The 144,179-nt window shown below is 40.0% G+C and overlaps 2 protein-coding genes and 1 pseudogene across 5 annotated transcripts; 2 read left to right on the top strand and 1 right to left on the bottom strand.

The window, feature by feature from the left end:
* The first annotated feature begins 48,744 nt into the window (after positions 1-48,744).
* Positions 48,745-49,715, top strand: LOC118524097 (glyceraldehyde-3-phosphate dehydrogenase pseudogene; annotated as a pseudogene).
* Positions 49,716-55,761: 6,046 nt separating this feature from the next.
* HEATR1 (HEAT repeat containing 1) lies at positions 55,762-103,913 on the top strand. The gene is made up of 47 exons (XM_036074098.2): positions 55,762-55,835; positions 56,533-56,665; positions 57,066-57,194; positions 57,494-57,667; positions 58,231-58,447; positions 60,614-60,755; positions 61,606-61,707; positions 62,139-62,279; positions 63,049-63,260; positions 63,408-63,541; positions 64,746-64,848; positions 65,784-65,894; positions 66,288-66,405; positions 67,480-67,587; positions 69,991-70,086; positions 70,527-70,615; positions 71,471-71,682; positions 72,347-72,468; positions 73,046-73,237; positions 75,098-75,281; positions 75,428-75,564; positions 76,276-76,468; positions 80,671-80,840; positions 81,248-81,406; positions 82,695-82,937; positions 83,210-83,341; positions 84,144-84,247; positions 84,399-84,542; positions 85,184-85,302; positions 85,402-85,523; positions 87,092-87,220; positions 88,793-89,023; positions 89,789-89,915; positions 91,367-91,527; positions 94,433-94,479; positions 94,584-94,707; positions 95,317-95,457; positions 95,961-96,250; positions 96,938-97,088; positions 98,032-98,190; positions 98,355-98,489; positions 98,641-98,745; positions 98,834-99,002; positions 99,511-99,665; positions 100,194-100,352; positions 102,262-102,370; positions 103,573-103,913. Exons 4-47 carry the CDS (start codon positions 57,526-57,528, stop codon positions 103,659-103,661), a joined length of 6,429 nt encoding a protein of 2,142 aa, XP_035929991.1. The 5' UTR covers positions 55,762-55,835; positions 56,533-56,665; positions 57,066-57,194; positions 57,494-57,525; the 3' UTR covers positions 103,662-103,913.
* A 1,404-nt stretch (positions 103,914-105,317) lies between these two features.
* On the bottom strand, positions 105,318-142,268 carry LGALS8 (galectin 8). 4 transcript variants are annotated; one of them, XM_036074104.2, is made up of 11 exons: positions 142,114-142,268; positions 124,251-124,398; positions 115,345-115,433; positions 114,203-114,413; positions 112,606-112,725; positions 111,883-111,939; positions 111,110-111,136; positions 110,861-110,983; positions 110,312-110,400; positions 109,397-109,562; positions 105,318-106,568 (listed from the first exon to the last, which is right to left on the bottom strand). In XM_036074104.2, exons 2-11 carry the CDS (start codon positions 124,290-124,292, stop codon positions 106,419-106,421), a joined length of 1,074 nt encoding a protein of 357 aa, XP_035929997.2. In that variant the 5' UTR covers positions 124,293-124,398; positions 142,114-142,268; the 3' UTR covers positions 105,318-106,418. The 4 variants fall into 4 exon arrangements, with proteins under 4 accessions (XP_035929997.2, XP_035930001.2, XP_077933873.1 ...); XM_036074108.2 differs by lacking the exon at positions 110,861-110,983; XM_078077747.1 differs by lacking the exons at positions 110,861-110,983; positions 142,114-142,268 and adding an exon at positions 141,970-142,079.
* Positions 142,269-144,179: the final 1,911 nt, after the last annotated feature.

Genomic DNA, 144,179 nt, shown 5'->3' with positions numbered 1-144,179 from the left:
AGACATGTCCAAGAGTCAGACCCAACTTGTGATCTGTAGGAGAGAGATCCGGTGAGGAAAGATTTGAGAAGCATCAGTTCCGGTATGGATTGCTCAGGGATAATGTCCTGCTAAAGCGTGTTTCCTACGTGAGGTTTCATGCTCAGGACGAAGCTTATTGGTAGGGCCACCTTTCACTAACAAAGATTCAGAATAGTTATTGTTAGTTTGAATTTCATCAGGATATATGGATCTACTGAATATACCAAAAGGCTAGTTGTTTCTCTTTGGCAGAAAGCCTGAAATTTTCCTCTTCTTTTGTCTTTTTCTTTATTGTGTATGTGGTGCTGAGTAATGTGCTTTCTTCTTTCTGAGCGTTCATACAAATACTCTTGCTTTCTGGAAAAATCATAAAATCCCTAGGAATTTTTATCCTCCTTTAGCAAAAAGAAATCTTCAAATGCATCTTTTTAAAGACCCATTGCACTGTGTCTCTTTCTCAATCCCTCATAATGGCCCCTGAGAGTCTGAACAAAATAAAAAGTCAGCAGTGGAGAGATATAGAAAGACCACAACTGAGGAGCTATTAGTTTCCTTCCGGGAGATTGGGCTATAATAAGGGACAGAATGATGAGTTTTTGTTGTTTTCTCAGTCACAGAAAGTAAGCCAAGTTCCAAGTCGTGTCCCCCCCCCCGCCCAATGTAGTCCTTAAGGCAACTCAGCTGAAAATAAGACAGCGTTATGGGGCTAAAGGCAATCAATTTCCTCACTTGACGGAGTCTTAGAATCAGAAACTTGCTTCTAAGAGCAGAAAGTACATTCACACTTGAAGTTTTATTTTAAACACCACTTTGTGCTTGGCTTAACTGCCTTTGGTCTAAAGTTCTACAGTAGGAGGGGGATCCTCTTCTTCTCTTCCCATACAGGAAATACAGGAGATACAAGTGTAAGAGTATCAGAGACAGTGGAATCTAGAGATCATGTCTAGCTCTCGCAATTCACAGATAAGGATACGGAGGCCGAGAGATTAAGGGGCCTACCCCTGCTCTAACCTTCCCTGCCATCTGGAGAGGCAGTGGGCTATGGCAGAAAAGAGCTGGTGTTAGATCAGGCCGAACCCCTGCTACTCAGACAGTGGTCTGTCCTTTGTTCACCCGGAGCCACACCTCACCAGGGACGATTTCCACAAGAGTTTTCCTTAACAATCAGGAGGTCTCGGACACCAGCTGGATGTCCTCCAATTGAACTCAATGCTGATACTATCTACCTGGAGATAGTATTAGATCCCACAGATTAAGGTCTCCGTCCCACAAGACTGCCCCCATCCCACACACATCATTCAGACACAAGTCGCAAGCCCGGGTAATCACCTGTGCTTCTGACCAACCAGCTATAGATTGAAGGTTTCAATGACACCCTCTCTGGATTTGATTACTTTGCTAGAGTGGCTCACAGAACTCAGGGAAACACTTAGGTTTACCAATTTATTAAAGGATATAATAAGGGATATAAACAAAAAGCCAGATGAAAAGATACATACATAGGGGAGGTCTGGGAAGGTCCCAAGCACAGGAGCTTCTATCCCCATGGAGTTGGGGTACATCATTCTCCCAGTGTGGATGTGCTTACTAATCTAGAAGCTCTCAGGATATATGAGTACTACAGGTATTACAGAAAAACCCTGTAGTACTGGGATTTTATGGAGCCTTCCTCATGTATAGGCATGATTAATTATTAACACCATTTCTAATCTCCCTTTTCTCTCTGGAGGATGGAGGGTGAGGCTGAAATTATAAGTTTCTAATCATGGCTTGGTCTTTCTGGTAACCAGCCCCCGTCCAGGTGCCCACCCAGAGTTGCCTCATTAGAACAAAGATGTTCCTAGTGCTCTTATCGCTTAGGAATTTATAAGCGTTTTAAAAGGCCCGTGTCAGGAAAAAAAAAAAAAAAAAGGCCTGTGTCAGGAATGGGGTTAAAGAAAAATATTACAACAAGCTGTGCTTCTTGTGTTCTTACCACTTAGGAAATTGCAAGGGTTTCAGAAGCTCTGTGCCAGGAACCAGAGGGAAAGACCAATACATGTATTTTATATTATCTCACAATAATAAAGGAATATTATAAACAACTGTGTGCCCCCCTCCCCGCATTTCAATCATCAACTTAGGTAAAAATGGATGGATTCCTTGAAAGACTTAACTTGCTAAATCTCACTCAAAAAAAGTAGGTGTCCTAAATAACCTGATTGAAGAAATTGAAATTGTAGTTAATTTTCCACAAAGAAAATTCCAGACCCAGATGACTTAACTGATAAATTTTACCAATGGATTTTATAAGGTTGCAGGATACAAGACTGATGTACAAAAATCTATTATATTTCTATATACCATCAGTGAACAATTAGAAAATGTAATCCAAAAATAATGGCATTAAAGATAGTATCAAAACTATGAACTACTTAGAGATAAATCTGACCAAAAAAATTTAAAATCTATACACTGAAAATTATAAAATTTTATTTTAAAAGACCTAAATAAAAGGAGTAATACACTGTGCTCACAGGTCAGAAAACTCAATATTTTTTTTTTTTTTTAAAGATTTTTTATTTATTTATTTGAGAGAGAATGAGAGACAGAGAGCACGAGAGGGAAGAGGGTCAGAGGGAGAAGCAGACCCCCTGCTGAGCAGGGAGCCCGATGTGGGACTCGATCCCGGGACTCCAGGATCACGACCTGAGCTGAAGGCAGTCGCTTAACCAACTGAGCCACCCAGGCGCCCCAGAAAACTCAATATTTTTAAGATGTACTTTCTCCCTAAACTGATTTATAGATTCATCGCAATCCCGGTCAAAATTGTAACAGGTTTTTTTGTAAAAAGTTGAAAAACTGATTTCAAAAGTTACATAAAAATGTAAAGAATCTATAGTGGCCAAATTTGAAGAAGAAAAAAGTTGGAGAGCATTACCTAATTTCAAGAATTTTTATAAGGCTACAGTAAACAAAACAATGTAGTATTGACATAATGATAGACAAATAGATCAATGGAACAGGTAGAAAGTTCCAAAAATAGACCCACATATATATGAGCAACTGATTTTTGACAAAGTTGCAAATGCATGCAATGGAAAAAGGATAGTCATTTCAAACAATCAAATAATCATATGATAAATAACCAAAAGAAAGTTTAAAAATAAGCAATATGAAAAATTAAACTTTGATCTCTACCTTACATCACACACAAAAATTAACTCAAAGTGGATCATAGACCTAAATGTAAAACACAGAACTAATAATTTGCCTTTTGGTTAGACAAAGTTTTCTTAGATATAATACTGAAAGCATTGCCCACAAAAAGAAAAAAATGGATAAATTAGGTTTCATAAAGATTAGGAAATTCCGCCTTTCGAAAGACACTGTTAAGGGAACAAAAAGACAAACTGCAGTCTGAGGGAAAATATCTGCAAATCGTATTCAGTGAAATAATCATATTTAGAATATGTAAAGATGTCCCAAAACTCAATAATAAGAAAACAACCAATCCAATTGAAAAGTGGGCAGTATGTTTGAAAGACACTTCATCAGTGAAAATATAGGGGTGACAAATAACCACAGAAAAAGATGCACAACCTCAAGAGTTATTAGGGAAATGCCCACAAAAAGCACAATGAGATAGCATTATATACCTATTTGAACAGCTAAAATTAAAAAAGACTTAATATACCAAGTGTTGGACAGGATGCGGAAACACTGGAACTCAGACACTGCTGATGGAAAATGGTTTGAGAGTTTCTTAAAAAGTTAAATATATGCCTACCATATGTTCCAATCAATCCACTCTTAGATATCTACCCAAGAGATATGAAAGCATATGTCCATACAAAGATTTATGCATGAATTTCCATATTTGTAATAGCCAAAAACTGAAAATAAACCAAATGTCCATTGATAGGTGAATGGATAAAATAATTGTGGTATATCTAAACTGAAAAATTGCCCCCCCCCCCAAAGACATCCCGATGCCTGGATTGACGTTTACCTTATTTGGAGAAAGGGTCTTTGTATATAGGATTAAGTTAAGGATCCTGAGGTAAAGAGATAATCCTGGATTATTCAGATGAGCCTTAAATACCATCGTAAGTGACCTAATAAGAGAGACATGCAGAGAAGGGAAACAGGAGAGGAGCAGGCCATGTGACCACAGAGACAGAGATTACAGTGATGCAGTCACAAGGAAAGGAATGTAGACAGCCCCAGGAGCTGGAAAAGGCAAGGGACAATTTCTCCCCTAGAGCCCGGCAAGAGTTGTCTCGCTGGATTTCAGTCTTGATTTCTGTTGTTTGAAACCATTTAGTGGCTTTAGTGTTACAGAAATCTCAGGAAACAAATATACATACAAAAGAATGTTTTTCAGTAAAAAAAGGGATGAACACATGATCCGCACAAAATAGTATGACTAAATCTCAAAATAATTATGCCAAGTGAAAGAAGCCAGGCAATAAAGAGTACACACTGCATGATTCCATCTATATAAAGTTCTAGAAAATGCAAACTACAGTTACAGAGAACAGATAGTGTTTGTCTGGGGGATAGAGAAGGGCAGATATTGATGAGATATTATGAAGGGGCACCAGAAAACTTTTGGAGATGATAGATAAATTCATTTTCTTAATGGTGGTGATAGTTTTACAGGTACATGTATATGCAAATTCATCACATTTTGTGTACATTATTATATGTTAATTGTGCTTCAATAAAGTTTTTAAATAAAACAAAACCAAAAAATGGTCATCAGTGGCTAGTGTCCACAGCCACCTGGTAGAAGGAAACCCAAATGCTGTCCACAGGATCACACACCTTAAACACTGGTGTCAAAAAATCCCCACCAGGGCGCCTGGGTGGCTCAGATGGTTAAGCGTCTGCCTTCTGCTCAGGTCATGATCCCAGGGTCCAGGAATCGAGCCCCGCATCGGGCTCCCTGCTCGGCGGGAAGCCTGCTTCTCCCTCTCCCACTCCCCCTGCTTGTGTTCCCTCTCCCGCTCTCCCTCTCTCTGTCAAATAAATAAATAAAATCTTTAAAAAAAAAGAAAAAAATCCCCACCAGTTAACTTCACAAGAATGTGAGCTCATGTTCAAAATTCACAAAACACATAAGGAATTAAGGCAGAAGAAAGAACTCACAAAAAAAATTTTTTAAGTTATCAAAATCAGACTCACTAACATTTCAGGTATTGGAATTGTCAAAATCAGGACATAAAACCTGCTTAAAATATTTAAAGAAATAAAAGAGAATTAATAACATGAGGAAGATACAAGGGACTATAAAAACAAGACTTTTAAAATAATGAAATAAACTAAAAATTTTTTAAAAACCATATAATAATTGGCAATTAAAACCCAAAATAATTTAACAGCAGGTTCGACACAGCTAGGAATATACTGTGGTGAACCAAGTCATATCCTCCCCCAAAATGTCTATTTCTTAATCCTTAGAACCTATGAATATGTTATGTTACATGGCAAAGGGGATTTTGTAAATGTAATTAAGGTTAAGGATCTTGAGATTATTCTGGATTCTCCGTGTGGCCCAGTGTAATCATGAGCCTTTAACAGTGGGAAACCTTTCCCAGCTGAGGTCAGAGATAGATACAGCAGGAGAGAATCAAGGGAGATGTTAGGAGTGCCAGAGAGACTCGACCCACTCTTTTTGGCTTGGAAGACAGAAGAAGGGGACCATGAACCAAGGACTGAGGGCAGTTTCTAGAAGCTGAGAATAATCCTGATTACCAGCCAGCAAGAAAGTGGGAACTTCAGTCCTACAGCCATAGGGAGCTCAGTTCTACCAACAACGTGAATAAGCTGGAAACAGAATCTCCCCTAGAGTCTCCAGAAAGGAACAAAGCCCAGGTGACACCATGATTTCAGTCTTGTGAGAGATAGGCAGAGAAAAACAGCCAAGCTCAATGGATTTCTAACCTACTGATTGGTGAAATAATGAATTTTTATTGTTCAAAGCCACTAAATTGTGACATTTTGCTATGGAAGAAAGAGAAAACTAATTTAGATATTCTGAAAAGAAAATAAATAACCAGAGATCGATGGGGGAAAAAAATCCAGAATGTAGCAGAGAGAGAAAGAGCTAGAAAATATGAAAGTTTTAAAAATATGGAGGAGAGTGTGAGGCAGTCTAAATATTACCAGTAAGATTTGTAGGAGGACAAAATAGAGAATGGGAAAGAGGCAGTATTCAAAGAAATAATTACATAAGATTGTCCCAACTGATGAAAGATCCTACTCCACAGATTCTAGAAATTATTGACCCTCAATCAGGATAAAAGAAATTCATATGTAGACACATAGTTAAACCCTCGATCACCAAAGAGAAAGAGATCTTAAGAGAAGTCAATTAGAAAACCCAGATTGACTACCACAATCAACAATGAGGTTCACAATGACCTCTCAATAGCAACAACAGAAGCCAGAAGACAGGAAGAAAGTGTGATAAAGTATTGAACCCATAACACTTTACAGTGTTATAATAAAATTACCATCAACATAAATCATATTCAACAAAACTGTCTTTGGACAGCTAAAGTAAATTAAAGACATTTCAGGGAAAGCAAAATTCTGAGAGAATTTGTCATCCGTGGACCCTTACTGAAGGATATTCTAAAGAATGTACCTCACACTAAAGGAAAGGCAACTCAGTCAAAGGTCTGAGAAACAAGAAAGCACACCCCAAAATGCGGCAAATATGTAGGTAATCTTTCAAAAAAACCTATGAGGGGTGTTTGGGTGGCTCAGTCGGTTAAGTGTCCAACTCTTGATTTGGGCTCAGGTCAAAATCTCAGGGTCCTGAGATTGAGCCCTGCATCAGGCTCCGTGCTCAGCAAGGAGTCTGCTTGGGATTCTCTCCCTCGCTCCCACATTGGGGCTTAAGATTCTCTCTCTTCCTCTGCCCCTCCCCCCCCTTTGCAGCATATAGACAGACAAAAGAGAGTTTAAAAAAAAAAAAACTACAAAACAAAAATAGTAATGTCTTGATGGTTAAAAAATCAAGATAGAATACACATACAATGGAATATCTGTACAAAGTATAATAATAATTATATTATTGTAAGTACAGTAAGTTGAGTAATTGAAACAGAGACCACATGTAGCCAATAAAACCTAAAAATACTATCCAGCCCTTCACAGAACACATTTGCCAACCTCTGCCTTAAAAAAAGCACAAAAGTAACTGGAACACTATTTCATTTTCCCTTTATAACCCCAAAGTCACTTGATCTTACAAAGCCCCAATCTCACAAGAGAAATCAGTGCCAGAGCACTTAGACTACTCGTGTGAACACAAAGCTGTGTTTCGGGAAAAATTCCAGAGAAATGGGAACTTCAGTATCGACCATGTTTTCCTATCATTGACATTTTGCAAAATTTGAATGTAGAAATGTCATGTTGATTAAAAGGAAACCAAATCTGCCACCCTTTACCCAACAGGATGGCTACTATACAAAACAGAAACAAACAAAAACAACAACAAAAAGCAAAGCAAAGCAAAACAAACAAAAAACCCCAAAGACAAAAACCAAAGAAACCGCACGCAGAAGATAGCAAGTGTTGGCAAGAATGTGGAGAAATTGGAACCCCCGGGCACGGTTGATGGGAATATAAAATGGTGCAGCTGCTGTGGCAAATAATATGGTGGTTCTTCAAAAAATTAAATATCAAATTGCCATATCATCCAGCAATATAGAATTACCATATGATTTGGTATATACCCCAAATAATTGAAAGCAGGGACTCAAAGAGATACTCATTTTACCTATGTTTATAGCAGCATTATTCACAATAGCGAAGAGGTGGAAATAACATCAGGTGTCCATTCACAGATGAATGGATAAGCAAAATGTAATATATCTATATACACACACACATATATATGAGGTGGAAGTAACCTCAGGTGTCCATTCACAGATGAATGGATAGGCAAAATGTAATATATATATTACACACATATATATGAGGTGGAAGTAACCTCAGGTGTCCATTCACAGATGAATGGATAGGCAAAATGTAATATATATATTACACACATATATATGAGGTGGAAGTAACCTCAGGTGTCCATTCACAGATGAATGGATAGGCAAAATGTAATATATATATATATACATATATATACACACACATATGTGTGTGTTTATATATTTAAGTATAGAATATTATTAATCCTTAAAAAAGAAGGAATGTTATTCATCCTTAAAATGCGAAGAAATTCTGACACATACTACAACATAGGTTACCTTGAGGACATTATGCTAAGTGTAATAAGCCAGAGATAAAGAACAAATAGTGTATGATTCCATTTATATGAATTACCTAGAACAGTCAAATTCACAGAAACAGAAAATAGAATGGTGGTGGCTGGGGGCTAGGGGGAGAAGGGAATGAGGGAGTGAATTATTTAGTGGGTACAGAGTTTAACTTTGCAAGATGGAAAGGTCCCGTAGACGGATGGTGGTGAGAGCGGCACAGTGATGTGAAGGTATCGAAGGCCAATGAACTGTACACCTAAAAATGGTTAAAATTGTACATTTTATGGCAAAAATATTTTACCACAATAAAAAAAATTCAAGATGGAACTTAAAGGCATGACAACAATAGCGTATAAGTCTGAAACAGGTGCTCCGCACTGCAGCGACTAAGTTCCTTGCATCCTCTAGGAGAAAGATAAGGATGTCTTATAACTCTAGAAGCTATTAACTTATTTTTATTTATTTATTTGAGACAGAGAATGAATGGAGCGTGAGAGAAGCAGAGGGAGAGGGATAAGCAGATTCCCCACAGAGTGCGGAGCCAGACCCGGGGCTGGATCTCATGACCATGAGATTATGACCTAAGCTGAAATCAGGAGTCTGATGCTTAACCCACTGAGCCACCCAGGCGCCCCTAGAAGCTGTTAACTTCTATATCATGTTGCAATTCGCATGTAGTTTCTATAAAAAGTAGACAAACGATGTATAACTTCCAGAGTAGTAAAGGGGAAAAATTGGATTGAGGAAAAAAGTACTTTATCCACAAGGAGTTAAGAAAAAAAGGGAAGGAAGTAGAAAAATAGAACACATTAAAGCAAATTTGAATGTTAAGGGAAAGAATCCAGGAGGGAGGAGAAGAGCAATGATTCCAGGGAGGAATGGGAAATGGGGCAGAGTCTCCGGGGAGGGGTGGGGGGGGCGGAACACACATGGAAGGAGGGACCAGGGAGAAGACATGCACAGATGCAGGTTGGCTTGTGGGCTTGGTCCCTGGAGGATGAGGCAATCAGTCTGATGGCTCTTGGAGTCAGCAGTGACATAAAGGAAGCAAAGACATCAGCCCAGAGTGAGAGGAAGGGTGGGGGTGAGAGAGGGCTCAGAAGTTCTGCCCAGAGGACGTCTGAGTGGCTCAGCTGATTAAGCATCTTGGTTTCAGCTCAGGTCATGATCTCAGGGTCGTGAGACTGAGTGCCACACCGGGCTCTTCTCAGCACGGAGTCTGCTTGGGATTCTTTCCCTCTTCCTCTCCTTCCCCCTCCGCCCCTCCCCTCACTCGAGCTCTCTCTCTCAAATAAATGAATAAATAAAATCTTAAAAAAAAAAAGAAGTGCTGTCCAGGAAGGGCAAAATTACTAAAAATTGAACCAAAAACAAACACAGTCCTTCACCTTTGGGCCTCCTTTCCTAGAGGAATTGCTTCCAGATCATAGAGACACCACTACAGCTGAGCCTGACTCAAAATGATAAAATGGGAAACAAAAGCTTCCATTTCATTTTTGCTTCATGAGCCATCCAACCTTCCTACTTTGTAAATATCCCTGTTGAATTAAGTCGTAGAATTATGGAAGCTTGGTATCGGAGAGCGTAGAGGAAATTGGAGAGCATGTTTACAGATGAGAAAGTCCCATAAGTATTAATCCAATTTTCTTCCCCAGACCTCTGCTTTATTAATTTTATTTACAAAGAAGACTGTGGTAATACAAGATGATGAGCCGTTAGCATTTCTGCAGGATTTTTCTTATTGCGTGGAAACTTAAAATAAAATTTACCATTTTAATCATTTTTTAGTGTGCAGTTCGATGGCATTAAGTATATCACTGCTATCCATCTCCAGAACTTTTACATCCTCCAAAATTGAAGCTCTATACCCACTAAACATGATTAAACTGGATGTCATTCTTAACCCACACATTGGCTGGCTCAACAGCATCATGTGCATTAACAATAGCGTCTTAGGCCCTCTGGAAGCGTCCCAGAGTTATTTCTAGAAAATTTTAGGGGATAATCCTCATGGTCTCACAAAGCAATTTGTTCACTTCACTTCCCCACAGTGCCAGATCTTAGCTTCCTTGCCACTTGTCTATGGAAGGACCCTGGAAGCCACTTTCGGTGATTGTCCGATAGTAGGACACCAACCCTCGAGCCCCAGTGCTTCCAGTACTTGGAAAGTCAGGGTACTGTCAGAGTCTGTGCAGAAGACAGGAGATGAGCTTTCTTGCCAACTTTCCCTTCTGGAACACCACTGAGCTCTGCTTGAACTTAAGAGTCTCTGTTCTTGAAGAGTTCTTTCAACTTCTAGTTTTCACACTCCTGCTAAAAACCCCTTCACCAACCTGAGTTTATAAACAGCCAGTCCATCCTTTCTGTCCTCTTTCTTTCATGCTCCCTCCCCAACCACAGCCTCTTCTGTCCACGTCCATTACAAAACACAATTTCTGGATGCATATCAGTTGAGGCAAACTGATGTGTGTCTGACTATGTCTATATGTGTGTATGTTTGGTTGGGGGAGTTGGGGATGGAGATGGGGAGAGAGAGGAGTTGTCACACACTCTGGCAAAAGTCAAACAAAATCGCCAAAAATGCCCTGTCACACATGAATCACCCTTGGGACCCATTGCATTAGGCTCTCAGAACTTTATCTCCATGGGCAAGATAAATCAAGTTTTCTAGGGCATGGTCCTGAAGAGCTCCCTAAGCACAGAAAACTAAAGGCCAATAGCTGTCACTTCCATTGTGGGCAATATCATTCTATTTTTATATTGTTTCCTTCACTCTAAAGCTAAATGGTGTTATTGGCCCTGTGATTGCTATCAATAGCACTGTACTCCAATGCTAGAAAATTTTGTATTTGTAAAATAAAAAACAAAATTACAGACTATTAGAACCTGAATACACCTTTAGAGATCAACAGTACAATCCCCCAATTTTATACACAAAGAAAATGGAGCCAAGGGATTAAGGTGACTTTATTTACTTTAATTTTTTTCTTCATTTTTAAATTTCAGTATAATTTTTGCACAGTGTTATTATAGTTTCAGGTGGACACTACAGTGAGTCAACAATTCTATACATTAGTCAGTGCTCATCGTAAGTGTACTCTTAATGCCTTCACTGATTTCACCCATCCCCTCATCCACCTCCTCTCTGGTAACCAGGTTTAGGTAATTTTATTTTATTTTTTTTATTTTTTATTTTTTTAAAAGATTTTATTTATTTATTTGACAGAGAGAGAGTGTGAAAGAGGGAACACAAGCAGGGGGCGTGGGAGAGGGAGAAGCAGGCTTCCCACTGAGCATGGAGCCCGACGTGGGGCTCGATCCCAGGATCCTGGGATCATGACCTGAGCCGAAGGCAGCTGCTTAACCAACTGAGCCACCCAGGCGCCCCGGTTTAGGTGATTTTAAACCAAGGTCATATAGCTAGTCTTTTGACACAAATTAAATGTTCTCTTGAGTATATTGGCTCTTATCTAAATTTCACATCTTTTAAGTGAAAGTAGTGTTTCTCAACCAATTTTTCATTATTACCCCCCATCCAGAACTTTTTAGTCTTTTTTCCCACTGACATTGAAATACCAAAGATAATCTGTATATCTGTTTATTTTATTTTATTTTATTATTTTATTTTATGAGCGTGCACACGTGCAAGAAGGGGGAGGGGCAGAGGGAGAGAGAGAGAGAGAATCTCAAGCAGATGCCCTGCTGAGCTCAGAGCCCCGATGACATGGGGCTCGATCTCACGACTCTGAGATCATGACTTGAGCCAAAATCAAGAGTCCAACGCTTAACCGACTGAGCCACCCAGAAGCCCCTGTATATCTGTTTATATACTATATGTGTATGTGTGCTCTCTTCATAAAAAAGGTACAGTGTTTTTTACCTCTTCACTGACAATGCATGTATTAAAGTGATACAGAGGGCGCCTGGGTGGCTCAGTTGGTTAAGCGACTGCCTTCGGCTCAGGTCATGATCCTGGAGTCCCGGGATCGAGTCCCACATCGGGCTCCCTGCTCAGCGGAGGGTCTGCTTCTCCCTCTGACCCTCTTCCCTCTCGTGCTCTCTGTCTCTCATTCTCTCTCTCAAATAAATAAATAAAATCTTAAAAAAAAAAAAAAGTGATACAGAGTGAGGCAAGGGTGTGATTCTAAAAAACACCACCACCACCAAAAGCAGAGAAACTGTTTTATGTCAGGACACTTTCAGCTGCAAGTAATAGAAAATTTGTCTAGAAATTGTTTAAACAATAAGGAAAATGTATATTCCACATAACAAGAAGTGTGGAGGTAAGATCCTTTATTCTTCGTTAATCCTTTATTCTACTGTAAGTTTCTATAATTTTTTAATTAATAGTCTTATTTTTGAGCAGTTTCAGGTTTACAGAAAAATTGGGCTGAAAGTACAGAGAGTTCCCATCTATTTCCTCACCTAAGCCCTTAACAGTTACCACTATTATTTGTTTGTTTGTTTGTTTTTATCACTATATTTTATTTTATTTTTTCAGCAAGGTAAGTGTACTCTTTAATCCCCATCCCCTATTTCCCCCTTGCCCCCACCCACCTCCCCTCTGGTGACCATCAGTGTGTTCTCTGTAGTTAAGAGTCTATTTCTTGGTTTGTCTCTTTCTCTCTTTCTTTTTCCTTTGCTCCTGTGTTTTGTTTCTTAAATTCCACATATGAGTGAAATCATATGGTATTTGTCTTTCTCTGACTTATTTCCCTTAGCATTATACTCTCTAGCTCCATCCCTGTTATTGCAAATGGCAGGATTTCATTCTTTTTATGACTGAGTAATATTCCCGTGTGTGTGTGTGTGTGTGTGTGTGTGTGTACCACTCTTCTTTATCCATTCATTCATTGGTGGACACTTGGGCTGCTTCCATAACCTGGCTATTGTAAATAATGTTGCAATAAACATAGAGGTGCATGTATACCTTTGAGTTAGTGTTTTTGTATTATTTGGGTAAATACCCAGCAATGTGATTACCGGATTGTAAGATAGTTCCATTGTTAAGTTTTTGAGGAAACTCCATACTGTTTTCCAGAGTGGTTACACCAGTTTGCATTCCAACAGTGCACGAGGGTTCCTCTTTCTTTCTTTTTTTTATTACTGTAATCTTTTATTTTCTTAATTAATTAATTTTTTATTTAAATTCAATTAATTAACATATAGCATATTATTCATTTCAGAGGTAGAGTTCAGGGATTCATCAGTCTTATATAACATGAGGGTTCCCCTTTCTCCTCATCCTTACCAACACTTGTTGTTTCTTGTGTTTTTTATTTTAATCATTCTGACAGGTGTGAAGTAGTATCTCATTGTGGTTTTGATTTGCATTTCCCTGATGATCAATGACGTTGAGCATCTTTTCATGTGTCTGTTGGCCATCTGTATGTCTTCTTTAAAGAAATGTCTGTTCATGTCTTTTGCCCATTTTTTAAACTGGATTATTTGGGTTTTGGATATTGAGTTATCTCCATTCTTTATATATTTTGGATATTAACCCTTTATCAGATATATCATTTGCAAATATCTTCTCCCAGATACCCCTATTATTAACATCTTGTTTTGGTGTGGCTCATTTGTTACAATTGTTGCACCAATATTAATACATTATTAACTAAAATCCATAATTTACATTAGGGTTCACCCTTGGTATTGTATGTTCTATGGGTTTTGACAAATGGATAATGACATGTAGTCATCATTATAGTATCATACTGAATAGTTCCACTGTCCTAAAAATGCCCTGTTCTCCACCTCTTCATCCCTCTCTCTCCACAAACCCCTGTCAGGCACTGATCTCTATAATGTCTCAATAGTTTTGCCTTTTCCAGAACGCCATAGAGTCAGAGTTATACAGTATGCAGCCTTTTCAGATTGGCTTCTTTCACTAAGCAATACACATTTAAGATTTCTCCATGTTTTTTCATGACTTGATAGCTTTCTTTTTATCACCAAATAACATTCCATTGCCTGGGTGTACCACCATTTGTTTACCCATTCACCAACCAAAGGACATCTGACTTGCTTCCAAGTTTTGGCAAATATGAATAAAACTTCCAAAAATATTCATAAGTAACTTTTCACGTGGACATAAGTTTTTTAAATCATTTGGGTAAATACCAAACACTGCTGTTGGATCATATGGTAAGAGTGTGTTTAGTTTTTTAAGACACTCCCAAAAGTGGGTTTCGTTTTGTAAGTCTTCCAAAGTGACGGCACCACTTTGCCTTCCCACCAGTAATGAATGAAAGTTCCCGGTCCAGATTCTCGTCAGCATTTGGTGTTGTCAGTGTTTTGGATTTTAGCCACATTAACGAATATGCAGGGGTATGTCCTTATTATTTTAATTTGCAACTCCCTAATGACATATGACGTAAAACACCCTTTCCCCTGCTTATTTGCCATGTATTCCTTCTTGTCTGTTCAGATATTTTGCTAATTTTTAAATTGGGTTGTTTCTTTTCTTATTGTTGAGTTTTTTTATTATTAACATATAATGTATTATTTGTTTCAGGGGTACAGGTCTGTGATTCATTAGTCTTCCACAATACACAGCACTCACCATAGTACATACCCTCCCCAATGTCCATCACCCAGCCACCCCATCCCTCCCACCCCCCTCCCCTCCAGCAACCCTCAGTTTGTTTCCTGAGGTTAAGAGTCTCTTATGGTTTGTCTCCCTCTCTGGTTTCATCTTGTTTCATTTTTTTCCTCTCTCCCCCTATGATCCTCTGCCTTGTTTCTTAAGTTCCACATATTGGTGAGATCATATGATAATTGTCTTTCTCCCATTGACTTATTTTGCTTAGCTTACCCTCTAGTTCCATCCACATCATTTCAAATGGCAAGATTTCATTTTTTGATGGTTGGGTAATATTCCATTGTATATATATGCCGCATCTTCTTTATCCATTCATCTGTCAATGGACATCTGGGCTCTTTCCATAGTTTGGCTATTGTGGACATTGCCGCTATAAACATTTATTGTTGAGTTTTAAGAGTTCTTTGTACACTTTGGGTAGCAATCTTTTGTCAGGTATATCTTTTGCAAACATTTTCTCCCAGTCTGTGGCTTGTCCTTTCAGTCTCAGAAATTTTTTTGATTTGAATTGTTTTATTTATCTTTTTTTATTCATGGACTGACTTTTGGTGTCGTATTTAAAAACTTATCACCAAACCCAAAGTCATGTAGATTTTCTCTTCCTATCTTCTAGCAATTTCACACATTTGCATTGTACATTTAGGTCTATGATGCAATCTGTTTTTTTATTATTATTATTACTCTCCACAGGTTCCCATTTTAATTACTGCATTGCTGACTATTCTCCATTTTACCTCTAAATTGCACTCTGAGAATTAGGTTTTCCTCTTACTTTTTATTCCACATGTTTTCCTGATTCTTTTCCATAGGTATTTTTCCTACAATAACCCTTTTATAACTTTTGTATTGTTTGGACTCATGCAGTGGCTTCTTTAATCCTGAGCATATTATGCAATTAGTAAGACTCCTCATCTACAACTGGGAAATAAGTCAGGCCCTCAAAGAAACTAACTTAGTAAACATGTAACTCATGATGTATTACCCAACCCAAGTGAAAGTGCACAGCTGAAAAGCCGTGAGGATTCAGAACGGTCCCTCAAGTGGAAAATTCAGAGAAAGCATGTGCACTAAGTGAGCTTGAGCTGGTACCATGCTATTAATGAAGCTGCCCTTGCCCTTTGCAGCCTAACACACATGGTGACAGGTGGGGAAACTACAAATAGCCTTGGCCTAAGAATGGAAAAAATGATAAGCTGGGGCCAAGGCTTTGAAAGTGACTTAATGACAGGAATGCAAGGGGCAGACCTGACTAGACAGAAGAGTGTGTTACGGGTCTCCCAAAGAACCTTCAAGTGCAGAGGACTTTGGTCGCATCCCACTCTCAGGCAGGCTGCTTAGACAAGTATAGTAAACCACAAGCCTCTGTTCTGTGATGGTGCTAAGATCCACGAGTCCATACACTGGGTCTCATAAATACCAGCTTCTCAAAAACAGCACAGCCCTCCATCAGTCTTTGTCATTACACCAGAATGAACCACTTTGAACTGCACATTTCCTGGGTGGATCACACTGTGCTGGTCCGCGCTGGGTTTTAATACCATGGGAGGGTGGAGAGCAGCTTAGCTCACCTGTCAGTTGGATCGTATTACCTGAAGGCCAAGTAAAAGGCCACGGATAGGGGATTTAAGAGCTCTGGGTTTTAGTCCCAGCTCCACTTGTGGACTCATTGAACACTTTTGGCATTTCGATTTCCTCATCTTTAAAATTGGGATATGAGCTGAGCTCGCTTTACTGGGAAGATGACTACGAGTAATTAGTGAAATAGGCCACTGGTGCTCTATAAATTATTCCAAGGATGAACACGTGAACTCTGTGCCTCATTCCCCTTCCCCCTGCCTTTAATTTCTTCATACCGTAGGATGGTTAGCCCCATGACCCCCAGGATGGGGTCCATTCCGAAATCCATCATTTCAGTCATTGCAACCCAAAACATGGCAGTGGTTCTCAAACTTGTGCAAGAGACAGAATCACCTGGAGGGTCTGCTAAAACACAGAGTGGGGCCCAAGATTGGGCATCGCTAACAAATTCCCAGACTTTGCTGATGCTGCTCTTCAGGGGACCTCACACCTGAGAACCACTAGCTGGTGGCAGTTGAGAAAACTCTGGCCAAAGGAGAGTTGGTGAATAAAGCTTACAGGTAGTCTGGGCCACTTCGTGGGCCTCTGTGCAGTCCCACCAGCCTCACCCCTCCCCTCGGAAGGGTCTCATGCTTGGTTAATGCCCTGTTGTCACCAACCACTAAAATTCTACATTTTTGAACAAGAGGCCCTGCATTTTGATTTTGCATTGGGTCAGATAAATTTTGTAGCTGGTCCCTTTCACAGTTTGGGTTTTACAAATAAACTTTGGATGCATGAACAAAGGTCGTTTTGGAAAGCCACTACTATTAAGCTATTTCTACACCCGATGAAACAAGCTTATTTAGAAACTGTTCTTTTAGGGACACCTGGGTGGCTCAGTTGGTTAAGCATCTGCCTTCGGCTCAGGTCATGATCTCAGGGTCCTGGGATGGAACCCTGGGTTGGGCTCCCTGCTTAGCGGGGAGTCTACTTCTGCCTCTCCTTCTGCCCCTCCCCGCCCACCCCCACCCCCCCAGGTCATAATGCGCTCACTCTCTCTTTCTCAAATAAATAAATAAATAAACAGAAATTGTTCTTTTAGTTACAGGCATTTTGCCAGTCTGCTCATGCACCTAGCAGAGGCTAGCAAGCAAGCCCTCAGGCTCGTGCAAAACTGGTCAAGGTGAGGTCCAGTGTCATCCCTCTTCTACTAAGGCTTCTCCCATTCTGTTGCTCCCTCTTCTCTGCACACCCAGTACGCTGGGCTTTCCTCACTCCCTAGGCAGAAATGTACTCACAGGCTCTAGCAGGAATGTCTGCGTGCTGAAGAATACCTCCAAGGAGAAAGCAAAATTATTATGTAAATATACATATTTTTTTTGAGAATAGAGGACTTCACCTTTTGAATCATAGCACACAGAGCACTGCTGACCCAGTCTGTCTCTCAGACCGGACTGCCACATAATCTTACCCCTAAGAGGAGAGATGATTTAGGGGCCTACCCTAAAACCTCGCCAACGACACAACCAAGCCAACTGTTAGCAGAGTCAGAACTAGGGAAGCAAAATGAAGACACCCACTTCTTTTTTTAGGATGGGATTTCCTACACTGGCATACTGCTTGACTTGTTTTCCTTTTGGTCAGAGCTGATAATAGTACTCGGGTTTTATATAGTCCTGTAGTTGTGCCCGTCAAAAGTGTAGGGAAGTATAAAGCCAAAACTCCATTTATTTTGCTTCCCTATGATACCTGGCATTTAACTAATAGAAACACACAACCTGGACACGTTTTGCCAAGAAGACAAAAAGAAGGGGAAACTGGAAGAGCCATGGCCTACGCTGAGAATTTATCAGACTCTCCGAGGAAGATTCTCAGTCTCAAAGTGGTAGCCAGGGAACATGTGAGGATGCCCACCGAGAAGAGAGTGATTCGGCCAATGTTGAGATACTAGTTGTAGTGAGGAGTGACTGGAAGGATGAGATGTTAGCAGACTAGAAATGAAGGGACTAGTTAGCCTTCATCTAACATGGAGAAGACACTCTAAAAATACCACCTAGATTAACCTTTTCCTCTGAAGGACTCCCACCCAGGGCCCCATTTTTTGTGTACAGGGAGACTTTTTGTGCAATTTAGAAAAGAGATTCTCTTCCTCAGGACACTTTGCAGCCATAAGCCAGGAAATGTCATCATTGGCAAGCTTGTGGCGCCCTGAAGGGAATGGCCCTCCTTGGAGCCATGCTGTCAGGACTTAGCCCGCCTTTAGACAGAGGCCTCCACTAAGGATCCAGGGTCTCAGGGATTTCAACAGATGTGTCTTTAACTACTTTCTCCTTGCGAGTGGCATCAACAGCTCATTGTCAAGGATTAATATTTATTGCATATTGACCTTTGTATGGCTATGGAATAAAGACTCAAAAGAACATAGAATCACTGTTAATCTTTACTCCCTTGGGGCGCCTGAGTGGTTCAGTCAGTTAAGCATCTGCCTTCGGCTCAGTTCATGATCCTGGGGTCCTGGGATGGAGGCCCCAACTCTGGGTCGCTGCTCAGTGGGGAGTCTGCTTCTCCCTCTGCCTCTGCCCCTCCCTCACTCGTGCTCTCTCTTTCTCTCTCTCTCTCTCGCATGCACGCTCTCTCTGTCTCTCTTTCTTTCAAATAAATAAAATCTTTAAAAAAATCATTACTTCCTCTCAGGATGATTGTGGGATCCTACCTACTTCTACTGTGGAGAACAAAAAATCCCACCCAGACTGACCTTCCCAAAGAACAGCACCGCACTCATCACTTCCTCCATTCCAAACCTTTCTGGGCTTGCCATCATTTGCCTAATTAACCACAACCCTTTACCCTATAGTCCTTTTCACACAGAAGAGGCACAGTTTGCTGCAACTCACATACACCCAACAGAACTCAAGATTTGCTGGATATGCTCTGATGTTTTCTACTCATTGCTTTTGCTCCTGCAATTCACTCCACACATCTCACTTGTGCTCACCAACATCCAGCTTGTCCGTTAGAGCCCAGATGAAGCGCTGGAACCACAGGAAGTCTGTCCTGATCACCTCCAATCAAATATAATTATTCATCCGTCCATTGAGAAACACCTCTCTTGACGCTTATCTTTCTGTATATGGTAGTACAGAGATCCGTGTTCTTGCCATATTTTACCTGCCATATCTGCCAAAAATCATCAATTCTTGGAAAGGCAGAAATTATCTAGCTTGTCTTCATCTCTCCTGGTTGGCCAATGATTTGCCAACTTCTTCAGGAGGCAGGATACTCTTTTACAGAAGGCCAGGCTCTCCGGGAAGACCATGATGTAGTCACCCATTAATCAAACATTCAACACACATTTATTGAGCGCTGCACTGTGCTAAGCCTTGATACCTACTGTTATATTCAATTCCCTTATCAAAACCAAGGCAATTTGACTAAAAGGAAAGATAATTTTATTTAACAGGTTCAATATAAAAATTATAAGAATATGAACGTAATAAAGGCAAGAAGAAAACCTATCTTAGCATAGTTTCTGGTTTTCATTTATTTGCTAAACTTTTATTCATTTTGGTTTTGGTCAACCCAAGTTCTTAAGTTGTTTTTTTCTCTTAAGATTTTATCTTTAAGCAATCTCCACACCCAGTGTGGGGAGCGAACCCACAACTCCAAGATGAAGAGTCGCATGCTGACCCAGCCAGGTGCCCTGCCAAGTTCTTAAGTTTAAAGAAAATTATAGAAAACTAAAGTTGAGAAAATGCTATCCGCTAAATTACCATTTTCTGAAAGTTAAAAAACAGATACTCTTCTCTGAATTTTCCAGCAAAACACCTAAATTCAGCATGTGGAGCAACAGGGTTTTGGCAGGAGCGTAGACTGAGAACCACTTCAGGAGGTAGGTTCTACATGATATTTGTGGAGAATATAAGATGCTTTCCAGAAGAAGGTGACCAAAAATAGAAGCCAGAATCAAAATTCAATCAAACCAAGTCATAAGAGGATTAAAAACTGTATCAGTATGTCTATGCTTGGGTAAGGTGTATCATCCAAGCCAAAAAGATACTACTTTAGTCCCATCCAAGAGTTGGCTTTTATTCTACAGCAGAGGAGAGTTGAAGATACCACTCACCTCTGAAGTTTTGTGCTTTTCAAAAGGTGTCTAACTGTACTGACCACTAACAGCATCACTTGTATCAAAGATATACAGACTCCAGAAAGGGAAATCTGGCCACAAGGGTCAATTCTGAATCCTCCTGTCCTGTAATAGTTTTATCTCCTCCAAGTCAGAACATGATACATTTCTTCCATTCAAGGTTCTTAGGTTACAACAGCTTCTAATCTCAAAGGCAGGTCTTTGCACACTGGAGAGAAGACAGCCCACATCCCTGCCAAAGGGAGAATTCTCACAAATCGTGCCCATTGCCTATTTCTGGAAAATGAATTTATGTTGTCAGTGGGAGCCATAGGAAAGTAGCCATGTTTAAGGCAAATCAAGGCCATATCTATTTTCAAAAATACAAACAAAAATCTAAATCCTAAAATCACATGGATTTGGGGGATCCCATCTTCATTGTTTCATAGGGAGTAAGTAAAATTTTAATTTCTTAATCGCTTTGATACCAATGAGAATTGATATCTGGAAACATGTCGTCCTTATGCAACTCATTATAATGATGTTTAAACTAACAGGCAACCCAATTGCTGTCTCATTGTGTCACCTGCTGATTTTAAACCGCTCTTACAATCAGACCCAAGGGGTTAGCTGAGGCTACCGGAAGAATGTTGAACTTATTCCGTGTCAACTCTGTGCCAACCAGATTATTATCTGGTTATTATTATCCCTTGTCTCTGAGAGTTGAGAAGTCAAAAGGAAAAGAACGATATTTTGCTTACAGCTTTTCAGGAGATGATTACCTCATCCTAACATACTGCTGGAGTTGAAATGAAAATTGCAATTCTATATTTTGATGTGAAAGAACCACTACTGCATGGGTTTGTTGTTTTCATAACAAACATTTAAAAAATCTGGCTGCAACACTGCAAAAGGAAGGGAGCGTGGAAAAAAGCAGCCAGATAATATGCAGCCTGAAGAATGCTTCTCTACTATCATCCACATCCACGGCCATTTCTTCATGGGGCAACCAGAAAATTTGTTGTTCAAACTTGGATACATCGGAAAGTGAAGGGGGTGGCTGTAAATAGTTGTGCTGGGGACAACTACCATATCGACTGGACACACCTTACTCACAGAGATGGTGTTCTGTGTTGGAAATCCAAAGGGGCCAAAAATGTAATTTCTTCCACATAAGGCTGAAATTTAGTGGGGGAGATAAGATATTTACAGAAAAGATATACATCATGAGGCAGTTAAATTGGGTGCACTGACAGTAAGAAGGTCATCTTTCTTTCTGTAACATTTCCTTTCTTTGATACCAAATTACACGCAAAAGACAGTTCTACCTCGGGTCAAGATAAATCTCAGATTTGAATTCGGGAAGGCCCTGCTGAGACCCGAACACTGGCTTGTGGTGCCCTGAGTGAATGGCCCTCCTTGGAGCCATGCTGTCATGATTTAGCCGGCCTTTAGATGGAGGCCCCCACTAAGGATCCAGGGTCCCAGGAATTTCGACAGATGACCACACAAAAAAGCTGGTGCTGAGAAAGAGATGGCAAAGCTCTGTGGTTGGGCCATCATCCCATATTAGATTCCCATGTAAACCAGTCAGAATCATTCATTTCCCTGCTTTGAATCCTGTCCCATCTTCTCCCCAGGATACATACTGGGAAAAGGAACCAAGCATGAATGCTGAACAGATCAGCCCCCACAGGCTGTCTCTGGAGCCCAAACGGGGCTGCTCTTGCCTGAGTGGGGGGACAGCCCCTCTAGCTCCTGCCTACCTGCTGACCTGTCAGCAGCTCTCAAACCCAGCGCACCCACTCCTTCCATGGAGTGTGCATGTATTTGCTCTTCATGTAGGGCTTACAAAGTATTTTGTTCCAGTGCTTTCTTTCTTTGTCCCTCTGATTCTATTTCTGTATTTCCCTCTTTACGTTTATGAGTCTGGGACTGAAGGGCAGTAACGTGAAAGACTTTGTTCAAAAGAGATATTCCTGGGTGGGAAAATGGATTACTCACAATTCCTGCCACCACGGATGGGACGACAGTCTGGGTGGGACAGTGGGAGGATTCGCAGGATCATTTATTCAGAGTGGAAAAATTTAGTCTGCTGTTGTTTACTCCAGGGAAAATATGATGTGGGTTACAGCTGAGTGGATACTGTGGGCGAATTTGTTGCCAAACGCTGAGAACCTGCCTTGCTCACCCCTTCTTTTTGAAACTTCGGCTGCAGGGAAAGCCCTCTGCATGGACATTCTTCTAAACCACACACACACACACACACACACACAGCACGTGACACTTGGTATTGGAGTGGGGGCGCACTGGACAGGAGGAGCAAAACAGTCCCCGTATCTCTACCAGTGACACAGACATGCCATGCCATGTGATCCTCACAGCTAAAATGAGCCTCTAGAAGCTGGATGCAATGGAAAGTCATGACGCGGGACTCCTGAGTGATATCGGAACCTCAGCTGATGTTCACGGCCAGCACCACACAAGCTCAATGCACAGGGGGTTAGGTGCTTAGGATGGCATCGTGGACAGAGAATGTTCTGAAGTCAGAGGCTATTCCCAACTTGAAGCATCCAGTCTAGCGAGGCTACTAGTTATGAGAAAATAAAATAAAGCTTGCAAACTTCATCAATATTTGATGCGGGAAAAGTGCTCCGGAAGAGAATAGAGTGTATGAATTTAGAGGGTGAGGATGTTTTAGCGAAATGTGTCCAAACACATCTGCTTGGTGGTTGTCTTTAATATTTTGGTTCAGCAGACCATACACCGGTCAACAAATACCTAAAACCTATGGTCCAGACACTATGCTAAAATCAGACAAATACACAAAGATAGACAGACGTGGAACCTGCCCTAAAGAGGATTGCAAGCAAGCAGGAGAGGACATACATATGAAGATTTGTTCTACATGTACATATTTAAATATAGATTTCTACAGCCGAGTGTCTCAGAGTAGTGGCCACAGTATCTTCTAGTAAGTAGGTTATATATACATAAATAAACTATACACATGTGAGTAGGGTGATTTTTAAAAGTATTTATTTAGGGGCGCCTGGGTGGCTCAGTCGTTAAGTGTCTGCCTTCCGCTCGGGTCATGATCCCGGGGTCCTGGGATCGAGCCCCGCATCGGGCTCCCCGCTCTGCGGGGGGCCTGCTTCTCCCTCTCCCACTCCCCCTGCTTGTGTTCCTGCTCTCACTGTCTCTGTCAAATAAATAAAATCTTAAAAAAAAAAAAGTATTTATTTAAATTCCAGTTAGTTAACATACAACATAATATTAGTTTCAGGTGTACAATATAGTGATTCAACATTTCCATACATCACCTGGTGCTCATCACAAAAAATGCACTCCTTGATCCCCATCATCTATTTCACCCATCCTCCCCACTCCCCTCCCCTCTGGTAGCCATCAGTGTGTTCTCTATAGTTAAGAGTCTATCTCTTGGTTTGCCTCTCTCTTTTTTTCCCCACTTCGTTCATTTGTTTTCTCTCTTAAATTCCACATATGAGTGAAATCATATGGTATTTGCCTTTTTCTGTCTTACTTATTTCACATAGCATAAGACTTTTTAGGTCCATCCATTTTGCCACAAATGGCAAGAGCTCATTCTTTTTTATGGCTGAGTAATAGTCCATCATGTATATATATACCACATCTTCTTTATCCATTCATCTATCAATGGAAACTTGGGCTATTTCCATAATTTAGCTATTATAAATAATGCTGCTATAGAGTAGGGTGATTTTTTTTAAAAACCAAGACTTTTTAAAAAAATTCTTTTATTGTTACGTTAATCACCATATCATCATTAGTTTTTGATGTAGTGTTCCATGATTCATTGTTTGTGCATAACACCCAGTGCTGCATGCAGAACATGCCCTCTTTAATACCAGGCTAACCCATCCTCCCACCCCCCTCCCCTCTAGAACCCTCAGTTTGTTTTTCAGAGTCCATAGTCTCTCATGGTTCGTCTCCCCCTCAGATTTCCCCCCTTCATTCTTAACCTCCTGCTATCTTCTATTTTTTCTTAACATATATTGCATTATTTGTTTCAGAGGTACAAATCTGTGATTCAAAAGTCTTGCACAATTCACAGTGCTCACCATAGCACATACCCTCCCCAATGTCTATCACCCAGCTACCCCATCCCTCCCACCGCCCCCTTACTCCAACAACCCTCAGTGTGTTTCCTGAGATTAAGAATTCCTCATATCAGTGATAAAACCAAGTCTTTATTAAATTTTATTTATTTATTTGTCAGAGAGAGAGGGAGAGACAGAGAGAGAGCACATGCAGAGGGGAGCGGCAGGCAGAGGGAGAAGCAGGCTCCCCACTGAGCAAGGAGCCTGATGCAGGACTCGATCCCAGGACCCTGGGATCATGACCTGAGCCAAAAGCAGACGCTTAACCAACTGAGCCACCCAGGCATCCCGAGTTGGGTGATTTTTATGGAGGATGCATAGGAATATGCTTCCAGAAGTTCCAACACACCCCCAGAATTCTGGAAGCTGAGGAAAGGGTCCAGAACCTACTTTTTAGCGGGTATTCGTGCTGGTATAACAAAACAGTGGAATATAATGCTAAAAAAATTAATGAACCCTATTTATAAGCTTATTTATAGCTCCTCATATAGTTGAATGAATTATGTCTTTTTTTAAAGAATTTATATAATTATTTAAGAGAGAGAGAAAGTGAGCATGAGTGGGGGGGGGCAGAGGAAGAAGCAGAGTCCCCAGTGAGCAGGAACCCCAACATGGGACTCAATCCTAAGGGCCCATGACCTGAGCCAAAGGCAGACACTTAACTGACTGAGCCACCCAGGCACCCCGAATAGATGATGTCTTAATGGATGATTCTATAAAGTAAGTATACAATCCCCTCTTATTCCACAGCAAATTCTACAGGGAGGGCTGAGAGGAAGAAGCTATAACTCATTATTTACACATTTGTGGTTCTCTGCCACCATTCCCCCAACTCATCCTGGATCTGAGGAAGGAGGATACATAAGTGTGGAAAATTCATTGAGCCAAAGATACATGAAAGGATTTCCTTGGCTGCTGACTCTACCAATAAATTGAAAACGAGAGATGTGAATTTTGCTAAGAACATGGTCAAGGGTAAAGATTTCTCCAAGGCAGAAAGTACTTCAATGTTTCAACTCTATGAAAAAATACTGGTGCTTCATAACCAAATCATTTCATATTTTAAACATTTTATTTTATTTTATTATGTTAATCACCATCACTAGTTTTTGATGTAGTCATCCATGATTCATTGTTTTCGTATAACACCCAGTGCTCCATGCAGTATGTGCCCTCCTTAACACCCATTACTGGGCTAACACATCCCCCCACCCCCCTACCCTCTAAAACCCTCAGTTAGTTTCTCTGAGTCCAAAGTTTCTCGTGGTTCGTCTCCACCTCTGATTTCTCCCCTTCATTTTTCCCTTCCTTCTCCTAATGTCCTCCATGCTATTCCTTATATTCCACAAATAAGTGAAAGCATATGATAATCGACTTTCTCTGCTTGACTTATTTCACTTAGCATTATCTCCGCCAGTCCCATCCATGTTGATGTAAAAGTTGGGTATTCATCCTTTCTGATGGCTGAGTAATATTCCATTGTATATATGGATGACATCTTTTTTTTTTTTTTTAAAGATTTTATTTATTTTTTTGACAGAGGGAGACATAGCGAGAGCAGGAACACAAGCAGGGGGGGTGGGAGAGGGAGAAGGAGGCTTCCCGCAGAGCAGGGAGCCCGATGTGGGACTCGATCCCAGGACCCTGGGATCATGACCTGAGCCGAAGGCAGACGCTTAACGACTGAGCCACCCAGGCGCCCTATGGATGACATCTTTATCCATTCATCTGTTGAAGGGCATCTCGGCTCTTTCCATAGTCTGGCTATTGCGGATATTGCTGCTATGAACATTGGGGTGCATATGGCCCTTCCTTTCACTACATCTGTGTCTTTGGGGTAAATACCCAGGAGTGCAATTGCTGGGTCATAGGGTAGCTCTATTTTTAATTTTTGGAGGAACCTCCACACTGTTTTCCTAAATGGCTGTACCAACTTGCATTCCCACCAACAGTGTAAGAGGGTTCCCATTTCTCCACAACCTCTCCAACAATTGTTAAGAATGCAACCGTAGAAAGAGAAATTAGAAAAACGATTCCATTTACAATAGCACCAAAAACCATAAGATACCTCGGAATAGATCTAACCAAAGAGGTAAAGGATATATACTCTAGGAACTACAGAACACTCATGAAAGAAATTGAAGAAGACACAAAAAGATGGAAAAACATTCCATGCTCATGGGTCAGAAGAATAAACATTTTTTTAAAGATTTATTTATTCATTTGACAGAGAGACACAAAGCGAGAGAGGGAACATGAGCAGGGGCAGTGGGAGAAGGAGAAGCAGGCTCCCCGCCGAGCAAGCAGCCCAATGCAGGGCTTGATCCCAGGACCCTGGGATCATGACCTGAGCTAAAGGCAGACGCCCAACCGACTGAGCCACCCAGGCGCCCCAAGAATAAACACTGTTAAAATGTCTATGCTACCCAGAGCAATCTATACCTTCAACGCCATCCCAATCAAAATTCCAATGACATTTTTCAAAGGGCTGGAACAAACAATCCTAAAGTTTATATGGAATCAGAAAAGACCCCGAATCGCCAAGGAAATGTTGAAAAAGAAAAACAAAGCTTGGGGCATCCTGCTGCCTGATTTCAAGCTATATTACAAAGCAGGGATCACCAAGACAGCATGGTACTGGCACAAAAACAGACATGTAGACCAATGGAACAGAGTAGAGAGCCCAGATATGGACCCTCAACTCTATGGTTAACTAGTCTTCAACAAAGCAGGAAAAAATATGCAATGGAAAAAAGACAGTCTCTTCAATAAAGGGTGGTGGGAAACTTGGACAGCTATATACAGAAGAATGAAACTCGACCATTCTCTAACACCATACACAAAGATAAACTCAAAATGGATGAAAGATCTCAATGTGAGACAGGAATCCATTAAAATCCTAGAGGAAAACGTAGGCAGTAACTTCTTAGACATCTGCCACAGCATCTTCTTTCAAGATACATCTCCAAAGGCTAGTGAAGCAAAAGCAAAAATGAACTTTTGGGACTTTGTCAAGATAAAAAGCTTCTGCACAGCAAAGGAAACAGTCAACAAAACAAAGGGGCAACCCACAGAATGGGAGAAGATATTTGTAAATGACACTACAGACAAAGCGCTGATTTCCAAGATCTGTGAAGAAATTCTCAAACTCAACACCCAGAAAACAAATAGTCAAGTAGTCAAGTCAAAAATTGGGCAGAAGACATGAACAGACACTTCTCCAAAGAAGACATACAAATGGCTAACAGACACATGAAAAATGTTCATCATGATTAGCCAACAGGGAAATTCAAATCAAAACCACATTGAGATACCACCTTACACCAGTTAGCATGGCAAAAATAAACCTTTTAAAATATCTACAAGTGTTACTTTTACCTAATGTTATTCATTTATAAGGTTTTAATAATTAAACTGACTCCATTAAAAATTAAATTCAAACAGTTACTTCTAATAATAATGGGATGAGATGGTGGTGGAGAAGAGAGTGTGCAATCCAAAATCTTTATCATGCTGTTTTAGAAAAATAATGCATAGAAGCAGAACTTTTTTAGAAGTTTGGAGAAAAGTCTTAAAAGCAAATTTGAAATATGTCCTCTAAGCTTCTTAATATTTTTTTTAAAAAAGCAAACGACTAGCAAATTTTCTCTAATTTATAGACTCTTGCTCACACTACGTAGGAGCCATTCATTCCACTAAAGGCCAATGCCACTCCTGGGGGACCCTACCAGGGCTTGACCCTGAACCTCAGAAGTCACTGTGATAGAACAGTCTAGAATCTGCCTTCCTGTCTGCCAGGATGCTCCTGTCATGTACTGCCCATCCTGGCTTGCAGTAGAGACATAAGGTCTTGATGTCCAAAGTTAGGACCCTCCCACAGTGGGTTTGCTCTATTTCCACAATGTCTATAAGATAAAGTATAAATTCCATTATGATCCTGTGCCTTTTATAACCTAGCGCCCTCCTTCTCCTGGCTGTATCTGGCCTCCCTTCTTCCTGCACCACCCCCTGCATTCAAGCTACCACACCACTTCTAACTTCGCTCATGTTCTTTCTCTTATGTGGAGTGGTTGCTCTTGATACTCATTCTTCTCCTCTTACCTCTTACCCATTTGCTACTAGTTCTTCAAGGAGCAACTAAAATGTTCTCTGTTGGTCTCCATGACCTGCTTCTCCCTCTCCATATAGGGAGAATTATTGCTCCCTAACCAGCATTTCCATTCTTCTCCTACACCCTTCTATGAGAGCATTTGTCACATTATATTAAAGTTTTTGTTTATCCTTTATCCTCCTCCATGCACAATATGCATCCAGGGGAAGTTTTTGGAAGGCCAAAGAACATATCTGAACCATCTTTAATTTCCAATGAACTAGTGTGTGGTAAACTGCTGTATTTGATGATCCAATATATGATGTATCATTTATCAGTTCTACAGTGTAGGTGTATTGTAGATTATTCATTAAACAAAAACAATTTTACACCTACCACATTCTGGAAACTACTCTAGACACTAGAGCTACAGCCATACAAGTGACAGGTAAGGCACCTAGAGTCATGGACATCCCATAGTGGGAGATGGGCAAATAAGCAAGTAAAGAGACAAATGAATACAATCATTTTAGAGAGTCTTCAATTCTGTGAGTGAAATACTATAGGGGGATGAGATAAAGTGTCCAGGGGGCATAACACGTTGAGGGGTCAGAGAAGGCCATTCTGAGGAAACTTTTGCTCTAGGACTGAATGACAGGAAGGCAATGGTGAACATCTGAGAACATTCCAGACAGGGAACAGCAGTTACACAGCCAAAGCTAAGAATGAGCGTGTCATGTTCCAGAAGCTGAAGTTAGCATTGCTGGAGAAAAGGGAGTGCTATGGACTGAATTGTGTTCCCCCAAATTCATATGTGGAGGCCCTAACTCTCAAAGGGCTGCTATTTAGAAATGGGGCTTTGGGGAGGTAATTAAGTTTATATGAGGTTGTGAAATTGGAGCCCTTACGATGGGGTGAGTGCCCTTATAAGAAGAGACATGCGAGAGTTTGTGTGTTTTGTCTCTCTGCCATGTGAGAACACAGTGAGCAGGCAGCCATCTGCAAACCAGGAAGAAGTCCTCACCAGGAACTGAAGCCTGCTGGAACCCTGATCTTGGACTTCTAGCCTCCAGATCTGTGAGAGAATAAATTTCTGTTGTTGAAGCTGCCCAGCCTATGCTATTTGGTATGGCAGCCCAAGCTGACTAACACAGGGAGTAATACCACAAAAGGTAAGAATAGTAGGCAGGGAATCAGATCCTAAAAGGACTTTGTGCACTGGGGTAAAGAATGTGAAAACTTCATTACCTTCTGTGTGCTAGCTAGTGTTAGGTATTTCAGTTGTCTCTTGCTGCACAAAAACCATCCTAAAACGTAGTGTTTTGCAACAACTACCACCACTTATTTGCTTGTGATTTTGCAATTTTGGTAAGGCTTGGTGGGGACAACTTGACTCTACTCTGTGTGGTGTTGGGCTGAGATCACGCATGCAGCTGCACTCAGCTGAGGGCTTGCCTGGACCTATAACAGCAAAGATGGCTTCCCTAATTATATGTTAGGGACCATAAGCCTCAGCGGCAGCAGCTGGGATGGCTGGGGACAGGCTGGGCCTTTCAGTCTCTATGAGGTTTCTCAGGATTTAGTAGTCTATCCTGATCTCCTCCTTAGCAACTTGATCCCAACAGGGTGAAAGCAGAAGCTACAATGCCTTCTGTGACCAGAAGTCCGAGAATGTCACTTCCATGGCATCTGCTTATATTAAAAAGAAGGCGATTAGATTCTACTTCTTGATGGGGTGAGTGACATACATGGGTGGGGGAAATTGTTGGCATAAGTCTTCAGAACTCATCCATCACAGTCCTCCGTCTGGCCATAACTATTCGCTTCCCCCCTGATATTCTTCAAAGTCTCATCCAGTTATGGTGCAAGGCTTGAAGTCCACTGTCTTGTGGTTTGCTTTAGGTCTGGATGTAGAAGAGGCCCTTCAGATATGACTCCTCTTGCTTTAGATGTCCATGAATTACATAAGTTATCTACCTTCCCTACATCTACTATCTAATAGTGAAACAGAGATAGTTGCTATCTCTGACCCACAGCAGTCACTGGTCCATAGCAGTTTGAAATCCAGCCAAGCGCGTATCACGAGCTCCCTTGACTCCAGTGCAGGACTGACAGGGCACAAGATCCTTGTTTATGGCCCCCATTCTGCTGTCTGGATGTGGCTTCCTGCTTCAGTATTTTCCATTGCTCTTGGTTGCACCCTCTGAGCTCTTGACTCTGTCCTCTGTGTCATCTTCCATTTTCATGGTGATTGAGCATGCTTATGCTGGTTCTGCCTTCAGCCTTCGTCCCATCCAAAGAAAGTGGGGCTCCAAAGTTTCATTCCATTTTGAATGGTCTCTGTCACCTTTAGTCGAAACTGGTAAAACTCTTTTAAACTCTTGTGGGCTTTTGTTTATCAAATTACAATCCGTTTCATTAAACAAAAACCACATGCACAATTCTTTCCAAGACAATCTCCTCTCCATTTTGGGCTACAAGTCAGGGTGCTGTGGAGCCATGTTCTCAAGGTTCTCAGAAGCCTCAGCGAAAGGATGTAGGAGAGCATCACTTTATAGCTTTATGAGACATTAACAAAGGGTCTTATAGAGACTCTTGTCTTTCTCTTGATCCTAAGGCCATGTTTAACTAGCGGTACCCCGGATTTGATCTTTGTCCTAAGACTATTCTTATTTTAAGAATCTTTTGGAGGGGCGCCTGGGTGGCTCAGTCATTAAGCGTCTGCCTTCAGCTCAGGTCATGATCCCAGGGTCCTGGGATCGAGCCCCGCATCGGGCTCCCTGCTCCGCAGGAGGCCTGCTTCTCCCTCTCCCACTCCCCCTGCTTGTGTTCCCTCTCTCGCTGTGTCTCTCTCTGTCAAATAAATAAATAAAATCTTTAAAAAAAAAAAAAAGAATCTTTTGGAGGCGACTGGGTGGCTCACTCGGTTGAGCATCTGACTCTTGGTTTCAACTCAGGTCATGATCTCGGGGTTGTGAGATCGGGCCCTTGTGTGGGGCTCTGCACTCAGTGGGGAGTCTGCTTGTGGATTCTCTCCCTCTCTCTCTCTCTTCCCCTCCCCCTGCTTGTGCTCTCTCTCTAAATAAATAAATAATATTTTTTTAAAAATTAAAAAAAAAGAATCTTTTGTTCATCTGGACATGCTGAAAATAAGAAAGAATTTCACCTCCTAACTCATCAATTCCTGAATCAGGAATGTATCTCCTAACTTGTGCTTGAAACTGAACCATTCCTTCTTTAGCTCATCTCTCTCTTTCCTTTCTTCATCACCAACATTTAAAATAAGTCAATTGGCACTTTCCACGTTCCACTGGAAAAATCTCTTTGGCAAGCTTGACAAATACATTAGGTACATGTTTTAGCTTAGTACATTCTGCCCCTCTGCAGCACACACTGTCCTTTCTCCAGCTTCCAGGGTGGTTACTTCGTTGCTTTTCCAGCCTCTATTGTGGTCTCCTGACCACCCCTGTGGTCCCACCTGTGTGACCCCATAGCCAACAGCACACATGTTAGGTTTTTTGTTATAGCAGCACCTCATTTTCAGGTACCCATTTCTGTATCAGTTACCTATTGATACATAACAAAACAGCCCCAAACCTAATGATTCAAAACAAGTATTGTTTATTATTTCTCACAATTCTGTGGGTTGAATGAGCAATTCTGCTCTCCAAGTTATTGGCCAAATCTCATTTATGTGTCTGCATTCAGCAGGTGGTCTCACTTTCCTGGAGAGAAGACTTCTTTCATATGTCTGGGGCCTTGCACAGACCATTCTCCTTCACGTGGCCTCTCTCTCCATGTGACATTTCATCCCCCAGGGCCTTTCCACATGGCCTCTCTTTCCAGCAGAATAGTCTGGACTGCCTTACCCATATCGCTGCTGGGTTCCAAGAAAACCAAGTGCAAACTACCAGGCAAAACATCACTGCCTTTTGACTCTATTGGTCGAAGGGAGTCCCAGAACCAACACTGTTTCAAGGAGAAGAAAAACAGATGGAAGAGCATGCACAGATGGAAGAAATTATTAGTAGCCATATTTATAGGAAAAACTCCCCTATCAGGTCCAGCCTACCCCCTCTGCATCCCTCCTATTCCCTCCCCCAAGGCCTTGTGGACTTCTGAGCATCTCTGGTAAGGACTCAGGAACTCCTCTGAGTCCCTTGTGATGCACGTTTCAGCTCTTTGACCCCTGGTTTGCATTCATGGGTTTCTACATTGTTCCTAATGCCCAAAGATTGAACTCTGTCACAGGTATGGTAACTAAATCTCTTTATTGTTCTTGTTGAGGTAAAAATGACTATTATTATGAGTAGCTAATATGCATGAAACCCATTCTTAATACCAAGCAAACCCTGAGAGCTTTACATTATTTCTGATTTGCAAATGAAGAAACTGAGATTAGTTTCTTCTAAGGGTTAGTTTGGTGGGTTAGTTAGGTGGGTTAGTTAGGTGGCCCAAGGTGGTAAATGGCATGGCAAGGACTGGAGCCTAGGTCGATTGGATTAAAATCTGTCTGTATAGGAGTGTCTGGGTGACACAGTCAGTTAAGTGTCTGACTCTTGATTTCGGCTCAGGTCATGATCTCAGGGTCTTGAGATCGCGTCCTGAAATGGGCTCTGTGCTGAGGACGGAGTCTGCTTGAGATTCTCTCTCTCCCTCTCCTTCTGCCCCTGACCCCCCTGCACTCTCTCTCTCTCAAATAAATAAATAAATCTTAAAAAAAAAAAGCTGTCTGCATAATTCCAAAGCTCTACTTCTCTCTTCCTGGGTTGTGGCACTGTAACTCTTGTCAATTCCCCTCATGCAAATTAGGTTCTAATTCCTCACCCTCTGCCCAGAGTTGGGGCCCTGCTATGCGCCACGATGTTTCCTAATGCTGGCTCTGTGTTTTCTTTCTTTTAAAAAAATTAAATACATATTTTATTGAAATATATCATACATACAGAAAAGTATAGTGTATAGCTTGAAGCCTTTTTTTTTTTTTTACAAAACATACTTACTAACTAAACCAAAAAATAAAACATTACCACTACCCCAGAAACCTTCATGGCCCCTCCCAGTTACTAGCTCTGCTCCACAAAGGTAACTATTACTATTATTTCCTTTATTATAGATTAGTTTTGATGATTTTTTAACTTTACATAAATAGAATTATATGTATTCTTTTATCTGACTTCTTACTGCTTGACATACATAAGAGAGTCAGTCATGTTACTGTGTGTAACAGTGATTTATTTTCATTTTTTTTTCAAGATTTATTTGAGAGAGAGAGAGAGCAGGAGCAGGAGGGGCAGGGGGAGAGGGAGAATCTTAAGCAGACTCCACGTTGAGCATGGAGCCTGATGTGGGACTTGATCCCACCATCCTGAGATCCTGACATGAGCCAACACCAAGAGTTGGGCGCATAACCGACTGTGCCACCCAAGCACCCCTTTATTTTTGTTTCCTAATGGTGTTCTATTGTATGACTATTCCACAATGTATGTGTCCCTTCTTCAGTTGATAAACATCTGGATTGTTTCTAGATTAAGCTATTACAAATAATGTTGCTGCAATCATTCTTGGACAAGCCTTTTGGGCATACACAGCTGTTGAGCTTATAACTGAAAGGTCTGCAATTATGAAACAACAATTTTACAAAGCATTTGTACCAATTTTCCCTTCCATCCGCGTGGAAGAGAATTTCGATTGTTCCACATTGTTACCAACACCTGGTATAGCCAGTCCTTTTAATGTTAGCCCTACTGGTGGTGTGTAGTAAAATCTCATTGCAGCCTTAATTTGACTGCATGTAATTGAGGCTGGGAATGTACTTATATGTTTATTAGACATTCAGATGTTGTCTTTTTTGAAGTGATTATTAAAGTCTTTTGCCCATTTTTCTATTGGGTTGTTTTTCTTTTCCACTTGAAACAGTTCCTTAAATATTCATTTCCTTAAATATTAAACACTTGTCAGATACTCATATTGCAAATACTTTCTCTATTCTTTGGTTTGCTTTTGCACGGTCTTAATTGTGTCTTTCACTAAACTTGTTTTTTAAGTATCACTACTCCTAGATGTCCAGTTGCTAAACTACTACGCAATAGTGTCACAATATTTCCTCTGGGCCCTTTCTAATTCTACCTGCAGCCTATGCCCTTGCTTTCAGGACAATGTCTCCTGTTAGCTGCATTCAATACTCTCAGAGTTCAGTGCACCTGTTCCTGTCCTTCCAGAGCGTGCTCCATCCCAGTAGGCAGATCTGTTTCCGAGTTCTGGCACTTTCCAGTCTTCTCAGACTCCCTGCAGTTAACTAGCTGTGCCCAATCATGTTCTGAAGAAGAGTTCAAGATGTCCAAATAATTGACTTAAACATGAACTTTAGAACCCATGACTGTGTGTATTGGGGGAGTCCAAGATATTCTATTTCCTTCTGTCTTACTCACCAAGGATCAAGTACCATTTCTAGCCAAAGGGAATTAGAACATTAAAGCCATGGTTGTTGGTCACCCAAGATACCTCTGCAATTTAGTGCCAGGCGCCTAATCTGTGAGAGAAATTATACTTTGAGAAAATGAAATTCTTAAGCCAAATAGAGAAATTTGACAAATAAATATTGAGTGCCTGATATGTGTCAATCACTGTTCCAAACACTACAGAAATAACAAATAAAAAAAAACCAGACACCAATCCATGCACACATGGCACTTATGTTTTAGATGGAGAAATGGATAGCAAACAAGCTAAGTAAGACATCGAGCGTTTTAGATAATACTAAAGAAAGGGAGGAAGGAGCGTCATGACAGTGGTAGTGGGTTGATAGTTTTAGACAGGATTTCTAGGTAAGGGCTCGCCAAAAAGGCGACATTTGAGCAAAGACCAGAAAAAGAAGGAGAGCCAAGGTGACACCTGGGGGGGAGAACGTTTATGACAGAGGAAACAGCAAGTGCAAAGATCCTGAGGTCGAAGTATATCTTTTGTGTAAGAAAAACAGTGAGTAGCAAAGAGGCAAGAATGGCTGGAGGTGAGAGAGCATAGCAGAGAGAAATAGGAGAAGAGGTCAAATAGGTATAAGATGGGTAGGCTTTATAGGTCATTGACCTATAATATGACATAGGGCTATACTATTTTGGGATAGTGATGCTCAGATGCCAAGCTATGTGTTTAGATAGTGAAGATGGTTGTAATTTGAGAGTTGTTAAGGACAGCATAATGCAACCCTGAGGGAAAAGAAAGAACAGCCATGGGAAGAAAAGGGCTGAGGGCCATACCACAGGACCAGGGGCTTCACTGGTGGGGAGTGGAGAACGCTGAGATCCTGAGTCCACAGAGACAAGAAGATTCAGGGAAAGGCCAGTATGTGGGAGGCCATTGACAAACTAAGACACAGAGGTTCAGCTGAGACTGGCTGTCTTCTAGCAGGGAATTAAAAATGAGAAAAAAGACTGAGATCACACTGAGAGATCTTGCTGGTACACAGCTCATTACTCAGAAGTCAACTTCTCTCCAGTGTCTGCTTGCCTTGGGGTCATTCTCTAGTACTTTAAGTTATTGTTTTTCATATTTTGTGAAGATTTTATACATTTAATCTGTAAAAAATTAGTCTATCCTAACTACTAAGTACTAGAAGTGAGACATCTATTACTTTTCTTTTAATTCGTGACGTTGTCTGTCATCTTAGCAACTCCATTTTGCAAGACATGTTTTGTTAGTTCTGACTTATACTCCTCTTTTTGGCTAGTCTTTCTTTCTTTTTTTCTTTCTTTCTTTTGAGAGAGTAAACAAGTGGGGAAGAAGGGGCAGAGGGAGAGAGAGTCTTAAACAGACTCCATGCTGAATGTGGAGCCCAGCCTGGGGCTCAATCCCAGGATCCTGTGGTTATGACCTGAGCCAAAACCAAGAGGCAGATGCTTAAATGAGCCACCCAGGTGCCCCTGGCTAGTAGTTCTTAAATAAGATGTATTTTTCTTTGTTGGTTCTTTGAAACTCTGATTTGAGGTTGAATTGCCGAAGTTGTTAGCTATCTTTCATGTAATAAAAGTTGAGCTGTCTCTACTCCTGTGGGTTGGCAATGTGAAGCGGGCAGGTGAACGGTGATCAGTCTTTCTGTTCTCGCTTTCTTACTTTCTTACTTTCACAGGCTCAGGATCATTGAAGACTTGGGACGTCATTGATACGTACCAAGATTACTGCAAACTTAGTGGTTCAAAACAAAATACATTAAACACCTCACACTTCCTGTGGATCAGGACTCCAGGCACAGCCAGCCTGGATCATCTACTCCAGCATCTTATAAACCTGCAATTAAGGTGTCAGCAGGGGCCATGGATAGGCACTTATCTAAAGCTCAACTGGGGAAGTATCTGCATCCAATCTCATTGAGTTGTTGGCAACATTCAGTTCTTGGTGGGCTGTTTGACTGAGGGCCTCAATTTCTTTCTAGCTGTCAGCTGAAGACTGCCCTCAGTTCCTTGCCATCTGGGTCTTCCCCAAAATCCCTGTTTCCTCAAAGCCAGCAAGAAAGAGAGTCTTCCGTCAAGACTGATATTACAATTGTATGCAATGTAATCACACACAGTTTTTCACCTTTGCCATGTTGCATGGGTTACACTCAAGTCCCAGCCCTCACCCACATCAAAAGGAAGAGATTGGATAAAGGTACAATTGCTAGTACAGGGGCAGTGGGGCCACTTTAGAGTCTGTCTGCCATAAGTTTCTTTGTGACATGGGGCCAGGAACACTAAACCCACTCATGCATTCAAAGCCAACCTACCAGAGGAGGGTGCGTTCATTTTGGCAGGACATGTTCTACCTAGGAGCCTCTCCTTCATGCTTCACACAGGAGTTTCCTGATGTTATTCGCCTCCATGCTCTTCCCTGGCACCCAAAGACAGCTAAACCTCACATAGGGAAAAGGTTCCTCTTCTCTTCACTGTTGCCTCAACTCTCTGGTCCAGGTGAAGTATAGAGAGTAAAGTCACAGAATAGCCTCCCTTGGGTGGCACATACCCAAAATCCCTTCCTGCATATGTTTTTTTTAACACATGGAATGTTTCCCACAGCCTAAATGTTTGGAAAGTACTTAAATATATTATGATACCCTTAAATTATGGTACCCTCAAATTATGTAGCTATTAACAGAGATTTTAGCATGGAAAAATATTCCAGGGGGTGGGGAAGACAGCTTAAAAAACAGTAGATATTTCAAAAATGATTCCTTTTATATATATGCATGTATGTGTGTATAAATGTTAAAAGTTATTCTCTCTAGGTGGATAGGATAATGGGTGATTTTATATGTCTTCAACTTAGCTGTATAAAAAAATATAACAAAATGTATTTCTTTTGTAATAAAGGGCCAAGCTTTAGAAGTTTTCTGCTTTTTGTATCTTAAGTATAATCTGTCTGAGATGAAGGACTTGGGTTCTTTATCTCTGTATTTCTAGCTCCTGGCATTACTCCCTTGGACATATTAGGATCTTAATGGATTTTTAAAAAGATTTTATTTATTTATTTGAGGGGGGGGGGCAAAGAGAGAGGGAGCAGACTTCCCGCTGAGCAGGGAGCCCAATGTAGGGCTCCATCCTAGGACCCTGAGATCATGACCTGAACTGACTGAGCCACCCAGGCGCCCCAGGCTCTTAATATTTTCTTAACAAATACATGGATTTCACAAGATTTAACACTAACACCAAAATATTCTATGGGAATGTGAAACCATATTAATTTATGTGCATTGTTACAAATAAGACAAAAACAAAATCTCCCAAACCTTTGCTCTATTTCTTCTAAGGAACCAACTCCACTTGCCTTCCCCCAATGAATCAACTATTCTAGGAGGTAAGGGTGGCAGACGGCATGGCTCTTGGTAAAGGATGGTTTAGACAAGTGAAATTCACAGATAATCAAATATTTCTTGTTTTATTCTATAGTTTGGACTGTCTTCTCTGTTATGACTTTGGAAAAGAATACCAATACGTAGAAAAATCGATGGAGTTGCCGTTATGCTTCCTGCTTTGGACCACCACTAGCGTCCCTGGCAATGAGTACTCAACCGGTTTTGAACTTCGGGATGGAGGAGGAGGAAAAATAATGAACCAAATACATAACACTTGAAATAGTGGGAATTTACTGTACGTAACCCCTTGGTATTTTGTTTACTTCACCCAGAATAAACTGTTAGTAACCAGGAGTGATTGGGTAAGGGATTTTTTTTCCTAAGAATACTAAAAAGTAGCATATCACAGTATGTTTATAAATTGTTATGTCCATATTGCCTTTTAATGCTTACGTTATTTTTAAGGCTAGGAAGGAAAATGTAATTTAAATCCTATTTTCTGGAGGAGAATATTGGAGCACTGAAAGAGTCTGAAGAAATGGTATGAGATGATTGGGAAAGTCAGACCCATCAAATAATAGAAATTTATGTTTTTGATCAATCTATCTGTACTAAGCATGGCTGAGCTCCTTTTACCCCTCTTCACCGGTTTCCTGATCCCTAAAAAAAATAAAACAACAAATAACAAGGTAGTTGGTCTTTTCATTTTCCCTCCATAATTCCAATATTTCATGATGGTTAGCTCAGTTTCCCCTTTTTAGCCTACTCTTTGCCCAGCAAATGCTTTCAGGTACACTCAGGTGAGCAACAAAGCCATGCATCAACGTCACGATGCTAACAAGAGTTCACTGGCATATTTCATCTTGTTGGGTTTTCCTTTTTGTAGGTTCAGCCTCAATCCTGTCTAGGTTCAGACAACTGCTGCATTTTCCTCCATGTGTCATTTTAACAACAACAACAAAAAAAAAAAAAACCTGGAGAGCCTGCCATGTGCTGGACACAATGCTAAATCCTTGCTGAAGGATGGGATGAAAAAAGAAAAGCAAGCCGATAGCCCAGTTTCGGCTGCTCCTGTCCTGTGCCCAGATGAGTGTTTTCATTTCTCTCTCATTCTGCAGCATACCTTCTCCCATCAAGTCCCTGCTTGGAAGTCCCCTGCCCTCGTACCTGCCGTATCCAAAATCTGAGATCCGCCCCAGCAAATCGGCGGCCAGCCTATTTCCCTCCTTTCTCTCTTTTCTTGCTCTTTGGTTTCCTTTCTCGCTTTATCAAAGTTCATTTTTTCTTCAAAAAGGTAAAAATTCAATTTGATTTCTCCACCAGCAAGTGTACTCACAAATTAATCTGTTTCATTGCTCTCTTCAAGGAGTGCCTAGAATTGGCTATTATTCCCAGGAAAAGATGTTCGGTAGGTACTGTTTCAGGTTACACTGGCTTCCAAATCTTCTTTAACATTTTTTTTTCCTGTGGTCAAAAGGAAACATGCTTTGGACGAAATGAGAGAACACAAGGAGGTATAGAGAAGAAAAGAAAAATCAGAGGTTCATCACCCAGAGCAAATGTTAATGTTTGCATACATTTTTAAAGATCTTATTCTATTCATATGTGACTGCACATAAAACACATATGTTTACTGAATGGGTATAATTTGAGATACGCATTTTTGTACCTCTTTTTATTTAGCATAGTGTTGTGACATTTTCTGACATAATTAAATATTCTTATAAACATAATATTTTTAAAGCCTACCCTGAATTACTTTCAGATGTTTCCCTTTATTTATTACTTGAGAAAAAGATCAACCCAATAATTATGGGCATTCCTGAAGTTCGGGAATAGTTTAGAAAGCTATCTTAAGGAAAACTAATACGTATATATGGGGATATATACACCAATGTGCTTGTTGCAAGATTTTTAGATGGTTAAAAAATGGTGTCGGTCTAAATGTCCATCATAATGGGAATTGTTAAATAATTTAAGTTATCTCAGTACCAGGAAATAATGAGGCTACAGTTGGAAAGAGTGTCCATGATATACCGTTTGGTGGAAAAAGGAAATTATAGAACAATATATAGAGTTTGATCCCAATTTTATTAAAATATATACGTTTATTGGGGCGTCTGGGTGGCGCAGTTGGTTGAGCCTCCGACTCTTGGTTTCAGCTCGGGTTATGATCTCAGGGTTGTGGGATCAAGCCCCTTACAGGGCTCTGCACTCAGTGGGGAGTCTCCTTAAGATTCTCTCTCCCTCTCCCTCTCCCTCTCCCCCTCCTACTTGTGCTCTCTCTCTAAAATAAATAAATAAACCTTTAATATATATATATTTACTTACATGCTTACAGAGGAGTGTGTTGAGATTTATTTAAATGCTTATAGAGAAATGTGTAGAGATGGTACACACCATCTATAGTTTAAATTTTTGAATCCCTAAAATTAAACTTAAGCATGTGGGAAAAGCTAATATTGCTGTTGATTTTAAGGTAAACAAAGATTTCATGTATTTTATTTGATGTAACGGAGACCGTGGTGTTATGCATCACAAATATCAAAATGCCGCTACATACAACAATGCATAAAATTTGAGTAAAACTGCTGAAGATATTCTAAGAACAGATGAGGAAACATGAGAGCAAATTCCTCTGTACTTTGGGAAGAGACTTGTGTGCTCTGTTGGAAAGTTTTTATCTTCTGGGAAACTATGGAATAATATCCAAGTTAGTTTCAGTCTTGTCTTTGTGGATTAGTGGCTAGGGAAATGGTCAGGATTGGTCATGTAAGTGAAGCGTAGTAACTATAAATAAATATTTCTATTATGATTACCATGGTCTATACAGAGAAAAAAGTCTTGAGGAGGATATATTGTTTGATCAAGAGGCTCAGAAACTTTTCTGCCTGATAGAAGCAGGAAAGCATATGTTTTATTTACTTCCCTGAGAAATAGGAAATCTGACTCGATCTGCAGGAAGCCAAGTGTCCTGGTAAAGGTCTCTCAAGGTCTTCCTTAGTAGAAAAAACACCCAACTGGGATTTAAAAACCTGGAATCTGATCCTATCTTTTTTGACTAGCCATTTGAGTGATTTGAAAAATGTTACTTCACTTCTCTGAGGCTCAGATTTTTCTTCCCTCACTAAAAGAATGGTAAAAATAATGCATGCTCATTATAAAAATGTTAAGCAATATTTAAGTATATAAAGTAAAATTATTTTGGCTCATTTTCCAAATCTACTCCATGGTGGAACTGCTCTTAAAAATTTGGTGTATATCACACTGGACATTCCTCTCTAAGCACTTAAATAAATAAATATATTTTAATAAAAATAGGATCAAACTCTATATATTGTCCTAACTTTCTCTTCCCACTAAACAGTATATCATGGACACTCTTTCCAACTGTAGCCTTATATTTCATGATACAGAGATATCCTTATTTATTTAAAGATTCCCATTATGATGGGCCTTTATACCAACCCCAATTTTTAACCATCTAAAAATCCTACAACAAGCACATTGGTACGTATATCCCCATGTATATGTATCAAGTTTCTTTAGGATAGCTTTCTAAAAATGGAACTGCTGAGGTATACCCATTTCAAATTTGTGTAGGGAGTACCAAACTACCCTCCAAAACATACCACTTGACCTTTCCCGCAATAGAGTATGAGAATGCTCCTTCTGCACACCTTTATCAACACTGAATATCATAATCTTTTTATATTTTGCCAGTCTGATCAGTGAACATGGGATCTTATTGAAACTTTCTTAATCTACAATATAGAGTTGGATTGCATGATCTCTAAGGACACTTGGGTTCTAAAATGCTACATGTGGAAAACATAATTGCTTTGCCTAAAGACATACATGCAAGGCATCATAATGGATTTTCCTGATCCATCTGTGAATCTATAATGCACAGTCCTGAGAGTTTCTGCTGAGAATTCCAGAGGAGGTAAGACACCCAGTTAGAGTTAGGGGACCCACCCACCATCAATCTCATCTGAAGGGAAGGAAGACTGTTGCTATTTTCAACAATTTTAACTAAAGGGAAAAACCATAGTACCAAAAACAAAAAAAACCAAAGCAAAACAAAACAAAACAAAAACGCCAAACTCAGAACAAAAGGTTAAAAATATATAAACCTTGGGGTGCCTGGGTGGCTCAGTCGTTAAGTGGCTGCCTTCAGCTCAGGTCATGATCCCAAGGTCCTGGGATCGAGCCCCGCATGGGGCTCCCTGCTCGGCGGAGAGCCTGCTTCTCCCTCTACCACTCCCCCTGCTTGTGTTCCCTCTCTCGCTGTCTCTCTCTCCATCAAATAAATAAATAAATAAAATTAAAAAAAAAAAAATATATATATATATAAACCTTCCTTCAGTATTGCATGTAACAAAGCAAGGACTAAAGCTCAGTATTTAAAATATAGCATTTGGTAGGGCACCTGGGTGGCTCAATTGGTTAAGCGTCTGCCTTTGGTTCAGGTCATGGTCTCCGGGTCCTGGGATCAAGCCCCCCACATTGGGCTTTCTGCTCAACGGGGAGTCTGCTTCTCTCTCTCCGTCTGACCCCCCAACTCGTGATTTCTCTCTCTCTCTCAAAATAAATAAATAAAATCTATAAAATAAAATAAAATATAGCATTTGGCAGGGACTCTGTAACTACTGATAATAACTCCATTGATGAAATGATCTCAGTTCATGTCTTCTTTCTGGCTAAATCTATTTAAATATGTAGATTGTATGCTAACGCTAACACAACTTTCAGTTAGCCCTAGGGAAAAAAAAGACTATGACAGAGCACTGGAAAATCTACCAGGGGAAGGTTAGTTTGATTGATGTGACCTTCTGGCTTCAGCATCCAGTTGTTCCATTAAGAGCTACAGTGTCTTTTCTGTAGCAATTTGGAAACCATCTCCTAGAGTTAGGGTGCTAGTGAGTTTCCCCCAAGCTCCTACTGTGAGTAAAGGTTAAGTGTCTTAATTACCATTAGTTTTTTTTGTTTGTTTGTTTGATGATTTCCTTTCCAGGAGGTCTTTTTATTTCATAAACTCCTTGTGCAGTTTTAAATCTTTCAGCTTTTAAAATTCCAATCAGTTATACTCCAAGAATGGAGGAAATAATTTCTCAATGGCATCTGTAGAGACATTTATTAAAATGTTAACATAACCCCAGGACTGACCTATGGCATGACCTCCTACTGGTCTCTGCAGCCAGCCTTCACCCCTTTGACCCAAACTCCACTGGAAACCAGAGTCACTACCTACAACTTCCCTGCCTTTTAGGGGATTTGGCTTAGAATGTCTCCCATATCTGACCTTGATCCTTGGATCCCACCTCCTTCCTTGACTTTTTCCTTCTAGCACAACCCACGTTCCACGTAGACTGACGGTTGCCCAAACACTTGGCTTCATATCTGTGCATTTTCATGGGTGGCCCCACTGCCCGGAATGACTTGTCCCCCAGCATGTCATCCCCTTGTTTGTCTCTATTCGACCTTTCAAGACACAGCTCAATTTTCACCTTCTCTGAGAAAAATAACTCTCCAGGGAAAGCTGACCCCTTTGTGCCCTCAATCTCTGGTCTCCTGCCTGTTAAACAGAATGACAGAGGTTATTTTAAAAGGCTGTCTTCTATATTAGACTCTGCCTGTGCTTCCTTCTGGCTAAATCCAGGCCCTAATCATTGGTCATCTTTCCAGCATTGATCAAAGGGTGGGACATACTGTAGAGATACAGTAATGTTAATGGAATTGACTTGAACTGAATGACATAGTGGCAAATTTGATATTACTTGGAAACTCATTTTACTAGTACTAGAGTTGGCATAAGTTCCAACAAAGCCTTGTCAAAGAAGGGACACACATACTGCAGAGATATATCTATAGATATATTATATCAATAATCACAAATTAGGCAAACTACTAATGATTCTTGCCTCTGTCACAGAGATCCCAAAGTCCTTATTATTGGAAGGCGGAATGAGAAAGATTTCATTCTGTTATTTTTATAGCCTTCTTTGTACTTCCTGTACAATAGCCATGGCTCCCTAAAGATTCTGAGACCTTCTGAAATGTTTGAAAGCACGTTCAATGAAGAGACAAGACTAACAATATGTGTGAAGTATAATAGGACTCACTTTGCTAGTGTTCATTTAATTTTTTAAAGGTATAACATCATCTTTCCAACCTTCAAAATGTTCAAATAATTTTGACCTGACCGATTTTGGAGATTTTAATGAAATACATTTCCCCTTTACCTGTCTAACAATTCAAAGTAAGTGCCTTATCTATAAATATATCATCCTTTAATTCTAAGATTCTTTAATGTCTATAATTATACTTAAAGCCTAAAATTGTTATAATTACATTGACTTTTACAGAAAGATCCTCTGAGATACATAATGAAAAATTTCCCAATGTCTGCATAAGAATATTAAATAGTGAATTCATTTCATTACTCCTTCTGTTGTAGAAACCTGACTCCTTGAACTGAATGCCTTCTTTAAAGTATGTTCTGTGTTCTCAGGCTAAAGAAAAGCCTTTAAAGCAGCATAACCCCAAATACTCACTGGTGTTTAAGTAGTTCTTAATATATTATCTCTAATAAGCTATACAAAGTTATTTATGGAGAAAATGGTGACTATACTTATTAAGGTTTAAATATTAGAAGCCGATTTAAAATGGAAAATATCATGTAAAAATGATTGGTATGCATAGATAAATCAGAAAAAGATCTTTGGTTATTTTTGATTAAAACTACCAAAGTATAGTTTTCAAAAGTTTATATTTAAAATACATACTTATATTAACTGAATTTATATTTCATTATATATAACTGTACTTTTAAAAATCCACCATCCCACACAATGAAGTGGTAACAGTCTGTTTATGGTTGTGGAATGTTGGATTGTTAACAGGCATCCAGAAATGGAATTATTAAGTTAATGAGTATGAACATATTTTGAGTTCCTAATGCATATTTCCAAATTACTTCTGAAAGGGTGACACCACTTTACAGTATCATTGGTAATGCATGAAAATATGAATTAAAATCTGCTTTTTCGAGAAATAAACAATATTACTTTTATAAAAATTTGCCAATTTAATAGGTATGAGGTGTATTATTCTAATCTACATTTGTTTACTTTCTAACAAAGTTGAATATTTTCCCATAAATTTAAGTTAGATTTTCTGTGTGCAAATCATTTGGTTATGTTTTCCAGCTATCTATCTATTGAAATCTTAGTGTTTTTCTCATTATTATTATGAGCTGTGTGTTATGTACATATATAATATTATCCTTTTATCTTCTATATTTGTTATAGAAGAATATCTTCTATATTTGTCTACATTTGTTTTTTCACTCTGTTGCTTGTCTTTTAAGTTTGTTTATGCACTATTTTAAAAAGCATCAGGGGCACCTGTGTGGCTCAGTCAGCTAAGTGCCTGACTCTTGATTCCGCTCAGGTCATGATCTCAGGGTCATGGGATGGAGCAACGCATCAGGCTCTGCACTCAGCAGGGAGTCTGCTTCTCTCCGTCTCCCTCCCCCTCTAGCCCTCTGCGTACTCTCTCTCTCTCTAAAATAAAAAAATAAATAAATCTTTAAAATAATCTTTAAAAAAAGCATCAGATATTTGAAATTGTAGTATATCTGCTGATCTTTCCCTCAGTAATTGTTTTCTGAAGCATCTGGGAAGTTCTCTCTCACATCATCCCCCAAGTTGATAAATATAGAATTCCATTACTTTCTGTTTCTTCTACTATTTAAGTTTTTATATAACATTTTCAGCATTTTGATTATGATAAGACTTGGTGTCATTTTCTTCCTGTTTCTTGTGTAGGATTCATCATTTGTCATCAAATTTAGAAAATGTCCAGCCATTATCTCTTCAAATATTTTTTCTATCTGCCCCTGCCTTTGGGGATTCCAATTGCAAATACATCCATCCACTTAAGGTTGTCTCATAATTTACTGGTGCTTTGTTCATTCCAAAAAACAATTCTCTGTGGATGTTTCATTTTAGGTAGTTTCTATTGCTATGCTTTTGAGTTCACTAATCTTTTCTTCTGTGACATCTACTTTGCCATTCCTCCCATTCAATGTATTTTTCATCTTACCCATCAGTTTTCTTGTCTTGTAGCTTGATGAGGGTCTTTTTAAACATATCCTATGTCTCTATTAACTTTTTGAACATACAGAATATAGTTATAACAATTGATTATTGTCTTTGTCTGCTAATTCCAATGTCTGCGTTAGTTCTGGGTCTGTTTCAATTGATGTTTCTTCACTATTTTCTTCCTTTTTTGTGGGCCTCATTATTTTTTATTCAATACCGGATATTGTGAAAATTCCCTTGTTGGGTGTTGGATATTTTTCTATTCCTTTAGACTTTGTTGAGTTTTGCTCTGGAATGTAGCTAGGTTACTTGCCAATAGTTCTATCTTTCATGTCTTGCTGTTGAGATGTGTTGGGTGGCACTGGGCAGTGCTTATGTCCGGCCAATTGCTCCAATTACGCCACTTCTGAGGCAAGACTCTTCTGTGAACTCTCCCCAGTCATGAGGTTTTCATCTCACTGGTAGGAAGGGGCTCTATTCTTGGTGCTGTGTGAATATGGGCACTGTTCCCTCTAATCCCTTCAAATGACTCTTTCTTCAGCTGTAGCAAGCTCTGACCAGGACTCAAGGGGGCTCCCTGCAGATCTCCACACCTCTCTCACTCTCTCTCTCTCTTTGAGGGTTTCTCTTCTTCAGTATTCTGTCCTGCAAACTTTAGCCACCTTGCTCTCCCTGGACTCTTAGCTCCACATCTTCAACTCAGAGAGTCCACTGTGCTCGCCCTGGGTTTCCTCTCCTCAGGCTGTGACCAGGAGACTCTCCCATGGTTAGTACACTGGGGCAAACACAAGGTTCACCTCTTTTTTTCATGTCTCTCTGGGATCACTGGTAACTTAGTTGCCCAATGCATAGTGTTTTGAAAACCATTGTTTCTTATATTTTGTCCATGTTTTGGTTGTTTCCAGTGAGAGTGTTCATATGGTCCCTGATTACTCCATTCTGTTCAGAACTACGATTTTTTTATGATTCTGTAATTCATTCTTGTGTATGGATTGAGGTGAATATCTGTTTTGATTTTTTTTACTCCACCCAAATTACCTACCCCAACATCAACTAGTGAATATTTTCTTCCCTGATTGTCTTTGATATTTACTTTGTACTATATACTGGGGTACATTTCTGGATTAGCTCTTTGGTACTGCAGATGTATTGGTCATTTTTGCCCCAGAGCTATACTCTTGTACCTGGAGCTGCTTTGTCATATATTTTTAATACCTGATAATGTTAATCTACCTTATTATATTTTTCCATTGAATTTCCCTCTGAGAATTTTTAAAATTTATTCTGTTATACTTACTCTTTTATATCCATTTAGGAAACGTTTTGTCAAATTTTTAAAACCATTCTGGGATTTTTCTTAAGACTGAATTAAATATGTAAATTAACTTGGAGATGACACATAGACATTTATAATATATTTGTCTTCCTATCTGGGAACATAATATAGCTATCAATCTTCGCTCCTCAGTCAAATCATTTGTTTTAATTTTCCATAAGTTTTTATTGTTTCTGCACAAAGATCTTATATATTTTTCTCTCAGATACTTTGTGTGTATGTGTTGCTATTGGAAATTGGCCTTTATTTTGTTGGTTTGTTTTCCTACAATTACAGCTAAAATGCTATGGACATCACATGTGTGTGTCTGTGTGTTTATACTCTCACCTATTTAGTTTCCTATATTCCATACTATATCCAGTTCTTTCTAGAACTGAATCCTTGGCTTTTCTAGGTATATAATCATGTTGCTGGGAAAAAATGCTATTTTCATCTCTTTATTTGCAATACTTAAATAACCCATGGTAAACTGAACTGGTTTACTGGGTCTTGAAACTAGTAACAGCATAGAGTTATAGCACAAAAAATATTAGTCTGGCTCTTAGAACTGGAAATAAACTGAAATCTTCAGAGAAGTCTTTTAAGAATACCAAAGGGAGACTCTCTGCTTCTCCCCATTGGACAAATAGCTGCATCTTCTGGTGCAGTGCCAGTCACTTCCCGAGACATGATGGTAAAGTTTGGAGTAAACGGATTTGGCCGTATTGAGCACCATGTCATCAGGGCTGCTTTTTATTCTGGCAAAGTGGATATTGTCACCATCAATGACCCCTTCAGTGATCTCAACTACATGGTCTGCATGTTCCAGTATGATTCCACCCATGGCAAGTTCAATGGCACAGTCAAGGCTGAGAACGGGAAAATTGTCATTAGCGGAAAGCCCAACTCCACCTTCCAGGAGCGAGATCCTGCCAACATCAAATGGGCTGATGCTGGTGCTGAGTGTGTTGTGGAGTCCACTGTGGTCTTCAACACCATGGAGAAGGCTGGGGCTCACTTGAAGGGTGGGGCCAACAGGGTCATCATCTCTGCCCCTTCTGCTGATGCCCCCATGTTTGTGATGGGCGTGAACCATGAGAAGTATGACAACTCCCTCAAGGTTGTCAGCAATGTCTCCTGCACCACCAACTGCTTGGCCCCTCTGTCCAAGGTCATCCATGACAATGTTGGCATCATGGAAGGACTCATGACCACAGTCCATGCCATCACTGCCACCCAGAAGACTGTGGTGGCCCCTCTGAGAAGTTCGATGGGCTGCCCAGAGCATCATCCCTGTTTCTACTGACACCAAGGCTGTAGGCGAGGTCATCCCGAAGCTGAATGGAGAGCTCACTGGCATGGCCTCTGTGTCCCCACCTCAACCTGTCAGTGGTGGATCTGACCTGCTTCCTGGAGAAAGCTGCCATGGACAGTGATATCAAGCAGGCATCAGAGAGTCCCCTTGGGGGCACACTGGGCTCCACTGAGGACCAGCTTGTCTCCTGTGACTTCACAGGTGACCCCTACTCTTCCACATTCAGTGCTGGAGCTGGCATTGCTCTCAACGACCACTGTGTCAAGCTCGTTTCCCCATATGACAATTAATTTGGCTACAGCAACCAGGTGGTGGACCTCCTAGTCCACATGGCCTCCAAGCAGTAATAGCCCCCTGGACCACCAGCCCCAGTGAGAGCAAGAGGAAGAGAGAGGCCCTCCACTGCTGGGGAATCCTCACCCCCACTCATCCCCTAACACACTGAGAATCTCCCAACCTCTACTACACAGTTTTCATCCCAGACCCCCTGAAGAAGGGGAGGGACTTGGAGAGTCCTACTTTGTCATGTACCATCAATAAAATATACTGTACCCAGCCAAAAAAAAACCAAAAGGAGAATACAAATGTAACACAAAGAAAACTTTAAAAAATTTTTTCTCTCTTTACTTCTTATCTAATACCATCTAACACATGGAGCTGCTCTTTTCTTCCATTTATCACGCCAGCTCTTCTCTACCCCAAGTTCTTCAAAGCCAGCTCACAGAGAGCTGAATCCTTCTCCTCCACACCAACCATCTAAACTTTCCTGGATTTTCTGATAACTCTTTGTCGTTATGTTTCTATTAATCTCCCCTTGCTGGCTTTCCCAGTTCTGTACTTCACCATGATCCTATTCAACACAAAAATCTCCCCAGTAACAAACATTCAATGGAAATTAACTTAGAATGAGGTGGGGACGGGGAAGGGGATTCAGGACACCCACACCTACAGTTATGTGTGTTTATTAAACAGATGACCGAATAATTCTCATTAGCTAAGAAATTCTAAACACTTTCAAGTCCTGTGTTTAAAGGCCTTCCTTTTATTGCTTTTTATAATATATCGAAAAATCATATGAACTAAATTTTTATATAATTGTACACAATTTTCAAATTTAAAAAGTTTGAAACCTGTTGTTCCACATGTTACCTGGGGATACTGCTTAATGCCCTCTGTGGGGGGTCAGGAAAATGCTTCAGTGCCATCTGCTGGTTCCTAGAGCTGTATCAGGCACTTACTCTAATTGCTTGCCGAAATTTTTTTTTTTCCAATTCCCAGCTCCCCACGACTGCATTTCAAAATAACCAGAAAAATAATTGCCATTTCTGGTGACAGGACCACAAGTGTTCAAATTCATAATAATGTAAATGACTCTGACTAGGACATAATATGAAGAACAAATATTTAACTTCTCAGTTCATTGAACTAATCATGTATTTGTTGCCACTTGACTAAAGTGTAGATTTCACATGCTGAATTGACATTGCTCATTACATACATCTTATTTCATTTCTCACCTGTGGATATATTTTCAGATAGATAGTGTCCCAACAGTTGTGATATATGATGCAAATAATGTACAAACAAAAGAATTTGGAAGTTTCTGAGTAATTTACTTTTATTTCAGTTAGAATATTTCTAAGTCATTCCTGTAACAATACTTTCATTCACTTACATTCTGATATACATTTCTTGAACAGGAAAGAGATACATACAGACACAGTTTACACATATATACATTTATTCACTCACTTGTTCAGCCAATAAATATTTGCTGTCAACCACATCCCAGGCATGTTACTTCACACCAGGGATTTAGTAGTAAGCACGAGAAAGCCCTGATTTCAACACCACCCTTGGACCGGGGTAAGGTCTGCACCCTACATATCCCAAATGCATAAAAAAAATTTGTTTAAAAATGTGGGAGGCTGTCCCTCAAAATCTGCCTTTTAGCACTGCTGTAGCATAACCTGTGAGCCTGAACATCCAGTCTCCGATTTGTGTTAAGCATCAGGGAAAGAGGTCTCTTGTCCTGTGTCTTCAACTAAAAGAAAACCCTGTTTGAATGCACTGAAGCCTTATGAGTTGTACTGCTTCCCGACACTGTGTCAGAGCGTAAGGAAGATTTGTATGTAAAAGGGCTTAGGTAAGAAAAAAAAAACAAAGTAATTAACTTGTCACATTCTTCCTTTCAGACTGCATGAACATAATAGATTTCTGCATAATGAAGTGTTATTCCTAAGTAGTTCCAAACGTACTTTCTTGTTTCCTTTTGTTTTCCAATTTATGAGTCTGGATGTACTCATGAACCAGCAAAGTATTCTCAACAATTGGATATGGTAGCTGAAGACTGTTTACAGTATTAAACAATTCATATGACTCTTAAATTTGAAAATAGGTAGGTAGAGATGTAACACCCGTGAAGGGTAATACTGATTCTATACACTGGCAACTAGATGGACATTGAATGACAAACTTGTGAATAATTTATTTTTTATGAAAAAAATTTTATTTATTTATTTATTTATTTATTTATTTATTTATTTATTTATTTATTTAAGAGAGAGAGAACATGAGCAGGGGAAGGGGCAGAGGGAGAGAGAAAGGGACAAGTAGACTCTCTACTGAGCAGGGAGCCCAAGGTGGAGCTCCATCCCAGGACCCTGAGGTCAGCTCCTGAGCTGAAGTCAGGCACTTAACCGACTAGGCCACCCAGGTGCCCCTTGTGAAAATGTTTAATAAGGTAATAATATTTACAAAAAAATTTAAAACTTCAGCTTTATTTAATTTTATTTAAAATTTTGTCATTAATTATAATCTATTTTGTCTTCTTAAAAGAGAGATAACTGTTGGGGTGCCTGGGTGGCTCAGTTGATTAAGCGTCTGCCTTTGGCTCAGGTCACGATCCCAGGGTCCGGGGATCGAGCCCCTCGTTGGGCTCCTTACTCAACCAGGAGCCTGCTTCTACCTCTACGTCTGCCACTCCCTCCGCTTGTGCTCTCCCTCATGTGCGCTCTCCCTCTCAAATAAATAAATAAAATCTTAAAAAAAAAAGATAACTGTTGGGGCACCTGGGTGGCTCAGTCGTTAAGCATCTGCCTTCGGCTCAGGTCATGATCCGAGAGTCCTGGGATCGAGCCCCGCATGGGGCTCCCTGCTCGGCGGGAAGCCTGCTTCTCCCTCTCCCACTCCCCCTGCTTGTGTTCCCTCTCTCTCTGTGTCAAATAAATAAATAAAATCTTAAAAAAAAAAAAAAGATAACTGTTGAAAACAAGTGAAAAATAAAATGTACTGACTTTTTACTTAATTTATATTTTTATGAAAATATATTCATTTTGCATACTTTGAATGTAATTAAATTTTATTTTTTAATCTTTTTGATAATTTTTGTCAATAGAACACAATTTATGAAAATCTGGGTGAAACAACATGATTGGTAATTTTGCTGAAATGAAGGCAAAATTTTATGGGATAAATATAGAGGGAATGCATTAGCCCTATATGTCTTTATTACTCATTCAACATTATCAGCCAATCAACATTACACCCACATAGGTACAATAATTAAGTACTGTCATCTTTTATATTTTGCCATCTTTCATTCATACAAAAACATTTTTATTTTGTCATTATAAATGTTTACTTGTCAAAAATGGAGGTTATAACAGTTAACAGTAGAGGAGGAGGAGTTAACAGTGTGTTAGGTTGACTTAAAACTTTTAAATATTTAGGGACACCTGGGTGGCTCAGTCAGTTGAGTGTCTGCCTTTGGCTCGGGTCATGATCCCAAGGTCCTGGGATCTGGCCGCAGGTTGGCATCCTTACTCAGCAGGGGAGTCAGCTTCTCCCTCTCCCGCTGCCTCCCTCTTCCTCTGTCTGCCGCTCCCCCTGCTTGTGCTCTCTCTGTCAAATAAATAAATAAAATCTTAAAAAAAAAAAAAAATTTAGACCAACGGTAGGTGAGTCTCTATTTGCACACTGCTCCACTGCCATGATCTTAGGGGCAGACTTCATGTCAGCCTATGTGAAGACAGTGTTCAAGAGAGGGGACACAAGAAATAAATAGGCAAGCAAATCAGATTGTTCCAGGTAGCCAAAAATGCTGTGAAGAAAATACAAGCTTGGTGTATTTAATGGGTAGAAAGATGCTCTGTTGCGACCGGAGTGGAGTAAATGTCAGGATCAGTCCTATCTGGGGTGATCTCCATTTTGTCAAGACTTCTCATTCAGGTCTCTGCCTAAATGTTCCCTCCTCAGAGAGTCCTTTTCCAACCACTCAAACTAATGATGCCTTTTCTTGGTCACCCCTATCATATGGCTCTGTAGCAGTGTCATTAGAGTACTTATCACATTACTTGATGCTTTTCTGGTTTATCTATCTGCTTACTGTTTGTTTCTTCCTGGTGCAATGTAGTTTCCATTAGAGTAGAAAGCCCAGCTGTCTTGTTCACCACTATATGCCTAGCCTGGTTTAAAGTACACATGGAATGAACCAAAGTATCAATACTAGGGATTAAAAGGGGTAGGGTGAAGGAGGGAGAATATCCTTTAAAAAACAACTTACTCGTTCAAATCACTCTTAGAAACTGTGGGGTGGAGGTTGAGTCCTTGCCTTGAATAGTTATTGAATTGAGGAACAGAATTCATCACTCTACTGTAATGACATCTCGCATCAGATGAAAGAGCGTATGGTTAAAATGCCATCTCTGAAAACCATGTTTATCCTTGCATCAAGAAGTATGCATCAGCTATAGCTAAAGTTATGGATTTAATGAATGTAAAGTAGCAAAAGCCATGAAAAGGATTTTTAGACAACTGATATTTTAAATTCAAATAACAACTGAGAAAAGTAAGTTTGCTCTGGTTCTCAACTGAATAATCAAACAGGAGATAGGCGTATAACAGTAAAATCAAGAAGGAGATAATCAGAAAACAATCAGGAATATATCCAAAGAATTCTTTTAAAATGGAGAAAAAGATATAATTCAAGATCATGGTATATTTTTAAAATAAACCCTTTTTAAAATATATATATATATATATTTATGAATCTCTGACTTGTTTTCTTACTTCCCTAGTTTACTTCCAAAATAAAATTCAACATGGCACCGTATACCATTGGAACTGACATAGAAAGGCATAAAAGATTTCAAAACAGAGCAAGCAAGCCTAGCTAAGCCTAGCTCTTTTAAATAGGGCGGAGAGGCCATAAAGGAGGAAAAATTTATGCATATCCTCATTGGAGGAACCATGAACTTTTTGCCAGCTGCAAGCCCTCAGCCTGGATTTAATTCCTTTATCATCATGACACCTGAATCTTTCAAATTCTTCACTTTGAAAGGAGGCAACTTGAATTAACAAGTTTCAATCCTTCATTTATCTATTAACCCAACCAATCCCAATTAACATACTTTCAATTCCTATTTTGCATAGAGGACCGAAATGAGAACTGCACTCATGACCTTTCACCTTTACATCTCTGTCCTCTCCTTGTCTTCCTCGGAGCACAATTCAAGTTCCTATCTGAATCTGTCTCCCGAATTGCCATTCTCATTGCCCAAATAAATGCCTGTTTGCTCGAAATCTCAGTGAATTCTTTCTTGGTTGACAAAGAGTTGAACCAAATTCCTGTACCACTTTTCTTTTTATTTTCATTTTTATAAAGCTTTAAAAAATATATTCAGGATTTTTTAAGTGAAAAAGCAAACTTGTCTTGTGGATAAAACGGTACTGATTTTTCATTTCTTACTACTTTAACTTCTCCCTAAGCTGATTGCTTTTGTAAAGGCAAAATTCCCTTTGACACATTAGGACAAAACAATTTCTTTAATGGCGTGAGCCAAGCTACTCATGCTGTTTGACAAAGTCCAACTATGGGGGACGATCCTGAAAACAGGAGACTCCACAGCTGGCTCCTGCTATTCTCTTTCATTTTGTTTATGGCAATCGTTATAATTGTGGGAATATTTCTGGGCTGGCTCCTGCTATTCTTTTTCATTTTATTTACGGCAATCTTTATAATTCTGGGAATATTTCTGGGGTTTCATGATAAAGTGACTACTCATCTTAGTTACGCCTATCTAAGCAATCATAATGAAACTAATTCCACGAAGAATTAGTTTCTATAGAACAAAATAACAAGACGGTCACGCTCTGTCTAGCACCTTTCTCTTTGCGTACTGTTTTTTAGTTTTAGCGAAAGCCAATAAGCAGAAATCAATAAAGGTCATGTTAATCATTACAAAGGAAAAATGAAAGAAGCTATGGCTGTAATCCAGAAAATGATCTAAGATTTGGAAAAACAAAAATATCCTAACATATAAATAAAGTTCCTCCGAGGCTGTCAGGAGGAGATGCTTGCAACCTGATCCTGTGTCTGTGTCTCCTCATTCGCCAACGCAGTCCTTTTCTACAAGAGACCCACCCCGGCTGGAGCTGGACTCCGGCACTTTAAGAGATCCGTTTGTGTAGGTAAAGTAGATACCACCAGAACTTAAAAAATCCTGTTATTCTCTTAAGGCAATTAACACCACATGAAAAAGGAGATTAATAACTATCTGTAGGAATAACTGAAGAGATTTTTGGTTTGTTCTGAATGCTGTTAAAGTAAAACAAGAACAAAAGACTGTGTTAATAAAAAGTGGAGAATATGCATTGACTATAGAAGCAGAGAGCCTTCAAATTTGTAACTGTTTCCAACAATCTTCAGGGAAGAGGGATATTGAAAGACTAACACCCTGGTACTGAAAAGTTCCATCTCTTGAGAGAAATGAATGCATCCAGAAAAGGTATAGGATATCCATTCACTCCTGCACCCTGTATAGCTTCTTGGAGAGAAGCTCCCAATTATAGCACATATCACACTGCTTTGGAAACAGACGGTGGTATATCCATATGGAACACTCTTCAGCAACATTAATCTTTAATGATGCCAAGACCCAGCTGTTGCCTGGGGCCTGGAGTGGGAGTGGGTATCACAGCACAGGGGCAAGAGGGAACTTTTAGGGGTGATGGAAACTCTGTGGCTTGACTGGGGAGATAAGTTACGTCTTCATTTGTTAAAACTCGTAGAACTGTTGAACTGAGCTGGTTAATTCGGTTTGTAAGTTGTATCTCAACAGGGTTAACTTTAAAAGAAGAAAATATTCAGTATGTGCTCTCCAGGAATGCGAAAGTGGTGACAAGAAGGTCCCCAAGCTCCAGGGCAGTGGTACCCAGGATTTACAGAGCAGCTCACACTGCGCGATCAGCAGCTCATCTCATGAAATCCTCCACCTTTCCCCACTTTATAAAGAAGGTAACAAACTCAGAGAGATGAAATAATTCGGTGAAGCTCACACAGCGCAGGGGCGCTGGCGCCGGGGTTTGAGCCCAGCCAACGTGATTTCACAGCTCACATTTTTTTTAACCCCTGGCGAATCTGCTGCTACATAGTAAAAGCTTGGATAAATGTACGTCTAATAAATGGTTCCAGTTACAGATCCTTAATGCTCACAAAAGGCTCGCCCTGAGACTGAACCCTTCAGGCACAAACCGCTCTGTGCCGACGGGTAGCCTCCAGCGGGGGAGCCCAACGGAACCCAGAGCCAGAGCCTGAGCCGGAAGTCTGGCACGGCGAAGGGGTGGGACTTCGACGCAGGGAGGTGGAGTCATCTTATCGCGTTTCTGACAAACTTGTACCTCTTCTCTTGCCGTAGTGCCTGAAACCGGAAGCTCTCTTGAAGCGTGCTATGAATTTCCGGGCGAGAGCCGGCGGCTGGGGTAGCATGTGGGAACTGCTGTGAAGACTTGTTACTCTGTACGCGCCTTCCGAAGTCAAGTTCCCGGTGAGCAGGAGCTGTAGGGAGTAGACGATATAAGAAGGGAGGGTGAGGTGTCCGCGGGTTTCCGAGTGTCGCGGAGTCAGGGCTGAAGAAAGCGTGGTGCGCGGCCCCAGGAGCTTTAATTAGTTAACGCTGTTGCTGTGGTGTCGGCACCCTGGAGTCCGTGAGTCACGGGGCAGCCGGTTGTGTGTCCGGGACAGCGCTGAGTGCGAGGAAAGTTACTTACATGTGAGGCATTAGGGGCTTGTAGTTAAGTCACTTGGTAGTTTCCTGGAGACTTCACAGTGGTTTTGTTTTCCTAGCCTGTGTTTTTAGGAATCCGCCGGCGTGAGAGATGACGTCCTTAGCCCAGCAACTCCAACGACTCGCCCTCCCTCAGAGTGACCGCAGTTTGTTATCGAGAGATGAAGTTGCTTCTTTGTTGTTTGACCCCAAGGAAGCGGCCACCATCGACAGGGACACGGCCTTTGCCATTGGTGAGCTATCCGTTAACTAAGAAAAGCTCTGAGGCATTTGTTTTGTGGATGTTGCTGTATCGTTTTCTCTTCTGACCCTCCCTCTTTCTTAGCAGTTTCTAACTTGTTGACTTATGTTGTTCAGGGATAGAGAATAACAAATAATCATGTGCTAGGTGCTTGAAACGTATGTAGGTAGCGGTATCTGAATTTCACAGATGAAGAAACACGGTTAGGGAGGTTAGGGAGGTCAATGAATGGTAGAGCGAAGAACAGCTCAAAAAAGGCTGGAGGCAGTGACTGCGATGCAGGAGTCCTCCTAATCCCTAGGAGGACTGGCCTAGTTACTGAAAGGGTGTTTGTTTGTTTTTAAAGGAATGGCATCTGCCTAGCAGAACTTTATGTTCCAGTGAGGGAGATAGGACTTATTTTTTATATTGAAAACTGGAAATCTGTATTTGGGACTGTATTACGATTATACCTGCTAAAAGAATACAGAGATTTGGGGGGTAAGTAAAACTATAAAAGAGGGGTGAGATGAGTTTGCTTGCAAAGAATTGTTAAATCAGCTGGCCTTTTCCTAGGATGCACTGGCCTGGAAGAGCTGCTGGGGATCGACCCTTCCTTTGAGCAGTTTGAAGCACCGTTGTTCAGCCAGCTAGCAAAAACATTGGAGCGCAGCGTTCAGACCAAAGCAGTGAACAAGCAGCTGGATGAAAACATTTCATTATTCCTTATTCACTTGTCTCCTTACTTCCTACTGAAGCCAGCACAGAAGTGTCTGGAGTGGTTGATTCACAGGTAGCAAATAAAATTACAGAAATAATTATGGGCTAATAGATTTGGTCTTTAAAAAAAAAAAAAAAAAAGTAATGAGAACACTTAAACCAATTTAAAGCTGAGAAATTAGGTATATTAAGAGATTAACACCATGTCTTTCGGGTGAGATAAGCATGTCCCCCTGTTAAACTCACTTTTGTTGATAGTGAGAACTAGAACTCCTAGAGATCTTGAGTTTATAGGCCAACTTCAGGGGCGCCTGGATGGCTCAGTCGGTTGAGTGTCTGCCTTCAGCTCGGGTCATGATCCCAGGGTCCTGGGATTGAGCCCCACATCAGGCTCTCTGTTCCACGGGGAGCCTGCTTCTCTCTCTCCCTCTGCCTGCCACTCTGCCTGCTTGTGCTCTCTCTCTTTTAAAAAAAATAGGCCAACTTCATTAGTTCTAAGGAGCTCATGTTACTTTGCTGTTACAAATTGTTACTGCATATTTGGAGCAAAGGGTATTCTTAAACTTCTTTCTTGCCGAAATAACAAAACCAATGTTTTGGGAAGAGGCAAATAGTATCCTCTAAGATACTGTAACTTAAGAAAAACAATAATAGCTAATGTGTATTGAACATTTTTGTGCCAGCTTCTGTGGTAAGCACTTTGCATGCACTCAGTGCTTACAGCATTCCTATGGGAAGATAGTTGTATTCTCCCCATTTTACAGTATACAAAATTGAGGCATAGTTAAGTTACCTGAGTCACACAACTAGTAAGCTGAGGTACAAGATGGTTTCCGAGGTTTGATCTTTTATCCTCTTTGGGAATTGCCTTAGTAGGTATACTCAGTTTATATTCTCACTTAATTGCCATCACATCACAGCTTACACACTTTTGTTTATTTTGCCATGTGTTAATATGTTTCAAAAGTAGAAGGACCTGCGTGTCATTAATTAGAGACATGGGGATAAAGTGATTCCCTTCTGGAAAAAAGTGAGTCATTGAGAAAACATAAGTTTAACTTGGGTCTCCTGATTATCAGAACATTAGAGTCATCAGACAAAAAAAAAAATTCCGTAATATTTCCCTTCTTTTTTTTTTTTAAAGATTTTTTTTTTTTTTAATTTATTTATTTGAGACAGAGAGAATGAGAGAGAGAGAGAGCACATGAGAGGGGGGAGGGTCAGAAGGAGAAGCAGGCTCCCTGCCGAGCAGGGAGCCCGATGCGGGACTCAATCCAGGGACTCCAGGATCATGACCTGAGCCGAAGGCAGTCGCTTAACCAACTGAGCCACCCAGGCACCCAATATTTCCCTTTTTTTTTTTTCTAGCTTTTAGCCCCCCCCCCCATAGTTGATTAGTGTAAGGAGTACTTTTTGTATTCATGTAATTTTAAATTCAATACAAGATGAGTAGGCCGCCCTTGGTTATTGTTTTAAAATAAAGGTGTATGCAAAGTTTGAGGCGTGCTGTCCTGCCTGAGGTAGAGGGAAGCTTCATGGAGAAAGTAGCATCTTGGCTAGTAAGTTTAGAGTTTAGACAGACATGAGGGATCACTTCACTGGGAGAATTAGGAAAAGCATTCTGAAAAAGGAGATATTTGAGCTGGGTCTTCAAAGCTAGAAAGGATTTAATGTATCTGATGTAATTAATGAACCTCTTATTATGGTAGAGGAGCCAACACAAAGTTTTGTGAAGTTCAGGGACAAATTATAAATGGTTGTAATTTAACAGTTTTTTAATTCAGAGAAAGTAATGTGACTTTCTTTTTCATTAGTCTTCTGGTTTTAGAATTCTGATAATTAGGGAAGCTGAGGAAGCTGTGGAAGGTGAACTTTAGAGCATGAAGAGGAGCCGAGCTTTGCTGCCTAGTTGACCGGTGGCTTTTCTGTTGGTTTGACTGCAGTGATCGTACAGTTTTATTAATTTAATAATAGGTTTAAAAAAAAAAACTGAAAGTGAATGGCGTGTAAATTTTGATATTGAAAAATACTAAAAAATACTACTGCATAAGAGTTGACCAAATCTTGCAAGGTAGAGACTTACATTTAATGCTCTTTATCTTATTTATAATTTTGTGCTTGTTTTCTCTGATATTTACTCTGAGTAGTTTTAGCTCATTGACATACAATTTGGACATGTAAGGAAATATGTGCTCGTAGGTTTTGTGTCAGTTTGAATTGTTTGCTTTTCTCCCCCCAGGTTCCATATCCATCTTTATAATCAAGATAGCCTCATTGCTTGTGTTCTACCATACCATGAGACAAGAATATTTGTACGGGTTATACAGCTCCTAAAAATTAATAATCCAAAGCACAAATGGTTTTGGTTGTCACCAGTTAAGGTATGATTGTTGAATGATACGTATTTTACTGAATATTGAGCATGGCAGTTCAGGTTAGGAGGAGGACAAATGGGGACAAAAGTAGACTAACAGACTGTAGGACCATGGAAAGAATTAACTTTATGCATGATGATAGTGAGGTCAGTCGTCAGAATTAGTAAAAAGAAAGGAAGTACAGTTTAAGAGTTTGAGTGTAAAGCATTTTAAAGGGTGTTTAAGAAGAGAAAGCCAAGCATGATAAAGCTTATCAAATTACTCCCTCTGCTAATAACATCAGGACCATTTTTTTTTTTCCCTACTCTACACACAGACACTGATGCTCTCTAGACACACTTGTTTCAGGTATGCAAACCCCACTCACCTATTGAAGTTCATTTCAGATTCTCTTTTCTTTGATTTATTCAGTATTTATTGAGCACCCAGTACATGCCATGCATGATGTTAAGCGGTGAGAACAGCAGTATAAATTTTCTGTGTTCCTAGTCTATTTCTATTACTAGTGTTACTGTAAAGCAGAGACAGCCTATCGCATTGGCTGAAAAACCCAATCTGTTAGAGTTATTAAGAATCTGGACAATCCAGATTTAGGTAAATATATAATCAAAATGCAAAACATGGTAAGTAGGCAGTATTCACTGAGTGCCTGCACCCTTGCTGCTGACCTCTTGGGTTTCTAAACTTTGCACAATTTTATATGTTAATCTCATATCTACCACAGCTGTATGGAGAGACTGTATTTTGTATTTATGAACTGCACCAGTACGAAGCTGTTACTGTGGAAGGTGCTTTAAAAAATAATAATCGTTGATGGATGTCCATAATGATAGTTGGTTCTTTCTGTCTATAACAGCAACATGGAGTGCCCTTAGCTAGGGGAACTTTGATTACCCACTGCTACAAAGATCTCGGATTCATGGATTTCATTTGTAGTCTGGTGACAAAATCTGTGAAGGTGAGTAATACCGTGTTTCTTGACTGTATAATTCCATTAAAAGATTGCTTGCTTGGAATGAAGAAAGCCTGCTAAGGCATTTCCTAATTACTGTCCTTTCAAGAAGTTCCTTTTAAGTGACCTACTATTCCGGAGCATGAGCAGTTTGATCAGTCTTTCATCACTAAAGGTGTTTTCCTACAAAGATGAATTATTCTGTTTCTTGCCAAATTCTGTTTTTAGTGACTGTTTAAATAAAGAGATGATCGAAAAATGTCAGGATTGTTCATTCTTGTCATACTTAATTGAACCGTTGCGTTTGTGTATTTAATGTTGTATATGGTAAAAATGAAAATGTCAGCCTGAAGTAGTTGAGGAGAGCTATAAATATTCTTATACTTTTATCTAATTGGGCTTTCACTTTTATATGTGCTTTGTGTTTTTTGTTCTAGGTTTTTGCTGAGTATCCTGGGAGTTCAGCTCAGTTGAGGGTGCTCTTAACATTTTATGCTTCTACCATGGTGTCTACTCTAGTGACTGCTGAGGACAAATTGGATAATATAGTTGCCAAGCTGTTTCCATACATCCACAAGGTTGGTCCTGCTCATATGTTAAGTAGTTTATTTTATACTTGAAAGAATTTCCTGGCTTTTAAAAAATTTCACTTAGACATAAATATTTTAAAAATTGAAGACCTATTTCAGATGGTCCGTAAGATTTAATTTTCTGGTAAAAAAAAATATGACTTCTTTTGTCTTAAAAACTTAACTGAAGTGGGATCTTAATTAGGGTTCCTTAAGAATTAATGTTGGCTATTTGGCCCTGCCGCTGTCTTCCAGATCTGTTTTCTTAGCAGTCATGTTGACTCACCAGAAAAGGAAGGGATTAGAAAATCTCAAGGCATAGGCTCTTTTATTCTTTTTACAGTGACTTGCGCTTGTCAATGTTTCTTCTTCCCAAGTACCTTGTTGCCTGTCACCCTTCCAGATTCCTCATGGATTTACTGCTTTCACTTCCAGTGTCCCAAAGTTATTATCTTTAATCAGACACTGTTTTGTTTCTGAAGTCTCCTTTACACTGGTGGGTGTTTGCCTTTAGAAGAAGAGCCTGTTGGCCACTGTTAGCATAAATAGTGGATATTTGAGTTTAGAGACCTTCTGAGATCCCTCCTGTGATCCAGGAGACTTATCTCTGTGTGCTCAGGAAAAGGTCAATTTCTGAGGAGTGATTGACTCTCAGTGTGTGTGAGGTAGTATTAATCTCTAATTTATGGCATTTTCAATTTGAAAGGTAAAGTGACATTTTAAGTGGAATTCAGTGGTATAGTTTATCATTTTTCCTTATATCTTAAAAAATATTTAGGGATTGAAATCATCTTTACCAGATTACAGAGCTGCAACGTATATGATAATATGTCAGATATCTGTGAAAGTGACAATGGAAGATACCGTCGTTAATTCGTTGGCTTCACAGATCATCAAAACGCTGACCAAAATTCCCTCTTTGATCAAGGATGGATTAGGTTGCTTGATAGTGCTCATGCAGAGACAGAAGCCAGAGAGCCTTGGGAAAAAGTATGTACAATTGAATTGAGAAATGATAGTAATTAAAGGAGAATGAAGTTATTTTGAATAATTCTTTTCAAAGATAAATTTTATACTTTTTTTAATTGCCATATATTATGTGATTTTTAAAGTTAACATGTACTTATTTCTTCAAAGGCCATTTCCTCACTTGTGTAATGTTCCTGATCTTATTACAATACTTCATGGGATTTCTGAAATATATGACATCAGTCCTCTTCTGCGTTACATGCTTCCCCATCTGGTTGTCTCCATTGTTAATCATGTTACAGGTATGTGGTTTTACATTTTATGTTGAGAAACTTAGTGTCTAAGATCTGATTCTCTTAAAATAGGAATCCCACTCTTGTTAATATCTTTAAGATATTTAAAGTTTCTGCTATATAATTGTTTTTATGTAACTTATTCTTACGTGAAAAACATTTGGGGTGGGGAGTAGGTTGGTTGAAGGGAGATCCTTGTTCAATGAATGATATACTCAGAATTCTGGGTTTTTTTGTTTTTTTTGTTTTGTTTTTTTAACGTGTGTTCCTAAACAATCCCTATGTGAAAAAGTTTATGGAATTATTTTAAAATGATTAATATATGTTGCCAAGTAAAACTTTCCCTTCTCATTTAGATATTTAATGAACTTCAGTGACTCGTTTATAATAAATATTCAGTTGCCAAAAAAGGTTTTCTCCTTTGAGTCGTTGACCATAGACCAAGAAAATCTCATACATAAAAATCTAAATTTTTAAAAAGCCATAAAAAAGGTAATGAAAAGTGATTATTCCCATTATATGCTTTTTATCCTTCAATAAATACAGAAAGACAAGAAGAAATGCTTGGTCCTATTGCCACTTAGGCTGAGAAGGATATACTAAGGAAGACATCTCTAAATTATGTCAGTCTATTGAAAATTAGGTTTGCTTAACCAGATCTTGGTTTACATATGTGTTTCAGAAACATGACTAGCATGTATAAAAGTGTATTTTTCCTAATTTGATGGTGATGAGTAATGTGGTCCCAGTCTTTGAAGGCAGGGCCAGCATCTGATTCATAATACATGTATCGTCAATCTGGAATAGAAGATGACAGCTCTTGGTTCAGGAAGGCATATTGAGATGATGGTTGAGCCTGTTTTCAGAGCTAGTTTATTAAGACCTAGGCTTGGGTCCCAACTTCAGCCACTTCTAATATGACCTGGAATGACTATTTTTTGGACTTCTGTTTTAATAAGATAGGCATGAAAAACTTGTTAAAAATAAAGAGAATTTCAGGTAAAGCATAAGTGAGGGTAATGTATACAAAAATGTTGTAAAAATATATAAATGGTTAAATAGGTAAAATACATTTTTATAAACAGGTAAAAAGCTGGTTATGGATGGATATGGTTTAAAGTTACTCCTATAGAAGGGTTTTCTGCTGTAAATAAATTTAATAATGTAAGTGCAAAAAACTTTCCGCAATTTTAATTTATGTTGTATCCTAAAGGAGAAGAAACTGAAGGGATAGATGGCCAAATCTACAGGAGACATTTAGAAGCCATACTTACAAATATATCACTGAAGGACAACTTAGACCGTTTGTTGGCTAGGTAAGGTATTATTTCTGACATGCTTTTGGTTTATATTTTTGTGGTTTTGTATACTTTTTAGAATTGGCTAGCAGTTTTCCAGTATGTCTGTATGATGTACTTCTTGATTTGTCGGTATCATTTCACTAATTATAAGTACTTAGTGCAATAATTGTGGCAATAGAAGGAAACAGTAATTTCTCTTTAGTGCTTATGTATGATCATGGAAAGTTAATAGTTAAGCTAAATTTGGGTAATAGCTACATGTAACTAACTAGTGGCTGTTTAGAGTTTCCTATTAATAAGTGATCAAAATGCCTGAAACGATACCTCAAAGTTGGCATTTAGTAAATACCAATTAGAAACGTAATACTGAGGGTTGGTGTGAAATAAAGGTTATTTCTTCCTTTTCTGTAAAGATAGTTCAGTTTCCCATTTTCTTTGTTTACTTAAAGGGCAACTTGATACAAGTGCAAAGAATGTAGGCATTGCAGTCAGACATGGGCTTGAATCCTGCCTCTCTCATTTCCAGGAGAGTAGAGTAGTAAATTCTGAAGGTCAGACTGCCTGGATCTGGTTTTGCTGTTGGGTGACATTGGCCTGTCTGCTGGTGTGTGTCATTCATGCCCCTTGCTCACAGAGTTGGCTTGTGAATTAAATGAGAGTATACGCGGGAGGTACTGTGGAGAGTGCGGGCCCCGGGATCAAACTGGGGGTTGAAAACCTGCTCTACCTCTTACGGCACAGTAGGGCTCGCTAAGTGTTGGCTCTGGTGGTTTTCCTTTGATCTCAGGCAAATTACAAGAATTCTTAGCCCCAGTTTTTATATATGTAAAGTAAGAATGACTTCTACCTTGTGGAAGTGTGGCAGATAATATTTCTAAAGCATCTAGAACATAATGGGTACTCAGTAAATAGTAGCTCTCATGCCTGGTGATACTTGTTTTGTTTTGCAGCCTTCTTTTTGAAGAGTATACTTCATATAGTTCACAGGAAGAAATCGATCCTGATAAAGTATCTTTGCTTAACGAACAGTTTCTTCCACTTATCAGACTTCTAGAAAGCAAGTAAGTTGTGTGTTTTTGCCCTTCTCTAATGTGTGCCTCTTGATTTATAAAAAGATTCACAGGTCACGTCATAATAAAGTGACTGAATTGTAAAGAAGCTGTCCTTCCCCCCCCCCCCTTGAGGAAGACAGGTGGGGGATTTAGGTATATTTGAAATAGGACTTTCATATAGGGAATAGTGGCTGTGTGGAGACTGTAGAGAGTATAATTTTTTTTTATAGAGAGACATTGTTGCAGTAGTCATAGTAACAAACTTGATTAACTTTGGTTTTATGTATACCATTTATTAAAATTGTAAGTCTTAGTAATTTTTTATGTTTTTCTTTAATATGTGTATGATGCGTGTGGTCAGTAACTTCACTAAGAATAATTAACTCACGAATTTCTTCCCAGATATCCCAGAACATTAGATGTTGTACTAGAGGAACGCTTAAAAGAAATTACAGATCTAAAAAAACAAGAACTTTTTCATCAGTTTATCTCTCTTTCTACAAGTGGAGGAAAGTATCAGGTAAGTTTTTCTTCAGAGAAATTACTACAATTACGGGTATATTTGTGTGGTTCTTTGAAGAGGTCTGGAAGGAAATTTGCTACTTCACGCCTTTCTATGGAAAGTTTAATGGACAGGTGAGATTTGATACAGTTTACCTAGTTCCCTGACATAAGGCTGTGAGGCAGGGGTTGAATCATTAGAAAAAGGCACAGTAGTTTAACTGAATGGGATATATATTTCAGGAAGAGTATTGTTTGGAAATGTTAACAAATGGTCATAAGCAATCACTAAAAGATGGTTTCACTTAGTTTCCAGCGTGTCCTTATTTTTCTCCCATATCTGCACTTTCCAGTGCAGTACCCACTAGCTGCATGTGGCTATTTAAGTCATTGATTAGAAAGAAGTAGGTGGATTTTAATTTCATGAGCATGTTAGAACTTAGAAATTTCCTGGTGATTCACCCTAAATCTTTCTACTAGAAGTGAGACACTTAAGCAGTTCTTACAAATAACCTTGAAAATAAATATTATGAAGAGAAATGTGATTGTTTTGGTTTTTCTCTTCCATAATTAGACTTTCATCTTTAATGGCGTTTCATTTCCAAATCTTAGAATGAAAGACAGATTTCTTTCTTAGTCTGATTACTAAGTGAAGTAAGTTGTCATAAATTTGACTGTCATTGTTGTAGCATTTAGACAAATTGCTTTTTGTCTTCAGTGACCAATTTTTTAAATTTATATTTTTATTTAGGTGCTAATACAATGATTTATTTTAGGTACTTCTCAGTCTGAAGTCAAATCTACATAAAGAATGCAAAGTTACTTCACAGAATTGCTTCGCTTAATAAACCTACTCATAGCCACGAGGGTACTCAAAATCACAACATTAACAATACACATTTTGTTCATCTGTTGTAACTCATACCATGTTCTAGAGACAAAGATTTTACTTTACTTATTGGTTTCTGAAATTAGATGATTGTTATCAAATATGTTGGGTATTTTGGGATGGTTTTCTCTAGTTCTTATTCTTGATCAGATGCTGCTCAGATTTAATGGTGAAATCATTTGGTGATTGTGATGAATCCTATAGTTTTTAGCAGATTCTGATACCTCCCTGATGCTCAGTCTGAATCATCCACTTGCTCCTGTGAGACTTCTAGCCATTAATCATCTGAAAAATATCATGAAAACATCAGAGGTTTGTGTCAAATAGCTTCATTTGTGGTATTTTTATCCTTGTTGTGAACAGTGTGATTCTGGAATAAGAAATTGAAGTTACCAACTATAATTGATACTGTGTAATTACAGACATAAGATGAATAAAGCAGGTGAGAGTGCACTGGATGAAGATTTAGGACCGTACATGCCAGCAGCCAGCACTTTAACCTTTGTGTGCTCTAATAACAACTGTCTTCACATGTTTCCACGTTGCAGATTATATTAAAGTGTTTTCAGACTAGAATTTCTAGATCCTTTACAGAGGTTCGCAAATTATCTGAGAATGTTTTCGTTTTGAGATTTGACTTTGATAGTCTCAAGGTCAACATGAGTGTATTTGGGGACATGGGAATGAGAGCTTTTGGAACACCGTTCCATGATCTCAGTACCTGCAGTTGTATTTGTGTTTCACATTGTGGTGGCTGCAAGTAGTAAGTACAAAGGCTGACTTAATTTGTAAATAATGTCTTTATACCAAAATGGTATTTTATAAACACTTTGTAATGATTGAAATGAAGCAGTATTTTTCAGACTTAAGCCATTCAAACAGTACCCTCACGATTTTTTGCTGTTTGGTTACTGCTGATACTATGTTCTAAAAATTTTTCCCGCTTTTAAATGGACTCTTTTTTTTTTTTTTTAACGTAGCCATCAAATCATGGGTTTGAAGAACTAATTGGTATAGATATTTTACTGTAGTTACTATAATTGAAATGGGAGTGTTCATTTGTGTGATAATCTGAAATTCTCTTGTATATGTACTACTGTTTGCATATTTAGAAAGTTTCTGGAATAAAGAAAAGTGGTTCTAGAGTTGTTGCCCCGTGGCACGTATTAATATAAACATGCTGAACTCGAACTTGTGTCATGGTTGGTAGAACCAGATTCACATCACAAGTAGAATTTAATTTCATCTAATCATAATTACCATAGTAAATTCATTTCAATTTGAGTTTTATTGGTTTTGTAGGGTTTTTAAATATTGGACTTAAAAATTTTTGTTTTGTATTTTTAATATTTTTGTATTTTTGAGTCACTTAATTTTTAAAATGATCTGTAAATAATAAAAACAGCATTAGGATCTGTGAGAATGTTTCTTTAAAAATGGTTGATGTAGTACTCAGATTTATAATCTATTGCTTGATTTGATTCATTTCTGATCTGGCATAAGTTGTGTTTCACAAACTGCTGATAAGTATGTGTTACTGATTTTTTTTGATAATTGAACTATTGAATACTGGTCTTTGTTGTGATGGGAAGATTCCAGTGTCTAGAATGAAAAAGGGATTCCTGGAAGCTCCTAATACTCCTGAAGGTTTTCAGCCTTCTTTTACTCTTAATCCCTTCCTCCCCTGTCCTTTTCTGGATCTGGTTAGTTTTTCAATAAAGGGCACCCTTTAGGTTTAAGTATTGTAATTACAGTTACTGTCGTTCTCTGCATGCTTTGCTTTCACTTTCCCTTCCCCATCAGGGACAGAACATAGATTCTATTCTAGAATTTCAGATTGGGATATTTGGCTACTTGTCAACTCTAGAGAAAATTTTGGTGACATTTGATACAGCAGACTTGGACTTCAGTTTTGTGAATTCTAGGGATTTTGGTTTTATCTCCCAACAGAGTGCCCTGTTACTTTTTTGTAGCATTATTTAGTTATATTTATTTCACCATCTACAGGTAGGGATATATTTAGGTTGGCTTGTAGTCTTACTTTTCCATTACTTTGAATGATTGTATGCTTTATTTTCTTTTATTGATTAAGAAAAATAGGATCTCTTTTTGACAGACTGGCAACTGGCTTCTCAGCCGACGTCCTTGTAAAAATCTTGATAATGATGGCTAACTTTTAACAGTATTTACAATGTGTAAGGTCTTGTTCTAAGCACTGACATGTATTACTTCATTTTGTGGCAGTCCTTTGAGATAGGTACTATTATTAGTTCTATTTTATGGACGAGAATAGTGAGACCTGGAAAGGTTAAGTAACTTGTTGCAGGTCACACAGCTGGTAAGTGGTGGAGCTAGGATTTAAACCTAGACGTTCTGGTTCTTTAGTCTATGCACTCTCAATATCCGGGCTCTTATTTAACAAGTCAAACTTCTTAATGCAAAAATTATGTTTGGATTATACATATTCTATGGTATTTTGAATAGAAACTGGGAAAAATTTGTACCAAATAATTACTCATCTAAAAAGGCCTTTTAGAGGTTATCTAGTTCAGTGCAAGTATGCTTGGAGTGTTTGAATTTGTGTCCAGGCCAGAGCCTGTATTTCTTGACTGATAATCTGGAGTGCTTTTCATAAAACTAAGCTTTCTTTCTAGTGTAAACTGTTAGGAGGTTTTGGCAACAACCAAATTTATGTATTTTTTTTCTCTTGCTTAGGAGAGTGTCGATGAGTCTTTCATAAAAGAAGCTGTTTTGACCCGATTAGGTGATGATAGCATAGAAGTTGTTTTGTCAGCTATAAACGCTTTTAAGGTGAGTGAATTTGTTGTTTGTTGAAATATACAATTTGTAAATATTTTCTTGCCCTTCCCAGGTGATTCTCTGCTCTAGGCAGGAACATATTTGGAAATTATTCCTTCATTGGAAATTTGTTCTCTTGAGAGCATAGACTTAAGCCTGGTTAAGGAAAGCTCATGGGAAAAATTAGACTGCACAGCTTTATGTATATGGAAGTTTTTCAAAAGGGAGAAGCACTTGGTGAATTTTTATCAATAGTAAATACCTTGGGATCATGGAAAATTGTCTCATAAATGCCACTTTGGAGAAATTACTCTCATAAAGCTTTGAAATTATATGAGGACTGTTGGGAGATAAATTCTTTATAATTCATTATTTTTTAAAGTTCATTTAACAAGCACCATATGTATCTGAAGCAAGTGAAAATTTACTTATGTACGTTTCTTCCCCTTTAGATTTTCAAACAACACTTTAGTTTGGAAGTAACGGTTTCAAATCTTCTCAACCTCTTTCGAAGAGCAGAACTTTCAAAAAATAGAGAATGGTATATATTCATTTCTCCTCCTATTTTGAATTGACAGAATTCTATATCAGTTTCAGTTTTATTTATTTTTTTTCTTTACATTTTTGCATCTTATAATTTAGTTACATGGCCCTTTGGTCATGGTAGTGGAATGGTTCATAATGTAACTCTTGCATTATAAAAAGAATTAGGGTTTGCGGGGGTTCATTATACTATTCTGTGTTTGAAATTTTTCTTAATCAAATGGAGAGAGTATATAATGGGTGACATAAAACTGAAATCTGGAAAGTAGGATGGGAAGTAGTTTTAATTTTCTGCTTTATATAATTCTATACAAGGATAGTATATTACTTTATAATTAAAAGTAAACATATTAAAATAAGCTCAGAGGCACATGGTCACCTTCTGTAGTGTTTGATGAGCTCTAGTTATTTCATTTTTGGCATTTCTAAGCTTTTTGCATGGAAAAAAAATGACTTAAGCTCTTTGGGGGAGGAGAGCATGTCTTACAGATTTTTGTATCTGTCATATTTAGTTCTTAGCACATACTGTGTGTTCAGATAGTTCTTTAACTTATGAGTGAATCCCTGATTTCTGGTGGAGTTGAGATACATTGTGAGATACATGTTTTATGTTAAAATTAACCTAATGATTTCTCAAAAAAAAAAAAAAAAGATTTGACAGAATTAGCAGTTTAATTACTGTCCCAAATAGCTCCCTTATTAGCATGGATTTTGACTGATTGTCTAGGTGTCTCTGAATAACATGTTTGGTGAGGAGATCAGGATAGTGTCAGTTGAGTGGGAACAATGTAATAATTTTTTGCTGAATTTAAGTTTCTAATGGGTCTCTCAACCAAATGTGTTTGTGTCTCAGGTACAAGGTACTTGAGGTAGCAGCAGACATATTAATTAAGGAAGAGATACTGAGTGAAAATGATCAGTTGTCAAATCAGGTGGTGGTGCATTTGCTGCCATTTATGATTATTGTTAATGATGATATGGAATCCGCTGATATGAAAATTGCTATATATTTATCGAAATCAGGAATTTGCTCTCTGCACCCTATATTAAGAGGCTGGAAAGAAGGTAAGAAATTCGGTTGCCTTTGAGGGAAAAAAAAACACTTTAAAAAGAAGATAAGTACAATTAAAAGTTGGCTCTAATCATTATTTGAAATCATGCTTGCTATGATCTGTGTCAGCAAGATTTTTAAAAATTTTTGCCAAGGTCAAAAACCTATAGTTGACTCTTGAACAACACAGGTTTGAACCACACGGATTCACTTAAGTGCAGGTAATTTTTGATAAATACAATACCTTTTCTCTTCTTTATGGTTATTTAAATAGTACTTTTTTCCCCTGTAGATTGCATAATTATAAGAATACAGTATATGACACATATAGCATATAAAAGATGTGTAAACTGTTTATATTATGTTATGTTGAGGCTTCTGGTCAATAGTAGGCTATTAGTAATTAAGTTTTTGAGGAGTCAAAAGTTATATTCAGATTTTCGACTGTGTTGGGGAGGGGCATTGGCAACCCTATTCCCCATGTTTTTGGACAGTCAGCTACAATGAAAAGGAAGCTGACCCACAGATTCAGAATTGGATAAAAGGAAAAATAGCAAACCTTCATAGGAAAACTGTAAAACTTTTGCCTAAATTTCTTACTCTACAGAATTCTTTAGGTGAGTATTGGTGATATAAGGGTCCTCTGTGTTTTGTTTTGTTTTGTTTTGTTTTTAACAGCTCTTGAAAATGTGATTAAAAGCACAGAGTCAGGAAAACTAATTGGTGTAGCAAATCAAAAGATGATTGCGTTACTGGCTGACAACATAAGTTTAGGGGATCCTTCTTCAATGTTAAAGATGGTACGTATGCTGTCAAAGACCACCCCTGGACTTGTTATAATTTTATTAGATTCTCAGTGTTTGCTTTACTAGATTTTTTAAAATAATTTTGCATTTTTTGACTACTTTGTTATGCTTTAAACATGTATAGTGTTACATAGTATATTCTGCAGATTGTTTAAAATCTTTTACATTTTATATTACTTTTTTGTGGTTTTACATTGGACTAGTAAGAATAGTGTGTACTTCTTCGCTTTCCTGTTTCCTGTCATTTAAAATATAAAGTCATATTTTTTGTTAAAATAGCATAATATCTAAAAGGATTTTTTTTTCTTTTTTGCGTTAGTAAAGAAACCTTTGTCAAGGTATTAGGTGTATAATTTTAAAGCATTTATCCAGTTGCCAGATGCAATTACGTTCATTGTAATTCTGAAATTATTTTATTATTACTTAGAAATCAGTGCTTGCTACTTTTTAAAGGCTTTATATTTGTCATCTCACTTTAAATGTAAAATACATAATAGGTAGGTCTGAGGTAGAAAAAATTGTTTTATTCAAACTAAGAGCTACCAGTAATGGAGTATGTTTATTTTTCAAGGTGGAGGATTTAATAAGCATTGGGGAAAAGGAGTGCTTTAGCCTGAAGCAGAAAGTGACTTTTCACGTGATCATGGCTGTGCTTGTTTCTTGCTGTTCATCTTTAAAAGAAACTCACTTTCCATTTGCGATAAGAGTCTTCAATTTGTTGCAGAAAAAAATAAAGAAGCTTGAAAGTGTCATTACTGCAGTGGTAAGGAGTGCAAAGTCTCTGGAACATTGAGTAAAGTGGCAGCCAGGCTTGTTAATCACAGCAACACTGAAAACTGGGGGCTGAAATGCTAAATCTTTGGATACTAGGGGTGAAATGTGAAGCAGCCTTGGGTAGCAATAGGTAGTGAATTAGAAAATTTAATTGAATTATAGAATTTCAGGGTTGTGATGTTTTGTACCTGATAGTTGACTCTCCCCTGTATTATCTTTATTGAGTAATTATCTGAGTTATACTTAACTACCCTTTGTGATGAAGAATTCACTAGGCTTGTTAGTGCTTGAACAAAATATTACTTCATTCTGTTGTTTAAAAGAACTGATTTTTTTTTTAAAGATTTTATTTATTTGAGAGAGAGTATGCTCGAGGGGAGGTGTAGAGAGAGAGGGAAAGAATCTCAAGCAGACTCCCCGCAGAGCACAGAGCCGTGTGTGGTATGGTCGCATGATCCTGAGGTCATGACCTGAGCCAAAACCAAGAGTCGGCCGTTTAACTGAGCCACCCAGGTGCCCCAAGAATTGATCTTTTGTATTATTTTAATATTACATCAGATTTGGATCTCACCAGCTTACTATTGTCTTTGACAGTATTGGCTAAGGAACATGTTTCAGTTGTTTGTATTTTTACCTAGTATCACATCCTGAGGTAATAAGGTTATTTCTTTTAATATTTTTAATAGTATTTTGTTTTTATCTGTCCTCCAGCGTTCAGAGGGCTCCTCATTTTAGGATTTGCTGAACGAATTACATCTTTCTTACATTTACATAAGTTCTAGCCATAGTCATTGTTACCGAAAATTATGTAAACTTTAAAAGCATGAATCTTCGGAGCTCCTGAGTGGCTCAGTTGGTCAAGCATCCAGCTCTTGGTTTTGTCTCCGGTAACGATCTCAGGTCATGGGATAGAGCCCCGCCTTGGGTTCTGTGCTCAGTGTGGAGTCTGCTTTAGATTCTGTCACCCTCCCTTCTGTTCACATGTGCTCTCTTTCTCTGTTGCTCTCAAATAAATAAATAAAAATCTTAGAAAAAAATATAAAAGGGTGAATCTTCATATTTTAAAAAGTAGCCCAGATAAGCCCTTCTTAATTTCTTTCTTTTGCAGAGTGTGATAACCTGAATGGTGTTTGCCCTTGGTGTTAAAAGTGTGAACAAATGGAGTGTTTTGTATATGTGCAGATAATATGCTGTTTTATATTTAGTACCCTTTCTGGGAGTCCTGAGCCTCTTTGCAGTTGCAGCAGCACATTGAGCCAATGAAATTGCTCACTAGAGACATTTTCTCAAAAGTCTGGCTTTGGGTTATTTTCCTTCTAAATTACTACTTTGCACTCTCGTGTACAGAGTCTCATTTATCATTTTTCTTCATGTTTTCTCATGCTGCTTTTTAGTATCTACAGTATAATTTCAAACACCCTCACATTTTGCTACTTGTTTAGAACTATTTCCAAGTTTGGAGATTTTACTGTGCACCCTCTTCAGACTAGAAGTGTGTGACATGAGAAAGGTCCTTTTAAGGGTCTCCTGGAGCTCCAACTCCTTTCTGTGTAGAAATGTGCCACTAGATAAACACAATTTATATGGATAACATTTGTTTTTAGATATGTTTCAAGAAAATATAGATAAAATGAAGCTGTGGATAATTTATTTGTATCCTTCTTTTGTAAATAGTGATGGTTGAACCTCTCTACAAATTTGGTTAAAGCTAATAATCCTCTCCTCACTTAAATGCACAGAGAGACAAAATTTTGCATATTACCCAATCATTTATCCATTGCAGGTCCTCTGAGTATAACCCATGTTCAGAACTTCATATTTATGCTCTTTGTTTCCTTTACCATTTCAGGACATCCCCTCAGAATGGCATTTTGAGCTGATGATGGACAGAGAGATACCAGTGGAACTGTGGGCACATTACATAGAGCAGCTCAACACAGCCCGGCGTGTTGCTGTGGAGGACTCTGTTTTACTCATATTTTCACTGAAAAATTTTATTCATGCACTAAAGGCTCCTAAATCTTTTCCTAAAGGTAGGACAAAGTGTGACTTTTGAATGTGATACTCTAGAAAACTGAATTATTGTCTCCACAACTATTCTTTCTCTTGAGTGAAAATTCCCACCAGTGTGTTCACATAAGTTTGTTCATCGTTTCTCTTTCTCTTCATGTCCATGTAGATGATATATGGTGGAATCCCGAACAGCTGAAAGAAGACAGCAGAGCCTTTCTGCACTTGTTTATTGGACTCTTTGAGATGATACTCAGTGGTGCTGATGCCATTCATTTTAGGGTTCTGATGAAACTTTTCATAAAGGTACTAGGCTCATCTTTTTCAGGCGTACTCTTCCTTTCAGAAGATCGAGCAGAGCATTTTAGTTATGGCAGTTTTTAATGAAAATGAAAGTAGATTTTTAAACAGTGAAGCATATGTGGTGATATACACGGGCCCCATGAAGTAGCGGTATCATCATGACACCAGTCAGTAGTCCAGAGACTAACATTGCCGCATGCCTACTAGTGTGTTAGGCCTATGATGTATTTACTAATCACAATTCCATTACCAGGGAGAAACTGCTGTTCATGGGGGTGAGTTAGCATATGCAACTCCGTTAAGAAATTTCAGTGACCTCCGTAGTGCCAGGTCCAGCGGTCAGGTCTCTGTTCTTGTCTCACTGACCCCTCTCAGCAGCATTTGGCACCGTTGGTGACACTTATTCCATCTTGGAATTCTTTCTTAATGAGGCTTCCCCAGCATCACGCGTCTTGGTTTTCTGCTTATTTTGTTTCTTGTGTTGTTATTGTTGTTCAGTGTGTTTAAATGCAAAGTTATAGCGAGTCCTTTGGATTTATTTACATACTTCTCATTGGTTAAAATAAGTATGGAAAATTTTAAGTCATGGGACAAGGCAAATCCTTGCAACAAAGTATTTGTTTTCTGTAATTGTACACTAGTGAAAAGAGGCTTTGAAACCAACTAAATGTGAGTAAAAATTAAGCTTCACTGTCGTTTGTTTATTTAATTTAGGTGCATCTAGAAGACATTTTTCAGTTATTCAAGTTCTTTTCTGTTTTATGGACATACGGGTCTAGCCTTTCAAATCCACTTAATTGCACTGTAAAAACAGCACTGCAGACTCAAGCTCTTTATGTAGGTTGTGAGATGCTCTCTGCTCAGAAGGCACAGAATAAACATCAGCTGGCATCTGTATCTTCTCCAGGTATCGTGAGTAGCCTGTTATGTTCTGTCATGGCCAACTTTAATGCTTTCTCTACATGTAGTTTATGTAGGTTGTAGTTGGGAGAATGTCTTTTTTAATTTTTTTTTTAAATAGTGCGTGCACTCTCTCTGCTCTCTGTGTATGTGTAATTTATGTATATGCGTGTAAATTATTATGTATGTATAAATTGTATATATGTATATATAAATTACTTTTTTTTTTAGATTTTATTTATTTGAGAGAGAGGGCGTGTGTACCAGCAGGTGGGGAGGGGCAGAGGGAGAGAGAGAAGCAGACTCCCCGCTGAGCAGGGAGCCAGATGTGGGGCTCGATCCCAGGACCCTGAGACACTTAACTGACTGAGCCACCCAGGGGCCCCTATATAAACTACTTCTAATCACCAAAATAGTAGAAATGGCAGATGATTAATCATGGGTTGTTAATATCCAACTATTGATGTTCTGTGTTTCAGCAGTACAGGGTTATATGGAGAAGCCAGGCCATTTAATATATATTAGTTCTGTATTCATCTGACTATTTATAAAATGGGTCTCCACTCAGCCTTTTTGGATTTGTCTCTTTTATCGGGTATAAGTCATTTTCAGGTTGGGCACTCACTAATAAAATACCCCAAAATTATATTTTTTGATAAAGTGAAATTTGCAAATTTTGCAAAAGATGCAGAATTTCATGAAGTTGATGAGCATGATATTGAAAACTACCTTACAAGCTACTGACAAATCAGAGAATCTGGTAGAATTAGACCCTGTGGTGATTAAAGATGAGAGAACTGATAAAGATGATGGATATGATTGATAAACTGGAATATTTTAATGTCAAAGGAATAAGAGTGGCCCTTGGGAAATTTGAAGGTGTTCTAGATTTTTTTTTTTAATTCTAAAACTGCTTTTTATAAATGTTCTGTGAAAGTAAAGTAAATGATCATACGCTCTTCCCAAAACAGTTTCTCAATGTTTATCTTTCATTAGCTCTGTGAAAGAGCACATAATTGTAACCAAAATTTTGTTAAATACAAGTTAACATACATACATAGATTTCAAGTTTTACTTACAAAATAAAATCCCATGAATATAATTATTTCTTTACTATAAAATTGCAGTCTGTGTTTTTAGGTAACTTACTTTAAGAAGGCTTTTTCAGGGTTTTTTTCCCCTTTGGATGAGAAGACCCTCCTGTACATTTTTTAAACTTTAATTCTTTAATAAAAATATTATTATAAGTATTACAAGTATTCTATAGTAATACTTTATATAAAAATTTATTTTAAAATGTCTGTAGACTATTCCATTGTATGGAAATAGCATGATTTATTAAAATGGTTATTTTCTGTTAAATTTGGGAGTTTTCATAAAGGTATGTATATTTTGAGGTCATAACTATTTTGATTTTTTTTTTTTTTTTTTTTTTTTTTTTTAAAGATTTATTTATTTGACAGAGACACAGCAAGAGAGGGAACACAAGCAGGGGGAATGGGAGAGGGAGAAGCAGGCTTCCCGCGGAGCAGGGAGCCTGATGCGGGGCTCGATCCCAGGACCCTGGGATCATGACCTGAGCTGAAGGCAGACGCTTAACGACTGAGCCACCCAGGCGCCCCTATTTTGATTTTCTAATTAAGTATGAAATGTCTGTTATCTTTTGGTATCAAAGGCAGTGGTTCCTGAGGAATGTAAGTCTCCAGGACCAAAAAACTTAACTGTTCCCCAGTTTTGCTGCAAGATAGGCTCCCTGCCTCCCCCTGCTGCCTTGTCATCTGTCACCTTCCTTCTTCCTAAAGTGTTTTTGCATTTATGCTGCTTAGAAATGTAACAGTACTGCACTGAAAACAGGAGAGATGCACCTTGTTCTACTGGGAAGCTCAAGGACTGTGCACTAGAGTCCCAGGGGGCCTAAAGTGGAAGGTCATTTAGCCATTGCACCTGTCCTCCGTGCTCTCTTCTCTGAGTATGCAGTGAGCTTCTATGCATACCTTGTCTGTGAGGAGTCCAGGAAGTGTTGGCTGGTACTTCTTTTAATCTGTTTACAAAAAACGTTATGCCTTTCAAAAGAAAAAGGTATTGCCATATTAATATAGTATGGTGTTATGTGAATTAAGTCTATCAGTGGCTTGGGAATCTAACCACCGTTTACTACTTTCTGTGCAGATACTTATTCCAGCTCAGTCTCACATAGAGGAAATTTTATTAGATGAATAAACATTTAACCTCATTTGTAAAAAGATGCAGACTGCCTATGGTTTTTTAATACCTGATCAATATAGTAAATTTATTTATATATTTAAAACCAAAGCTCAGTATTTTTTTTTCAATTTTTATGTAAAATATGCTATTTTAAATCTAAATAAAATGAGTTGGGAGAATGAAGTCACATAGATTTTAAATGGAAGAATATTCCTAAGAGTTGATTGTTTAAATAAGGTAGTTTTTGCTTACCTTGAGTTCCAGTTCGTTACTTGAACAAAGTACTTAGTACTTTGAATTTGTTTTTGAGTTATACAGGGAATTTTAGCAAATAGTATCTTGGCCTGAAGCTGCCCTTTGTGTGAATTCAACTTTACAGCTATTTTATGAGTTAACATTACAGAGACCAGGAAGGATTTCCAGTTTTCAGTTTACCTTCTCAGAAAAGTTCAAAAATTTGTTGAGCTCTTAGCATTCCAGAAGTGGAATATATGGAATGGATCATTATTAGCAAAGTAAAAGTCGCCACAACTTGTCTCAGTAGATAGCACAGAATAAAGCTTAAATAACTAATAACCATAAAAGGAATTTAGGTATCTTTTTATCCCAAAGACATCTTTTCAAGAAACCCCAATCCAGTTGATCTTATGGATGCATTCTACCAGATTTTTGAAGCAGGTTTTTCGGTGCTGTTGAACTGAGCAGGGCATAGAATGAAGAAAAGCTTCCAGATGCTTTGTCTAAAACAAGCATAACATTGAAAATTGAGAGTGCTTCCAGACAAAAACAAAACAATAGTCCAAGTTGCTTTGAATAATAATGCAAAGTTTCTAAATATTTGCAAATTGAGTCCAGCATATTTTTAAAAAGCAAGCATTTACCCAAAAAGAGTTCATTCCAACAATACAAAATTGGTTCAAAATAACAAACTCTTAATACAATTGGCCATATCAGTGTTAAAGGAGAAAGTCCATATCATTTTCTAAAGAACTGAAAAGGCATTAGATAATAATCATTACTTCTAATTAAGTGACAGCAAAATAAGAGTGATGTAATAAAAATACTTCTCAAATCAAAAGCTAGCATTTTCACTGCAGAGTTGGGGAAACAAAAGCATTCCTGTTAAATTCATCACTATTATTGGACTTGGTTCTAGAAGTAGTAGTTGGCAGAAGTAGCTGTTTCAGATACTGACGGAATGTATGAATGATAAAGCTGTAGAATTCTTAGGTGGATTATTAAATGGGACATCTGGCTAGCCATTTGGAAACATATAAAAAGTTTGACTCCAATCTTATTCCTTAGACAAAAATTTCATGTGAACCAAAGATTACACATTAAAACACACACACACACAACTTAGCTCTAGCATTAGAAGAGAACATGTAGTACATGTGGCCTCTCTAAATATGGAGATAGACACTTGAACAACTCAGTGTGGGGAGGGCCTCTCTAAGCAACATACAAAACTAGAAGAAAAATTAGACTAATTTCTCCATTAGAAACTCAAACATCTGTTAAAGACAAAATATTTGCAAAGCCTGATGCACAATGGATAGTTTACTCTGCATACTTACAAGGATGTATTTACAGAGATGTTTGTCGTAGCAGTTGTAATGCTGAAAGACAAAGAGCAACTGAACTTTCACCAGTAAGATATTGGTTTAAAAAATACAGAAAATACAATGGAGAACCGTACAGTTTTAAAAGAATGATTTAATTTAGATACACACACTTACGTGGAAAACACTTCAAAATAAATGGAGATGTGATCGTTCCTGTGTGTCTGTGAGTGTACATCGTGTGCCCTGCTCTCATTTGTGTGTTTTCAAAAGGATATACTAGCATTTATCTAACATTTTGCTAGAATAGTAAACAGACAATGAATGGTCTTCGGGGAGAATTTCAGTGAGGAGGAAAACTTCGACATGCCCTTTGGTACTATTTAAGTTTTGTACTGTTTCAGTTTTTTAAATTGCTAAATTTTTTTCCCTTTGGTTTTAGTGGTGATATCTCTATTCATTAATCTGGGAAGCCCCATAAAAGAAGTACGAAGGGCCTCCATTCTTTGTCTCCAGGCCCTCGGTGGAGTGGTGTCTCAGTTCCGTCTGCTAATAGATCATTTGGTTCCTAAAACAGAGGAGATCACCTCAGATGCCACCTTTGTTGCTCAGGTAAACTCATCAGCAAAGATTGATCGTGTGCACATGCCTCTGTGTACCTGTGAACAGTTTCGTCCTTTCTTGACATTTTGCTTTGTAGGGATTTTGATCGACTTAAGTCACTAAATTTAGAAACTGATGTCAATATCTGCACAACTTTCTCCTCCTGTTTTTAAAAGATAGCAATACAGTGTTTCAGTTCTGCTTTGCTTTCTTTGGTTAAAAGGTCAGTATTTGGCTTTTGATAGTAAGCTAACTTAGAGGTATTGATACTATCTCCTGTTAAGGTTTCAAGGGGAAATGAAAAATGATTATCAGTATCACGTGATTTGGAAAAGCATCTTCCATATTAGTACATTTAGCCTTTGTAGTTCCGTAACCCTTTTTTATCCAATTTTTTTTTTTTTTTGGTGTCCTAGGATTTAGCTACTTTATTTGAGGAACTACAGAGAGAAAAGAAACTGAAATCTCATCAGAAGTTATCTGAAACTTTGAAAAACCTACTTAATTGTGTATATAGTTGCCCATCTTACATTGCAAAAGATTTGGTGAAAGTACTTCAGGAAGTCAACAGTGAGGTATGTGCAATTCACATGGCTTATACGTTCTATGTAATGTTACTAAACACTATTGTATTGGCTCATGAATGAGGAAAACATTTGCAGGAGTTACAAATAATGCACTCAGAAGTGAAAATTTTCTAATTTGGGAGGGGAGAAGTGTTGAGATGTAGAAACAGAGGACACAAAAAGCAAGTATTGGTGTTTTTTTTTTTTCCATTTTAAAATTGTGTGTTATCCCTACTTAATCATTTACTTGATTTGAAGTGAATTTTAAAAAAACGTGGGGAAAAACACTGAAGATGCACTGCTGAGAAAACTGTTTGTGTCTTCTGGTGGAAATCCTCCACAAGGTAATATATTTGGACATAAGAGTGAACATTCCAGAATCCTTTGTTCATTCATAAAATGTGTGTGGTTGAACATTTTTATAGGGGAAAACCCATAGCTTTCATTATTTTGTCAGGGAGGCCTGTGATACAAAGGAGGTTGTGAAGCACTTGTTTTTATGTGACGTCATATGTGATCAGCAAACTGTTCCAAAAGAGTCTGGATGCTTCACCAGTCTTGGGCTGACTACCATCTGGAGAACTAAAGCAGGGGTACAGTGGAGTGAAAACCACATAATTAGATTTTCCTGGTGGCAGCAAACAGATGGCATTTATCAGCTTTGTGTCATCCCTTGTAGTTTAAACTAGGAATTGACCGTCTTGTTCTGTGAAGGACCAAATAGTAAATACTTGAGGCACTGTGGGCTCCACAGTATTTCTTCTTGTAGGTGCTCGGCTCTGCCATTGTATTGTGAAAGCTGGAGCCAGTTATGTAAACAAATGAACTTGGCTTTGTTTCAGTAAATAAAATTTACAAAAACAGGTAGTCCTCTGGATTTGGCCCACAAGCCATAATGTGCTGGCATTTGATAATAGTTATTAAAGACCTTACATACATAATTTGGAAGTTCTGTTTGAGGAAACATGCAGTATTTTAGAGAAAGCTAAAATTTATTTTTGTGGTCTAAAACTTTAGTTTGTATTGTTGTCAAAAAGTCTTGGGACACCCACAGATTACTCCTCATCTCTGAAAGGTTTAGAGCTTTTGACCATTATAAACTGAACTATCAGAGGGGACCTGAATGCTTAATTGGATTAAATAGCCTTCCTCATGTCCAAGGGATCATCTTTAATTGGGTTTTTTCTCCAGGCTAAGCTCCCAGTCTTGCAACATCCTATCTTTGGGTGTCTTTGTAAAGCAAGCAAAAATATGTCAGTATAGATAACTGTTTGCTAATAAATTTCCCAAACTTTAGATGGTGCTTTCTCAGCTCTTGCCTATGGCTGAACAACTGTTAGAAAAGATCCAGAAGGAACCGACAGCTGTCCTGAAAGATGAGGCCATTATTTTACATCTCACTCTGGGAAAATATAATGAATATTCAGCTTCCCTTTTACATAAGGACCCAAAGAGTCTAGATATATTTATAAAAGCTGTGCATACAACAAAGGAACTTTACACAGGAATGCCAACCATTCAGATAACAGCTCTTGAAAAGGTCAGTGACTTTTTTCAGAAACTGAAGTATGTTCAAGCTCTTAAAATTTTGTAATGTTTTACTTGGAGAAGCTAAAGTGGACTGGACGTATTTTAAAAGGAATATGATCTATTCGGCCTGCTTTTGCAAAATTGAGTGATACACATGTGTGATAAAACTATTTTAGCTGACAAAATGGGAACAATATTACATCGTAAGAAAGAACAGTATAAAGGTCATTTTTGGAATTCACCGTTTGTTGAGCTCAATTGCCTTTTTTCTACCTCCTCTAGATTACAAAGCCATTTTTTGCAGCTATATCAGATGAAAAAGTTCAGCAGAAGCTTTTGCACATGTTGTTTGATTTATTGGTGAATTGTAAAAATTCACATTGTGCTCAGACTGTTGGCAGTGTTTTTAAAGGGGTAAGTTGTAAACTTTCTATAATTTATTAACGTTTGTTCTCTTCCAAGTGACAACCATGTTTAACCACCCTCTGATTCTAGGGCTCTTAGGTCAGATGTTAGCATTAATAAGAATCATGAACAAGTAGCTCATAGAGAAGTGCATAATCAAAATTATAAGTCTTCACCACTATTTTTATTTTGTGAAATATTTATTGTTTTAACCAGATTGGGTATGTGTGTTAGTTTGGATCTTACTCAGACGGGATCTACCTGTTTCATGCAAGGATGTTCAACGGGGTACAGGTTATACGTAATTTAAATAGTTGTTTGATGACGCATATATAATGGAATTGAGCATCTGCTTGTTGGTTTATATATATTAAAACATAGCTGTACATCAGAACAACCACTTAGTTACTTTGTTTTGTTGTTTAAAAACACAGAAAACAAGTTCACAAAAATAGGTAATAGTATGGGGAAGTCCTAGTACCCAGATTCAGCAGCTCTCAGAATTTTAACATATTTTCTTAGATTTCTAAGATGCAAATTTCTAAATGAAACAAATTAAGGTGCAGAGCAGTGTGTATACTACACTCCTGTTTGTGTGTTGTTGTTTTCATCTTTATACAGCTGTTAGGATATGGAAAAGAATATATAGTCAGTGGCATTTGCCTTTGGGGATTGGTTTGGGCTCTAGAGTCCTAGGAAAATGTGAAAGTGGACATGGACATTTTCACTGTTAACTTTATAAGTCAACATTTATTTCTCTAATTTTATCCCATGGACGTGTATCATCAGTCATTCTTCCTTCATATTTCAGATTTCCGTTAATGCTGAACAAGTCAGAATAGAACTAGAGCCACCAGACAAAACGAAGTCCTTGGGCACAATTCAGCAAACAAGAAGACAAAAAATGCAGCAGAAGTAAGAGTTAGGAGTGCAGTGAGAACATGCCGTTCATTCCCCAGGCCCCATTATGATTTTTTGATACCCATCAATTTGGCATGAATGGGTATGGTAATTTTTGCTTTGCACTGATAATACTTGCTTTTCCAATATTTTCTCTCTTTCCCAGAAAATCACAAGATCTAGAATCTGTTCAGGAAGTTGGAGGTTCTTACTGGCAAAGAGTAACCCTCATCCTAGAATTACTGCAGCACAAAAAGAAACTCAAAAATCCTCAGATACTGATACCGACTCTTTTTAATCTGCTGTCAAGGTACTGACACTTGCCTTTGCCTTTGATCTATGAGAGAAAAGGATTCTAATTCATGCACATCTTAACATTCTTTTTTAAATATAGTCTTTTCTTGCTTAACTAGTCTGTAAAATAAAGCAAGTTAAGTACTATAGTTGAAAGATTAAAAGAAAGGTGTTAGGTACCCATTGTCCGTGCCCCAAACGGATCTTCCTCCTGTGTTGTATAGTGAATGGCCATTCCCCGTATAGCCTGCTTCTTAACTTTCAGCACCATGTCCTTGGGGCATCCTTACCTTAAAAGATGAAGTGTGAAACTTGCAATGTTTTTTAGGTGTGAATTACCAGATAGCTGTAGTTGTATGCCATTGTATTGTAGATATTTGTTTTTGTCTGAAAAGGAACGTATTCTTAAGGTTGTCCTCTAAGATTTCAAATAGGTTGATGGAAAGTGCAACAGAGAGGAGAGAGAAAATTTGACATTAAGCACCTGCCTGTATGAGAAAAAAATCAATTAGAATCTTGATCTTTTTTATAGACTATGTTTAATTAATATTTTAGTTATTCCTAATTAAATATGTGTTCTGGACAGTGGTCATTAATGCATCACTGAAATTGTGTAACTTTCATTTCCCATTATGTCTTTTCCGGGGGGTCCTGAAGGAGTTTAGAACCTCTGCCACCAGAGCAGGGAAATATGGAATACACCAAACAATTAATTCTTAGTTGTTTGCTCAACATCTGCCAGAAACTCTCTCCAGATGGTGGCAAAATACCAAAGGGTATGTACTTTGTTGGAAGGAAAGGGTGGAAGGATTACTTGCTATTGCGTGTGAATGTACCTACCACTTAGAGATTTGTTTTTTTTCTCATCACTGTAGATGTTCTAGATGAGGAGAAGTTCAATGTGGAATTGATCGTACAGTGCATCCGTGTTTCAGAGATGCCGCAGACCCATCACCATGCCCTTTTACTTTTGGGTACTGTTGCTGGAATATTTCCTGTAAGTATTAATGATTTGAGACTTCAGGAAATATTTTGGTATTTTCTTTCTTCATTGGAAATGCATAGGTGCTCACTGGTCTGAATTCAGTGGACTTTGGGTCTTATTGGTGGGACTCTCAGTCCTGTCTCTTAATAGCTGAGGCAGTGTAAGCTGGTTCTTGCTAAACTTCGGGTCCTCTTTTTGTAAAGTGGCAATAATAGTAACCTTCTTCATAGGATTATTGTGAGGATGTGACTGAGTACTTTATGGTTTGCACTCAGCACAGAGCCTGGCACCGTGTAACTGATAAGTGGTAGTGTTAGTGTTACTTGAAAAAAATTACCATCCCATTATCCTCAGACAGCCTTCATCCAGTGAGTTGAGAAAAAGTAATTTGGTTATTTAGACATCTCAGTTAGAGAAATGTTCCTTAGAAGTACATCTTTTGAAGATTGAAATTTTTTTCCTGTTGGGGATTTAGGTCACAGGTTCTTAACCTGGGGTTCTCTGTGAGCTTTAGCAGATCTTTCAATATACTAACATCATGTGCTAGATTTTATGCATATAGGATTTTTTTCCTTGGAGGAAGAGAGTCACTAGCCCTCAGAGGAGTTGATAATCTAGAAACAATTAAGAATCATTGATATTTTTTCTTTGCTTTTATTGAAATATAGTTCATACACCTTATAATTCATTTAAATAGGTGTCCTATTCACTGGGGTCAATATGTTCACAAAGTTGTATAAACATCCACCATTACCTACTTCCAGAACATTTTCATCACCCCCAAAAGAAACCCCATACTCATTAGCAGTCACTCCTCATTCCCTCTATCACTACAGTTTCCGCCCCTGGCAACCATTGATCTACTTTCTCTCTATAGATTTACCTATTCTAGACATTTCCTATAAATGGAATCCTATTATATGTGCCCTTTTTAATGCTTGACTTCTTTCACTTAACGCGGTGTTTTCAAGGTTCATCCGTGTTGAAGCTTGAATCAGTATTCCTTTTTATGGCCAAATAAAATTCCATTGTATATATATACACCAGATTTTGCTTATTTGTTTGTCAGTTGATGGACATTTGTTTCTACTTTCTGGCTGTTGTGAATTATGCTGCTGTGGACATTTATATATGAGGTTTTGTATGAACATGTTTTCACTTCTCCCTGGTGTATACCTAGGAGTGGAATCGCTGAGTCAGAAGTTAACTTTAATTTTCTGAGAAACTGCCCTGGATGTTTTCCAAAGCATCTATATAATTTTATACCCACCAGCAGTGTATGAAAATTCTAATTTCTCCAAATCCTCACTGCTAGTTGATTTTTTTTTTTTTTTCTTTTAAGTTGTCCTAGTGTGTGTAACATTTCTTATGATTTGGATTTTGCATTTCCCTAAATGCCTAATGTTGAGCATCTTTTCATGTGCTCATTGACCATTTCTTTATCTTTGGAGAAATGTCTTTGGGAATCCTTTCCCCATTTTTAAACGGGGTTGTTTCTTCTTTTATTGCTGGGTTATAAGGAATCATTGATATTTGGTGTGCTTAAAATGGAAAATGCTGAAAGATGTGTTTTCTTTCAGGATAAAGTTCTACACAATATCATGTCTATTTTTACATTTATGGGAGCCAGTGTCATGCGTCTAGATGACACTTACAGTTTTCAAGTTATTAATAAGACAGTGAAGATGGTTATTCCAGCACTTATTCAGGTAAGCTGTCTTTATACCATCAGTTTTTTGGTTTTTTAAGTATGCTCCATACCCAACTTGGAGCCCAGCACAGGGCTTGAACTCACGACCCTGAGATCAAGACCTGAGCTGAAATCAAGAGTCGGACGCTTAACCGACTGAGCCACCCAGACACCCCAGTATTTTTTTTTATCTTAAAATTTTTACGTAGTATGAAAGTAGAAGTAAATAAGTGACATTAAAAGCCTTTCTGAAATGCTCAGGTATTTGTGCTTCTTAAATTTCAGAATAGTAAAGCTAAGAATTAGTCTTAGTAACAGTGTCCTTCCCAAAAATATGAATAAATATGCGTAGCTGGTTCTGCTGTGCTAAAAGGGTATAACTGTACATGTGTCTTAATGTTACTCTGACAAAGTGAATTTAAATTTGCTGTATATTTCAGGACATTGCAGTTGGATAATACCCTTACACAGGTTGATGAAGATAGGACATTTTAGAGCTACAGTGGCAAATTTGTTAATATGCAATTCAACAAACATTTTCCAGGCGTTCTCTAAGGGCCGTGTACTTAGAGATGATTGAGTCTCTGCCAGTAAGGATATACCATTTGAAACTAAAAAGCAGCTTTAAAGATGAAAGAGCTTGGTCATCCGCTTGAATTTTCTGTTTACCCCCACCTGTTGTTAATGTCTTCCTCACATTATTGACCATGCCAGGGATGACCACATTTAGCACCATCTCCTTTTAATCTTGGTATTAGGTTGGTATTCTCCGTGTCCAACAAGACGGCAAGTATGGGACACAGATATTAAAAGAAAAATAACTATGCATCCATATCATATATGCCAGTTGAATAGGTCAGTGCTAGAAGAGTTCAGAATAAAGGACAGCAGCTATGGGCCAGGAAGACCACAGTTTTATAAGAAATAGAATTTGAACTGATATGAATGAAGGACAGCATTTGCTTAATGAAATGGCAAGGTCCAGGAATGTGTACAGTGTGTGTGTGAAGAATGTACTATAGATTGATTTGTGGAGTGTAGGGTGTTGAGACAGGGAGAAGTAGAGGGCATTGGTTCATTCATTCTTTCATTCAACAACCATATTTGGAGTATCAGTTCCAGAGTTAAGTGGTTTGAATGTTATTCTGAAAGCAACAGGGAGTTGTTGGCCTTTTTTGTGCTTTGCTTATGTAGATTACACCCATTCTTCTCCTGGCAGAACACAAATCCTGCTTGATGTGTGCAGGCTTCCAGTTGGCCTGAGAGCAGACTTGTTATAAGTGCCACATACTTGGCATCTGTCATTCAGGACCTCCTGTTGCTATCTTTCCCCACGTGAATCTTGTTCATACAGACGATAGATCTTCTTTGGGGCCGGGCTCACATCCTACACCTTGTATTCCCCTCGGGGCCATATAGTGCCTGGGACGTAATCTATACTTACTGAATATTTACTGATAGGTCCTTGATTATTCACGTTCTTTTGATTACTTTTTTGGGGCACATCTGAAGGCCTTTCCATGTCCACCTGAAAGCTTCCTTGTGAAGGGTTATTTGCTCCTACTCACTGTCCCTGCTTGCTGTTCTGCAGTCCGATGGTGGAGACTCTGTAGAAGTCACAAGAAACGTGGAAGGAGTCGTGGTGAAAATCATTAACGTGTTTGTGGACGCTCTGCCCCATGTTCCAGAGCACAGGCGCCTGCCCATCCTTGTTCAGCTTGTCGATACATTAGGTGCAGAGAGATTCCTCTGGGTTCTCCTCCTCCTGCTTTTTGAACAGTATGTCACTAAAACAGTGCTGGTGGCTGCCTATGGAGAAAAGGTCAGAGTATAGGCTGGGGTGACTAGAAGGAAATGTTGATGTTTTACATGCACTTTGTGATATTTCCCAGTTTATGTGTGGGGCCAGTGATGCTTATGTCTGTTACTTAACAGTACTTGCTCAGAACTGTTTTTAAAGATGTTTTTGACATTCTTTACAATTGCTTTCAGAGCCTGTGGCACTCTAAATACCCACAGTAGCAACAGATCATTTGCTGTGGGTGATTTGACTTTCCTACGAACTGGTCTGTAGTGCCATGTTAGGTGGTTCTTTTTTAAGCCTAACAGAGTACAGCTGTAAAGTAATTAAACTGTGTCTCTTGAAAATGGTTTTGAAGGCATTTCATGGGGAAAGGGAGGAGTGTCAGGATCATCAAAATTGTTACAACACTGGTGATTGTTTTAAAGAGCCCTGTTTACATAGATGAGGGCAGAACTTCTAGGTCAAGGACTGGTTTTAAATGACTTTTTAGACACAGGATCTGGGAATAGATCTAGAGCTACCCTAAGTAAAGGAGCACATTCAGTTCTGCTAGAAATCACAATGCAGATTTTCCTGGAATTATGCCCACATAGTTCTCATGAATTGGCTTTTTTATGTAGGACACTTAGTAACTCATTCATCTGCTGATACACATGACCGTAAGGAACAATATGTAATGCCTTTGCACGCTAAGAAATATTTTTAAAATATTTCCCTAACGTGTACTTACTAACATAAATTTGATAGGTATAGTTTTATTACTTATTTCTCTTCTCTATACAGGACGCTATTTTAGAGGCAGACACTGAATTTTGGATTTCAGTCTGTTGTGAATTCAGTGTCCAACATCAGATACAAAGCTTGATGAATATTCTTCAGTACTTAATAAAGCTGCCAGAGGAAAAAGATGGTAAGCATAATGAGGTGTTAATTATTGTTTAATCTGAAAGATCAAGAGAAGCAGAAGACCATGCAGGTTATCATCCTTAGCGCACATAGTACATCTTTAGAAGGGTTTTTTTGCAAGTAACTTAATAATTTTTAATTTAAATGTATGTGTGTGTGTGTGTGTGTCTTCTCAAATCCTTAGGGAAAATAGAAAGTAGGACTTCTACTCACCTCTCCTCACACACACATTGGCTTTTATACTTCTGTGCTTTTGTGTGGATGTGTTGGCTGTGGAGTGTTAACAGGTGTACAGGATGCGTTGGTAAAATGACAGCAAGTTAGGAGGAACTTATTAGCTGTCTCTTGTCTTTCCATTAAAATATTTGTGAAGACACAGGAAGAGAAAAAACAACACAACTTTGGTAACTAAATATTAAAATGTTAGGGACGCCTGGGTGGCTCAGTTGGTTAAGTGGCTGCCTTTGGCTCATGTCATGATCCCAGGGTCCTGGGATCAAGCCCCACGTCTGGCTCTTTGCTCAGCGGGGAGCCTGCTTCTTCCTCTCCCTCTGCCTGCCGTGCCCCCTGCTTGTGCTCTCTCTCTCTTACTCTCTGTCAGATAAATAAATAAAAGCTTTAAAAATAAATAAGTAAATATTAAAATTTTACTGTATATGTGAGTCTTGAAACAAATTCTACTAATTGCATCACCAATGAGACTGGTTTAAGAAAGGGTTTGATGTGTTCTTAGTTCTTAGTTCTCTGCCCTTTGAAACAGTAGCAAGGAGCATTGGAAAGAAGATACTAAGGACTCCATGGGGACTATTTTCTGTATGGCTAGCTGTTTTGGCCAGGCAGTGGCTTGTCTGATCCTACAGTCTGCTTAGATCTGGCAGGAACAGACCAGCCTGGAGAGCTCTATGTAGTGACCTGTTTATGGAGGAAGTCTTCAGTTTGAGTCACTCTCTAGGGCAGTGTTTTTTAAATGGCCTGCTGTGGACTCCAAATTACTGCACCCTCAAACCCTTTTATATTAGTAAATTTGGATATGGGATTCTACAGAGTTTTAGGAGACACATCTGTGAACTTTTAGAATTAAACGTTGAAGGCTAGAGAGGACCCTCCTTCAGTCTATTGGGGGCCACCAAGTAAATACCTCTGAGGCTTCAGGATTGGGAATGGCGCCAACATTTAAAGACATCTTTGTAGTGTTTTTGTCTTTCATTTGCTTGTCTCAGTTGCCCTGAGTTTTTTGTTGGTTGGTTTTTGTCTTACACACACTCATCTTGGGGCTTTTGGATATTTTGTTGATAAATACACATCTTTCACTAATTCAGAAGAGGAAAAACTGAGTGTGACAGATTCACAAATTCCACTCAAAATTATATCCCATGTACCATGCTCTTTATGTCTATATCTTTATAAAGATTCCACATGAAGATGAGTGAGGTCACTTGTCTTGTTCTTTTTCAGAAGCTGTTCCCAAAGCAGTATCAACTAAAAGCGAATCACAAGAAGAAATGCTACAGATTTTTAATATAGACACTCACACTAGCAAGCAACTGCGGCATTTTAAATTCTTGTCAGTGTCCTTCATGTCTCAGCTCCTGGCTTCCAGCCATTTTATCAGAAAGGTGATGTGTTCTTTAAATGTATTTATGACAAAAAAATTTTTTTTTTTTCTGAAGGAACTATCTTTTAAATTAGTAAAAAGAGATATAAAACATGAGGCATTCCTTTAAAGATAACAGAAAAAAACGGTAGAATTTACCATAAACTGGAGTGATCTGTTAAGGTTGTACACATATAAAGCTGGCCACTGTGTATTTGCATTCTCAAGTGGTGTACAGGCATACCTCACTTTACTGTGCTTCACAGATGGTGTGTATTTTTTACAAATTGTAGACTTGTAGCATCACACAAGTCTTCCAGCACCATTTTTCCAACAGCAATTGATCACTTCATGTCTCTATTTCAAACTTTTTCATTATATTTGGTGTGATGATCTGTGATAAATGATTATGACTTGCTGAAAGCTCAGGTGATGGTTAGCATTTATTAGCAATAAGGTATTTTTAAGGTGTGTACATTGTTTTTTAGATACAACACTATTGCACATGTAACAGACTGCAATTAGCGTAAATATAACTTTTATATGTACTGGGAAACCAGAAAATTCATTTGGCTCACTTTATTGTGATACTTTATTGTGCTGGTCTGGACCTGAACCTGCGGTCTCTCCAAGGTATGCCTGTCTACCCAACAGAAATATATGAGCATATATTTAGCATATGTGCTAAAATACATTGATAAGAATACTCATAATAGCAATATTTGTGGTAGCCTAGAACTGGCAACAACCCAGGTGTCTCAACAGTGGAGCGGATAAAGTGTCCGTCGTCATAAATGGACATGAATGAATCTCATAAAGGTAATAGTAAAAGAAAGCAGGCAGACACAAAAGAATACACCCTAATTCCAATCGTATAAAGTTCAGAAACAGGCAAAACAAATCTGTGGTTTTAGAAGTAAGGACAGTGTTTACCTTTGGGAAGGAGGGAAAACGTAGTAATGGGGGTCAAGTAGAGGAAGGATTCTGAAGTGCTTATAATTATAGGCTCTTTACCTGCATACGCAAGCTCTGTACCTGTGATTTATATGCCTTCCTGTTTGTGTCTTAAACTTTACACACAGAGAGGAAGGAGGAAATACAGAAACGAAGAGGAGGAAGGATTGGGAACATCAGAGTGGTTGAACATTAGAAAGTCTGTGTTCTATGTCTATTGCATGAGCAGGTCAACAGGGGAAACCTTACGATAATTGAAGTATTTATAGAGAAATAATTTGATAAATTCAATACTAATTCATGGTTTAAGAACAAATCCTCTTAGCATCCAGCGTGGATGGGAACTTCTTGGCCTAACAGAGACAACAAACTGGTTTATATCACACTTCTTAATGAAACAGACATTATAAAGTCCGGAACAAGGATGTCCTGTCCTGTCCGGTTGCTGTTTCTATTCAGCAGAAGAACAAAGTGTAAGAATCCGAAAAGATAGTCACCAAATTCCTAGAACTAATTAGATTTGCTAGCTTGCTTGAGAGGGATCAGTGTGGACACTACTCTGGATCCGCTTGCCAAGGACAGTGGTGGTGCAAGAGCAGTTGGAGGGGTTAGTGTGACTGACTTCTGTCTGGATGCACACCCATGCAAATGTAAGAAAGGTGTTAATGTGGCAGGGGCTTTACAGAGTAGTTGGGGAAAGAGAACTGTCCAATAACTAGAGCCGGCATGGTTTGTCTTCCATTTGGGGAAAGAAGACTGATCTCACACTGTATACAAAAGAGAATTTTAAGTAGATTAAAAAATGACTTCAGTGTGAAAAGGAACATTCAGAAGAAAATTGAGAACACTGTGACCAGAGGATGGAGAAGAATTTCTTTAGAAGTTCAGTTCAACAAAAAGCCACCATAGACAAAATGAAAAGAAAGCCACAGACATAAAGTTCATAAATTCACTTCCCATTAGAACATCTGGCAGAGAACATGAATTCACTAAAAAGGAATCACAGATGGCCAATTAATATACAACAGAATAACTTTCCTAGTAGGAAGGAAATTGCAGATTAAATGGGATGCCACTATGATGTCCATCAAATTGGCAAAAATTTGAAAGCTCTTACTACCAAGAAGTGGCAAGGCTGTGGGGACACGGTTATTTGTGTCCACAGCGATGGGTAAGGTCTCTGGACGGCGACTCCAGAAAGCACTTGGCAGTCTCCAGTCAGGTTGGAGATGCGCATCTCCGCTGATCTAGCCATTCCCTTTTTTGGGTATAGGCTCTACAGAAACGTGCCTGCTTGTTCAAGGAGATATACAAGAATGTTCTTTTCTGATGTTCTTACCGACAGAAAAAAATGGACATAAATGAAATGTCCACGGTAAACAGAGGTGGATGAGCAGATATGCCATCTTGTGTCCTGTGGTGTATGCAAGAAGCACTGTGTGCAGTTAAATGAGCACTAGGACAACATGAGTCCCTGTAGACAGATCTCAGAACTCCCATATTCCCAGAAAAGCACGTTGCTAACTGCTGTGTACTCTGACTACATTTAATGGCAGGTTCAAGTTTGTGGGGCTGGGGGTACTGGGAGAAGGGAAGAGGGAGCAGTACAGAGGGGACTATACCTGTATCTATAATGCTGAATATCTTAAAATTAGGTAAGAACTAAGGAGAGCATTTCATAAAATTAGTGGGTAAATGAGTATAGATGACTGTTTTTCTAAATCTTTGTAGTGCTTTACAAATGTCAACAAGTATCTATAGAGTATCCTTAATATGAATAGAATAGTTAAAGGAAGGGGAACCAGAGTTATTACTGTGGTGGGGATGATCTGAACCTGATTAAATTGTAATGTCAGAAAACAGCCCCTGGGAAGTTTGACTTGAATAGTCTTAGATGAGTTTCACTGCACCTACTCAGATGATGTTATTACTAACTTCCATACTGTTCTAATGATGTTTTCTTTAAAAATTAGGTGGTTGAAAGTGGTGGTCCTCAGGTTTTAAAAGGCCTTGAACAGAGGTATGTTACTTTTTTTTTTTTAACTTGGAAATAATTTCCAACTTTCTATCAAAAAGCCAGAAGAATAGTGCACAAAATTCTCATATGAGTCTCCTTTGTTTTAGGTTGCTGGAAACCGTTCTTGGCTATATTAATGCTGTAGCACAGTCCATGGAGAAAAATGCAGACAAACTAACTGTGAAATTTTGGCGGGCACTGCTGAGCAAAGCTTACGACATGTTAGATAAGGTAGGTTTTCATTTCTCCCCATCTGCTGTGTTTTATTGGCTATTTTTATGTCATTGTGAAACTGTCTGACATACAAGGTTTTACTTTAAGAATAAACTTAGCAATAGACTTTTCTTAATATAATGCAGCTCACATTTTTCTCAGAAAAGTATCTCTTGATAGCTAGGAAGAAATTCATCTGAAAAAGGATTGTTTCTCTACCAATTACAAGAACATGTGTCTCAATAAATATTCTTTGAATATTCAGTCATCTAATACTATATCATATTCCACTTTTATTGAAGTGGAATAGGAGAAAAATACCTTTTTAGGTAGAGTATGTGGGGTATTAGAAATATCACTGGCTTTGACATGAGGATCACTGTTCAAAATCTAACTACAAGACTTTTAGCAGTTCACTTACTCTTAGCATCAAATTTTTTGGTTTTTTTCTTTTTTAAATAAACGTGGTTAGTAATGCCTCCCTGAAAGGTTAGTATAAGAAATAAGAAAAAGGACCTGTAAGTGCCTGGAACCTAGAAGCTCTGCAGTGAACAGAAGTCTGTCTTAATCTGAGTGGATCTTCCTTTTTTAAAAAATTTTTTTGTTCATTGTGAAACTGCCGTGCAGGTCAATGCCTTGCTGTCCACAGAGACATTCATTGCTGTGATCAGGGGGCTGCTGGATAATCCGTTGCCCTCTGTCCGCCGGAAAGCATTGGACCTTTTGAACAATAAGCTACAGCAGAATACATCCTGGAAAAAGAAAATTGTAAGTGAAGACCGATGCTGGACCCATTTACCATTCTTTGCTTTATCAGAGCTGCATTTAACTCCCTTGAGTTTGTCCAGCAGTACAATTTAAATAAGTATATCATTATCTGAACGTAATGCTGTGAGGTGTGTTTCTAAAATGTGATGTTACTTCTAATAGGAATTGTGGTAAGAGTTCTTAGAATGGAATCTCAGCCTAATGGAATTCTTGGTAATACGGACCAGACATTGTGGTTTAGCATACTTTGGCATAATTCTAATCCTCTTCTACTCCAGACCGGTAGGGTGCTTTATATAAATACATCCAAAATTGGTCATAAGCACATTCACTGGCTCAGTGGTAAAGCAGATGGAGAAACAATTGCTTGTGTAGAATTGTGTAGCATTGGACCTCTTGGTCTGATTTCCATTTAGGTAGTCTCAAACAGTAAAAGTGGAAAAATGGACTAGTATTTTATTTTGCGGCTTAAATTATATGAAAATTTTGGCTGACCTCTTCAGGTTTACCGTTTCCTCAAACTGGTTCCAGTCCTTTTGGCCATTGTGCAGCATAAAAAAAAGACAGTAGAAGAACAAGCAATAAACAGACAGACAGCGTTGTATACCCTGAAGCTTTTATGCAAGAATTTTGGTGCAGAAAATCCAGAGCATTTTGTCCCAGTGCTGAACACTGCAGTGAAACTGATTGCACCGGAAACAAAAGAAGAGAAGAATGTCTTGGGAAGTGCTCTGCTGTGTGTGGCCGAGGTGGCCTCCACCCTGGAAGCACTGGCCATCCCCCAGCTTCCCAGGTACGCTGACTGGGACCTGGGACAGGAACTGTCACGTTGGGTGTCTGGTACAGGTTGAAAACTAGTACCTTAGCAACTTTTTTGCCTCTAAGTAAAAGTTTCATAAGATTAGATTTGTTAAAGATGTGATCTTTTCTTCAAGCTAAAACCCACAACATTATCATTTCCCTTTATGATGTTTATTGTCCCCCTGTTTTCACTCCCCTTTGGCCTGCTATAACTAGGAAGTGTGGTGGGTGAAGCCCCTCTAAGAGGGGCCCATCTGTTTGGGTGAAAGCTGTGTCATGCTGCCCACGTTTGGAAGTTGGATGCTCCTGACTTTGTCCTTAGCTTTGGTATTTACTAGCTGCGCAGCCCTGGGCAGGTTTACTTAGTCTGTTAGAACTTTGCCATCTCTAAAACCTACCGCACAAGAGTCTGGTGGGGCCATGCCTGTAAGGTTTTTCACACAGTGCCTGACACATAGCAAATGTTAAATTGAGAGACCCTGTTATTTTTAAAAATGACTGCATAACCATGGGTACTGGGAGATTTCTTGCTCTTAGTCTCGTAACATGTGTAGACACCATTTTATAGGCTGTGCCGTGAAGTGATGTAGTGGGCACAGTTGTTTGGATTTTTTCATGACTTCTACTCCATTCTGTTTCTTCTTAAAGTTACTTTACAACTCTTGTTTTTTAATTCTAGCCTGATGCCATCATTGCTGACGACAATGAAAAACACCAGCGAGCTGGTCTCTGGCGAGGTCTATCTGCTCAGTGCTTTGGCGGCCCTGCAGAAGGTTGTGGAGACCCTCCCTCACTTCATCAGCCCTTACCTAGAAGGGGTCCTGTCACAGGTGAGCCACAGTGACCTCAACATGTTGTCTGGGGTGGCGCGGGGGAGGGGAAATTACAAATCTAACGATTTTATTCTTTAAGTTTTTAGTTTCTGTTTGGCAGGGAAGGTTCTTATTTCTGAAAAGCTGTATTGCCTTTTAGTAAAAACGTGTGCCCTTTTTCTCTCCCGTTGTCCCACCTGCTTGATCATGACATGGATACAGTTACTGCTTTCTTATAAGGCTCATCTCTTTTGATTCTGCAAAATGTGTTTTATTGCCTTTCTTCTGCCTCCTCCTGTCCCCCATGAGATTTTTGGCGTTGGGCTGGTAGAGCTGCTTTTTATTGTTTCTTGCAGAAACTAGTGTGCCCTATTTCTAACATGAGGGTTTTTTTAATCCTATGATGTCTTCCAAAGCAGAATTCCTCTGTTCCAGTTCAGTGGATACTTGGCAGATAGGCAGTGGCAAGTGGCATTTCTAACTGAAAATGCCCTAGAATTTCTATTCTGTCATTTGCCATTTATGAGATTAGGAGTCTTAACTGCCATGAATGAAAATTATTTAGCTGATTCATACACTCTATAGCCAAGACTTAAAAGTAGACTTCTTACAGAAAGGGACCACTACATCTGAGGAGCTTTCTAGAATTTTTTAGTAAGGAAGAACTTGACTCTTCTCATGGTCTCTGCATTCCTGTCTTTAAAAAAAAAAAAAGTCAGGAGTGCTCTGTGTCCTTCTGCCTTCTGCTATTTACCTACATCCCTGATTCCCACTTGGGAAAGAGACATCTGTTCATTTTTCTCTACAGATGTTCAAGACTGGCTTTAAAAGGAATTCTTGTAGAACTGAAGTGCACTGAGCTTTCCGCAACAACTAGCATCTGAATTGAGTTCTGCAAGTGTGGAGACATTGTCAGTGAGTTCTCATACTGGCTTTGATCACTCTTTTTATATTCCTATAGGTGGTTCATTTAGAGACAATCACTAGTGAAATGGGTTCTGCCTCACAAGCTAATGTCCGCATCACATCCCTTAAAAAGACACTGGCTACCACGCTCTCACCCCGAGTCTTACTGCCAGCAGTCAACAGAACGTACAAGCAAATTGAGAAGAACTGGAAGGTTAGATCATACTGGGTATTAGACTTTGGAGAAGGGAAATATGGTACTGAAATTTTTAAGTTTTCACTTAAAGAAGAGGATGGTTATTTAATTCCTTGGTGAATGCATTAACGAACTCTAAGAATATTAAAAATTGGCACATCTCTTTACTGTGTTACTGGTAGAACCATATGGGTCCATTTATGAGCATCCTGCAAGAGCACATTGGGGTCATGAAGAAGGAAGAGCTCACCTCCCATCAGTCTCAGCTAACCATATTTTTCTTGGAAGCCCTGGACTTCCGAGCACAGCACTCTGAAGTAAGCTTATTTCCACTTCCCCAAATCCTAAAGTGATCTGCCTGTTTAAGAGCCAGAGAAAAATCTAGCTCTGTAACCTGTTTTACTTGCAAAAGTTATTTAGAGCCAGATGTTAGTAATCTGGCTAATAGGTCAACTCTTCTGTTTTCAGAATGATCTGGAGGAAATTGGAAAAACAGAAAATTGTATCATTGACTGTCTAGTAGCCATGGTTGTAAAACTTTCTGAAGTCACGTTCAGGCCCCTGTTCTTCAAGGTAAGCTTTCTTCTTCCACATCTCCTTTGTACTCAGATAAAATGGTACAAGATATATAGAAGAAACTAATACTACTTTATCTGTTTAGCTGTTTGATTGGGCTAAAACAGAGGATGCCCCAAAGGACAGACTGTTGACATTTTACAACTTGGCAGATCGCATTGCTGAAAAGCTGAAAGGGCTTTTTACTCTGTTTGCCGGCCACTTGGTGAAGCCTTTTGCTGACACCTTGAACCAGGTGAACATCTCCAAAACAGGTTGGTTGCTGACTCCAGTTCAGTTGACACCTTTGCTGTGTGTACCTTACACATGGTGCAGTAAGTATAGTAAGTATAAGGAAGGTGAAGTTTTTACTGCATGGTCATTCGACAGGCATTGAGGTAGTCGTTCCAGGGTCATAAAAACATGCTATGATCAATTGACTCCCTTGGGAGAAAGAATAAAGTACATGGGCGTTAACTGTAAGTTATTGAAAGTAACTGTAAAACGTTCAGGTTGGTGTATTCCGTACTGCTGATGAGTAACCCGCTGGACAGCTGCTAACTGAACTTGCCAAACTAAGTGATCTTGACTGAGAATCTTCTCTTAAAGGAGTCACATATCCGAGAGCCATTCATATTGTGCCTTCATCCTGATTGAGTTCTGTATCATTTTAGAAATACCCTTCTGTTTGTGGTGTTAATAGTGATCTGAATTTAAACATTGGAGATTAAATTGTGAAAATCAATTGGTTTTTTTTTCCCTTTTACTCTCCCCTATCTACAGATGAAGCGTTTTTTGACTCTGACAAGGACCCTGAAAAGTGTTGCTTGCTCTTACAGTTTATTTTGAACTGTTTATATAAAATCTTCCTTTTTGATACTCAGCATTTTATCAGTAAAGAGAGAGCAGAGGCCTTGATGATGCCCCTGGTGGACCAGGTAACCAAATAGAACCATCTTTTTTTTGACAAACTATGAGGAAGCCGTAAGTGTTACTAGATTTTATATCTACTAAAAATTACAGCTGCTGGGTTTTCTTCTCCAGGCTTTTTTTTTTTTATGAAATTTTTATTTCAAAACTGATTTTTCATTTTGAATGGAAAGAACTCTTCATAGTGGTGTGTACTAAGTTTTACTTTTGAATTTTTCAAATGAAAGGCATGATATAAGGTATTCATGGTTAGATTTTTAATTTTCTAAACTTGGATTTATCGAGAATATTTTAGGACTTGGCTGCTCTCTGGAAGAACTCCTCTCAGCTGTTCTGCTGGAGGGAAAGGGGTGATGCTAAGGGCTAGAAGAGTCTGACCTCCAAAACCATGGTAAATTTGTTCTAGAGAGAGAGTACTAGAATTACACCTGGTTTTTGAGCCTGCTGCCATCATGAAAGAGAGTAAAAAATATTTATACATTGGGTATTTTTTCAAACAAAAAGGAGACTCAAAGTCCTTGTCTCCCTCTTCATAGCTAGAAAACAGGCTGGGAGGGGATGCACACTACCAGGAGCGGGTGACGAAGCACCTGATCCCCTGCATCGCGCAATTTTCAGTGGCCATGGCAGATGACTCTCTTTGGAAACCACTGAACTACCAGATTCTGCTCAAGACAAGAGACTCCTCACCCAAGGTAGGAGCTGTGGTTGACAAGCACCGAAGCTACGTGTATTCATCATACAACCCAAACAGCCTTAAAGCGGTCAAGGATATAGGACCCTGGTAAATCAGCAGGGACACGCTGCTCATCTTCTAGAACTAGAGGTTGCTTGTGAGGCAGAAGTAGGCAGAAGTTTGAGCCTGAGAAATTTTTGGTTTTTACTTAAAGGCTATTTATAAATAATAGAAGTCCTCTCCCACCCCCACGTTAGACACAAGTACTAACATTTTCTAAATACTTTCAAATTTTGGAAAAACCTGAAGTAATTCCTTGTGTTTCTTAAGCCCCATTTAAATGTCCTTGTTTTCCCAGAGACAGACTTTCAGTTTGCCCGCAGAACATTCCTTTGAGTTAGAGCAGTGATATTACCTCCATTGTATTTATCAGGCTTAGGATTTTGTGGAATAACAAAAGGTAAGCAGCTCACTGACCTGCGTGAGAATGAATGGAAATTAAATTCCAAGCCTGAGTGTCAGTGTTTTCAAACGGGTTGGCAGTGCATCACCATTTCTCTAATTATCATACAAGAGCCTCAGTGAATAAAACAGACCAAAGCAGAATTTTACTGAAAGGTTTCGTACTTGAAATTTGTAATATTTATTTATTAGAACAAAGAGAACAATGAGGCTATTTTCATGAACCCCCAAATTTTAAATTGCAGGTTCTTACAAAGTTGTAGCATTAAATTTATTTGAATGTTTTGTTTTGATTGTATAATATCAAGAAAGTCTGGTTTGAACATAGGTAGTTACAGACGCTTTTTAAATAATTTTGCTGTATCCAAATATTTTTTAAATGATCCAAAACTAGGAGGAGGACTAGTACAGCTTTGATTTCAAAGTGAATCACTGGGGCGCCTGGGTGGCTCAGTCCATTAAGCATCTGCCTTCGGCTTAGGTCGTGATCTCGGGGTCCTGAGATCGAGCCTTGCATTGGACTCCCTGCTCAGCGGGGAAGCTGCTTCTCCCTCTCCTTCCTCTTCTGCCCCCCCCCCCCCGGCTTGTGCTCTTCCTCTCTTGCTATCTCGAATAAATAAATAAAATCTTTTAAAAACAAAAAATAGTGGATCACGAACAGTGCCCAACGACTGCTTGCATTACTTGTCATAGACCAATCATGTGAGAGACACCTACACTTTTTTTAAGTTCCTAGACTGGAACATCATAATACATTAAGTGTTTTTTAATTCTGTGCTGAGCATGAGACCAGAGCCAGCGCCCATCCCCTCCCACGACTGTAGTGGTGACACCGGGTTCTGAGTGAGGGGCCCTGCCTGAGGTGACCAGGGATGCTTTTCAGCCAGCCCAGCCTCATCTCTGACAGCTAGGCGAGCCAGTGAGTTCCAGTGCACAGAAATTTGGAATGATACTCTTCAGTTTGTGTGTAGCATTTTATTTTATTTTTAAAGGAAAATGTGGGGGCGCCTGGGTGGTACAGTCGATTAAGCTTCTTTCTTGGTTTCGGCTCAGGTCCTGATCTCAGGGTGGTGAGACTGAGTCCCACATTGGGCACCATGCTCAGCACGGAGTCTACTTAAGATTCTCTTTCTCTGCCTTTCCCCCCAACCTTCCACCACCTGTGCGCACATGCGCGTTCTCTCTCAAAAAAAGAAAATGTTATAAAAAATATATTCACATTAAGCCCTGCAGTACTGGAAGACACTGGTTTGTAGAAGGTTGCTCATATTATAAACGGAGCCCAAATTGTTAAATTGGTATTCTGAGATGAAAGCTGAGTGGACACAGGGGAGCAAACTCATGTAAAGGAACATTTAGCATAAAAAGTCAGAGGCTGTCTCAAGTGAGTCATAAGATATAAATGTGGCAATACTTTTTTGGGGTTTTTTTAAAATCCTCATTCTTTACCTCTTTATCCCTTTCAGGTCCGCTTTGCTGCTCTGATTACAGTGTTAGCACTAGCTGAGAAACTAAAGGAGAATTATATTGTCTTGCTGCCAGAGTCCATTCCTTTCTTAGCTGAACTGATGGAAGGTAATTCCTAAACTACTAAGAAATAATTACAGTAAAATTCTGTGAAAATGTGCCCAGTGCTAATGGAAATGTGGATAGAATGTGACGAGCCCTTGGTTCCCATCCTCCGCCTGCACCGCATCTCCTGCTGCAGACACAGGAGGCCGAGTTCCTGTTTTGAGTAGGGTGGGGAGCACGCTAGGGGGCTGCCCCAGGATCATAAGAAACTTTGCTCACAGTGTAATCTTCACTACCTTTACTTTTGTGTTTATGATGGTAAAATCATACTACAATGTGGTTTTTCATCAACCTTGGACATTTAGGTCATTGACCATTTTGGTCCCCAGACATAGGGTTATTGTAGCAGAGTGTCTAGTGCCATTAAGATTGCAGTAGGTTAGGGCGCCTGGGCGGCTCAGTTGGTTAAGCGACTGCCTTCAGCTCAGGTCATGATCCTGGAGTTCCTGGATCGAGTCCCACATCGGGCTCCCTGCTCAGTGGGGAGTCTGCTTCTCCCTCTGACCCTCCCCTCTCTCATGTGCTCTCTCTCTCTCATTCTCTCTCTCAAATAAATAAAATCTTAAAAAAAAAAAAAAAGATTGCAGTAGGTTAGCTGCCTAATAATGACCCACATTTACTCCGTGCTCTGCATGATCTCATTTAATCCTCACGACGGGCTGTATGCCATTATCCCTGTTTTCAAAAAGGAAGAAACTAGAGGCTTGACAAGGATTAGTTTGATAACGTGAGTGTGATAGGTAGAAGTGGTGTTTGAATCCAGCTCTGAGCAGTTGTGGACGTACCGCACACGTGCCGCCATGCAGGCCGAGGGAGAACGGTTCAAGTCTTAATTAGGCAGGGCGGACGGAGCCAAGTAGACAAATGGCTTTTTCATATTAATGGTTCACTACTTTTCTAAAAGTACATTCACCTCTGTTTCTTATGTCCTGGACGAGGGGCATCACTAGGAATTCGGAATTTTCACTACTGTACCACTATTTTGGGGGCTCTGTCTTACTCAGCTTCTAGGCCTGAGACCAAGAAGGGAACAAAGGCAAGAAGGGGGGGCATGCAGAGGAGGAGGAGAGGAGATGCTCTTTGCTGCATTGATGTTTCATTTCCCTCTTTTGACTGAACAATGGCCAGAGAATGTAAGACCTGAAGTATTAGACAAATGATAATTGAAGCAGGAGATTGGTTCAGTTTTTATTTTTGTTTTTTAGATGAATGTGAAGAAGTAGAACATCAGTGCCAAAAGACTATTCAGCAACTGGAAGCTATACTGGGAGAGCCGCTCCAGAGCTACTTCTAAAACTTCGGGGTTTTGGTGTTTCTGACTCTGCTCAGAGGTCAGATTTATTTTTCATATTTTTATTTTTGGGTGTTTGATACCATATTACTTTTGGTACCCTGACACCTATGCGGACTCCTTTACAAAATTCCCACCTGGTTCGTGCTCCCATAGAAACCTCTCCGGCCACCTGTACAGAATTGCAGCAAGAGTAAATGATACCTGGGATTTGTATACAGACTGCTGTGTTTGTTTAAACATTTGTTGAAGTCTTTTCTGATTGAAGTTATTGATATTACGGACGTATTTAATTTGGGCACTCAAAGGTGAAAGTACCTCATTTAGACTGTAAAACCTTAACTCTCTTCCAGAAAGGGATGTCTTATGTACATGGTATCCATGTCAGAGATTTCACTCAAGGTAGCTCTTCAAGAAAAGGACATTACTCAGCAGCAGCGCTTTGGACTATAAAGCTATTTGGAATACTTTCCATTTTGGGTAGATGACACTTCAGCCTTAATTTTTGTGTGTGTGGCCACAGAGGAAATTAGTTCTGGAATGCATTTCCCATTTAGGACTACGATTGTCTTCTTTACCCTTCAGTCTTTGGGGGGCCAAGGCAGTGGGCTGTGTAGGCAGATCCCACAAATAGAAAAGGCCCAGAAACACTAGGTGGCATGGCTCCTCCAGGATTAGAAGTGATCACATTTCCACTGATGGTAATCCAAGAATTACTTGTATGAGAAAGTATCACATTTGTTTCAAAGCTTTGAAGTTTTCTAATCTCTGATGTCACTTGAAGTAAAGGCTTTAAAAAAATTAAATCTGCATTTAAGGCATTTTATTTACTTATGCCTTTAAAAAATTTTTAAAGCATCTAAGAACTGCACATAGAATGTTCAGTTTGAAAGCCTTTGTTCTAATTTAATATAGAAACAATGCAGAATTGTGACGAAGCAAAAGGCTAAATTGCAGCTTTAGAGATGCCGCTTGCTAGGAATGTGTACTCCCATCTAAGAAATCTCTTGATAAGATTAATTAGTAAATGTTAACAGCTTCTTTTTAAAACACATTAATATTTTTTTTTTTTTTTCTGTCAGAGAATCTGTCTTTCTTGTAGTAATACTTGATGTTTACTCTTTTGTTACACATGAAGGTATGTTTAGGTATTAGAGGAAACAATGTACGTGGGCTTTTATTTTTCTCTGAGTAAGCCCTCTGATGTTCTTTAGAAAGGGGAAAAAAAAAAAAAACCTGGGGATTCCTTCTACAACTTTCCCAGTTAAAGTTAGGACCCCCCTCCTCCACCTCCCATGAGCTTGGCAAGATGCAACATAATAAATTAACGTGACTAGAAAAGAATTAAGTGCCAGAAGCTTCTACACTGAGTACTTCTAAAAAATCAGATTGCTAGTCTTAGTCTTTTTGGTATATGGGTACAAATAATTAATATCTAACCAAAAATTTGTAATGAAAATATTTGTAAATGCTGGCAGCATATTAAGCCCATCAGTTTAACATGATAAAATGATCAAACTGATTCAGCTTTTTTTTTTACCTCCCCACTCCCAAGCCTTGGAAATTTCTTGTAACAAGATCTGACCTGTAAGAATTGTACAAAGAACTTCTGCCAACTCGCTTCAAAGAATAATAGAAAAAATTACAGAAATGCAACAGTTTAACCTGCTGATACAAGTTTGATTTTAATCACTTAAAGTAGAACAGTGTTTTGATCTCCGTCGCTAATGATGAGGGACTAATCTTTAGAAGAGCAGAGGGGCAAGGTTTGTTTGCATGAGGACAAGCAACAGATTGTTATACCACTTCTCTCTACTCCATTGGTCTCGGTGTATTTTACCCTCTGATTGATAATTGCCTATTTTATGAAGTCATGAAACCTAATCTTGACATTGTTTTGTTGAAGTCGTCTACCTTAAACTTTCTACTGGAGTATGTGTAGACTTCGGACTCACCCTGAATTCAGGTACTCTAAGCATTTACTGGTACAGACATCAGTGGCCTGACATCAAGTTAATTTTAATACCATTGGTTTTGTTTTGCTGTGTTTGTTTTTTGCCTTAATCTTTGTGCTGTGTTCAGATTTCATAGTGTTAATTATTTGGCAATGCTTACAGCTAGTACAGCTAGGTATTTATCACGCTAAAGGAAACTGCCAGATGTAAGGCAATATCAGTCCTTTCCATTATGGGATATGATTGAACTTTGGGTATGAAAGTGATCGATAGAGAAATAAGTGTTTTGTAAATTAGTTTATGTAGGTGACTTCACAGCTGAGTAGTTATCTCTGGTTACTTTATGTGATTAATGCCTGTAGAAAAATCAGTGGCACGATATCAGAGCACAGAAGATTCTGAGCTCAAGAAAACGGGGAACAGAGTGGTACTGTGCTCCAGTGTGTACTTCTATCCACAGCTCCTAGCACAGGGCTGACAAGAGAATACGTGCTCCATGTACGTTAGCTTCTGTATCAACCGACACTTGCTGAATGTGAGGCAGATTTAAAAAAGCAGAGGCCAGAGTGGGAGAGAGAACAGAAAGGCCTGAATAATGACTGTAAGTTACCTGTTGCCTCAAATGTCCTTATTCTGTGCTAGACAAAGCTACACTGCGTGGCAAGGACTGAGAACACCTAGTAGGACTTCGTGTTATGTAAGCTCATTTTAACAATATATATACACAAATACAATAGATGCATTTTAACAAGGCCAGTGTTACATAAGCCATTTTGTATTTCAGTTTTTGTAGCAAGCATATCAGCTACCAGCTCCTTACTTCCAGTAAGTGAATATCTCCATCAATTTCCAGCGTGTCAATATCGCTAAGCTCTTTAAACCTGTGTTTGTACTCCAGGCTGTGTACACCATTTACTGCAACCTTGAATTCTCTAGCGTCACAATAAATAATCATCTGGAAGGAAAGTACACACAACATTAGTGGCTCCTCTTGGTTTAACATTTTTTGCACATTAACAGAATATCAAAAAGTAAACCTGTTGGGTTTGCTTTATACACACAGGCATTCTCCCAGCTTGCTGCTGTTAACTTCTCTTCTAAGACTCTAAAGTTTATCTGGTAGTAGCACCTTCTACCTTGTCCCACTCAAGGAAGTGACTCTGAGTATGCCTGGAGCCTCACACTGTCCCCAGGGCCTGAGGCCTTCGTGCCCTTAGCACGTTACCTACGCTGTGCCCTTTCCTGCCCATCGCTCCCAGCAAAGTTGCGCCCCCCGCCCATGTTTGGGAACTGTAATGACGTCAAAAACTGCTGCCAGATTGACACAGAGGAGCGGATTCTAGCTTACAGGTTGAAAACCAAGGGACTTTTCTGCCTTAAACTCTAGGGTCTTAGACAAATCACACAATCAAAAACGTCAGAAGTTTAGGGCACTCTCTAGGATTGCACAGCTGCGTGGTGACCCTGACTTCCATCCCAGCTCAGCACATCTTGGTCTCCATCTGTTTCCCAAAAGCTCAGGATTCTGTGAATCCACACAGGAATGAGCACTGTAGCAAAGATTCAATTCAGATTCATGACTGGTGTGAGCCTTTCAGAGTTGTCTGCCTAAAACTCAAAACGGCGAAAACCAAAAGAAACTACTATCCTTTTAAAATCACTTTTACACTTTTAAAACTCCTACTTCTGGTAACACATTCCCGATGCTAGTCAGCCACAATTCTGCCAGTTGTTCTCCACTCACACTCAAAGGACCAGTTTGGTGACCCTGCACTGTGTTCTCCCTTCTGTCTCTTCCCTCTGTCAAGGCTTCAGAAGAGCAGAAAGGAGCAGCACAGCCCTGCTGCTAACCCGGCTCCATCCCCAGGGGCCAGGCTGAGGCAAAATCTAAATCTGCAAAGAAGCAAAGAGTGTATTTATTCTTTTGCTCTGACTAGTGAAAGTGGCTGTGAGGGGAAATTCCCTGGATAAAAGAGGTGACACAATCAAAGGCTTTAGAGCCACATAGAGAATTGGGGAAAATATCCATAACCTGGGATTCTGTCATCCTCACAACAGTGGTGGAAATCCCAGTTTCTACCAGGTGGAAGGGACCCTCGGTGAGGTACCTTTAACGAAATCTCAAGAGAACACAAAATACAGCCTCGTGCCCAGAAGGGGCAGTAGATGGGCGTAGTGGGAAGAGTCCATCGGTCCCCCGCATCGTACCAGCGCAAGCGCGGCACCACTGCCTTACAGATGGAAGGGAACCGCCTGCGGCCCGGGGAACACACTACCGCCGAACAAGTACAAAACGTGCAAAAGACCCACAATCTATAAGAAAACATGGAACAACAAAATCCCTCACAACCATCTGATGTTCTAGAACAGCTCATAACAACCTGATTTGATGATAAAAGAAATTACAAAACTGAAAGATATTTTTTAAAAGACTGTGGCAGCCGAATAAATGAATCTGAAACAATAAGGAACAGAAGATACTGGTTAAAGTCAAGCTAATGGCATAATGGAATAGTCCCAGAATCTCAATGAAAGCATATTAAAAAGGCAGGAGTCTGAAGCAGAGAAAAACCAATCACTACAGAAAATTAAAAACAGTGGTCCAACATGAGGGTAATTACTGTTCCTAAGGTAGAAAACTAACAAAAGGAAAAAATGATTATTTAAAAGAATTCTGTCCTTTTCCATTTTAATACAGAACCAAACTTGGGGTTGATTCAAAGAACAAGTTATGTCACTGGTTTCCTGTCACCAGCCCCAAGGGTCCACTTCCTTCTGGAGCAGTCACCTCTGTCTCCTGCCAGTGAGCCCCCAGTCATCTTTTATACCTGGACTCCTGCTGAGCCAGGAAACCCCTGTGCTGCACTCCCCACCTCAAATCATCCCCTCAATCTGGAAAACCCACCTTTAACTTCACTCTCCTACATCCTTCTGAATTCCAAACCAATCTCCACACCTTCCAGGGAACCTCCTACGATTAGGGCACATCTGTTGCTCCACATACCGGGAACTTACGAATACATATGAATGTCTGATTGCCATCTTCTATTCAGCCTTGACGTTCCGGCCTTTAACAGCTAGTTTTAATGAGTCCTTAAGAACTCAACTTAATAGTCTAGAGTATGTGACAGTTTGGAGAACGTAGAAGCATGACTTAAATCAGTGATGCTGAATGACCACGTAAGGCAGTGCTTCACCTAAGCTGGTGAGTGAACCTAGCCAACCACTCAGCATCCACGTCAAGATTATTATCTGCTCAGCATCCAGAAACACATTTTGGGAAAGGTTGTGCGACCATAATATTCACACATTTGGGGGACTCAGGACCATATGTCTTAGTAAGGGTCTAAACATCTCTTCCCTTGAATAATATACAAATAGGACTAACCTGGAAGAAAGGACTGCCACCTAAAGCTATATATAACCAAGATGGCAGGTGACAGAGCAAACAATTTTATGGTTCCTGTGTCCTTCTGTTCACTTAGGTAATACCCTAAACCTCTTTCTCTGTCCTGAGGCAAGGTTCCGGTTAAAATTCCTATGAACTAATATGGGGCCACACAGTAATAATTCCAAGCAAACCAGGTGGTATTCTACTGGCTGTGCCACTTATGCCAATCAAAATACTGATTGTATTTTGAACGCCCCTTTTATAACGCAGACCCTCTTCAAATAAAAGCCAGGTGCAATTTCCACATACTAAGCTAGGACTTGATTTAAAAAGTCCATTTATCCTACCCCTCCTCCCAGGATTCTTTGTCGTGTCCCGTAAGAAAATCTTACCTCAAAGTACATCCCAGGACTAAATGGGAAACAGGTAATATTTCTCTCTTCTTCTCCCCAGGACTCGTGAAGAAAAGAATTTCTTACAAATGCTTTAATATTCAGGCGTGGGTTCAAGTGAAGAGCAATATCCTTTGATTTTCCTGATACTAGGTTAACATTAAAGCTTTTGAGAGAAGAAAAAAACAAAACCAAGTTGAAGACAGCAGTGTGGTTTCTGCAATTTTAACAATCAGAACTGAGCTCTCATATCACCACTACACAAAACACGTGCACACAGATACAGGAATGCAGATGAAGGTAAAATTTTAAATTCGGAGTTAGCATTCCACTGATGTAAATATGCTCTTTGCAAAATAAAAATCTAAAAAACTTGAACATCAGAGTTGAGGCCTCAGATCTGGGTGGGAAGCAACTGAAGGGTTAGAGCAAGTAACCTAAATGCTTGCTTCAGGCTGCAGGAGGATGCGGTCCTCTCAAGTACTATTCTCTTTTAATATTTACAACTGTTCTTGAAAGTGATTGCTTTCTAGGAAATAGATAATTTCAAGCTTTCAGAAGTCTGAACGTCTCTAGAAAAGGTTCTTAAGCAGAAGTTCTACAAGTCACATGACCTCCTGGCTGCCCTGGAGTTCTACAAGGCACAGGTGGGCTTCCCAGACAAAAACGCCACCCTCTTGTCTGGCCACAAAAAGCCTGCCTCAAAACATTGGCCTTTAGTCCTGATTCTGCCACCAGCTAGTTGTTAGCAGTCTTGTTGGCAGCCTGACCTCCCGTGGCTTTGACAGTCTCACCTTTCCGGTGAGGATCAGGACACTACTCCTGCTCCCCGGTCACAAGACTGGTAGGGCTATAAGGCAGTAGGAGATGTGCGGGCAAAGTACTCGCACTAGTCCTGGTCACAGTGGTACTGACCCTTTGGCAGTTTTATTCACTTCTCCTTTAATGAAGACGGTTCGTCCAGGGCCCATGGAGGAGTTCAACCTCGCAGTGAATGGCAGAGTCTGAGGAGAAACCACAGTCAGCACTAGGAAGCCTGCAGAAAGTGACCTCATGAGAAGACTGTCCAAAGACACGGGGCAATGTTTAAAGGCCTTGCCCCTGTGAGCCCCAGCGGTCAGCACCGCCTAGCTCACAGCGAACACTCAAGGAAAGCGTTTCAGAGGAGGACATGAATGCACGTGAAGTGGGGCCTGAGTGAAACACACTCCGAGAAAGTTGCCTACACTTGGAGTCTGCAGCCGTGCTCCACATTCAGCCTGAGGGGAAGGAGCCCCGGGGGGAGGCTTACAGAAAGACTCAGCCTAGAGCCTCGATGCCCAGCTGACTCTTCTCTCTCCGGGGTCAGCACAGAAAGGCAGAGTGGCTGCTTTGGGCTTCTACTGAGGGTAGAAGTTACACATTACCAGCTAATTAAAACTTAATTGGTTATACAGAATTAAGAAAATTTTTGGCTCTTCAAACCTTCGACAAACAGCTGGTAGGTAGTATTTTGGCGCAAGTCAAAGTGTGATTGGCAGTCGAACCTTTGCTCTTGGTGTACACAGTTCTGGGTACGATTTTAGAAATGTCTCCTCTATTACTAGGCTGTTGGGGAAAGAGTTCTGCAGTAAGGTAGGGAAGGAATGAAGCTATCTTCTAAGGTTTAAACTATTCATGTCCTGGGTTATTTTATAAAACATTCCATGTTATAACCTAGGCAAAAATACTTACAAAATGTGGTGTGTCGGACTTCAGTACCTATTGGAAGAGAAAGTCAAAGTGAAAACATTTGAAAGGGAAAAATTACGTTTTATAACATGAGCAGTCAGATCTTATTGGTTATAACAGCCAGAGCCTGTGCTTCCTGACGGGGTGGTGCGGACTGGTGATGGGCTGCTCAGGCTGGGGATAGTCTCATGGTCTGGTCAGCTGAAGCCTGTATCCTCCAGCATAAATTAATTTTTCGTAGGACTACACGTGAACTTCAGACATGTTTTACTTGTTCTTTCCAAGGTGCTCCCAAAATGCTGAGATACTATATTCCATCTATTAGGTCACATGTTCCAAGATCATTAAGGTATCACTTTCTCCATGAATAACAGAGACTCAGTGTTTAGACTGTACTTCTTCCTACCGGGGAGAAGATATATGTGGAAGTTCATGTGCCAAGGCACTGTGTTTGGTATTTATAAATACCATGTGACAGTTCTCTTCAACAGTTAAAGAGTGAGAGGGGTTTTTTTGTTGTTGTTTTTTTTTACGTAAGAATGGTGGGTAGTGGGCAGATACACTGAGAGCTCTAGCATCTGCAAAACGTACAGTGCCTGGGACAGAAGGAAATGCCTTAATTTTCAAATGCTTACTTCCAGCCTATTAATAATTAAAAATATTTTTTCACATTAAAAACATAATTTTAAAAAACTCAACTTGCCTGCCACCTGATTTACATGGAAACTAAAAGAACATTTTTAAACTGGTAGTTCATGAAAAGATTTAATATTTACATTTTCTTTACTTATCTCTGTCAGTTCCAGAGTAGGTGCTTGGGTACTTCTGAAATCCTGGAGATAAGATTAATTTTTAACATCCATCAGAATTCTAAATACAACCTCCCTGACACATCAAAAAGAAAGAATTATAAATAATACTAAACATGAAAATATGCTTGAAAATTATAATCCAAAAATGTACTTCACATTAGGGTCCTTTCCCCTATGAAACTGGCAAGCGTTACAGAGACTAAGAACGAGCATCGAGAAGAATGTGAGTGAGCGGGCATGGCTGCCGAGACTTCATTGCTGGAAGTCTTTGGAGGGTGAGCTCACCAGCCCTCCAACTAGTATCAGTTGTAACTTAAACTGCACATACCCTTTGACTCAGACTTTCTACTTCTAGGAATTGATTTTTGAGAAATCCTCCCCTGTACTCCTATGTCAAGGAATTAGTCCCTGTTAAAAAGGGTTTTTGTTTTTTGTAGTTACTGTTTTGGGTTTTGTTTTTGTTGTCGTTGTTAAAACCATATTAGATTTGAGCTCCTATAGACATTAAAGCCCTGGCCAGTACACAGCACACTACCAGTCTGAAAGATTTACTTCCAAGAAATTAATACACTAATGATGGAAACATTTACAGTATTTTTATCTTAATAGAAAACGTTAAAGATACTTCCTACCGTTTCATCAGAAGACATCACCGAAGAAGACCCCAGGCTATGGAAGGGTACTCACCGAGCTGAAGCTATAACCAATTGAGTGGACATTCACTTTGCCGTAAATGCCCAGAGTGTCTATTTTCCCTGGGCTAATCCTGTGGGCATAGAGCAGTATATGTTTCCCATTTACAGCCACCTAAATGGATACAGAAGACAGCCCAGCACCCCCGGAAAAACAAAACAAAAAAACAATTAATACGTTTACTAATGTATCCAAATTTAAGCCAAATTTAAATAGTGTTTACTTGGGTTTAATTATATCTTTGCCCACAGGTCTGCACATTACATGTCTGACCAAACTGAAAGCATCCATAATACTAGCAGTGTTTCTTAACTTCCTTTGAGAAACCACCATGGAACCCCCCCACCCCGCTGACAGATTATGCGTTCATAAGTATATGTGCATACGCATGTGTGCCCCTGTGCATATACATGAGTCCCCCGATGCCCTAGGCCTGTGAACACCCCGGCTGGCGATCTGCCCTGCAAGCTTGCCACCCCACCCGCTCTCCTTGAGGACCACACTCTAAGGAAGACCACCCTGCACACGGCAGGTGTTCAGTAAATATTTGTTGAATCTGCTGAATGAAGGGACATGGGCAAGCTACCCAATTCAGCTGCGATTCCTAGTGTAAGCAGGAAAAGGCTCTCCCTCAAAGAACGGGCTGCTGTTGTGAGGAGACCATAAAGTCACTCGAGAGTCGGGCAGCACACGGCCTGCTGGCAGGTGTCCACTCCGCTCGGCTCCCTGTCCCTCCCTCCCAGCTAGGGGATGTCGGGAAAACACGGGCCGGATGCAAACCGGTCTCCGACCTCAAGGAGCTTAAAATCCCACTGGCGGGTAAAATAAACAGGAAAAGACACCACAGTACAGGACCGAGCGTTTTAAAGAATGCTGCAGATACAGGTGCTCAGAGCGCCAGGGAGGGGAGGGACGATTGGAGTTCGGGAGAGTCAGGGCAAGTGTGTTGGTGGGAGCATATCCCAAAGGACAGAAGGGACCTGCACCAGAGAGGAAATCTTCACTGTAAGCCGAACGGATCTCTAGTCTGGGAGGCTCGAGGCTCCACAGGGCTCGAGGGCAAGTGCGCCCCATCCAAAGCCTCTGGGGCCACCTGCTACCTCACACGTATGCGCTAGTACGTGCAGGGTATTTACTGCTTGAAGCCAGCAGTGAGATTTACTACACGTAGGACTTCTAGGACCTCCTCTGCATCTAAAATCTCATGATCCTAAAGAACTTGTGGCAGGACTTAACTTCGATTCTCTATCCATCTGTTAGTTCCGGATGCCCCCACACTTTGGGTCACGGTGACCACAGTTGACTATCCCATATTTATACGATGCTGTGCCAATTCAGATCTAAGCTCAGCCACGCTAGAAACAGGATCTAATAAAAAGGTAGGCTGCCCTGGACCCATATTCCGGATGAAACAGCAGGGCAGACAGATGTGTGCCCCACCTCCCATTTAGGTACCCCCCCGGCCCCTACTTTTGAGCAAAATGATAAAGCCACTCTTTTTTCTCTGAACTGAAACAATAGAGGGGTGCAGAGCTGCCCTGGGCACTTATGGCCATTAATGAGGATGCCACCTACATTCTCCAAAACCTACCTGGAATTTGTCTTTCAACACCATCATCACAATTTCAAAAGATTTTTCTTTTTTGAAAGGCACGTCGTAGGTGATCTCTTCCCATCCCCATTTTTCATTTTTCAGAGTATTGCATACGATGCAGTCGGACCACTTGAAACGCGGGTTGAAATGAAAGGCCACGTCGGCGCGTGGCTTCACGCTGCTCCCGCACTGCAGATCCACCTGGAACCTGCGAGAGCAAGGAGCGAGGGGCTGCATGGGCACTTGGAAGGAGGCTGCGGGGGAAGGCCCAGCAAGCACGAAACTCCAGCCTCAGCGACCCATGACTGATCCTCTGTTCCTTCACCCACGTGGCCTAAATACCTTCTTACAGAATCTTCCTTTCCCTCCTCAGTGCAGAGCCCTGAGCTGTGGCTGGGGCCCCGTCTTTGCAGAGTAAGAGCCCACATTTTCCAGCCTCCCTGGCAGGCAGGTGTCCTGGAGACTCTGCCGAGGTGGAAGTGTTCAGGGAAGGCTCCTGGGAATGGCCCGAAGTCAGCCAGCATTTGCCTCCTTTTGTCCACCCCCACCCCCCCCCGCCCAAACCCCACAGGCACCCACCCAGCCACCCAAAACATGGTGTGAGGGCTGGATTTCTAGCTGCCACGAGCCCTGAGGAAGAGGACCTCACCCTAGGGACAGCAGAACCGTGAGCCGGGAGAGGCCTGCTTCTCCAGGTTCTATGGAGTTGCCTGGAAACATGTGGGATGTCTTCTTCAGACTTGACTTCCACCGCTGTTATCCAGGCATCAGCCACACAGAGCTGGCCCAGCTCGAACTCAGCCTCGTCCACAGTTTGTACCCAAAGCAAGCATCAGACAACTCGCCCAGAACGGATCTTAAGCGATGCTGTGGGAACGTTATGCTGTAACCAGACCTTGTCCCTGAGGTCTGACCACAATTCCCATCATGAACCAGATCTCTAATCCTTTATATTCAAACCAGACTCACTGTAATTAAACACCGAAGTGACCTTTATTTCAGTCATTTACTCCCATCTCCTTGGTACCTGCGCCGGGGCTGCTGATGAAAGCAAAACCAGGCCTCAAAGTACCAAAACGGTCTCCCCACAAAAAGACAGTTCAGTCGTGTTCCTGTTTCATCTAACATGATGGCTTTACCTGTCCGAATCACAGGGAACATGCCCACGTATTACAATCAAAGTTCCAGGCTCCAACTGCCCAGGAATGGTCCCAACATAGGGGAGTACCTAGGAAAAAATAATTTTAACAAGTGGATGTTTACATAAAACAGAAAGACTACATTTTGAAAGGCTGCATGTAAATCTCGGAATCTAGCATTTTTCCAAGTCACTGTTCAAAGAGGATAGTGACAGTATCTGAAACCTCTTTTGAGTTCTTTACAGAGAGACATAGCTGAAAGTTCACAGACTTTTTTATTTGGCTGGGGGTTTTGTGAAATAAAACGTCTACTTAACAGAATAATTCTGATAATAGGAAAAAGAACTTGCTGGAAGTCCTGTCCTCCTCCCCCCCTCTCTCCCCTAAAGTTCCACGGCTGATCCCAACACGGGGACCGAGAGCATGCGAGGCCCCGAGCCTGTGTTGACGTGGGCAGTGACACTGGCTCACCGCCTGTGGAGGGGGCTCCGAACATAGCCCCTCCTCCACACCTGGGATCCGAGTGTCTCATCTTCCCTGCCAGGCTTCCAGACCACAGCCCAGGCTTGCAGACCCTTGCTGGGAATCAGAACCGCGTGATCTCAGGGATGACTCTGGGTGCCTGTGGTCTCTCGAGACAGCACCCACCTGGCCTGGCCTGGTCCAGTCTGCAGGCTTAGGTTCCAACACAGTATCCAGGTCTCAGCCTGCCCCCCTCATCACCTGGAACCCAGCCTTTTTGTCCGGGGCTGGACACACTGTCAGATCTTGTCACTTCCCCAGAGGTGACTCCACCATCCTCCCCACCCACTGGCTGCACCTCCTGCATCACAACCATTGTCCCTTTCACTCGGGGGCATCTGAGCAAGCCAGGCAGGCCAGACACCATCATGCTTTACACCAGGCTCACCCGTTAGGACATAAATGCTAAAATCTATCCAAGGTAGCTCTGATTGTCAAGAAATAAGACCTAAAATGAGAGGGCATATAAAAGTAGTTGTAGGTTGGTTGTTCCTAAGCTGAAAATCTTAGCACAAGCACCATCTCCTCCATGGAGCCTTTTTCAGACTCCGTGGGCCAAGGGACACCGCCCCTCTCCGAGGGCCCCTCACAGCACATGAGACACCACCTAGATTGTAAGCTGCACAGAGCAGGCCTAGGTCGGCACCTTTACACGCCCACAGCTGAGGTCAGGAGCCGGTCAGTGGTTGCACGGTGAAGGAGTGAGTTCTCACCAGCCCAGAAACTGGGTTCTAGCAAACCGCACATACGCAGACAAGTGGCAGCTGAGTAGCGGCTCAACGACACGTCTTGCTGCCTTAACCAGTGAGCCAAGCGATGACCAAGAACAGCAGAAAAAGATGGAAGCCCGCTGTCCCCTGGTGTCAAGACAGCTGCTGAGAGCATGGTGGGTGGGAGGAGCAGAGTCCATCCCACCAGAAAACACCACAGCACACGTCAGAGGGTGGCGACAGCCCCATGCCAAAGCAGCTGGGTGCTGTGTGGAGAGGATATGGAAGGAATTACACATCCACACTGATCTTCTGGGCCATAGCCGATTCCAGGAACAGCTAGCAGGACCCTCCGCAGGGTAAATCTCTTAATCGACTGAACAGTCTTCATAACTTCAAATTTTATATACATTCCAATTATATTTATGCGGAATATTTAATGATGCAAAAATGTTAGGGATAAAAATATTAGTGAGAAAAGAGTCTGCAGAACTATACACAGTATGATCTTACCTAAGTTAATGCTAAACATTAAAAAAAGGAAACACTGTAATGAAATAAACCAAAAATGTTAATAATAGTTTTCTTGAGGAATGGGATCTTAATTTTCTTCATGTATTTTTATATTTTCCAGATCTCTACAATAAGCATTTATATTTTTACAACCACAAGTTTTTATTATATATTTAACTTTAGGGTTGGAAAGAGCTTTCTGAGACCCAATAATCTACCCATCACTGCCAATAAGTTCTTCACAATTGTTAATAAGTTGTTCCAGTCTAGAAACAACAGTGCTGAACGTTTTCGCCATTTGCTCTTTTAGTTGTCTGGATTAACACTTCTACTTAGGAAAGTTCCCTCCATGGTATCAGTCATACTCAAGTGATTTGGATCATGTGAGTGACATGAAATGCCCTGCAGCCCACTCCTTGAACTCATGAGTATCCACTCCAGTGAAAAGGGAGGAGGACGCTGTTTTGTAGGTAAATGTCAAGCTTTGATGTTTCATGAATAATTTATGTAAAAAAAATTAAAGCACAGCTCTGATCACACTGGAGACAACACTGTAAGTTTAAGCCATACTTGGGTTTAGTGTTACCTGCCGGAACATCCTAGCTGACTCACAGTGCTCTGCCTGTTTTAGGATTACTTCTGCAACGTCTCCTACCCACAAAGGTCTCTCCTTGGCGGACTCTGCAGCTAAAAGAAGTATGCGAGTCCTGTCTGGGAGGGGCCTGTAATGCAGCCGGGAAGAAGTCAGATCCCCGTGGAAATGGGATACTCGGGCTGTTCAGAATCACAATCTTCTCCCGTATCTGGAAGATCCTCACTCAGCCTCATCTCAACTGCAGGGAAGGGCAAGGGCATAGGATGAAACTCGGTCACTCAGGCCCCCCAGACCTTCCAGACAGGAAGTTAGAACCAGCGACAAGAAGCCGGGATCACTGAGTGGTGGCTCTGCCGGCGGGCAGCAGCTGTCCCCGGGGTCGGAGGCAGGGCTGGCCCGGGTGGGGTTGCCGGTGCAAAGGGACCCTCTTGGTGGGAAGAGTCGTTCAGCATGACTCTAGGTATCATCTGTGATTCTGTAGTTGCCAAGTGTGGTTCTTCAGTCCTGCTACAGATTCTGAGAACTACTGAGTATCACTGAATAAATTCCTTTTCTGCTTAGGACTGGCCTCTGTGCTTCCAACTACAGACCGTAAGTTCAACATCTTCAAATACAGGGCACCAGATCAGTGCTTCAGAAAAGTGTATAAAGAATTCCAAGTTGCCCAAAGAACATTGATAATGAGCGTGGTGTGAGCTGGGCGGTTGGGAGGGGCAAGCCCGTTCTGGTAGAGATGTCCGTTTACAAAAGCAGAGAGGCAGGAAAAGCCAAAACAGATCCGGCAGACAGTGAGCAGGAAGGGGGCAGTTCAAGACGGAGGGGGAGAGTGTACAATGAGATCATGAAAGCGGGGCTTGGGGGCAACAGTCCAGCGGGGTACAGAATGCTGGAGCACAGCGGATTCGCTGGGAGCCGGAGACAAGGACACAAGCCCGGCGATGGTGGTAGACCCTGGGGGACTCGGGGAGGAAGAGACAGACGCAAGACCACTTCAAAGGAAACGATCTCTAGGGGCCACCGTCTAAAATGGTAAAACCGGGGAGGAAACAGATTTCAGGAGGAAGAGGAGTTTAGTTTTGAACACGTCTTGTGTGATGGGTTGGGAGAACATACACCGAAAGGAATGGGGGATCCAGGGCCACATGGTGACTGAGTGGCCAGGACTCATGCTCCCAGTCAGAGAAGATTATTAAAGGGATCAAAGTAGATAAGCTGAGAGAAAGGACAAGGCAGGGGCAAAGGTTGTAAAATGGTTTGGAAAATGTGGGAGTATGCAGGACAGAGTTAACAAAGCAATCGGGACTGCTAGCCCTGCAAGGCCTCCTGACGAGGCTGGCCCTTGGCTGGGGTCTAGGAACTTGGATCTGGGGAGAGCACCCACCACCCAGACAGCCAAGGGTGGTCTCCTGTACCTAAACTGTGCAAGCCATGTGGCGTAAGCTAAACCCCGCTTTCCTCCCGGGATTCCGGCATTGCGGTCCGTGTTAGGCAGTGCAGTCCACGTGCCCAGCTCCCAAGCGAATCCCTGGGCAGGGAGTCTGGGGGGCTTCCCTGGTGGGCCGCATTTCGCACGCACGGTCACAGCTTGCTGCTGGGGGATTTCAGTACGTCCTGGGGGAGTCCACCGGGGGACGACCCGTGGAACCTGGCACCTGGATTCCCCTGGACTTTGCCCCGGGTGCCTTTCCCTTAGTGACGTTGCTCTTTATCGTTTCACTGTAATAAACCACAGCCGTGAGGAGGACTATGTGCCGGTGAATCATCACACCTGGGTGTGTGTGGGGGGGACCTCGATTCGGGGGGATGGGGAGAGAAAGGAGAGAAGGATCGGTCAGCTGGACATCTCCAGGAGGTCAGTCTCAATATGGGAAGACTGTCAAAATCCTTAACATGGAAAAATAAGGAAGATTTAAAAAAAGATAATGAAGTAGCTATCATGCTCTTTGACCCAGTGATTCCACTTTTACAGACTGACCCTATAAAATTCGGGCACACATGCATAAGGATGTGCATACCAGGCTGTAGCCCACAGCCCTGGGTCCCATCACAAAAGGAAACAGTCCTTTCATGGGAACTGGCTGAATAAGTGACGGTATCTCCATCCGATGGACCAGTCATGCAGCCTCGACGATAAGCGAGGAAATCCCAAGTGTGCTGAGAGCTCCAAAACGTGTTCAGTGGGGAGAGGAGCACCCCGAGCAGTGTCTATGGAGGCACCTTGGAGATATCGCGGGGTGGGCTTCCGGGCCACTTCCATAAAGTGAAGACCGCAAAAAAGCTGTTCAGATACATTCGGAGGTTTCCCAGTGCATAAAGAAGTTATGTGTACATGATACGGAAGTCTATTAAAGTGTGCGTGGCATTATATCTAAAAGGAATAAAAAGTACTTTCTTTAATGTAAAAATATTGCTACAAAATGCCAACCATCATCTGAGCTTTCAGCAGGTTGTAATCCCTGACCACTGTAACTGATATGATAATAATGAAAACGTTTGCAGTGTTCCAAGGATTTCCAGATTGTGACAGAGACGTGAAGAGAGCAAATGCTGTTGGGAAAATGGTGCTGACAGACTTGCTTGCCACGGGGCTGCCACAGACCCTCACTTCGAGGGAAGCACCATAAAACGAGGTCTGTAGTGTGATACACACGTGTGAAGAAACAGGACCAATAATAGTGATACACACAACACACACACTCTTGGATATTCACATGTATTCTTGGGAAGGGTTTACAGAAAACTGGTAAATAGGGTTGGCTTCAGGGAGGGGAACCAAGTACCAGGGCAGAAGGAAAATTTATGGGTTCATGTAACCCTTAAATACGGTTTGAATTTTTTTTTTTTTAAAGATTTTATTTATTTATTTGAGAGAGAGAATGAGATAGAGAGAGCATGAGAGGGGGGAGGATCAGAGGGAGAAGCAGGCTCCCTGTTCAGCAGGGAGCCCGATGCGGGACTCGATCCCGGCACTCCAGGATCATGACCTGAGCTGAAGGCAGTCGCTTAACCAACTGAGCCACCCAGGCGCCCACGGTTTGAATTTTTAAAAATGATTTACACATACTATCTTTAGATTTTAAAAATAATAATAAAAAAGCAAAAGCCACTGGGTTTGACATAAGTGAAATTAAATTTGGAACACAGATTATCTTCAAACTATTTGGGGCTTGGCGGCATGGGAGGAGGCAAAGTTAAACAGCAGAAGGACACGGAAAGGAATGGAAACCCGCAAAAGGGAAGCTGATTCGGGGAGGAAGACGTAACTTTAGATATGAACTCCTCAGTCTTGAAGCAAGGGCATCTAAGAACCTTAGATAAAAGGCCAGAACTGCTCACATGCTGTGTACATACTCAAAAGGTCGAACGGTGATCAGTAAAGACACAAAATGAAGAGAAAGACACGACTAGTAAAGACAAAAAGGAAATTAAGAAAGAGTAAAAAAAAAAATCAGAGGGCAGAGCTGTCATGAGCGAACCAAGACAGCAGAATGGACGCGTTCTCAGGACGATGGTCAGCAAGAGGAGACAGAGGGGCGCCTGGGTGGCTCAGTTGGTTGGGCGACTGCCTTCGGCTCGGGTCATGATCCTGGAGTCCCGGGATCGAGTCCCGCATCAGGCTCCCTGCTTGGCAGGGAGTCTGCTTCTCCCTCTGACCCTCCTCCCTCTCACGCTCTGTCTCTCATTCTCTCTCTCTCAAATAAATAAATAAAAAAATCTTAAAAAAAAAAAAAAAAAGAGGAGACAGAACAAGGACACGAGGCTGGACAGGACCTCGGAGGTTAAGAAAGATTTTACTGTCTTGTGTTTTAAGATTAAGTGGTACGGCAGGAAGGGGGGGTACTCAGAATACTAAGGAGAAAAGGATAAAGGTGGAAGTGAGGTTCCCAAGGAGACTGGAGATGTTTTGGCACCAGGTGGAATGAATGTTAACCAATTTGATTCATTGCTAAGTAACTTCTTAACCAGCTAACAGTCACATATTAAGAACTGTATAAACAACAACAGTTAGTGAAATAAATTAGGTATGAAAAAGCACACAGGACTGTTACACAGTGTACTTTATTTTTTTCCAAGAAGACTTAATATGGATAGAATTTGCTGCCAGTGTGGATGGAAACTTTCGAAACATTAAGAAATAAAAATTAAAAGGTGGTAGTTCTGTGTCTTCATAATGCTTCATAAAGCTTACAGTAAAAAGCCAATAAACACAAGAGTGTCCACACTGCTTAAGCTCTTCTCCATTTGCAGCTAGCTGTCCTTTCAGTGTTCAAAACACAATGGGGAAAAAAAACAGAGGCTGCAAATAACTTAGATATTTTAAGCCAGTCGATTAGGATATTGTATAAGCTAGACTTAAAAAACTATTTTCTTGCATTACAGTTATTTTGTTAGTGATCAGTTCAAAAAACTGAAGAAGAGCTTAGCAATGTGAGCACTTGGTGCTATGAATATTTAAGAAGTTAAATTTAAAGACGGAGCACGGTGTCATTTTTTAAAAAGATTTATTTATTTTAGAAAGATTGAGAGACAGAGAGAAGGGGGGGCAGAGGGAGAGAGAGAATCCCAGGCGGACTCCCCACTGAGCACGGAGCCTGACTCAGGACTCGATCTTATGACCCTGAGATCACAACCTGAGCCGAAATCAAGAGTAGGACGCTTATCTGACTGAGCCACCCAGGCACCCCAGCAAAATGTCATTTTTGCTATTCAGTTCAATCTTTCTACCTCTACCCTTTTCTGCTTGTGAAAACGGACTATAAAACTGAAAAACTGAAAAAAAAAAAAAAAAGAAGGCTATTTGCCAAAAGTATTTACTTTGGAAGATGATGTCACCATAAATTATCCTCAGAACAGCAGTGAGGCCACGTGGGGGCCCTGGCTGCATTCCTGCCCTAGAGCACCACTACGTCTCCTGGCCCTTCGGCAGGAAATGAACATCAGTGCACTCTTGTTTCGACCCTGTAGCTGAATGTGCAGAAATTACAGGAATCATCAGCATGCTTGTATCAAGATGCACAGCAATTTTACTCTAAAAAAATTACTTTCTAAATCACATTCAGGTAAGGCACCTTTGTGCAGGAAGGGCAGAACGAGGAGCGTCACCTGACCATCCCTTCCACCTCCTGGCAGGAGCCAGGGCTGGACTTCAGGCACCCTTGTGGGCAGCCTTTTTTTTTTTTTTTTTAATCTTTGCAGAAAGTCCATCTACAACCTTGAGATGTTGTTGCTGTTGTTTTTTAAGTAGGCTCTACACCCAGCGTGGAGTCCAGTGTGGGGCTTCAACTCATGACCCAGAGATCAAGACCTGAGCTGAGATCAAGAATCGGACACTTAACCGACTGAGCCACCTGGGCGTCCCCAACCTTGAGATGTTTTTAACTGTAAGATACAGAAAATCATTTTGAATGTCCCACTGACTTCAAACTCAATCTTCCTTTTTAAAGGAAGCCTACTATTGAAGCCTACTTCTTCTAAAATGGAATTTGCTGGGGCGCCTGGGTGGCTCAGTTGGTTAAGCGTCTGCCTTCGGCTCAGGTCGTGATCCCAGGGTCCTGGGATCGAGCCCCGCATCGGGCTCCCTGCTCGGCGGGAAGCCTGCTTCTCCCTCTCCCACTCCCCCTGCTTGTGTTCCCTCTCTTGCTATCTCTGTCAAATAAATAAAATCTTTTAAAATAACTAAATAAATAAAATGGAATCTGCTTGATGCGGTAGTTGTTCCTCACTCTGCATAATGACATCAAAACCTGGATAAAAAAGAGTTACAACTAGAAAGTAAGTAACAAAAAAAGGGGACCACAAACACAAATGAGACTGGCTTAGGGCCCTACTTCAAGGACTTGCACCCTCTCTCTCTTGCCCATGAGTCTCCTGGGGTGGGGGACGAGCGGTTACAAAAAAAGCAGCAACTCTATCTCAGACCTAAATTCAGGATTCAGCTTCAGATATGTGGAAACCAGACATTTCTGAAGATTCTTATTGCCACATAAAACTAAAACAAGTTCATTACTTCCCAGGATGTACACTGAAAGTTCTAGCAATTGCAGTCACTGGGGCTTTTGGACCAAAAGACCCTAATTCTTCTCTTTCTCCAACTTGCCCCTAGCTTTTGACCTTTGCCCCACTCAAGTATGAAGCAGTACTTGAAAGAGGGAAAAGCTGAGGGGAAAACAGACATTTACTTCTCATGAACAGGGTCTAATCAAAAAAGCAAATTAAAAAATTTTAGAGCAACAAATCCATTTTCCTTTGAAAATTATGTCTTGTGATTATCTTCCCAGCACCCCCAAAGTTGGCTTCCCTCCACCGTACCCCCATGTTCTCCACTCAGAACTCATTCTCACCACCCTGTATTGTCACTGTGACTTCATCCTCCGCTAGACTGAGCTCCAAGGGCTGTATCTATTTTTCCGTCAGCGACCACCACAGTCCCTATCACAGGATGGGTACTTTCCATACGTTTACTGAATTTAATCATCCCCCCTCCCCAGCAATGGATAATGACTATCCAGTTGGATTTGCTTTAAATCCTGCCACAGAAAAAAAGTGATTTTATAGAAGTCAGTTACCGGGTTATAGATGATATTCTGCAGGTTTGTTAAGGACAACATCACTCTTTTCCACCTTGTTGTTGATTAAGGCCTCTCTTCTATGTATGATCTAGAGTTTAAGCAAGTTTCATTTAAAGGTTCCCAGATTGAAACTGATGCTCTTGCCCTGTGTAAAATTAAAACAGAGGGAAAGAAAAATTAGCATGCATTTTTCTTCATCATGTTTTTAATTTAAATTACAAATTATTTTACTTATATTTACCAATAGGATGCTATTACAATCAAAGATCTGACCCCAATTCTTTCTTTTTTTTAAATTTTATTTTATTATGTTTATCACCATAGTCACATGGTAACTAATCATCATTAGTTTTTGAAGTAGTGTTCCATGATTCATTGTTTCCGTATAAGACCCAGTGCTCCGTTCAATACGCGCCCTCCTTAATAGCCATCACCAGGCTAACCTATCCTCCTCCCTCCCCTCTAGGACCCTCAGTTTGTTTCTCAGAGGTCCAGAGTCTCTCATGGTTCATCTCCCCCTCCGATTTCCCCCCCTTCATTTTTCCCTTCCTACTATCTTCTTTTTCTTAATATATAATGTATTACTTGTTTCAGAGGTACAGGTCTGTGATTCATCAGTCTTACACAATTCACATACCACCCCATCCCTCCCACCCCCCACCACTCCAGCAACACTCAGTTTGTTTCCTGAGATTAAGAATTCCTCATATCAGTGAGATCATATGATACATGTCTTTCTCTGATTGACTTATTTCGCTTAGCATAATACCCTCTAGTTCCATCCACGTTGTTGCAAATGGCAAGATTTCATTTTTTTTGATGGCTGTGTAGTAGTCCATTGTGTACATATACCACATCTTCTTTATCCATTCATCTGTCGATGGACATCTTGGCTCTTTCCACAGTTTGGCTATTGTGGACATTGCTGCTATAAACATCGGGGTGCACGTACCCCTTCGGATCCCTACATTTGTATCTTTGGGGTAAATACCCAGTAGTGCAATTGCTGTGACCCCAATCCTTTCATTGTGTACTTGTACACTAGATAATTTTGGATTATCAGTGCAGGAAATAGTGACTTAAAGTATACATTAGTAGAGAAGAGGGTTCAAAATGGCCACATAGGAAGATTCAGAGCTCACCTCCTCCCATGGACACAACAAATCTACAACTACATACGGAATTCCTCCTTTTAAAGGGGGACCTAGAACTGGATGAACAGAACCTCCACAACAAGACACAGCACTGAGACAGGTAGAAGGGGCAGAAATACAGTCTCACTAATGGAAAAACCATACCCAGGCATGGTCTTGCGCAGTCCAGACAGATCTCAAAGGTATGGAAATTTTCCCAGAGAGTGGGCGATTCAAGCTCACATCAGGCCTTATATCCTGCACAGATGAGATGGACCCCAAAACAGCTGGCTTTCAAAACCACCAGGGAATCACCCATAAAACTATAGAACCGTAGGGAAAGGAAAACCCATTCTTAAAGGGCCTGTGTGCAGACTCACTCGACCCAGAAACCAGCACAAAAATACCAGACAAAAAGCACAGAGACTACAGGTGAAGGAGACCCCCTATTAAACTTGGAGCATCTCCTCAGAGAGGCAAGGGACAGCTGGGTCTCTCCCTGGGGACGCAGACACTGGTGGCAACTGTTTTTGCTGACTCATTCCATCATGCGGATCTGCCCTCCAGATTGCTAATGCCAGGGGGTGCACACTGCTGAGAGCCCCACACAACCTTGTGCCTCTGCATGGCCTTGCAGACAACCGGACAACCTGAAGCAGCTGTGGCCGGCGTGACAGCCAGCTGGGCCAGAGGACAGCGCTTCCCACTGGCACACCTATAGTCCAAGCTCTGCCACAACAGGAGGGCACATGCACCCCACACAGGGGAGAGCCCTGCAGCAACGGTCTATGGTGGCCAAGGGGGTTGTGTTTCTGTGCCCCACGGCACTTCTACATAAAGCTGCTCCTTCAAGACCAGGAGACATAGCTAACTACCTAATACAAAGAAACATGGAGACTTAGGCAAAATGAGGAAACAGAAAAATATGTTCCTAACAAAAGAACAACAACAACAACAAAGAATAAACAACAACAAAAACAAAAAGAAAACAAACAGAAAAGGACAAGACAAAACTTCAGAAAAAGAACAAAACAGGCGCCTGGGTGGCTCAGATGGTTAAGCGTCTGCCTTCGGCTCAGGTCATGATCCCAGGGTCCTGGGATCGAGTCCCGCATCGGGCTCCCTGCTAGGCGGGGAGCCTGCTTCTCCCTCTGCCTCTGCCTCTCTTTCTCTCTCTGACTCTCATGAATAAATAAATAAAACATTTAAAAAAAAAAGAAAAAGAACAAAACAGAAATAAGCAATCTACCCAATAAACAGTTCAAAGCAATGGTCAAAAAGACGCTTACTGACCTACGGAGAGGAAATGAGTGAACACACTGAGAACTTCAACAAACAGAAAATATAAGAAAGTACCAATCACTGTTGAAGAATACAATAACAGAAATGAAAAATACACTAGAGGGAATAAACAGCAGATTAGATACAGAAAAATGGATCAGAGGTCTGGAAGACAGGGTAGTGACATCCAAAATGAACAGCAAAAAAAAAAAAAAAAAAGAAAGAAAAGAAAAGAAAGAAAAAATAAAAGAATTTTAAGTACAAGAGGGTTTAAGGGACCTCTAGGAAAACATCAAGTGTACTAACATTCACATTATAGGGGTCCCAGAAAAAGAAGAGAGAGAGGAGGAGGCAAAAAACTTTTTAAAGAAATAATAGCTGAAAAATTCCCAAACCTGTGGAAGGGAACAGACATCCAGGTCCAAGAAGCACAGAGAGTCCCCCCAAAAATGAACCCAGATAAATCCACATGAAGTCATGTTACAATTAAAAGGTTAAAAATAAAGTGAGAATCTTAAAAGCAGCAAGAGGAAAAAAAAAAAAGAAAAGGGAACCCCATGAGATTATCAGCTGATTTTTCAGCAAAAACTTTTCAGGCCAGAAGGGAGAAACACAATATATTTAAAGTGCTGAAAGGAAAAAACTTACAACCAAGAATACTTTACCCAGCAAGATTATCATTCAGAATTGAAGGGGACGTAAAGAGTTTCCCAGAAAAGCAAAAGCTAAGGGACTTACTTCCTCTCCACTAAACTGGTTTTACAAGAAATATTAAAGGGACTTCTTTAAGCAGAAAACACCATGACTAGAAGTAAGAAATATATTTTAAAAATCTCACTGGTAAAGGCAAACATACATATACTACAGGTAGTGGATCAAGAGAGAAAGGTAGGATGAAGGTTAAAAGAAAAAGTAGTAAAATCAACTCTATCTACAATAATCAGTCAAGGGACACACAAAATAGAAGAATGTAAGACATGACATTAAAAAAACACAGAACGAGAGTAAAAATGTAGTGCTTTTACAACATGCTCCAACTTATGCAACCACCAACTTAAAACAGACTGCTATATACATAGGTTGTTATATATAAACCTCATGGTAACCACAAACTAAAAGCCTATAATAGGTAAACACACATAAAAGAGAAAGGAATCCAAACATCACATGAAAGAAAGTCATAAAATCACAAGAGAAGAAAAGAGAACTACAAAATTAACCAGAAAACCATTAACAAAATGGCAATACATACATACTTATCAGTAATTACATTTAATGTAAATGGACTAAATGCTCATTAAAAGACTTAGGATGGCTGAGTGGATTTCAAAAAACACAACAAAAAAAAAACCCAAAACAATAAGGTGGAGGATTGCTGGGAAGATGGTGGAGTAGGAGGAACCTCAGCCCACCCTGTTCCACAGATACAATTAGATAATACCCATAATCAGTGTAAAAAAGCAGAAAACAACCTGAAGGCAGAACAAACTCCACAACTAAATGTAGAGAAAAGACCACACAGAAGAGGGTAGGAAGGGTGGAAACACAGTGAGGAGCTAAACAAACTATGAGCCTGTCCATGGGAGGGAGGAATCCACAGGCATGGAGAAGGGAAACAGACTATCACACTGAGAAGATCGCATGGGGAAGACGAATCCCCTTAACATTTGGGTTTGAAAGCCAGAGGGGCTGAATTTTGTGAGTTTGTACAACCAGTGGGACCTAAAGCCTGGAATTCTAAAAATCAGTGGGCCCAGCTGTGGAAGAGCCCAGAGGATGAGAAGAAGCTCAGTCCTCACCCTTAAAGAAAGAGCTCAACGAACAGCCTAGAGAGATACAGAATAGAAGCAGCAATTTGAAAAATGCCTGGGGCCCATGGGAGGGAGATTTATTTACTTATCTCAGAGCATGTCCTGAAGGGGCAGGATCACTGGGGTACTCCTCCAGGAACAAAGAAACTGGCCAGCACCATTTCCCACCCCTACCTTCCCCCCAGCATAAACACACAGCCCACCTGCGGGAACCAGTGCCGTGTTGACTTTCACTACCTAACTTGCTTCCATCACTCCCCACTCCCTGGGCTTCAGGAATGTGCCCCTTTTAGCCAGGCGTGCTTCAGTTCACTTCAGGACCTCTCCTGTAGAAAACCAGCAGTGTGCAAACCTTGCTAACACTGTTGCCCCACTGCACCCCCCCAGCCCCCATGTTGCTGATCTACACCCTCTAATACACTCTTGGATGGGGCCCATTCAAATCCGGGCCACAAGCCTGGCAGTGTGCAAGCAGCCCTGACAGGGGCCAGCACGACTCCAAATGACTACTGCCCCAGGGCGAGGGGAATATAACCACACACAGCAGTCTGACTGCTGACCCAGCAGAGGATTGGAGGCAGACATCTACTCTGACTGCACATGCCACCCACCAACTAAAGCTTCGCAGGGAACAACACAGACAGAGCACCCTGAAGTTCAGAGCTACTACAGCTCTGGCAAATGTCTGGTCTGACTCAACCCAAGCCCACAGCAGCCCAAGACTGGCCCACTAACACCACAAGGACCAAACATTGCCCACAAGAGACAAAGAGAGCCACTGAGGATGAGTGGACTGAAGTCAAAAGTGGCTCAGCCACCACAGGACCACAGCAGTGTGCATGCAACACACACAGCAGACACCCCTGAAGCACCAGTTTCCAGTGAACAGGGGACACTGCACTGCAGAACACTACAGGAACTCCTCCTCTTAAAGCTACAAATTTCAAGAACAGGAGACATAGGTGACTTTCCTATCACAGAGAAACAGACACAGAGAGTTAGACAAAATGAGGAGACAGAGGAATATGTCCCAAATGAAAGAACAGGACAAAACCACAGCAAGAGACCTAAGCAAAATGGGGACGAACTTGAGAAAAAAGTGGAGGATATCAGTGAGACCCTAAACAGAGATAAAGAAGAACCAATCAAAGATGAACAACACAATAAATGAAATAAAAAATACACTAATGGAATAAACACCAGAGTACCAAAGCAGAAGAATGAATCAGTGACCTGGAGGACAGAGTAATGAAAAGTAATCAAGCTGACCAGTTGAGAGAAAGAAATAAAAAAATGCTAAATGAGAACAGATTCAGGGGACTCAGTGACTCCATCAAGCATAACATTTGCATTATAGAAATCTTAGAAGAAGAGAGAAAATACGGGGCAGAAAATTTTTTTGAAGAAATAATAGCTGAAATCTTCCCAAATCTGGGCAAGGAAACAGACATCCAGATCTAGAAGACACAGAGATCCCCCAACAAAATCAACCAAAGTGGTCCACACCAAGACACATCGTAATTAAAATGGCACAAAAGTAGTGATAATGAGAGCATTTAAAAAGCAGCAAGAGAAGGAGAACTCCACGAGCCTACCAGCTGATTTTTCAGCAAAAACCATGCAGGCCAGAAGGGAATAGCATGATATATTCAAAGCGCTGAAAGGAAAAAAATCTGCAGCCAATAATACTCTATCAAGCAAGGCTATCATTCAGAATAGAAGGAGAGGTAAAGAGTTTCCTAGATAAACAAAACCTAGAAGAGTTCATGACCACTAAACCAACCCTGCCAGAAATGTTAAAAGGGACTATTTTAATGGGAAAAACCATGAGTAAGAGTAACAAGTAGGAAGCACAAAAGCAGTAAAAATAAATATATCTGTAAAAATCACTCAGGCCATGCATAAAATAAAAGAATGTGAAGTATGATACCATATACCTAAAAATGTGGGGAGAGAGAAGTGAAGAATAGACTTAAACTTAAGCAATCATCAACTTAATGCAGACTCCTTTATATGTAAAATGTCACATACAAACCTAACAGTAACCACAAACAGATATGAAAAAATAAAAGAGAAAGAATCCAAGTAAATAGTAAATCACTAAAGAAAGCACACTTACCAGTAGAGAAGGGAGCAAGGGAACAATGGAATACAGAAGAACTCTTAAAAACAACCACAAAATAAGTAACAAAATGGCAATAAATACATACCTGTCAATAATTACTTGGAATATAAATAGACTAAATGCTCTAATTAAAAGACATAGGGTGAGGGGTGCCTGGTTGGCTCAGTCGGTTGAGTGTCCAACTCTTGGTTTCAGTTCGGGTCGTGATCTCAGGGTCCTGGGATGGAGCCTGGCATCGGGCTCCACTCAGCATAGAGTCTGCTTGACCCTCTCCCTTCCCCTCTGCTCCTCCCCCTGCTTGCACATGCTCATGCTTTCTCTCTCTCTCATAAATAAGTGAATAAAATCTTTAAATCTTCAAAAACAATCTAAGATATTTAAAAAATACATTAAAATAAATTTAAAAAATAAAAGACATAGAGTGACAGTGGATTAAAAACAAACAAACAAAAAACAAGACCAGGGGTGGCTGGGTGGCTCAGTTGATTAAGCATCTGACTTTGGATCGGGTCATGATCTTGGGGTCCCGGGATTAAGCCCACGTCTGACTCCCTCTCCCTCTGCTTGTGCTTGCTCTCTCAGATAAATAAATAAAATCTTTACACACACACACACACACACACACATGGCCCATCTATATGCTTCCTACAAAAGACTCACTGCAGAACTGTAGACACATGCAGGCTCAAAGTGGGGGAATGGAGAAACATCTATCATGCAAATGGATGTCAAAAGAAAGCCACTAGACAATACAGACTTTAAAACAAAGACTGTAACAACAGACAAAGAAGGATACTATATAATCATAGAGGGAACAATCCAACAAGAAAATATAATAATCATAAATATTTACACACCGAACATGGGAGCACCCAGACACATAAACGGTTAATAACAAAGGAACTAATCAATAGTAATACAATAATAGTAGGGGACTTTAACACCCCACTGATATCAATGGACAGATCATCCAAACAGAAAAACAACAAGGAAACAGTGGCTTTGAATGACACACTGGACCAGATGGATTTAACAGACATAATCAGAACATTCCATCCTGAAACAGCAGAATATACATTCTTTTCAAGAGTACACAGAACATTCTCCACAACAGATCATATATTAGGCCACAAAACAAGTATCTATGAATTCAAAAATATCAAAATCACACCATGCTATGAAACGAGAAATCAACCACAAGAAAAAATGTGGGAAGAGCCAAATACATGGAGGTTAAATAACATGCTACTAAACAATGAATGGGTCAACCAAAAAATCAAAGAGGAAAGAAAAAAATACATGGAGACAAATGAAAACACAACAGTGCAAAATCTTTGGGATGGGGCAAAAGCAGTTCTAAGAGGGAAGTTCATAGCAATACAGGCCTACCACAAGAAGAAAAATAAAAAACTAAACAATCTAACCTTACCTCAAGGAACTAGGAAAAAAAAAAAAACAGAAGGAAGCAATAAATATTACAGCAGAAATAAACAATATAGCAACTAAAAAAAAAAAAAAAAAGAAGAAGAAGAAAGATCAGTGAAACCAGAAGCTGTTTCTTTGAAAAGATCAACAAAATTGATAAACCTTTGGGCGCCTGGGTGGCTCAGTTGGTTAAGCAACTGCCTTCGGCTCAGGTCATGATCCTGGAGTCCCAGGATCGAGTCCCGCATCGGGCTCCCTGCTCAGCGAGGAGCCTGCTTCTCCCTCTGACCCTCCCCCCTCTCATGTACTCTCTCTCATTCTCGCTCTCTCAAATAAATAAATAAATCTTTAAAAAAAAAAAATTGATAAACCTTTATCCAGACTCATCAAATAAATAAATAAATAGGACTAAAAAAATCAGAAATGAAAGAACTGACACCACAGAAATACAAAAAATTATTAAGAGATTATGAAAAATTATATGCCAACAAATTGGACAACCTAAAAGAAATGGCTTAATCCTAGAAACATATAACCTACCAAAATTGAAGCAGGAAGAAATAGAAAATTTGAATAGACTGATTACTAGCGATGAAATTGAATCAGAAATCAAAAACCACCCAACAAACAAAAATCCAGGACCAGATGGCTTTGCAAGCAAATTCTACCAAACATTTAAAGAAGAGTTAATACCTATTCTCAAACTATTCCAAAAAATAGAAAAGGAAGGAAAACACTTCCAAATTCATTCTGTGAGGCTTGCATTATCCTGATACCAACACCAGATAAAGATACCACAAAAAGAGAGAACTACAGGCCAATATCTCTGATGAACATAGATGCAAAAATCCTCAACAGAATATTAGCAAATTGAATCCAACAATACATTAAAAATATCATTTACCCCTATCAAGTGGAACTTATTCTTGGATGCAAGAGTGGTTCAATATTCCCAAATCAATAAATGTGATACACCACATCAATAAGAGAAAGGACAGGAACCATATAATCATTTTAATAGATGCAGAAAAAGTATCTGACAAAGTACATCATCTATTCATGATTAAAAACCCTCAACAAAGTAGGGTTAGAGGGAACATATCTCAACATAATAAAGGCCATATATGAAAAACTCACAGCTAATATCATCCTAAATGGGAGAAACTGAGAACTTTCCCCCTAAGGTCAGGAATAAGACAAGAATGTCCACTCTCACCACTTTTATTCAACAAGTACTAGAAGTACTAGCCACAACAATCAGACAAGAAAAAAGAGTAACAGGGATCCAAATTAGTTAGGAAGAAGTAAAACTGTCACTATTTGCAGATGACATGATACTCTATATATAGAAAACCCTAAAGACCCCACCAAAAAAACTACTAGAACTGATAAAGCAATTCAGTAAAGTCACAGGATACAAAAACAATGTACAGAAATCCACTGCATTTCAATATACTGATAATGAAGCCGCAAAAAGAGAAATTAAGAAAACTCCTATTTACAACTGCACTCAAAATAGTAAAATACCTAGGATTAAACTTAACCAAGGAGGTGAAAAACTTGTACTCTGAAAACTATAAAACACTGATGAAAAACATTGAAGATGACAAAAACAAATGGAAAAACATTCCATGTTCATGATTACAAGAACTAATATTGTTAAAATGTCCATACTACCCAAAGCAATCTACACATTTAATGCAATCCCTATCAAAATACCAACAGCATTTTTTTTTCACAGAACTGCAACAAATAATCCTAAACTTTGTAAGAAACCATAAATTACCCCAAATAGCCAAAGCAAACTTGAAAAAGAAAAAACAAAGCTAGAGGTATAACAATTCCAGATTTCAAGTTATATTACAAAGCTGTAGTAATTAAAACAGTATGATACAAAAATAGACACACAGATCAATGGAACAGAATAGAAAGCAAAGAAATAAACCCACAATGTTATGGTCAATTAATCTTTGACAAACAAGGGAATATGCAATGGGAAAAAGAATATGCAATAAGAAAAAGACATTTTCTTCAATAAATGGTGTCTGGAAAACTGGACAGCTACATGCAAAAGAATGAAACTGGACCACTTTCTGACACCATTTATTCTGACAAATAAACTCAAAATGGATTAAGTATCTAAATGTGAGACAAGAGACCATAAACATCCTTGAAGAGAACACAGGCGATAATTTCTCTGACATAGGCCATAACAACATCTTTGTAGATATGCTTCCTGAGGCAAGGGAAACAAAAGCAAAAATAAACTATTGAGACTACATCAAAATAAAAAGCTCCTGCACAGCAAAGGAAACAACCAACAAAACTAAAAGACCACCTACTGAATGGGAGAAGATATCTGCAAATGACATATCTGATAAAGGATTAGTATCCAAAACTTACACAACTCAACACCAAAAAACCCACAAATAATCCAATTTAAAAATAGGCAGAAGACATGAACAGACATTTTTCCAAAGAAGACATACAGATGGCCAACAGACACATGAAGAGATGCTCAACATCACTCATCATCAAGGAAATGCAAATCAAAACCACAGTGAGATATGGCTAAATCAAAAACACAAGAAACAACAAATGCTGGCGAGGATGTGGAGAAAAAGGAACCCTCGTGCACTGGTGGTGGAAATGCAAACTGGTGCGCCATTATAGAAGAGAGTATGGAAGTTTCTCAAAAAATAAAAAATAGAACTATCCTATATTCCAGTATTTGCAGTACTGGATATTTACCCAAAGAATACAAAAACAATTTGAAAAGATATATGCACCCCTATGTTCACTGCAGCATTATTTACAAGAGCCAAATTATGGAAGCAACCCAAGTATCCATCAACAGATGAATGGATAAAGAAGATGTGGCATATATATATAATGGAATATTATTCAGCCATAAAAAAGAATGAAATCCTGCCATCTGCAACAACATAATGGATCTAGAGAGTATAATGCTAAGTGAAATAAGTCATAGAAAAATACCATATGATTTCACTCATATGTGGAATTTAAGAAACAAACATAGGAAAAAATAAGAGACAAACCAAAAAACAGACTCTTAATTATAGAGAACAAACAGATGGTTACCAGAGGGGAGAGGGTGGGGTATGGGTGAAAGAAGGGAAGGGAATTAAGAGTACACTTATCTTGATGAACACTGAGTAATATAGGGAATTGTACTGTACACCTGAAATTAATGTAGCACTGTATGTTAACTACACTAGAATTAAAAGTAATTTTTTTTAATAAATAAAGAAGCAAGACCCATCCATATACTGCCTACAGGAGACTCACTTCAGATCTAAAGACACACACCTAAAACTAAAAGTGAACTAAAGTGAAAGGATGGAAAAATATGTTCCACACAAACAGGAAAGAAAAGAAAGCTGGTGTAGCAATACTAATATTAGACAAAATAGATTTTAAAACAAAGACTGTAAAAAGAGACAAGGGCATTACATAATGATAAATCAACCCAACAAGAAGATATAACACTTGTAAATATTCACCCAACATAGGAGCACCTAAATATATAAAGCAAATGTTAACACAAATGGAGAAATTAACAGCAATACAGTAATAGTGGGGAACTTTAACATCCCACTTACATCACTGGATAGATCATCAACCAGAAAATTAACACTGGCCTTAGAAGATACATTAGACCAGGTGGGCTGAATAGATATATAAAAAACATCCAATCCAAAAACAGCAGATACAAATTCTTCTCAAGTACACATGGAAATTCTCTAGGAAAGATCACACATTAGGCCACAAAATAAGTCTCAATAAATTTAAGAAGACTGAAATCGTATCAAGCAACTTCTCCAACCACAATGGAAAGAAACTAGAAATCAATTACAAGAAGAAAAAAATAACCCCCCAAACATGTGGAGACTAAAGAACATGCTACTAAGTAACCAATGGATCAATGAAAAAATTGAAGAGGAAATAAAAAAATACCTTTAGACAAATGAGAACACAACATTCTAAGATATATGGAATGTAGCAAAAGCAGTTCTAAGAGGGAAGTTCATAGCCTACCTCAAGAAAAAAGAAAAGGGTGCCTGGGTGGCTCAGTTGGTTGGGCGACTGCCTTCGGCTCAGGTCATGATCCCGGAGTCCAGGGATCAAGTCCCGCATCAGGCTCTCTGCTCAGTGGGGAGTCTGCTTCTCCCTCTGACCCTACCCACTCTTGTGCTCTCTCTCTCTCAAATAAATAAAATAAAATCTTTAAAAAGAAAAGAAAAAGAAAAAACAATCTAACCTTACACCTCAAGAAAATAGAAAAAAAAAAAGAACAAAGTGCAAAAGTAGTAAAAGGAAGGCAATAATAATATCAGAGCAGAAATAAATGAAGACAAAAAATAGTAAAGTTCAATGAACTGGGTTCTTTGAAAAGAAACAATATTGATAAACCTTTAACCAGACTCATCAAGAAAAAGGGCCCAATAAATAAAATCAGAAATGAAAGAGGAGAAATTACAACTGATACCATAGAAATACAAGGGTCATAAGAGATTACTACGAATGATGATATGCCTACAAACTGGACATCCTAGGGGCGCCTGGGTGGCTCAGTTGGTTAAGCGACTGCCTTCAGCTCAGGTCATGATCCTGGAGTTCCGGGATCGAGTCCCACATCGGACTCCCTGCTCAGCAGGGGGTCTGCTTCTCCCTCTGACCCTCTTCCCTCTCATGCTGTCTCTCATTCTCTCTCTCTCTCAAATAAATAAATAAAATCTTTAAAAAAAAAAAAATTGGACATCCTAGAAGAAATAGATAAATTCTTAGAAACATAACTGAATCAGGAAGAAAGCAATTACTTTTTGGAGAAACCAATTACTAGTGATGAAACTGAATCAGTTAATCAAAAAACTCCTAACAAACAAAAGTCCAGGACTAGAAAGCTTCACAGGTGAATTCTACCAAATATTTCAAGAATTGTTAATACCTATTCTTCTCAAACTACTCCAAAAAACTGAAGAAGAAGGAATGCTCCTACTCCAAACTCATTCTACAAGGCCAACATTACCCTGATACCAAAACCATACAAAAACACTACCAAAAAAATCACAGGCCAATATCCCTGATGAACATAGATGTAAAAATCCTCAACTAAATATTAACAAACCGAATTCAGCAATACATTAAAAGGATCATACACATGATCAAGTGGGATTTATTCTGGGAATGCAAGGTTCTTTCAATATCCGCAAATCATTTAATGTAATGTACCACATACAAAACAAAGGATGAAAATCATAAGAACATCTCGATAGATGCAGAAAAAGCATTTGCTTAAATTCAACATTCACTTTTGATAAAGACTGTCAACAAAGTGAGTACAGAGGGAATATACTACAACATAATAGAGGCCACGTATATGACAAACCCACAGCTAACACCATACTCAATGGTGAAAGGCTGAAAGTTTTTCCTCTCAGATCAGGAACAAGTCTGCCCACTTATGCCATTTGGATTCAACATAGTATTGGAAGTCCTAGTCACAACCATTAGGAAAGAAAAAGAAATAAAAGGCATCCAAATTGGACAGGAAGAAGTAAAACTGTTGCTATTTGCAGCTGACATACTATGTATAAAAAAAACCCTAAAGCTTCCACCAAAAAACTATTAGAATAAATGAATTCAGTAAAGTTGCAGGATACAAAATCAATATACAGAAATCAGTTGCATTTCTATACACTAATAATGAACTCTCAGAAACAAATTAACAATCCCATTTACCATTACATCAAGAAGAATAAAGTACCTAGGAATAAATTTAATCAAGGAGGTGAAAGACCTGTAATCTCAAAACTGTAAGACATTGATGAAAGAAACTGAAGATGACACAAATAAATAAATTTATACCATGTTCACAGACTGGAAGAATTAATATTGTCAAAACGTCCATACTACCCAAAGCAATCTATAGATTCAATGCAATCCCTATCAAAATACCAATGGCAGGTGCCTGGGTGGCTCAGTCATTAAGCGTCTGCCTTCGGCTCAGGTCATGGTCCTAGGGTTCTGGGATCGAGCCCCGCCATCTGGCTCCCTGCTCCGCGGGAAGCCTGCTTCTCCCTCTCCTACTCCCCCTGCTTGTGTTCCCTCTCTCACTGTGTCTCTCTCTGTCAAATAAATAAATAAAATCTTAAAAAAAAATACCAATGGCATTTTTCACATAACTAGAACAAATAATCCTAAAATCTGTATGGAACCACAAACAAACAAAAACAAAAAACAAATAGCCAAAGCAATCTTGACAAAGAACAAAGCTGGAGGTAATCATGCTCCCAAATCTCAAAGTACACTACAAAGTACAGTAATCAAAAACAGACAAATAGATCAATAGAACACAACAGAAAGCCCAGAAATAAACCCAGGGTTACATGGTCAGTTAATTTACAACAAAGGAGGCAAGAATGGGGAAAAGATAGTCTCTTCAATAAGTGATGTTGAGAAAGCTGGACAGCTACATGAAAAAGAATGAAACTGGGCCACTTTCTTATACCATATACAAAAATAAACTTAAAACGGATTAAAAACTTAAGTATAAGACCTGAAACCATAAAACTCTTAAAACATAGGCAGTAAGTTATGTCTTTGACGTAAGTATTAACGATATTGTTTTTGGATTTGTCTCCTTAGGCAAGGACAACAAAAGCAAACATTAACAAATGGGCCGGGGCGCCTGGGTGGCTCAGTCGTTAAGCGTCTGCCTTCAGCTCAGGTCATGATCCCAGGGTTCTGGGATCGAGCCCCCGCATCAGGCTCCGTGCTTGGCGGGAAGCCTGCTTCTCCCTCTCCCACTCCCCCTGCTTGTGTTCCCTCTATCACTGTCTCTCTCTGTCAAATAAATAACTAAAATCTTTAAAAACAAAACAAAACAAAAAAAACAAATGGGCCTACAACAAAATAAAAAGCTTTTGCACAGTGAAGGAAGCCATCAACAAAACAAAAAGGAAACCTGCTGAATGGGAGAAGATATTTGCAAATTATACCCCAATAAGGGGTTAACATCCAAAATACATAAAAAACTCATACAACTCAATATCAAACAATACGATTAAAAAATGAGAACACCTGAATAGACTTCTTTCCAAAGAAAACATACAAGAGAAGCAACAGGCACATGAAAAGATGCTCAACATCACTAATCACCAGGGAAATGCAAATCAAACCCACAATGAGAGGTCACCTCACACCCGTCAGAATGGCTAAAATCAAAAAGACAAGAAATTACAAGTGTTGGCAAGGATGTGGAGAAAAGGGAACGCTCATGCACTGTTGGTGGGAATGTAAATTGATGCAGCCACTGTGGGAAACAGTATGAAGATTCCTCAAAAAGTTAAAAATAGAAATATCATACAATCCAGCAATTCCACTTCTTGGTATTTGCCGAAGAAAATGAAAAAAACTAATTGGAAAAGACATATATAATCCTATGTTCATTGCAGCATTATTTACAATAGCTAAGATATGGAAGCAACCTAATGTCCATCATAGTTGAATTCATAAAGAAGATGTGGTTTATACATATATAATGGAATACGACTCAGACATAAGAATGAAATCTTGCCATTTGTGACAAATATGGATGGATCTAGAGGGTGTTATGCTAAGTGACATAAGTAACAAAACAGAAAGAGATTCATAGGTACAGAGGGTTGCCAGAGGGAACAGGGGTGGGAGGGATGGAGGAAACACGTGAAGGAAATGAAGAGGTACAATCTTCCAGTTATAAAGTAAATAAGAAAAGGGATGTGATAGGGAATATAGTCAATAATATTGTAACAATCTTGTATGGTGATGTCACCAGCTAGACCCCAAGACCTGACCTTTACTACCCACCTCCTTGTACCCACCAACCTTGGTCCTGCATTTTTCCTTAAGCTCTTCTTTCCAGCTTATGTCTTAACTCAGGCAAAAGACCCTGTGGGCATAACATCCCATGATGGAAACAGAAACTACCCCTCAAGCAATAATGACTGCCCAGAGGAAGAGCTCCCGTGGCCCTAAACCCCTGACTCAGGCTTGTACAGATGGACCATGGAGTGAACTCTGGAATAACCAACAATTACCTTTACCTCATTATAATACTAATGTAATACCAAGGAGGAGCACAAACCTCATTTACAGAACAACCCATTCACCCTTCCTGGGGGAGTCCCAGCTTTGAAAGTTATTCCCCAGGATCTCCTTATTTGATGCAAATAAAGCTTCCTTTGTGGGACAGCTCACCTGGGTGTAGTTTCTATCTGTGACTCACCAAGGAGCAAACTCCTGTTGGTTCTGTTACAGTAACAGATGTTTACTACATATAGTCAATAATACTGTAACAACTTTGTGGTGATAGATGTTAATTAGATTTATTGTGATCATTTCATAAATAATGTATATAAACTTCATATAAATACTGACTCAATGTTACACCTGAAACTAATACAATATTATATGTTAATTATTCTTCAATAAAAAAGAAGACACAAGTTTATCAGATCCCGCAGGCAACTTAACAGCAGGAGGAAAGAAGACGTTAACTGTGCTAAGCAAAATCAGCACTAACTGTCCTTTATGTTTACCACCCAAATCCTGAAGTTGCTCACACAGAAATAAAACCAAATAATAAATTTAGAACAATACATTCACAGAAAACCTCTAACTTGGAATTTATTACTAAAAATAAAATAATAGCAAATAGTCCGGTACAACTACCAAAGATATTCATTTAACTCTTCTTATCTGTGAAGTGAGAATAAGAGTAACATTCACTTCACAGGTTTGTTCTGATTAAATGAATTAATAAAACAATGGAATAGTAAGTGCTTTATAAATTTTGGTTCTTATTTTAATAGAAGGCATTGCTCTTCCTCCTCCAAATGAAACAAGTCAAAAAGAAAAAAAATCCAGGGGCGCCTGGGTGACTCAGTCGGTTAAGCCTCTGACTTTGGCTGGGGTCCTGATCTGGGCTCCTAGCTCAGCGGGAAGTCTGCTTGTCCCTCTCCCTCTGTCCCTCCCCCGGCTCACGCTCACGCTCACTCTCTCAAATAAATAGAATCTGAGAAAAGAAAAAAATCCAATCCCTTGGATATCAATGATATAGTTTCCCTTGTGGCTTAAAAAAAACTATGGGGGGGGAGGGTGCTGTGCATCAGCCGCAACTTTAAAGATAAAAGTACTCATCTAGTAGAAGTACCAATTAAATTGCTCCAGGGAAGACTTAAAATTCGTCAAGCAGAGCTAAAAGGGAAACGAAAGTGAAGCTTCCTACATTTACTTCCGCCAATTGTCATTATACCGCACAGCAGTATTAAGAAAAACAAAATACTGCATCCCTCTTGGTTTACCACCTAACCCCAACCTGTCATTAATTTAGACATTAGTCAAAACCTCAAAACTCTTCCTTCTGCTCCGTAAAACTCAGGAAGGGCGAATACGAGCAAAAAGAAAGGATACAGAGATGCCACAGCCACATTCATAATTTACATCGTGACCAGAGAATAACCCAGTTTAAACCATAGGCTTGCGTGAAACCAGTCATTCCCAAGAACCCACAGGGACGGGTCCTGCTGTTGATTCGCTTCACAAAAAGCCATCGTCATGTTTTACGGACGGCCAAAGCCCACTAAGGTGACCTACGCTTCCGAACTTTTTAACACTGCAGTCAAATGACTCGGCATCTTGAACGAACGTGTTTTCAGAGAGTCCCGGAGAGCAGAGGAGGTCTGTCACTGAAAGTACAGACCCTGTCCTCCCGCGGGGCAGGCGGCGCTCGGCCTGGGGCTGGCAGCCCGGGGAGGGGAGAGTCTGCGGCGGGGCAGCCGCCGCCGGGAGGGCCGGGCGGGAAGGACCACAGCCCCCGCTGCGACTCCCTCCCGGGAGCTTCCCGCCACCCCGCCCCACGCGGCCGCGGAGAGGACCTGTGGAAGCTGTGCACCCGAGACGTCCCACCCACCAAACTCCGACTTGGAGACAGCGACGTCCGCGGCCCCTCCTCGCCCGGCGCGCCCCCCGCCGCGGCCGCTCCCCGCCCCTTCCCGGCGAACCGCCGCGCGCCGACTCACCCCGGGACTGGCGTCGCAGGAACCCGGCGCACCGGGTGCTCTCTCGGCCGCAGCGCGTCTCCCGGCCTCCCGGGATGCGTGGGCGACTACGGAAAGCCAGAGGAGTCAGCCCACCTCCATTTCCCGGTTCGCGGGCCCCGGGGGCGTGGCCGACGGCCCCGCCTCTGGGTGCGGGGCGTGCTCGGGGCACTGCGGGCGTGCGGCCCGGCGAGCTGCCGGTCGCCCCCGCGCTGGGCCTTCCGCACAGCCTCCGGGGATTGGACCGCTTGCTGCGGGACGGACGGAGGGGATGCACGGCAGAGGGTGTTTTAAAGGATTCCTGAGCGTGTCCGCCTGCCTCTACCCGGTCGTCGGGGTGGGAGTGCGCGGAAATGGGCTGGGAGTGCGCGGAAATGGGCTGGAAGTGCGCGGAAATGGGCTGGAAAGGAGAAAACTGATGCTCCCTCGGCCCCGCGTGTTTCCGCCCGCGCAGGTGTCCCAGTCCAGATGGTGCTGTGAGTGATAACCCGACTTGGAGAGGCCCCTTTTGGCCAGTGCACACCCTGGGTGTCAGAGGAGCGGTGGAGAAGTGGGTTCGCTACGGCGGCACTGCGCCCAGCCCGAAGCGCCGCGTCTGGCTACTCTAACTTGGACTTGCAGCCTCTGTGGATGACTCGCCAAGTCCTTTACGTGTTGGTTTTCTAAGATACACGCCTCCCTAGGGAAAAAAAAATGCCAGCAGAATGGGGCACAGTTACGAGCAGACTTAGATATTCAGTGAATAACTGATTTCTCAGCGCAGTTTTCACTATTCTTGCTTCACCCACACTGGCCGCTAGTTTGCCGTAAAAACAGAGAAATGTAAATAAAGTTATGTAAGCTACCCAAAACAGCTGGCTGCTCGCTATCTGTTTTCTGTTCGGCACCGCAAAGATCTCATGTTCCTACGTGTCTCTACTTGATTTTTATCCACGTTCGTTTTGAAAGACCTGTTTTTGGTGTCGCCACTTTGGGCTTCTCGGTGGCTTCGGCTTTTATTGTTTTTGTAATTGAGGAATTCATTACAAATCCCATACCAGTGAACTCACGTTCCGATTTACTGTTACTTTTCTCTCTTTCTCCTATTCATTTTCCAAGTTCGATTCACTCTTCAGGAGCCAATGTAAATAGCTGCATTTAACCCATGACATGCACTACCTTGGATTTGTACTTATCCTTCTGTGCGTTGTGTTTTATCCGACTCGATTTTAAATCGAAAAGAGGAACTTGTCTTATATGCTCCCCACGCTCACTGTGATGCTTCTCATGAAGTAGGCACTAAATGTTAGGTTGAAATAATAGGTTATTGATGAGGTGAGGAGCAATTAAATGTCTACACAATTTTGCCTGGGTTTAGTACCTCTCCTTTGCAAAATAAGTTGAAATCCATACACAGCAGTTCTCTATTTCTTTGTTAAGTGGTATTTAGGTGCAAATGTGGCAAAGTAAAACAGCCTGAAATCCAGTGTTGGTGAAGTAATTCTGGATTAAAATGTCCACAAAGCCAGAGAACCTGTTCTTAGAAATAACCCATTCATTAGTCCCTGTTTTGTTCAATGAGCTCAGTATGTTTTTATATCATTTAAAATCTACATATATATGCTGAATGCCTACCGTGACAAGGTACAGTGATAAGGAATATAAGTATACTAAAAGGTTTTTGTAGTATTTGCCTCATGGGACCCTTCTAGATGCAGAGAAGAGACGGAAAAAAAAATGGAAGTCCCATATCTCTTTCTTGGATTATTGCAAAAGCCTCCTAATTGGTTCCCCTGCTTTTTGCTCTTGCTCCCCTCCAATCTGATGTCAACACAGCAACCAGAAAGATCACCGACAAAACATAACTGAAGCAATGTTACTACTCTGCTAAAATTTTCCACAGCTGTTGTTCATTCTTTGGGTAGATATCGGAGTCCTTACATGATCAGCCCACCACCCACACACACTCTCACTTCTTTTCCTACTACATTCTTCCAGCAAGCACACTGGCCTTCTTGGTATTCCTAGGGCCTGTTTGGCACACTGCCCCCTCAGAACCTTTGCATTTG

This window comes from Halichoerus grypus, chromosome 7 (assembly GCF_964656455.1).
Source record: "Halichoerus grypus chromosome 7, mHalGry1.hap1.1, whole genome shotgun sequence".
Lineage (NCBI taxonomy): Eukaryota > Metazoa > Chordata > Mammalia > Carnivora > Phocidae > Halichoerus > Halichoerus grypus.
Note: the sequence above shows the minus strand (reverse complement) of the source record. Positions and strands in the feature narration are given on the sequence as shown.

Coding starts and splice junctions, on each gene's coding strand:
- HEATR1 (XM_036074098.2), top strand. CDS start 57,526: ATGACGTCCTTAGCCCAGCAACTCCAACGACTCGCCCTCCCTCAGAGT. Junction 71,683..72,346: donor ATTAAGAGGCTGGAAAGAAG/GTAAGAAATTCG, acceptor TGTTTTTAACAG/CTCTTGAAAATGTGATTAAA. Junction 80,841..81,247: donor ATGCCACCTTTGTTGCTCAG/GTAAACTCATCA, acceptor TTGGTGTCCTAG/GATTTAGCTACTTTATTTGA.
- LGALS8 (XM_036074104.2), bottom strand. CDS start 124,292: ATGTTGTCCTTAACAAACCTGCAGAATATCATCTATAACCCG. Junction 114,414..115,344: donor GTTCCCTGTGATTCGGACAG/GTAAAGCCATCA, acceptor TTGCTCTCGCAG/GTTCCAGGTGGATCTGCAGT. Junction 109,563..110,311: donor GTGAATAAAACTGCCAAAGG/GTCAGTACCACT, acceptor TTCTCTCAAAAG/CTTTAATGTTAACCTAGTAT.